At 53.9% G+C, this 127,041-nt stretch overlaps 3 protein-coding genes across 8 annotated transcripts; 2 read left to right on the top strand and 1 right to left on the bottom strand.

Annotated features, from left to right (window-relative positions):
• The first annotated feature begins 13,008 nt into the window (after window positions 1-13,008).
• MYO1H (myosin IH) lies at window positions 13,009-48,261 on the top strand. The gene is made up of 31 exons (XM_045844178.1): window positions 13,009-13,167; window positions 13,856-13,971; window positions 15,275-15,473; window positions 16,689-16,769; window positions 19,251-19,430; window positions 21,856-21,954; window positions 22,967-23,080; window positions 23,385-23,456; window positions 24,308-24,427; window positions 25,757-25,824; window positions 26,629-26,734; window positions 27,034-27,114; window positions 29,122-29,213; window positions 30,743-30,837; window positions 32,279-32,325; window positions 34,498-34,578; window positions 35,248-35,353; window positions 36,029-36,146; window positions 36,747-36,860; window positions 38,796-38,872; window positions 40,209-40,277; window positions 41,595-41,679; window positions 42,530-42,689; window positions 43,233-43,316; window positions 44,149-44,242; window positions 44,448-44,503; window positions 45,266-45,401; window positions 45,790-45,860; window positions 45,987-46,084; window positions 47,116-47,215; window positions 47,903-48,261. Exons 1-31 carry the CDS (start codon window positions 13,042-13,044, stop codon window positions 47,924-47,926), a joined length of 3,069 nt encoding a protein of 1,022 aa, XP_045700134.1. The 5' UTR covers window positions 13,009-13,041; the 3' UTR covers window positions 47,927-48,261.
• A 381-nt stretch (window positions 48,262-48,642) lies between these two features.
• KCTD10 (potassium channel tetramerization domain containing 10) lies at window positions 48,643-73,486 on the bottom strand. Of its 2 annotated transcripts, none has more exons than XM_045845025.1 (7): window positions 73,403-73,486; window positions 66,846-67,059; window positions 56,542-56,711; window positions 53,884-53,970; window positions 53,535-53,587; window positions 52,009-52,204; window positions 48,643-51,236 (listed from the first exon to the last, which is right to left on the bottom strand). In XM_045845025.1, the coding sequence occupies exons 1-7, from the start codon at window positions 73,403-73,405 to the stop codon at window positions 51,012-51,014; spliced, it is 948 nt and encodes a 315-aa protein (XP_045700981.1). In that variant the 5' UTR covers window positions 73,406-73,486; the 3' UTR covers window positions 48,643-51,011. The 2 variants fall into 2 exon arrangements, with proteins under 2 accessions (XP_045700981.1, XP_045700977.1); XM_045845021.1 differs by having other exon boundaries at window positions 53,884-53,973.
• Window positions 73,487-73,546: 60 nt separating this feature from the next.
• UBE3B (ubiquitin protein ligase E3B) lies at window positions 73,547-117,592 on the top strand. 5 transcript variants are annotated; one of them, XM_045842243.1, is made up of 28 exons: window positions 73,547-73,930; window positions 77,425-77,530; window positions 78,646-78,827; window positions 78,980-79,100; window positions 80,476-80,535; window positions 80,709-80,813; window positions 81,884-81,980; window positions 83,374-83,459; window positions 84,351-84,433; window positions 85,195-85,300; window positions 85,602-85,722; window positions 86,632-86,809; window positions 88,318-88,484; window positions 89,619-89,786; window positions 92,829-93,000; window positions 94,454-94,572; window positions 95,171-95,285; window positions 96,573-96,672; window positions 99,205-99,324; window positions 103,573-103,749; window positions 103,878-103,988; window positions 105,779-105,916; window positions 106,258-106,323; window positions 108,145-108,203; window positions 111,204-111,386; window positions 111,807-111,918; window positions 114,477-114,569; window positions 115,485-117,592. In XM_045842243.1, the coding sequence occupies exons 3-28, from the start codon at window positions 78,667-78,669 to the stop codon at window positions 115,674-115,676; spliced, it is 3,210 nt and encodes a 1,069-aa protein (XP_045698199.1). In that variant the 5' UTR covers window positions 73,547-73,930; window positions 77,425-77,530; window positions 78,646-78,666; the 3' UTR covers window positions 115,677-117,592. The 5 variants fall into 5 exon arrangements, with proteins under 5 accessions (XP_045698199.1, XP_045698208.1, XP_045698216.1 ...); XM_045842252.1 differs by having other exon boundaries at window positions 73,547-73,915; XM_045842260.1 differs by lacking the exon at window positions 77,425-77,530.
• The last annotated feature ends 9,449 nt before the right edge of the window (window positions 117,593-127,041 follow it).

Raw genomic sequence — 127,041 nt, forward strand, 5'->3', positions numbered from 1 at the left:
TGTAGAAGTGCGCGTGCAGCTTTATCTGTATGTCGTTATACATTTTTAAAAATAAAGGGAGCTGTTCTTCCTTAACTTGTGAATTCATTCCCAGGCTCCCCTGGTAAGATACCGTTTGAATGGAACTCGAGGACATACAAGAACAACCTATGCATACATCCGACCACTTGGGAGAAAGAATGTCAAGGGCACTATTTCAGGGACGAAAGGCAACCTCCAAAGGTTGTATTCTGTGTGACTCCCTGTGACTATAGAGACAGAGCAGACCCCAGGCGTTCGAGGGGGATTGGTGAGGCCAGAAAGGGGAGCACCCTTAGGGATGATGGGACGATTCTGCATCTCGACTGCCATGGAGGTCACGTGAGTCTGTACACGTGGTAAAGTTACACACACACACACACACACACACACACGAGTGCGTGTGAAAACCAGTGAGCGCAGAATCGAGTCTGGAGGTTGCCCCAGGGTCGATCTCCTCGGGCTGCCTCACTTTGAGGAGAAGCTGGCTGAAGGGCATCTGGGGCCTCCCTGCGCTGTTTTTTTCTCCAGCTTCTTGTGAGTGTGCAATTATTTCAAAATAAGAAGCTTTTTTTAAACCCCTACTTAGAAATATTGGTGATGGGGCCATTTAGAAATGACCTTCAGAGGGAGCTGGGCTCGAGGAGTGAAGCAGAAGGAAGAGCGAAGGCCACACAGATCATGAGGCTGATGCGGGCTGAGCGCTTCCCACCCCCGACTGGGCACCGCCCACAGGTTGGCGGGGACCCTTCACGGCCGGTTCACTCAAAAGCTCACTTTGTGCGGGTCATCCGGGCAGTTGCCTCTCTTCTGCAAGTGCGTCGGATGGCAGGGTCTTGGTAAAGATCAGAAAGTCCTCCCGTCACATAACCAGGAAGAAATTCCTGGTGCGTATCCACACCCAGTGTAACAGAGGATGGCTCCCGCCAGGTTCCAAATAAGTCCTCTGCCGTGGTTCAAACGTGTTTTCATGACTTTATTTTTGTGACTTTTGAGCACGTCAAAGAATTGAAATGCAATAGGTAATTTAAAATGCTTTATTGTAAAATAAGTGTAGATTCAAAGAGCTGCAAAAATAGTACAGAGAGGCCCCATGACCCTTCACCCAGTGACCTACAAAGGTTACGTCTTGCATAGCTGCAGCACAATATTTGTGCCGGGACACGCAATGTTGTTGTGCTGGGTGTGTGGTCCCACTCCAGTGTCTCACATCTGTAGATTCACGAAACCACCGCCATAGTTGAGGGTGATTATTTTTACCCTGAGTGTCTTAAGTGCCAGGTAATTAAGCTCATTAAACCTTTAATAGAATCATTCTCAGCGTTCGGTGAGGAGGCAGTTTCACCAAATGTAGTTGAAGTGACTTTCACGTCATATGTATGTTGGGTTCAGAGAATAATTGGGTTAGATAAACTGCCTCTTGAATCTCATTTCCAATACCTTCATTTTTAATTTTGCAATTGATTTTGGTATGGCTTATTATTACTTTTTTAATCCTTACCCAAGGATATGTTTATTGATTTTTAGAAAGAGAGAAAGTGGGGGGTGTGGAGAGAAAGGAAAAAGACATTGATGTGAGAGAGAAACATCGGTTGGTTGCCTTCCATACACACCCCGACCGGGGATCGAACCCGCAACTTAGGGATATGCCCTGACCGGGGATTGAACCCACAACCTTTTAGTGTATAAGACGATGCTCCAACCAACTGAGCCACCCATTCAGGGCTAATCCTTTTATAATCAGTCAAAAAAAGAAGTCATACCATTTTAAAGAGCCATAGGCATGGAGAAAGACAAAAACTGTATGATCTCACTTATACAGGGACCTCAAAATAATCGTTATAACCGAGCTGGTAAATACAGAGGACTGGTTGATTGGCGGTCGCCAGAAGAGTGGATGGGGTCAGGTAGAGGTTGGGCAGATTGATTAAAGGGGCTCCAGAGGTACAAAGTTCTGGTGATAAAATGAATGAATTCCAGGGCTGGCATGGACAGCTTGGTGACCATAGTTAATAATAATGTTCTGTATACACCAAAGTTGCTAAGAGAGTAGATCTGAAAAGTTCTCCCCACAAGAAATTTGCAGTGATGTGCAGTGAGGGTTGTTCACTGGACTTGCTGTGGTGATCATTTCACAACATATACAGAGAGGGAATCGTCATGCTGTGCGCCTGAAACTGGTAAAATGTTACAGCAACAATTATATTGCAGTTTTTAAAAATGTGAGGACATATTTTTAAATATGGGGACAAAGACAGCAAATGTCCTAAGATCTTTCTTTCTAACATTTACTTACGTAACATATTTACTGTTGGGAAGCAGTGAGGGGACGTCGAGGCCTTGCATGTAACAGTTTTTAGTTACTGCTCATGCTGGAAAGTGCGGCTGGGTGACTGTGCACTTGTTTCTCCACCTGCAGCTCCCACGGGGCGTTTCAGACTCCGTGAACTGCTCTAAGTCTCATTAGGAGACCCTCTAATCCCCGAGGTCGTTTAGCAGCATCATTCTGTCGGCTGATACTCATAATTACACTTACGCCGCAGCGATGAAGAAGCTGCCGTCGCGTGATAAAACGCCAGCAGTCTTGCTGTCGTTACGTGAACAGAGTCCCTCCGTGCAAGGGCTGAGCTGTCAGTGTGGGACAAAGTAGACTCTTAGACACTTGCAATGTGATCATGCTCATGTGGTTCAAGTTCGAGCCTTGTCAGCTCCACAGCTGAGACCCCTTAAATCAGAGTAATCGGGCCACGCTTGCTTGCCTGAGGCGCATTGGGTTTAAAGTGGAGCTGCCCCCGAGCACTGTCCCAGAACTGGGGGAGGCACCTTGAGAAGGGCTTTCCTGGAGAACCAGACCTGTCTGTCTGTCTGTCTGTCTGTCTGGGGAGCAAGCGCTGGTCAAGTTCTGCAGGAGAAACCGCTGCCTGCTGCTGTTCACACAGTTCAGGTTTGGCTCGTGTCTGGTGAGCGGGGAAGCGGCCGTGGGTCCGGAGAGGGAACATCCCAGCTCGAGCTCTGCGTGACCTTAGTTGTCAACACTTAACGATGCTGGGAGCGAAGGCGATCTTCACAAAGAAGTGGCCTGCCTGCAGATCCAAGGGGTGCACCACACGCCATTCGGCATTGCCTTGGAAAGGGTTATATTTGAAATTCTGTTGTGCGTCTCTTGGGTGCAGGCGGGCTTTAAATAACGGTGACCAGGAGTCTGGGCCCCAAGGAAAAGAGACGTAGGTGCTAAACAGGATGTCGCGCGGGGTCAGCACACCCTTTCTGTAGGCGGTCCAAGGAGTGTTTTAGGTTTTGCGGGCCATGAGGCCTCTGTCTCGACGACCCATCCCTGCTACAGTGGGAGAGCAGCGACAGACACACGTAAACGACAGGCATGGCTGGGGGCCAGCACGTATGAATGGACACAGATTTGAATATCACACGATTTTCTCATGTCACAAAATAATATTAATATAACATTATAATATAGAACTATAACAACATACTATCATGCGTTAATGTTCTGCATTAAAATTAATATATTAAAAAAATTTTTTCCTTGTAGCAAAACCACGCAGGGCCATCGCTTGCTCTTCCGTGACACAGAACATCAAAACTGTTCTGTGTTTAGCCCTGGCCGGCGTGGCTCAGTTGGTTGGGCATCGTCCCACAAACTGAGCGGTGGTGGGTTCGAGTCCTAGTCAGGGCACATTCCTGGGCTGTGGGTTCAGCTCTGGTCTGTGTCTGACTCTCACATTGATGTTTTTCTCCCTCCCTTCCCCTCACTCTAAACATCAATAATCATGGGTTCGGGTAAGGATTAAAAAAAAAACTGTTTTGGCTTTAGAATCTCGTTGACCACCGTCCGAGCTTTACCCCTGGTAGAAGCACAATTCATTATGAACACAATTCGCTATGAATTGTGTTCTCTGCCTGAGGACCTACTCATCTCACCCTGCACCTTCTGCCCTTGGCACTGCGACACACCGTGGCAGTCATCACAGCAGTAACAGCCCGGGGACCTAGGGGCCCTTTTTGACAATCTGTGCAAGCCAGCGCCTATTTGTGACCACCAGTTTGTTTGTTTTTAAACCAGCGTGTTCTGGAAGCATCTAGGTGGTGTGTGTGCTCTGCGTTTCACAGTGTGCAAACCAGAAACCACACCAGACGTGTTTAAGTCTGAGTGTATCTCAGCGCGATGATTTGTGTTAGTTGATCTGGCCAGGCTTTCCCGAACATTATCCACCACCACCACTTTAAGGACGGAGCCTCTGGTGTTCAACTACTGTATTTTACCCTGTTGAGAATGTCTGCAAAAATGGCTCTGCAAGAACAGTTTCCTGATCTTTCCTGCTAATAGGCTTCCAGGTCTTTGGGTCTGCGTCTGCAGCTCCGTTTGAGCCTGTGGGCAGCAAAGGAACGTGCACGGAGCCCGTTGGGAGTCGGCATGCAGCCCACGTTCCAAACTGTTGCTGTTTGGGATGGCTTTTGGTGTCTGTGCCCTGGAGGTGGCCTTGTGCTCCAGGAGGGTGGGAGGCGGCTGGGAGCCGCCCCCCGAGGACTAACCGAACTGCGGGCCGGATTTCTGGCCTGAACCCAGACGTCTGAGATTCCTCCTGGCTCGTAGGGGACCTGACAGGGCGATTGTATTATGAAAGCTGACACGCTGAATGGGCCGCTTTTCACGATATTCTTTACCTGTCTCTTTGTGTTAAAGTGGGAACGGGCCGAGCAGCCGCGGAGAGAGCCGGTGGAGGCGGGAGGGGGCTGGCAGGTGGGGCGAAACCCGCCGGCGGTTTCATGTGCGGAGCCGACGGAGACCACGTAACAAGAAAGGCTCGCACAGAACAAATCTCTTTTGTTCCCCGTCATCTTTAAATGAGTGTCAAAGTAGGCAGGGGGGCTTTGACCGTTAACCGCACAATTTAGCCGGCCTGTTGTGTGCCGCGGGCCCCACCTCCGCGGAGTTTCTCAGATTAGAAAAGAGGGCCCCCGGCCCCTTCTAAATGGGCCATCTCTTGTCCTTTGTGTCCAGACTGCCCAGTGTGAAATCCGCAGTGACGTTAAATGTTTTCTAATGAATAATTACTGAAAGGAAATGGAGGACTATATGTGTAATGGATTGTACCGCATTAGAGTGTTTTATTTTGGGCACAAAAATGTTGTCCTTCACACGCACCGGGATTGCGGCGGAGAGGCCTTTGTGCCGGCCCGTCTCAATGGGCCGTCGGCGGGCGCTCCCATCCCCGGCGGGGCTCAAAGGCCGCCTCTGGCACGCTAATGTTTTTCAAGATGGCAGCCATGAGACACATGCAGTATTTCAAGTGGCGGGGTTTAAAGGAGTCTTTGGGCCCGGGGAGGGGGCATTTTCTCACTTACTTTGCCCCCTTTTGATTTGGGAAAGCGAAGCGGCTCCCCCCCCAACCCCTGTGCTGTCCCAGCGGCCGGAGGGTCAGCCTTTACCAGACTCCCAGAGCCGGTTTCCTAGGAGTGATCAAGGGGTCCCAGGAATGGATGGATGGCGCTTTCTCTTGGCTGAACTTTGTCTTTTTTTTGGGGGGGGGGTCTGGATGTGGGTATATTAATGTGAGAGTGCAGAGAATTTCGAATGTCACCTTGCTGTCTGCCCGTGAGCGTTACCAGGAACACCGCTGGGGTTTGAGTGGCTATTCAGTGTCTCGCTGAGGACGGAGACCCCTGGGTGTGTGTGCCGGCTCTAATCAAAACGGCGAAACAAATGGGTGTCTCCGTGCCTCTGGAATCAGTGCAGAGGTGTCAGCTTCAGAGTTCAAGGCTGTTTTGTTGCCAGTTAGACAGCCACCAGAGCCAAGGTCTCTCCGTCTCTGTCTCCCTCGCTTGCCTCACTAATAATGTCAGGGACCTGGACACGAGAATAGCTGTGATTCGCCGATGGGCTAAAGTTTTCTGGAAGGTGTAGGTCTGAATTTTCGGTTGTCCTCCTCCGTGGGTTAGAGGGTAAATGTGTTGGTTCCCTGGAAGAAGTCTCTTTGGCCCTCGTGGAAGATGTGCCAACTGTCACTGAAAATACCCACAGTCTTGCTTTTTTCCATGGGAATAATCATATTGAAGTATCGTGCTAAGAAGAAAAACAGATAAGCACTTCTCCTCTGTGAATTAGAGACGCTGACAGAGTCGGTCCCGCTCGCCGGAGTCGGCCTGAAATCCCTGCTGGTTTTAAAGCTTTAGGCGCAAGACAGCTGCAGGATTCTGTGTTAGAGGAGAAGCTCATGAAGATCACCACTTTCTCTTTTTTTTTAATCCTCACCTGAGGATATGTTTATTGATTTTAGAGAAGGAGGGAAGAAGGGGAGGGAGGGGGAGAGAGAGAAACATTGATGTGAGAGAGAAACACTGATGGGCTGCCTTCCCTCGGTGTCCCAGCTGGTGGGTCAAACCCACTACCTAGGTAGATGCCCTGCCCGGGGATCGAACCCACAACCCTTTGGTGTACAGGATGATGCTCCAACCAAGAGAGCCACCTGGCTAAGATTGCATTTCTTGTTTCATTTCTTGTAATACACAGGTTCCCTCACAGTTTCCTTTAACAGAGGTTTGATCAGATGTAGGATTGACTTGTTTGGGTGAAACAAAAAACCTTCATAGGCAGTGTAGTGTATGAAGTCTGTCTGGAATAAGTCCAGCCATTGTTCATATAATGAGAATGGTTTGTATGACATTGATGTAACCTGGCAGCCAAGGAGAGTGGACTGGAATGCACATGCGTGAACAATGATGACTTCACTGTACTGGTCGTTGGGGGCAGTAGACACCTTTGAGTGAGTGTGGCTGTAGCATTCAAAATGCCTGAGCCAGTAGAGCAACAAATCTCTGACAAATTTTCGTTAAGATTGAACATTCCTCCGTGGAAACTATTCAGCTGATTCAGGAGGCTGCAGCTACGGGCATCTGGTGATTGGCAGCTTCATCCCGGCAACATGCCTGCTCATGCATCACGTCTCTTGCAGAGTTTTTTGATGAAACATCAAATCACCCAGGTGACTCAGCCCCGCTACAGCCCAGATTTGGTGCCCTGTGACTTCTGGCTTTTCCCAAAACTAAAATCACCTTTGAAAGGGAAGAGATTTCAGACCCTCAGTGAGATTTAGGAAAATATGACGGGGCAGCTGATGGTGATTGGGAGAACTGTGTGAGGTCCCAAGGTGCCTACTTTGAAGGGGACTGAGGCGTCATTGTCCTCTGTACAATGTTTCTTGTATCCTCTTCAATAAATATCTCTATTTTTCATATTACATGGCTGGTTACCTTTGGGACAGACCTTGTACTTCCAGCAGGAGACACCTAGGTCTGGCTGTCTTTTCAAAATGTCAGTGTTACGCACATTTTCTTAGGAGTTTGCAAAAATGATAATATTCCAGGCCTATCATTCTTTCTTCACACATTAGCTGGGAACTTTCTAGAAAGAGGAACTTTCCTTAACTCTTTGGTTGCCCTGAGGTAGGGTTTGAAAAGGCAAGGCAGGACATGTGCTTGATTTACCAGAGTTGTTTCTATAGTATCTTCTGAAGGCGACAATGAGTTTTTAATTTCATAATGAGCTCATAGACTTCAGCATATTTGATGTGCTTTATTCTGTGGCAGTTATCCTTATTGATATTCAAACTATCCCAGTTTTTGGCCAGTGGGACCCTATTAAGTGGGGCTCCTGAGTCCTCTTCACATGGCCTTAATAGTCTTCGTTAGCTTCCTTCCTGAGCAGGACACCAAGCTGTCTGGGGCTTACCGTGTACATTCTCAGCCTCGACCTTGAACCTGCCCCATGAGCCCTGATTTCTTCCAGTGGAAAGGTGGTGGATACCACGGTGTGCCACTAGGGGTGCTCATTACTACCGGGTCGGTCACGGTTTCTAAGCCTTTTGGTTGAGAGCTCAAGAAGGTATGTTTTATGGAATAATTTTCTTTATTCTTTTCCCAGATAGTTTGTTGTTAGTGTATAGAAATGCCGCTGACTTTTGTATGTTAACTTTGTATTTTGCATCATATTGTGTTGATTAGGTCCAACAGTTTTGGGGGGAGTCTAAGATTTTCTCTCTATAACATCACGTCAGCTACAAATAGGACCGATCTTACTTCCTCCTTTCCAACTCCAATGCCTCCTCTTCCTTTTTGTTGCCTTATTGTTCTGGCTAGAACGTCCCCTACTATGTGGAATAGGAGTGGGGACGGTGGGCACACTTGCCTTGTTATAGATTGTAAGGTAGTGAGAAGGTAGTCTTTATTAGCTTTCTTTACTAGCTTTATTTCTGTCCTTTCTGCCCTACTCCCTTCTTCCTTCTGTAAATAACCATTTAAAAATGTCTAAAATGCTAAAATTGTTTCATTTCTTAAATATAAGCATATATACATAGAGATGTGTTTCCCTCCCTTTTAGGCAAACATCTGCACCCTCTACATACAATTTTCCACCTTGTCTTTTTACTGGGAAATCCACCCTGGACATGACTTCAGAGTCGTTTATAGCAACATTTCCTCATTTCTTTTTGCAGTTGCAAAAAGCTCCGTTGTACATATATATGGTGCTGTAATCATTTTATGACAGTTTCATAGTGGAAGATCTTAAACTAGCCTCTCTCAGAAAGAGACAGGCAGCCACAGCAAAAACAAAATATCAGTAGAACGTAGAAAATTTAGACAACACCATTGACTAATACAAGTAAAAACCTTGTACCCAACAGTCTCGGGGTTTACATTTTGCCTCAAACACACATATTGACCAAACCAACCACAGCCGGGGCTGTAAAAAGAGTCTGAAATTTCAAAGGACTTAAATCATTCACAGCTGAATCAGGCAGGTGGGTCCGCCCTCCAGGGAGACCTCCTGAGTGCATGCCAGCGTTGCCTCCCTGTGCAGTGCGGCAGCCACCAGCCACCAGCCACATGCGCTTACTAATTCCCAGGAAATCCAGGAGGAAAAAAGAACATGTTAAACGACCCCATAAGAACACAGTCAGAGTCTGGAATGGGAGACATTCTGTCGGACAGATTGTTCAGTTTCTTCGACAAATACATTCCAAGGAAAAGGAAAGGAGAGGGAACCCAGAGAACAAGAGAGACTTGAGAGAGACGTCAGCTAAATGCGATGTCTAGGCCTCGTTTGGGTCCCGACGGGACCAAAGTAAGTGTAAAAAATATTATAACTAGAGAAAATTTGATTTGGTGCCGTGACATCATGAAGTTCCCCATGTGTGACAAGGGGGTTGTGTATGTATATTTGAAAAAGGATCCTTGTCTTCTAGAGATACCCACCGAACCCTTAAAAAGCGACAGGATGTTGGCGACTCGGAGAGTGTGGTGTGGGGCGGAGGGGAGCAGGCCTGAACAGGAGACACCGCAGCCTGGTGTTTTCGGAGTTGAGTAATGGATACATTTGGTTTCTTGTGCTCTTAATGCTTCCGCGTGTGAACACTTTTCGTGGTAAAATATTTCACTATATGCAGTCATGGGGCAAACGCTACTTGAAGAAACACGTGAAGTAAATAGTGGTCCTGCTGGTCGCACAGGTCTGATTCTCAGTCTAGAGGAAACACTCAAGTCGTGAAGCTTGGGGTCGTGAGTCAGGGGTCGCTCGGCGGTTTGCGAACTCTCCACGCCCAAGGGGTTCCCCAGACTCTCTTCCGCGTGTCCACGGGCAACCTGGTGAGAGTCTCACTTTCCCTTTCATCAGGAAGGCTCTGTTTTCCTTAGCGTTATATATTGAAGTTTCTTACATGATTGCATTGTCGTATTCCTTAACGGTGGAGGATTTTTCAGCTCACTTTGGGCTGCGAGTCGCATAAGGCCGCATGCAGGGCGCTCACTGTCGCTAGCACACCACCCTGCCGTCTGCAGCGCAGGCGAGAGAGAAGCTTTGTTCCTCTCTGGTGTTGGGGGCGTAGCCCCACATACCATTCCAGACTCCAGCCTGTTCCCAGTAGAGTCTTGTTGACTGCTAACCGATAGATTTTTGCTTTATTATAGTCTTGTTTCTTTTTTCTTTTTTTTTTTAAAGATTTTATTTATTTGTAGAGAGGGAAGGGGGGGAGAGAGAGAGAGAGAGAGAGAGAGAGAGAGAGAGAGAGAGAGACTTCAATGTGCAGTTGCTGGGGGTCATGGCCTGCAACCCAGGCATGTACCCTGACTGGGAATAGAACCTGCGATGCCTTGGTGCGCAGCCCACTCTCAATCCACTGAGCTATGCCAGCCAGGGTTTATGGTCTTGTTTCTGAATTAATCTGAAGACAGAAGCAATTGCTTACGGAGCTGACGTTGTGTCTGGCACTGTTCCAAGTGCTTCCCATGGTTCTGTTCAAACCAACAACCCTGGGAAGTAGGTGCAATGGACTCCCTTTTACAAACAAGGAACAGAGCTGGGGACGCAGACAGATGGAGAGGCTTTCCCCAGGTTGCACCACCAGGAAGAGACAGACAGAAGTGGGATTTGAACCTGCACAGGCTTGTGCGCCAAAGTCCTTGTGCCCAATCCCTGTGCCACGCTGCCTCTCTTACAAAAACCAAACAGAACAAAACAAAACTTGCCAATGAGGACATTTGGAATCACTGAAATACTGTTTGATCTAAATGCACTGTTTTCAACCTTGGAGAGCAGGTGACTGTTTATTCTCGCTCCCTTTGGCTAGTGTAGGGAGACACCTGGTGGCCGTTCTGTTTTGTAGAAACAGTTACCGAGGGAAATCACAATTACATACAAAGGGAACTGAACAGTATAATAAATCCCTACCCTACCCTGCTTCAGCAGTCAACCCCACCATTCTGTTGTCCTTGATTCCTCCACCCACTCGCCATCCCCTCCCCAGCTGATTACTTTTAGGGTTCATTTTAAAATAAAGTTTGCACACCTCAAAATGCACACCATCTTAACAAACATCTTGACCAATAGATACACACCCGTGTGACTCACAGCCCCACTGAGTTCTCGAACGTTTGCATCGCTCCGAAAAGTGCCCTCTGCCGGACAGTCCCCTCTAACCGGGCAACCACTGTTCTGATTTGCACCGTGGACTAGTTGTGCTCGTCCCAGAGTTCGTATCAGCAGAACCCTACGGCACGCGGTCTTTTGTGCCTGAGCCCTTTCCCGCGGCGTAATGTCTGTGAGAGTCATCCATGTCGTTGTGCCTTCAGTCATTTCTTTTTATCTCCGCGCCCATTCTATTTTGTCGATGGCCCGAGTTCGTTCTCCAGCGGATGGAAATCTGGATCGTGTCCAGTTTGGGGCCACTCCAGATAAAGTCGATGTGAACCTTTATGTTCAAGCCTCTTTTTGCGGGCATGTGTTTACATTTGTTCTGTGTAAACACCTAGGCATGGCATCGCCGGATCAAAGGGCAGGGGCACAGTTCACTTCATTAGACACCGCCAGGCTTTCTCCCGAAGGGGTTCTGTCACTCCGCCTTCCTGCCGGCGGCGCGTGGGAGTTGCGCCTGCCCCACGTCCGTGCTGCTGTCCGACGACGTCAGTCCGCTGCCTTCGGACTGTTCTGGTGGCGTCTCGCTGTGGCTTCAGTCCACATCTTCCTGCCGACTGAGGACGTTGAGCACTTTCCTATGTGCTTCTTGGCCATCTGTCTGTCTTCCTTTGTGAACTAGTCAAGTTTTTTGTCCAATTTTTTAAATTGATTTTGGCTTTTCATTATTGAGCTGAAGGAGTGTTTCATTCTGGACACAAATCCTCTGCAGGTATATATTTTGTGAATATTTTCTGCCAGCCTGTGGTTTGCCTGTTGGTTTTTTTTTAAAACAGTGTCTTTTGATAAGAAATTATATATTTGATGAAGTCTAATTTTTTTATAGTTTCTTCCTATGTTCTAAGAAAACTTTGCCTTCCTCTGGGTGCAAAGATATTTTGCCCTGTTTTCTCCTAATAGTTTTATACAGATTTTGCACTTGCATTCAGTTCTGAGATCCAACTCAAGTTAATATATATTAACTATACATAAAATATAAATTTATGTGTTGTGCAACTGCTATATGTTATATATTCAATATATATTATGTGTATAGTGGGAAGTAGGGGTTGAAATGAGGGTTTTTTTCCTTATGGCTATCTACTTGTGCTTGCACTATTGGTTGGAAAGATTTTCCTTTTCTGCACTGAATTGTTTTGACAATTGTCAGTTGTCAAAACATCAATTGACACACACTCTTGGTTACCTGAAGTGAAGGGGTGGGAGTCTTCTAACCTTGCTTTTCCTTTTCAAGGTCATTTCAGCTATTCTAGAACCTTCGCATATCTGCATGTGCCAACCGTTCCTTTGTCCCCTTTCAAACCCAGATCCGCCCTTCAGTCCCTCTGTGGTGATGAAGCCCCCACCCGAAGCCTTTCTCCCTGGTGTGAGAAGTGTCAGCAGAGGGCGCTGGAGGGACATTGCAGCAGCAGGAGCTCTCTCTTCTTGGCTCCCTTTGCTAATGTTTTGCTTTTCCTTGCTTTTCAGCCGCACACACAGTGGTGGGTGGGTGGGACATGCACTAACTGTGGTCCCAGAGCATAGCGCCCCTCGGAGACCTCATGGCTGTGACCAGACATTGGTGACTACCTTGCTGCAGTCCTCCCAAAACAGACATCGCACATGCCAGAGCTCTTGCTGTGGCTGTGACCCTGCTCTGTCTGCACAAGCTCCAGCCTCCAGCCTCCAGCCTCTGGTGGCCTGAGTCCTGGACAGTGGTTTTCCAGGGTCTTCCCAGCTCCAACAGTGCAGCGCCAGGTCTCCTGCCCAGCAGTGACCTGACCCCGTTTGCTCGCCTGTGTCCGGGAGAGTTGTTCTGCGTGGTGACCATAGACCAGCTCTTTCCCTGGTATCCTCTTTCCCTTGAGATCCTCTGCCATCCAGCAGGCTCTTAGTGAAGATAGCATAACGCCATCTTGGCTCTCTACCATCCCCCGGGCTTAGCATCTTGCTATTTCCACATGAGATGTGCAAAAAAAAAGCCAGAATAAACGAGCTGCCGAGGCCCGTTCTGTTTCCTGCAGAAAGAAGAAGTGCGGCGGAGGCACATCCGTCTGCACATGGAAGGCGCGCTGACCGCCCGCGACAAGGTCGGGGTGCAGGACTTCGTGCTGTTGGACGCGTACACCAGCGAGGCTGCCTTTCTGGACAATCTTCGCAAGCGTTTCAGAGAGAACCTCATCTATGTAACGTAACCCCTTCCTCGGTGTTCTCCTCCGGGGGCGGTTCCCTCCCTGCCTTCACAGCTTCGGCGTCTGCGAAGAGCATCACTCTGTTAGGTTAGCCAGCGGAAGGAGGCCTCTCGGGGCCACTGCCCGCTGGGCTTTGACCCATGTGGGTTGAGCCTTCATGGCGGCCGGTGACAGAAACCCAAATGAGGCTGGTCGCAGCACCAAAAAAGTGTCTGTCGACCTATGTGACTTTAAGGTCTGTGGCTAGATCTAGGGTCTGGGGCCATGTCTTGACCCAGTCACCTCTCACCGGTTTCCTTTCTCCCCTCCATCACCAGTTTCCATAGCAGCCAGCCTGCCACGCCCTTCCTGCCGACTTTTTCAAGGCTTTGTTCCTCGCCCCTCAGGTCTTAGCTCGGAGGTCAGCTCCTGAAAGAAGGCTTGGCTTCCCTTAGCCCACTAGCTGAGTGGCCTTCCTTAGTCGTTCCCTCTCTGATTACCCTGCTTACATCTTTCTTATTTATTCCTAATTGAAACAGCCTAGATCCCTTGGTGGCTTATGCACCCCTCCCCAAGTGTCTCATTCATCGTGTTATGTCACCAAAACCGAATGAACGCGTGGGGGTCCTAGCACGTGACGGTCTCTTTCTGTGGCCGCGCGCACTGCGGGGCTCCTCACTGGTGCTTTGGCCCGTTCCCCTAGACTTACATTGGCACCCTGCTTGTGTCTGTGAATCCGTACCAGGAGCTCGGCATCTACACCCTGAGCCAGATGAAACTTTATCAAGGGGTCAATTTCTTTGAACTGCCACCTCATGTGTAAGTAGCACCCATCGGGTCACCAACAGGGGTGTTTTCCGGTTTCTTTCCTTCATCTCCTTTTCCCCCTCCCTCTCTCCTTTATTCACACCTACCCACCCACCCACACATTCACTCATCCGTCTGTCCTTCTATCCATTCACCCCCTCATCCATGCACACATCCGTTCATCCATGAATCCACCCATCCATTCATTCAACCAACTACATAACCACCTATCCATCCGTCCAGACCCTGGATGCATACTCATGAGGTTCCCTATCTCACTGAAACTGCTGCTGCCTTGTAAAATAAGTCTTCCATGCCTTGCAAAATAAGTCTCTGAACACAGTAGAAAACGATAGCAAATCCTTGTCGAATCTCAGCTGAGATGTGATGAGAGGCGGAATCTGTTGAAACGGCTGAGAAGTCTATGAGTGGCTAGAGAGGCGCCTTCTCTGCAAAGTGGGCTGATGCTGCCGCATCCCCCTGGTGCCTGGTGTCGCGGCAGCTAAGGAGAAGCCCCGTTGGGAGGAGCTTACCAAGGCTGCAGATCCATTAAGAAAAGCCATTTCCTGTGTGATTTGGGCTTTGCTAAACTTCCTTTTCTCCTCCCTCGTTGATTTCTGGGCTGATATTTATGTTCTCCCTCTATTTGTCTGGGTGACTCATCTCTTCACCTCCCAAGGCATTTATAAACTTTTCTGTGTCACGGCCACCGAAGATCTCTGAAACAGTTAGCTTGCAAAGTCAGCCACAAGCGAAGCTCATAAACTTGGGAGACCTTTATGCTTTGGTTTCTGCCCTTGGAGATAAATCCCTTAGGAGTTTTAGCTGTTGTCCTAAAGATATCACCGAGGTTTTAAAATCTTTTTTGATTTCCTGTCTCTATACTTCTAATTCCCTAGGTTTTGAGAAACGTGAGGTTGACCTTACTGTATCTGTTGAATTATTTAACATTTAGACAAGATGTTATTTCCATCTACAACTAGTAATTTAATATCTGGCTTAATTTAGAAGAAATGTTGATAGGTTTTAAAAAATAAGTTTGTTAGATTAAAAAATTATTTCTGTGACTGCTCCAGCTCTTCACCTGATCTCATGCACTACTTGAGCTTTGCTGCCTCGTGCATGTTAAGTGTGATCCGTGGCCAGGTCGTGGCGGGATTTGAGCTCCGTCTGAGCTCGCTGTCCTTGCACTACAGTCTGCACGTGGCTTCCTGGAGCCAGGGGGCTTTGTCCTTCTGTCCTTGTGAGTGGCGAGCCAAGGGCAGGAGCGTCACGGCCGCTCCCCACCGCCACTCTTTCCGTTCCGCTTCTCCAGCTATGCCATAGCCGACAATGCTTACCGCATGATGTGCTCGGAGCTAACCAACCACCTCATCCTCATTTCTGGAGAGAGCGGGGCGGGGAAGACGGAGGCCTCCAAGAAGATTCTGCAGTACTTTGCCATGACCTGCCCAATGACGGACTCCCTGGAAGTAGTCCGGGACAGACTGCTGCTCTCCAACCCGGTGCTGGAGGTGAGCAACCTTTCAGGGCCTGCGGTGTAGGGGGGTGGGGAAGTTGCCGGAAGGTCGCTAAGTAAGGAGAGTCCCCTGTTTGGGCAGGCCAGTCACTCACTGTCTGGGGATTCAGAAGAGGGGTCTCTGGGGTAGCATTGCGACTAAGGGCATGACCTTGAAGTCCAGCAGGCGTGATGATAGTCCCAGGCCGCCACGCACCAGCAGGCTCCAGCAGGCCACTTCCCATCCCGGGGCCTGTTTTTCCGCTCTGTGGACTGGGTCTGCTCATGCGCCTGCCTCCTAGCAGGCCTTGAGGATTGAACAGGACGAGTGCATTGAAAGCACACGACACAACTCGGAAGCACTGAAATAATGCTCGATTATTTGTTCATGTTTTTATTATTAATTAAAATCATTTGGGTGGTTATTTCTACTGCTGCAATTCACCGACTTGCTGGATAATTTTGAACAAGTTATTTTCTCCCGTGGTTTTGTTGTCCTTTGTATAAAAGACGTTTAGGTGGAAGGGATTTCTCAGGGGACCTTTGGGCTGAATGGTTGGTTTATCTCTGTGGTATAAGAAGAAGGGGCCTGGTGAGGGGGCCGCCAGCTCTGCCTTCGAGAGCAGCAGGGAGGGGCCGAGGGCCCCCTATACCCCTCCCTAGGCCCTGTCTAATCTCCTTCTGGACTGGATTCCGGGGAGAAGATATTTCCCCTTTTTTTCTTTGGGTCCAACCCTAGCAAGTTGGCAGCAAATTCTCTGTAGTTAGGGATTTCTTCTTAGAAGATAAAGCACAGCTTTCATCCCTGGCTCTCCCCCCACCTCCCGGCAGTTTTTTCTTTCTTTTTTTTTTTTAATTTTTTTAAGGTTTCATCTACTCATTCTTTTTTTAAAGATTTTTATTTATTTTTAGAGAGGGAAGGGAGGGAGAAAAGAGAGGGAGAGAGAAACATCAATGTGCGGTTGCTGGGGGTCATGGCCTGCAACCCAGGCATGTGCCCTGACTGGGAATCAAACCTATGACTCTTTGGTTCGAAGCCCGCACTCAATCCACTGAGCTACACCAGCCTGGGTGTTCTTTTTTTAAAAAATAATATGCATGTCATTTGGGGTCAGGACTACAGTGAGTTTAAATGACAGTGAGTGACAGTTTGGTTGGACTACAGTGAGTTTAAATGACAGTGAGTGACAGTTTGGTTCAGCCCCTCCCCATCTCCACTTTGCATTCCTAGGCTTTTGGAAATGCCAAAACGCTCCGGAATGACAACTCCAGCCGATTTGGGAAATACATGGACATACAGTTTGACTTTAAGGTACACTAAGCTCCTCTTACGGGTTGGTGGGCACCTCTTCCCTTACCAGCGACGGACGCCCAATCCAGGTCACCCTCAGGGAGGAAAGGCATTTATTGGCTCAGATAGCTGAGAGCTCCAGGATCAGTCTTCATTTTAGGAAATGCAAAGAAAGACCACAGTGAAATACCATTTTGTACCTCCTAGACGGGTAGAAATTAGGAAGTCTGAGAATCCCAGGTGTTGGCAAAAATGTGGGTCCTTAGGAACTCTCACACATAGCCGGCTGGGGGTACGTCGGTGCAACCCACTTGGAAAACAATATCCAGGGCGGGGCAAAAGGAGGTTTGCAGTTGTTCGTATGGATAGCAGTACAATAATTAATAAGTAACAATGCGAGAGCAAACTCGGTTTTGCAAACCTCACAGCTGCAAACCTCCTTCTGCCCCACCCCCCCACCCCGCCCTGTATCATCTTGTGAAGTTGAAGTCGCACAATCTAAGGTGGAAACACTCCACCCCTGGAACTAGTCCCACAGACCTGTGAGTGCGCCCACAGCAGTACTGTCCCTGATGGCAGTGGAGACGCTCCACCTCTGAGGCTAGTCCCGCAGACCTGGGAGCGCGCCCACAGCAGTACTGTCCCTGGCGGCAAAAGCACTGGAAACAACCAACACCGCCGGCGAGGACTGAATGTCTGTCGACGGGAGAGTAGCTCATTAAATTGTGGGGTGTTCCTGCAAGGAGGGGTTGTGGGGGCGTGGGAGCGAGGGAGCGAATGACCGACAGCTGCACGTGGACCAGTCTTGGGACCGAGTGTCAGGGTGAGGCCGTTTCTTACGGAGCTCGAAAGCGTTCCGAGTGAGCCAGACGCTGTTCAGGCAACGGCTGCCGAGCTTTTCGGACACGGCCGGAGAGTCGGCTGCTGTTGTGACAGGACAGTGGCCAGAGACAACAGGTCCTGGCTGAGTGTGGCCGTGGTTCGCCCAGACTTAAATGGGGCTAATGCAGCTCTGGAGGACGTGTAATTCCACGGGACAACGTGACGCTCGGCCTGGAGAACAGGACCCGGCTGAGCTCTGAGTGTAGCGATGGGGACTGGCTGGCTTTGGGGTTTCCAGAGCCCGGTGCTGAGACTTTGGAAAAAATCGCTGTGTACATTTTTAACCTCTACGTTGAAATTTAGCACACGTCCTGGAAAGGACACATGACTACAGCTCAGTGAACGTTCACCCACGTCTCCACCTGTGTAACCGCCACTCAGGTCAAGATATAAAAATGTCGAGCGCCCAGAGGTTTCTCTCGCCCTTCTCTGACAGTGCACGCCCCCCTTCCCAGAGGCGACTGCTGTTCTGACTTCTGCAGTCCCACTGATTTTGCTGGTTCTTGGGCTTCACAAACACGGAATCAGACAGTCCGTCCTGTCTGCGGAGTTCATTCATGTGGCTGCACGTGGCGGAAGTTCACTTTTGACTGTATGGCTTTGTCACCATTTAGCTGTCCTCCTGTCAACGGAGCTTTGAGTTGTTTCCAGGTCGGGGCCGCTGCAAACAGGACATCCTTGCGCACGTCTTTCTTGGATGCGGGCATGCATTTGTGTTGGGCACACGCCTGCAGGGGCATTGCCGGGCTCCTGCCAGCGATGCTACAATAATTAATGATGGGCCCAGTTGCTCTGCACCTTTGCCACCGTTTGGTATGTTGGTCCTCCCTGCCACAGGCATTCTGGTGGAGGACAGTGCTCACTGTGATTTAAGTTCATCTTCCTGATGATCGATGAAGCTTTGGTAATTGGTATGTCAGTCCTTGCAATTTTGGGTATAGTGCTTTTCTCACTGTGATTTAAGTTTGTGTCTTCCAATTATTCATGAAATTTTGGTCATTGTTGAAGTCTTTTGCCCATGTTCAATTGGGCTGTTTTTTTTTTCCTCACTGATTTGCGAGAGTTCTGTATACATTCTGGAACAAATCCTCTGAGGGATGTGGTATTAAGAATGATAATTAAGACAGTGTGGTATCGGCACAAGGGCATACAAACAGGCCGATGGACCAGAACGGAGCCCAGAAAGACCCCCACGTACAGGTCACCTGACTGACGACAGAAGCACCGCACTGGCTCAGCAGGGACAGGACTGTCTCTCTAGCAGATGGTGCCAATCAACTGGAAACTCAAGTGGATAAAAAGACCTTCGACCCCCTACCTCACTTAGGACACAAAAATTAAATAGTAATCAGTTAAAGTCCTAAACATGAGCGGTAAAACAATCACGCTTCTACACAAAAACATAGAAAACATCTTCATGACCTTGGGGCAAAGATCTTTCTAAACAGAGCCTAGAAACAAACAAGCAAGCAAACAAACAAACAAACAAACAAACAAACAAACACTGCCCCCAAGAGGTTGACAGGCCCGACATCCCTCAGCATTTCCGTTCCCCGGAAACAGCAGTAGGCGAGGGCTTGGTTATTGCCGCGTTGCCCATTGTTCTGTCCTGTTTTGAAGGGCATCCCCGTAGGCGGGCACATCATCAGTTACTTGATAGAAAAGTCGCGAGTCGTCCATCAGAACCAGGGGGAGCGGAATTTCCACATCTTCTACCAGCTCCTGGAAGGTGGCGGAGAGGAGCTCCTCGCTTACCTGGGGCTGGAGCGAGACCCCCAGCTGTACAAATACCTCTCACAGGTTGGAGGGGCCAGCCCCCGGCCTGGGTGGCCCCGGGGAGGGGAGTGGGGGGGTCTGCGGGGCCTCTGCGGGGGGGCCTGAGGGCTTTGTCAGCCCACTCGGGAGGCCGTGCTGCCCACCGGGGTCCCGACACCTCTCAAAACCTCCTCCTGTGCCTGGCAGGTGTCGTCTCGGCAAATTCTCCAGCATCTGGACGAGTGGTTCTCAGCCCCGGCTGCGATTAGAACTGCCCAAGGAGCTTTTTTAAAAAAATGTTTTTTAATCTTCACCCAAGGGTGATATATTTGATTTTTAGAGAGAGAGAGAGGTGAAGGGGGGCGGAGAGAGAGAGACAGACATCCATCGACGTGAGAAAGAAACATTGGTTGGATGCCTCCCCCACGCGCCCCCACTGGGACCAAACCAGCAACCTTACGGTGCTCAGGGTGATGCTCCCGCCAGTGGAGCCGCCCCGGCAGGGCACCCAAGGAGCTTTCTAAATGCCTGGGTTCTGCTCCTCTGAGATTCGGATGTAATTGGTCTGGGGTGGGAGCTGGCCATCAGGGCTGTATTCAACACTGCCCTGTGGTTACAGATGCGATTAGACGAATCCCCTGTGAGTCTCACGCTCAGCCAGGTGAGCGCTGCTGGTCTAGGCGAGGCGGAGACTTGCTGACAGTCGGTGTCCCCGGCTGAGGCTACTACATTGTCCGCCTCCAAATCTAGCGTGGAAACGACTTCTCGCGCCTTCCTGCCTTCCATTCTGAGATCTGTTAGCTGCAGAATGTACACGCACCCTTAAAAAAAAAAACCACTTCAGGCCACTCCTATAAGCAATCCTGAGATCTAGTGTTACAAAACTGACTCACAGTTTAACTTCCCATCACTGATTTTTTTTTCTTTTCGGCCAGCTCTAGGACGCCTGAATGCCCAGAATGCATAGCACCTGTCAGCATTTGATGTCACTAGCACCTTTTTGCCCCAAGATTTTTGAATCTTTGTCTTCTTACAGGGCCCGGCTTTGACCGGAGGAGGTCACCTGGCAGGAGGCATAGAGGGATGTCACTTGAGAAAGGAAACACGGTCTTATAAAATGAATCTCCAAAACCAGCAACATATCACAGTAAATCACGGAGGAAAGGATGATAGAGATTTGTCTGGAAAAATAAACCTACATAATAAGGATAAAAGAATGTTACGATCTTTTTAACAAGCTTTGCACTAATTCTTAGGACAAGGAATAAATTAAACAGTTATATTTTTCTTTTTGAGCACCTAATTTTCCCAACAAAGCTGCGTGATGGCATCACGTTCAGCTTTGCATAGCGTGATCAAAGAAGATCAATTTCTAAACATATGTAAAGGTTTCATTCATTTTCCTGAGGGTTTCTCCCAACCTTCCATAACCCAGTCATTCCCTCTGGGAGTGCGGAGTCACGGCTTTATCCTTGTAAATTTGTTCTGACCAGGTTAGTTCAGCCAGCCCCTCACACCACAGCGGCTTTGACGATTCCAGAGTTTGCATTATTTTGATTCATTTCACGACCTCTGTAACTTTGGCAAGCTCTGTGGCTTTACTTTGTTGTGCATTCGCATTGCTCCCAAACCGCCAGGTGCACTCGAAGGGCTGACTCCACAGGCCCAGGGCCTTGGGGGCAGGGGTCGGAGCAGAGGCTGCTGGGTGTGTGGGAAGGGATATTGGGGGCGGGGGGAGTGCTGTAAATTTCACACTAGCCAGTTCCCTTTGCAAGAAGGAAATCGTGTAAGCAAATGAATCTTCAGAGAACCAGGAAACAAAGAATACCCGGTTCTCCAAAACCAAAATAATCAAGAAACCCTCACCTAGAATGTTTTCTCTTTAAAAATTGTGACGTTGGTTGATCTGATACTTATTTAAAAGACCACTTCTAGGGTTAGTGGGTGAGGTCTCGTCACACTTCCGCTGTGATCATCTTCACACAGCCTGTGTTTCTCTCCAAACGCCAAACTCTCCTTGAGTGACAGTCCCCTCGCATCGAGTTTTGGCTGGTGGTTGCTAAGTGCGTCCAGATTGTTTTCGGAATTCAAACTCATTTCCCCCCTGTGTTTCAGCAGATACTCATTGAAATGTGTCTTCAATTTTTTAAAATAAAAATGTCAAGAAAATCTTTTTAGAAATATACAACAAGATATACCACTAATATGTAATTTCACAAGTTTTCCCGGAGCAAAGCTTTTTAAATAAACTTCCAAATAAATTTGAATAAAGCGACAGTTGGCAAATCATCCTACGCCAGATGATCAGAGTAAAATATATTTTTTCACCATTCAGAACATTATATAGAACTGGCTCTTGCATGTTCATGGAGAAAATTTCCATTCCTAGTCCATTTCCATCTAGGACTAGGTATTCCCGTGACTCACTGTCCTGACAGCAGCGCCAATAGCAACCAGTTTTTGTCGACAGGGTCACGGTGCCAACGAGTCATCCATTAATGACAAGAACGACTGGCACACGGTCTCCAATGCCTTTTCTGTCATCGATTTCACGGAAGATGACCTGGAGGTACGGGCCCTGGTGAGGTCTGGGGTTGAGTGGACAATCCTGTTTTGTTTCATTGTGTTCAAGGAACTCATTCATTTGAGGAAGGGGAGGGGAGGGAGAAAGAGAGGGAGAGAAACGCCAGTTGGTTTCCTTTCGTGTGTGTGCCGACTGGGGACCGAACCTGCAACCTAGGCCTGTGCCGCAACCCTTGAAACCCTTGAAACGCTTCGGTTTGCGGCACAGTGCCTGACCAACGTCTGGGCTGATCCTGGTTTCTCGGGGATTGCGTGGTGGAGTTGCTAGATTCAGCTGACAACAATGCAGGATGCCTAGTTATGTTTTCATTTCAAATAAGCAATGACTGATTTTTTTTTTTTTTAGTATAAGTCTATCCCGACATGGCACGGGACCGATTTCCACTAAAACATTCCTTGTCGCTCATTTGAAATTCAAATGTTAACTGGGTGCTCTGCGTTCTTCTGGCAGCCCTAAGGTTTCCCGGCGTGTGTGAAAGGGGAAGGTGGTTTCCGCTTCCCCTCGAGTCCAATCTCCCAGAATCTTGTAGATAATGGAGTCTCACAGAATTATTTACTCTTCTATTTTGAAACCAACTGGAACAAATTGTAGGATGTGCAAACATTGTTTTTACATCTTTTGGTCTTTTTATTAACTATTGATCGTTCTAGGACAATATGATTCACTCATACACACACACACACACACACACACACAGCTGGGACCATGGCGTTTGAACATTAAATGGTTCATTGGGTGGGGGGCAATATAAAAATAAGAGTGTCTGTGCGGGAGATTGAGTGAGACGCCTCCCTCCCTCCCCCGCCCTCCACTGAGGCTCTTTCCCGCCCCAGCCCCAGTATCTGAAGTGGATGAGAGAAATTTGGGTCTGTGAGCTCGGGGCTGGAAGTGGGGGGCGGTTTTCCCTCGGGTGTCCCTCCCGCCCCCAATGACACGTATCAACCAGGCGGCTGCCGTCTTCTCTCCCTGTCCCTCTCACCACTTCCCGCATTCCTAGAATCTCTTTGGAATCATTGCCAGCATCCTACACCTGGGCAACATTTGTTTTAGAGAGAACCACCGAGGCTGCGCGACCATACCCGTCATCCACGAGATCAAGTGGATCGCCAAGGTGATGTTCACTCTCGGAGGCGGCGGGGGTCGGGGGACAGCGGGGAGCCAGACAGCTGGACGCTCATCGTCCCCAAAGGACACGGCTGGCACCATGTTCTTCCCGGTTAGGAGAGGTAATGAGTGTAGGGGTAGCAGAGTGTGGGGAAAAGCCAGTTGGTTGAAAGAACTAAGGTGGTCTGTTTTGTATTAAAGCACAATTATCCGTCAGGGTGGATGACCCTGAGCTTGGAAACTCCACGAGCTCTTCAGAAGCTAGTGGCGAAAATCAGGTCACTGAATGGCATTTTGTTTTTTTCATGCAGCTCCTGGGGGTCCAGCCATCAGCCCTTCTGGAAGGTCTCACCCATAGAAAGATCGAAGCCCAAACTGAGGAGGTAACAATGGCTCTGGGTGGGAATGCACCTGTCGTCCCCTCTGCTGCTGCCAGCAGGACGGTGGCCCTGGGGCGGGCAGATCCCTGGACACTGCCCACCTGGTTCCGCACAGCCCAGCTCCTGGCAGTGTCTCCTGTCTTAGTTAGCTTCCTCTTCGCCCCACATCGCACCATCACTCGCTCTCCCTGCCTCCCAGTCGCCAGGCCTTCCCTCCACAGCGTCTTTGCGTGCACTATTCCCTCTGCTGGAACACTCTTCCCTATGTTTCATCTGGTCGGCTCCTTGTCCCTCAGTTCCCAGGGCCATTTCCTGAAGGAGCCTTCGCTGTTTACCTCCCCTTCCCCCACAGCATCATCTGTATCTTGTGTCTTCTTACAGTACTTGTCTCTCTCAGCTTAAGGACAGCATGACTCCTTTGTGTGGCTCATTGAATGCCTCACCACCGCCCCACATGTGAGCCCAGCTCACAAAGGTTGGAACTGTTTTGTCTCTCTTTTTTTTTTTAGATTGAGAGAGAGAGAGAGAAACATTAATTTGTTGTTCTACTTATTTATGCATTCATTGTTTGCTTGTATGTGCCCTGACCAGGGATTGAACTCACAACCTTGTCCTGTAGGGACAATGATCTAACCAACTGAGCTACCCGGCCAGGGCAGAACCGTTTGTCTTGGTCGTGGTTGTGTCTCATTAGCTCAGCACGGTGGCTGGCAGTCAACAAATAGCAACTCTGTGCACAGGTGACGGGGGAAGGTGGCATCTTCCCTGGGGGTCGTCATTACAGGGTAATTTGAAAACTCAGGGGACATTTTTTTTTAAAACCTCTGTAATGACGCACCTGTTGTTGTTTCCAGGTGATGTGTCCACTGACGCTAGAGCTCTCTGTGTACGCTAGAGACGCAATGGCGAAGGCCGTGTACGGGCGCACGTTCACGTGGCTGGTCAACAAAATCAATTCCTCCTTAGCGAGCAAGGTCAGCCCACACGTGTCGGATGACTTGCCCTCACTAACGTGGTCATGCTTTATAACTTACAGTGTTACCGAAACAGGTCGTGAGAATTGACCTTGCGCTCCTGATGGGTAGGCTCACAAAAATGCCTGCTGAATGCGGCTTCCAGTGTGCCCCAAAGCATTCGAAGCACGCCAGCTGGCTTTAAGTATACACAGAAACTCTTAATTGTCAACCGTAGTGTCTTTAACACGTGTCAGACAAAATAGGACTCCGAGGAAGTCACGCTGCAGGCACACTTCCTTTTGAAGTGGAAGTATTTACATAAAAAGGGAATTGACTGAAACCTAGACGTTGAAGAAACGGTGCGAGGGCCGAAGTGACGTGGGTGTGGCTAAACTCAGGAGGTCGGCGTGCCAAGGGCAGGTGTGGGAGACGTCCGCTCAGCACAGGCGTCCTTGGAAACCCTGCGGGTTCGATTCTAGCCCGCCGCGGCGAAGCGGGGCAAGTCGTAACCTTTTCATAGGTGGAGGGTCTTCCCTTCGGTGTGTAAAAACACAACGTCTATGAAGCGTAATCCTGAGCACAGTAACGGGAAGCGTGCCCGTACACCCTACATAAGGTCCAATGGTGCCCTTTTTATTTATTTATTTATTTATTTATTTATTTATTTATTTTTAAAGAGAGAATCTTTTTTTTAAGATTTTATTTATTTATTTTTGGGGAGGGGAGGGAGGGAGAAAGAGAGAGAGAGAGAGAGAGAGAGAGAGAAACATCAATGTGCAGTTGCTGGGGGCTGTGGCCTGCAACCCATGAATGTACCCTGCCTGGGAATTGAACCTGCAACACTTTGGTTCTCAGCCCGCGCTCAATCCACTGAGCTACACCAGCCAGGGCTAGGTATCCCTTTTTAAAATCAGGCATATGCTCTCTTAAACATCCATCCTCTCCTGACAGCGCTTGGCCCTTTGTTTAAAATGATATCTGTGCCATCTGTCTTCTCTGCTGGCTAGACCTCCCCTGGGCTGGCTGGCTGGCTGTGGGGTCCCTCCCTGCCTGCCTCCGCACTTTTCTTTCTCCCTTCCAGGTGGGGTGTGGGCTTGAGGGGCCGAGGCGGGTTAAGCGAGGGAGCGAGGCGGTAGGGGAAGGTCATTCTGCTCGGGTGGTGGGTGTGGAAGCTGGATGGGAGCGGTCTGGGGAGATCGTTTCCACCCTAAGGTTCTTCCGTGAACCCTGGTTGGAGAAAGGAGGCGTGACATTTATAGCCAAGGCCCAGCTCGGGGGCAGCCCCCAGGTTTTGAGTGTCTCCAAGTAAGAGAGCTGACGATGGACCGAGTGTGTTGTTTTGACTAGGAGTTCACCAAGAAAACCGTGATCGGACTGGTGGACATCTATGGGTTTGAAGTCTTCGACAAGAATGGGTGAGGCCCCCTGTTCCTCCTCAAGACCCGAGTCTGGTGCAAAGCATCTCAAACCATATCGGAGTTGATTTCCCCATTCCTAGGAAGCCTCCAGATTGGCACAGGTTGTTGTAGAAGTCGAGTAACCATAAAAAAAGGCAAACGTCTTTGAGCTTGACTCTTGTGATCTATTTAGTAACTTAGTTGCTTCATAAAGGTTTTGGTTCTTCTGTGTTAAAAAGCATCTTTAAAAATTAGCAAATGCGATAGAACTGAAAGCCACAAGTAATACAAACAAATGGACAAACCTATTGACACGGACAACAGGGTGGGGGTTACCAGAGGGGGTGGGGGGCCAGGGAAGATGAAGAAGGCAAAGGGAGCAAACGTATGGTGACGTGGGGGGGACCAGACTTCTGGGGGGGGCACCCAGTGCAACACACAGATGGCGTGTGTAGACCTGTACTCGTGAAACTCAGTTAGTAAACAATGTTACACCAAAAAATTGAATTAAAAAATAAATACAACTTTTAACAATTTGAAAGAGATTTTACATATCTATTTTAGAGAGAGGGGAAGGGAGGGAGAAAGAAAGGGAGAGAAACATCAGTCAGTGGCCTCTCCCATGCCCCCCGCCCGGCCCGCACCCCAGGTCCGTGTCCCCACCGAGAACCAAACTGGCGACCTTTCAGTTGGCAGGCCAGCGCTCACCCCACCGAGTCACACCAGCCAGGGCATTTAAAAAAAAAAAGTAAATAGAATTTTTTTTTTTAAAAATTGGTCTACTTGCATAGCTTTAGTTATTTAAATCTTTTGCCTCTCTAGGTTTGAACAGTTTTGCATAAATTACTGCAATGAGAAGCTTCAGCAACTCCTGATCGAGAGCACCCTGAAGGCGGAGCAGGCAGAATATGAAACGGAAGGAATAGAGGTAACATTCTGATGTCTTCTCCTCATTCGACTTCTTAACCCAGTGACAGATCTTTACCTGAGAAATGTGGTTTCATCGCTGGTTTTCTCTGATTAGTACTAAGGGTTGTTTTTCACTCCTTCTCTGCTTATTTCCTGGGAAATTATTTTGATACTCAGGAAGTATTATTTTTTTTGGTAATATTAGAGATGAACATCAGATTTCTGGGGAAAATGTGGGAAAACCCATTTAAAAGAAATGCATGTTCTGTTGTTCCTCTGAATCCTTCCGGGAGACTTCTTCCCTCGTTGTCGTTTTAGTGGGAGCCAATCCAGTACTTCAACAACAAGATCATCTGCGACTTGGTTGAAGAAAGACACAGAGGAATCATTTCTATTCTGGTGAGAACGTTGAACGCTGACCTGCGAGCCCATTCGTACGGTGTTTAGGGCGGTGGCCGAACTTCTCCCACGACCAGAAGGGGCCGAGAGTGGAACCCACTGACGACTGACATGTACAGGCTGAGCCGCTCTGCTGAATTCTTGCTCGGAGCTTTAAGCTGCGCTCTCCCGTCTCCTTTCGATGCAGAGACCTGCGCAATGCAGGCCCCAGGGAGGTGGCGCGGAAAGGCCTCTGCAGGGCGGGCCAGCAACCTGGGGGCCCGTGGGGGCAGGTGTCTGGTGGCAGCTGCGGGGCGGCTGCTTTCATGCTTAGCATCGAGCAGGAAGCCGGAAAACACGAAGGAAGGCTTCATTTTAAAAAAAAATAATCCATTGAATCTGGGCTGAGGCTCCAAGGGGTGGGCCTGTGACCTTGTTTTGGACTATTGGGTCTCCTGAGAACATCTGCATCCTCAAATCCACAATTGTTCCAATTTCCAGATATCAATTTTTAAAACAAATTCTAAAGACCAATGAGAAATGATGTCCTTGCCTTTTCATTCAGGATCACCTACGCCGCTCTTTGCCTCCCTTTAATGAAATACCCGGTGCCCTTCAGCCCCCCATTCCCCACACCTCCACTGCCCAACCTAAGTGCTGTGGGAACCCAGCATGGAGGAGCACAGCGGGGACATTAGTGAGCAGTGACTCTGGTGGCCAGGAGCATGGGCACCACCTGGGTTCAAATCCCAGCCCCTTCGCTTGCTGCCTGTGTAACCTTAGCCAGGTGTCTTAACCTCTCTGAGCTCCAGTGTCATCATCTGGAAATGGGTACAGCGCTTACCTCAGAGAGGGGCTGTCAGGTCACGTTCAGCGTGATACTGTGCGCAGAGGGCTCAGAGCTGTGCCCATTCCGTGGTGAGCACTCCGACCTCATCCACTCGGCAAACGCCTGTCGACTTCTCACTTCGTGCCAGGGTTGCGCCCTGTGCTTTGGGACACAGCAGCGCACAGACGGGATCAGAGCCCCTGCACTGGGGAGGCTGTACATGCTGGCGTGGAGAGGCTGACAGCAGGCAGGCGAATGAGTGGGCAGAATCTGTAGATTGCGCAGTGGCGAGAAAAAGATACGATCGGCTGTTCTGAGGAAGGGGCTCCATCTTAGGTCAGGTGGTCGAGGAGGGCTCATTGAGGAGGTGGCGTGTGAGCAGAGGCCGGAGGAGGTGCGGGCACCTGCCACGTGCACACCCGGGAAGCACGTTCCAGGAAGCGTGCACGGGCGTGAGCTGGTAAATGCACACTCACTGCTCACACGGATTGCCAGTCTAGCCTTTTATGATATTTTTAGTAAAAAAATACTTCTTTGCGTGTGGTTTTCCATAGATCAGACAGCACAGAAATGCTGCTTTGTAAGAGTTGCCTCGCCAGCTTCAACCAGGTTTTTGGTGGTGCTTTTATTGTTTTAATGAAAGCTCCAGGGTCGATTCATCCTTCAGGTTTCAGGTGGTCAATTAAATGTCATCCACGCTGAAGACCCGAAACAGGAAGTAGAAAGGCATAGCTTGAGAAACAGGGAAGGTTAGGCTCAGGGGGTCTTACAGCAGGCTTTCCGTGGAGGCTGCGCCCCAAGTGAAAGGGGACACGCATGTTCTTGGCCAGCAGCGTGGCGTGGAGACGAGCTGAGGCTGAGTGTCCAAGCCAGCTGGGCCTGGGAGCCGGGAGTGTCCTCGGGGGACTTGGGAAATGAGCATGGGGGGGGGGGGGCGGGTGTGTGTGTGTGTGTGTGTGTGTGTGTGTGTGTGTGTGTAGTTTCCAGTCTCTCTGGTTCCACAGTGTCGTTGTCAGGTCCGAGAAGCCGAGCACTGGTGATAGGTTAGCCACGCTACCCTGAGATGTTCGCCTGAACTTGTGTGAGACGACAGACAGTTTGTTAGTCCAGCACGTTCTGCCACAGCTGGTGAGAGCAGTTCACCTTGGACTCGGGGGAGTGTGGGGCTGTGGACCGAGGCTTCTCTTTTCCTTTTGCAGGATGAGGAATGTATTCGTCCTGGCCCTGCTACTGACTTGAGTTTCCTGGAGAAACTGGAAGAGAAGGTGGGGAAGCACGCGCACTTCCAGACGTACGTATCTCATTCGACAGGCTGTCGCGTGGAGGAAGATAAGTGCATGCCCATTTTCTCGGGGGTGGGGGCAGTGTTCCCCAAGAGTGCAGCTCCGTCTTCATCATGGGAATTCCATTATGGTGCACCATATCAGGCATAGCGGGTCCTGAGTACCATCGTTTTGTTGTAAGGCTGATGAGATGCCATAGAACTTGACTCTTGTTTACATCAGTTCGCCGACAGTAAAACTGGTTTTATTATATGTCATTTTGCCGTCATTCCCAGAACCTATTGACTGTGTTAAGCGAGGGCTTACTGTATATGCATACCTTTTGTTAGTAAAAATCACACTCAGATTCCAAGTCAAGTTTAAAAAGGTTTTTGTATCTTGCTTTGTTCACGATCATTTCATTTGGGACCTGTCCACATGCATGTGAAATAGTCTTTTCTTTAAAAAAGATCAGGTACAACCTACACACGCCACTGTGTGTAGATTGGGAGTCCACCGCCTGGCAACCTTTTGTACCTGTGCACACCACACAGATCCAGGCGTAGAGAATTTGCAGCACCCCAGAAAAATCGACCAGAAATTTAACTTCGTTTCTGAGACGAGGAGAGAAGTTAAGAACGTGAACACTCTGGAGTCACGAAGGCCTTGCTTTGAGTCCCAGTTGAGCCATTTATTAGACACTGGACCTCGGGCGAACAACACTCCTGCATCCGTGTTTCCCGTCCTGCGACACGGGGATGCTGGTGCACAGCCCGTGTAAAGTCGGCCTTACTGTGCATTGTGCTGCTGCCACGTGGAATTGTCAATGACGGCGTCAGTGACCTAGTGCAATTCTGACCAGACAGTAAGAATTCGGTAAACGGTAGTGGCTTTCTCAAACCTGCTGTAGAATATCGAAAGGATATATTAATGGAATTGGAGAGGTAAGTGAATCCAGAGTGGAAAAATAAACGGGTGTACTCACACGTGAATGAAATGTGGCCGATGGAATGAACAGTCTCTGACTCCACGTGGTGACGTTGGGGAGGCCACACACGGAAGTCGGAGACACCACTGAGCTGTGTCCACTCGGGAGATGTGTGTGTCAGTGTGCATGTGTAGGCATTTCAAGAGAAAGTCCTTTAAAAAGTATGAATAGCCAGAACCTGGAAAATAGCATCTCATGAGTGTGTTCATCTCTCGACATCATAAAGATGGAAGGGAGTAAGACTCTTTCTTCGCTGACGCCTGGAAAAATGGAAGTCACTCCATCGTAGAAACAAACACGCTTCTGTGGCCTGTGTATGGTTTCCATTCCTCAGTGCCCTTGAGAAGGAAGGGGGACTGTGGACCTTGCTCTCGAGCCGAGATGAGATAGGCAGCAGGGCTCCCTGGCCGCCGCCCCGTGTGGTCAGCGTCCAGCGCTGGCCTGCGGGTGAGGGTCGGGGTCCCACACCCTCCCAGGGACTTCTCTCTCTCTCTGTGCTCTCTCTGCTGGTGTGTTTTGTTGCCATGCAGCAGGAAGGTTCAGCTCGTGTCTGTTTCCATCTCACCGTAGCAGGAAGCTGGCGAGTCCCAGGGGCCGAAAGAGGATTGGCTGGATGGAGTTCCGCCTGTTCCACTATGCGGGGGAGGTCACCTACTGCACCAAAGGTGAGTGTCCCTGGGGCCCAGGTTGCAGCTCTGTGTCCCCCGAAGAAACACTGTACACCCATCTCAAATGTTCCCCAGCCCCCCACATAAGCACGCCATGTGAGAAATCTTCATTTATTTACTGTATATATTACTATATATGTGTGTGTGTATCCACTTCGAGGTAATTCACACATTGTGTATTTCACCCACTCTCAGTGTGCAAGTCAGCAGTTTTTAGTGTATTCACTTTGTAGCGGTGCAGGTGCAGCTACCACCACGGTCAGTTTTAGAACGCCCCATCACTGGCCAAAGAAGCCCTGTGCACAGCAGCGGTCCCCCCTTCCGTAGGCCCTGTCTCCCCGCAGCCCTGGACGGCAGACCAGTCTGTTGTCCTCTGTGTCTCCTTGTGTTTGCCTGTCCTGCACGTTTCACATACACGGGGCCACACAACAGGGCGTCTTTTCTGTCTGGTGTAATTTAACACAGGACAGTGATTTTCAACCCTTTTCATCTCGTGGCACACAGGAGCTAATTATTAAAATTAAAATTTTGACTAGAACTCTTGTATGGTCAGAAATATATTTTTTGCCAATCTGACCACAATCATGTGAATGTACTTAGTGCCCCCGGACTGTGTCCTTAAAAACAGTGAAAGTGGTGTCACGTTATGTGCGTTGTATCCCAGTGAAAGTGTTAGTTTCGGCACCTCCCAGGTGTCGTCTGGGAAGGTTGGATCTGAGACACTTCTGATGCATGTCTTGTCTTTATTTCTGATGCTTGTCTTTTTAAGTTGGTTTGGGCTTGATAAGGATACTTAGCTACTAATTAGATTATTAACTGATTGGGTCTTAAGGGACACACACCAACTCTTAAGTAAATCGGAAGTGGTGTGTGTCTTCCCCTGTGTGAAGGTGCCACTGGTCGCCACCAGCCCCAGCGTCTGGGTGTTGACTTTTCTCGGTGGTGGGGCCGGTCTTCTCGTCCACCTCCGTAGTCTCCCTGGGGGGCCCTTGAAGTTCTGCGCCCCCTCTGTTTTTCGTTGTTCCTGCTCATTACTGCCGGACCAGGGCGCATGTGCAGGACGGTGCGTTCGTGCAGCCCATCGGGACTCAGAGCGGAGCGTGCGTCGTAAGCTCGGCTGCAAACACCCCCGTTCTCCAGTCGTCTCCCCTGGGGACCCCTGGCAGTGCCTAGAGACACATTCGGTCGTCCCCACAGGAGAAGATGCTACTGGCGTCCAGTGGGTAGAGGCCAGGATGTGGCCCGGTGTCCTACGATGTACCAGACGGTCCCACCACAAGGAATTGTTCAGCTTCAAATATCATAATGCCAAGGCTGAGAGCTCTTATCTGATCATAAGACATTCTTTTTAGGATTTCCTTTGGCAATCAGTGAGAATGGAATTGCATTTTGAGGCAAAGCCATTGATTCCAAAAATTTTTTACTCGATATTTTGTAGGATTCTTGGAAAAAAACAATGATATCCTCTACAGACATCTGAAAGAGGTAAGTCTGAAATGTAGCTATACGTGTTTCTGATGGATATGAGCTATCACCTGTGGCCCTGATTTCGGGTCGATTTGCTCATCCTGATTCTCCTCTCCGGGCATTGTGTTGGAACTCCAGCATGCCGTGGCTGGAGCAGACAGTTAAGATGATCTGTGTGAACTCGTCACTTAATAAACCATCCAAGTGTGCATGGCGCCCCTCCCGTGGGCCAGGCACGGTGTTAGCGCTGGAGTTTCGGGGTGGGAGGCAGAACAGTGGCCAAGAATAAATAAATACAGACATACACAAGTAAGTTACCCACCAGGGGAAAGTGCTACAAAGAACATAAGCAAGGGACCGTGATTGAAGGGACATCTTTAATTGAGTTCAGAGGATCAGAGGAAACGCCCCTGTGCAGGTGACTTTGAGCTGCAACCTGAACGAGAGTGGTCGTGGCCGTGGAAGGATCAGGGTCCTTCCGGGGAGCAGGGCCAGCATGTGCAAGGGCCCCGAGGCGCAGAGGAGCTCAGGGCGTTCGGTGAGGGGTAGTGTGAAGGGAGGGGGCCCAGAGCTCCGCAGGCTGAGGTCCCTCGGGAGGAGCAGAGATTTTGTTCCCGCTGCTGTGATCACATGCTGGGGTGCCACAAACTCTGCGGATGTGGAAACGGAGACCCAGAGAGGTTGTGACGCGCTCCAGGTCACACCTTGGGGTAGGGCTACAGCCGGGAGCAGCCCCTGGGGCTAAGTCCCAGGCTCCCTCCATATACCCTACCGGCAAGAGAGCCCTTAGGCTTTTAAAGCTTTTATTCATGAAATAGTTAACTGTTTTGTGCCCGAGTATATTTTATTTAATACAAAGTAAATTGTGCTTCATTTAATTAGCTTGGTTTATAAAAAACCTTAGACCTTAGCATGCACACGATGTACATATTTCAGGTGTCCAACTTTACTTTTTTTCTTTTAAATGCAAAGGTTTTTTTTTTAAGATTTTATTTATTTATTTTTAGAGAGGGAAGGGAGGGGGAGAGAGAGAGAGAAACATCAATGTGCGGTTGCTGGGGGTTATGGCCTGCAACCCAGGCATGTACCTTGGCTAGGAATCAAACCTGCGACACTGGTTCGCAGCCTGAGCTCAATCCCCTGAGCTACGCCAGCCAGGAGGTGCCCAACTGTGTAACACAGCACCTGCACACTCTGTGGTGCGCCCGCCACCCGAGGTCCAGGCTCCTCTCATCAGCGTACGTTCGGCCCCTTCCCTCGGGTGACCACCATCTTATTGTCTGTGTCTGCAAGTTTGTTTTCTTTGTTTTCTTTATTCATGTGTTGTTGTTGTTTTATATCCCACATGCGAATGGAATCACATGGTTCTCACCCCTCTTTGTCGGACTCATTTCGCTCAGCACGACACCCTGGGGATCCACCCACGTCGTGGCAAACGGCAGCATTTCCTTGTGTGTAGGTGTGCATCACGTCTCCTTTGTCCACTCATGGGCTGGAGCATGCGCAGGTCATTTTCCTGTCTTGGCCACAGTGAATACTGCTGCAGTGGACATAGGGGCGCATGCATCTTTACAAATAACCGTTTCCAGTTTGTTTCAGACACACACCCAGCAGGGGGATTGCTGGGTCACGTGGTCGCTCTACCCTTATCTTCTGAGGAACCTCTGTACTATTGTTCATCGTGACCGCGCCGACCTGCGTTCCCACCAGCGGTGTGTGAGGGAGGTCCTCTCTCTCCGCGCCCTCCACGGCACTTGTGGTTTCTTGTCTTGTTGATGACGGCCATTCTAACCAGTGTGAGGTGGCCTCTCATTGTGGTTTTGGTCTGCATTTCTCTAACTGGTGATGTCGAGCATCTTCTCATACGTCTGTTGGCCCTCTGGGTGTCTTTGGAGATCCCTCTTAAAGAACCCATTCATTCTGGAGCAGTGGGCTGGACTGGGAGCCATGATGGCTTCCTTGTGTCACAGGAAAAACAGTCCCATGGCCTCCCCAAGCAGAGAGAATATATATACGTACAGTATTTGCACATTTCCTTCCACACTCGGCAGTGGTTTCCCCCTCTTCTCCAAGCGCTCCTGGAACAAACGGCTCCAGTCCTCCACGCACACTGACCTGCGCCCGCCTGACGGCCCCTCGGTGGTTTCTGAAGCAGCGCGCACGCGGGGCACTCACTGTTCCTTGCTGCAGGTGCTGTGCAGTTCCAAAAACGGCATCCTGAAGGAGTGCTTCCTGGCGGCCGAGCTGGACAACCGGCGACGGTCGCCAACGGTGAGTGGATACCGTGGAAAAGACGCCCCTGTGAAGTCGGAAAGGCAGCAGAGACCACCCAGCAGAGGGTGCCTGCAGTTCCTCCCGGCCGCCTACCCTTTTTAAGTCCTCCCTTTTTCCCGGAAGCATCCCTCTCCAGCGGGTTCTGTTAGATACATGCTTTCCAAGGTTAGCAAGCGATGTGGTCACGTGCAGGCATTCTCTGAGCACCTGCCGAGTCAGGCACTGGCTGAGCACAGGGGAGTCAGCAAGAACAACACAGACAAGGTCCCCGAGCTCCTGGGGCTCGCGATCTAGTGGGGGAGGGTGTAGGGAAAGGCCAACCGAAGGGGTGTGTGTCGTAAAGGAAGCTCGGAACGAGGGACCGGGAATGTGGGGGTGGCGGGCGGGCGTGACAGTGGTGCTGGCTCTACCAGGCGCTAACTGCGCACCTGCTGAGTGAGCGAAGCACTCTGGATGGATGCTCATCTCGCCTCTGCTTAACCAGGCTGAGCCCGGGCTTCCCGGGCCAGGACCTCCAGAGCCTTCTCCCAATGGGGGACAATGTAACAGGCGCAACAGTCTGTCGAGAGTTTGGGTCTAAAGGGCCAGAGTCTTGTGCCCTAACCCGTCTCTGTGGTATTAATTGGGAGCAGCCATGTCTCCTTAGATCGTTCTCTGCCCCTGCAGGTGGGGACGCAGTTCAAGAACAGCCTGAGCAGCCTGCTGGAGATCCTCATCTCCAAGGAACCTTCGTACATCCGCTGCATCAAGCCCAATGAGAAGAAAGAACCCAGTGAGTTGTGAATCGTTCTGAACATGAGCTCAGGGCCGTGAGGCTGGGAGGAAAACCCCCAAAACACCGCAGGCTCGTGCTTGGCCTGCGGACGTAAATCATTTTCATTTTTCATGATAGGAGGTAAAAAAATGGCGGGATGTTGGTGGTTGTGGGTGAGCATTGCCCGGATTTTGGCCCCTTTCAGGAGCTACGCAGCTCGGTCAGCTAGTGAACAGGGTTTCAAAACGGTCTGTGACTGGGCTGTTTTCTGCACTCACGCCATGGTCCCTAACAGAGTCACACAGTCAGAGGCTCACAGGGGCCAGGCAGGGACAGCAGATGAGTGACGCAGACTGGGCATAAGGCAATAGGGAGGGGAGGGGACTGCGGCAAACTGCAGAGGGCACACTCCGTTAAGGGGCAGCGCTCCTCCCTTCCAGCTGTTGTTGTCATGTGGATCCCTGGGCCCCCAGAATGGCCAGATCTCGTAGTTTTCCGAGAGAAACCAGAAGCTCAGATTTTCCTGTAAATCCCCCACTAAACAAATCTCAGTCAGGGCCCTAACAGAACCCGCCTGCGGCTAGCCCAGCTCACGAGGTCGTCAGCTTGCAGCCTCTCCTCCGGGCCCTCATGGTTGAAATGGGGCTCTGGAGTGTGTCCTTCCCTGTCCCTCTCCCTTCCGTGTTTCCACAGGCAAGTTTGACGACTTCCTCATAAGGCACCAGGTCAAGTACCTGGGGCTGATGGAGCACCTGCGGGTGAGACGGGCCGGCTTTGCCTACCGGCGCAAATACGAGCATTTCTTGCAAAGGTAAAGTGTGTTTTGTTGATCTGTGGCCAGCAAAGCCAGACACCTGGAGTTGTCCCCCCTCATCCGTGGAGAGCACGTGCCAGGACCCCCGGCGGGTGCCTGAAACCACACACAGTGCTGAACCCTATTCGTTTTACTATGTTTTTTCCTAGTCATACATACACATGAACAAGTTTAACTCACCAGTTAGGCACAGTGAGAGATTAACGACGACTAATAGAATAGAACAATGAGAACAACATACACAATAAAAGTTACGTGAACGTGGTTTCTCCCAAACTTCCTGATTACACCGTACTCGTCCTTCTCCCTGTGACGATGTGAGACGATTATGCACCTTAGTTAAGAACTCTCACATTTTCACTTAAAGAAGACATCTCATGGCTTCTCCGTGACACATTGGAATCGCCATCGGCATTACCCTTGTGCTCTGGGGCCATTACCACGTAACACAAGGGTGACTGGAACACAGTGCTGTGGCAGTGACGACAACTCAGAGGGCTCCTGAGTGGCTAAGGGGCCGGCAGGGTGAACAGCGTGGGGGCCCAGGACAACAGGGGTGGACAGCCTGGCTCCCGGGTGTGCCTCTGCCCTCCCCAGGTACAAGTCCCTGTGCCCGGACACCTGGCCGCACTGGCGCGGGCCTCCAGCAGAGGGCGTCGAGCGGCTGATCAAATACATTGGCTACAAACCGGAAGAGTACAAGTTAGGGAGGTAAGCGGCTGGCAAGCCACTGTCACCATGTTTCGGCCGCTGAGCCGTATCCATCTGGAGCCCAGGGATTCACTTTTCAGGATGTCACGTAGATTTGCCAGTGGATTCGTCCATACACTCAATTTAAATGCGGCTCTTTACAGGAAAAACTCCCCCGTGTGTCTCCTTCACTCTCCATGCTCAACTCACTCAGAACACCCCTCGGCACTTCCGACACCAGCGGGGGGTCCTGCGGTTTCACTCAGTTCAGACACTGTCCACCCGGAGCTGGTGTCCGCACACAGCTGAAGGCCCGGTCCTACAAGGCAGTGCCTTCCCCACAGCAGAAGCTAATCCCCAGTCCAGGCCTTGGGTTTGAAGAACTTGCCAGAGCAGCGGACAGAACTCAGGAAAACATTTCACTTAGTGGGTTCCTGACTCATTACAAAGGTGCGGCTGGGTGGAAGAGCTGCACAGAGCAAGGTGCATGGGAAGGGGCGGAGCTCCCACACCCTCTCCAGGTGCACCCAGCCCCTCTCCAAACCTTGTCCTTCTGGGGTTTTTATTACAAGAGTTTTGCAAGCGGTGGCACTGGTTTGGGACAAAGACCAAATATGCATTTCTTGCAAACTGTAATATCACAGGCTCCAAGTGCTCAGAAGGGCAATATTGTGGCTAGCTGGAGAGGATTTACACAGGAGCCCTGGGTTCTAAACCTCACAGGGGCCTGGAATGAACCTGTTTGCTTAGAAAATGAGGAGGGGCCCAGGGTGGACCCTCTCACCTCTGCGTGTCTAGAGTCTGTCACTGTTCAGATGTACGCAGGCCTCTCTGAGGGGGCATTAGAGCCTCTGTGATGTGAAGGTTCCTTCAGCTGCAGGGGTCCCGAGCAGGACAGCTTTGCATACATTGGAAGCTTTGAGGCAACATGCATCAGGGCGAGCCTGGAAGATTTGCGCCTGTTCTGCCAGTCATTTTGGTTAATGTGGTTGCAGGAATGGTGCCCAAGCCCGAAGGGGGTCCATTCCCAGGCCACTGAGATCCCAGCTTCAGGGACTTCTCTGCCTTCGAATCTGCCAATGGTCTTGCCCTGTCGACGCCCGCTCCCGCTTGTGCAAAGCCGTCTGTGGCCACTCTGGCCGCTGTCCATCCTCACACTTCTATTCTGGGCCCTGCTCCAGCAGGCAGTTGTTTTTCCAAGCCAGATCCCTGAGAGCCTGAGAGAGGCAGGCCAGGGAGGTCGAGGGTGGGTGGGATCCATCCCTGCTCCATCATTACCTGGCATGAGGAGGTGGGTCCTGTGGGTTGGCACACTGCTGCCCCCGGTGGCTGTCCTGGGAAGTTCCCCCCGCCCAAGGGTAAGTGGGTGGGGCAGGCACGACAGGTGCCTATTTACAATTTATCTCTGCTAATTAGATGCATATTCTTTGTCATCACTTTTTAAAGCCCAGGGGAGTAACCGCAGGTGAGGATGGTGCACTAGTTTTCAAGGGCTGCATAAAAACTGAGCACTGACGAGTTGGCTTAAACCAAAAGAAATGTATTCTCTCACAGTTCTAGAGGCTCAAGTCCAAGCTCAAGGTGTTGGCTCCCTCCGAGGCTGCTCCCTCTGAGGCTTTACGGGAGGGTCCTTCCCTACTTCCTTCAGCTCCCGGCGGCTCCTCACGTTCCTTGGCCTGGGGCCGCGTCACTGCAGTCTCTGCCCCCATCTTCACAGGGGCCCCTTCCCTGGGTCTCCGTGTTCCTTCCTGTCCCTTTAAGGGCACACGGTTGGATTTAGGTCCCACCCTGAGGACCTCCTTACCTTGATTACATCTGCAAAGGCCGTCTGTCCGAGTAAGAATCCCATCCTGAAGTGCCGAGTGGGTGTGGGTTTGGGGGAACCCTATTCAACCCGCTACAGATGGTAACTGCCCAATTCATAATTAACACACTCTTTTTTTTTTCTACTTCCAGAACCAAAATATTCATTCGTTTCCCCAGAACTCTGTTTGCTACAGAAGATGCCTTTGAATTTAGTAAACATCAATTAGGTATGAATTTTTTTTTTCTCACCTTCAATAGAATGTGAAATGAACAAGCTTAGCTTGGGATACATCTTAAATGTGGTGTTGGCTACAATGTCAGCAGCACTGGCTTGGGGAAGTAGGAACAAGATACGGGATTACGGTAAAACGCATGCGAGTTTATGCCTTGGTGAGTGTTTGGAGGTCGTCACGGACGCACACGGAAACACGCACTGTGGTGCCGCCCGATTCCAGCCTGGATCGAGCTCCGTGGTCCCTCGGGAGCCCACCCCCCTTAAATGGAGTTAAAAACTCCGTTTGTGCAACTACCTGATGTTGGATGGTATAGCTTCAGAGCCTACAGCCAGGGCGTGTGTTGTGAATGGTGGAGGAGAAAAGTGAGTGGTGGGAAAATGCAAGTGATGAAAAACTAAAACTACGGCGGGTGGGGAGGCTTCTCCCTTGACACCGGCCCGCCGAGAACGGTGCCGCGAGAGCGGTCTGGGTGCTCGCTGCTCGCGGTGCGTCCTGAGTCCTCTGTGCTCGTGACCTCATTCTGTCCTCAGAGTACACCTGGGGGGGGGAGAGTGTCACCTCCACTTCCCAGTCAGGGTCACTTGCTGGAGGCCACACAGCTAGTGAGCAGCAGAGCTGGGGTTCGAATGGGGGTCTCTGGCTTCAGGTCCTAGATTCTGAACTGCCGTGTTGAGTGGTCTCATTTTTTTGACCCCTACACAGCAGAGGGCACCGATCACTGGCATCTGGTCAGCGGGCAGGTGCCAGCGCTGTGGAATGCCTGAGCCGGCGTCTCGCCCCAGCTCCCAGGGGAGGGGACATTAATGGTTTGCAGGAGCCTGGAGGAGCTTGTGGTGGGACCTGTCACTGGGAGGAGGAGGTGGATGGAGAAAGGAGAAGCTACAGGGGCAGGGTGTGTGGTCCCGCAGCCCTGGGGTCGAACCCAGCCTCGGTAGCCGCGCTGCCTTGCAGCTAGCGAGTTAGCAAGTTTCTCTGCCACCTGACCTGCATGCTTGTTAGTAAAACGTGCTGGTGCCCGCCTTGTGGGAGGTGGGGGGGGGGGTGTGAGGATGAAATGTCACTCTTGACACGGAACCAGGGTGCGGCAGCACCGCTAGATGGCGGCTCTGGCCCTTCTTCCCTGGGGGGAAACGCAGAGGAAGGAAGACAGAGCTCCAGTGGTTGGACAGCTCCGACAGCCAGGCCCAGCCTGGCCCTGCTGAATCGGCTTCCTGTCCCCTCGGTGCTGCGTGCCCCAAAGGTCACATCTGGCATTCCCCCTCAAGGTCACAACTGCAGCGATGCACACAGGAGGGTCATTTCACCAAAACTCTCGTTTTGTTTTAAGTTGCGAGGATCCAAGCCACATACAGAGCCTGCCTAGAAAGGAGAGCCTACGTGAAGAAGAGACAAGCAGGTGAGAGCTGGACGGGGACTCGCCGGTCTGCAGCGGGCCCGTCCTGGAGACGCAGGCTCCCGTGCGCATCCTCCCCACCAACCTGTCCTGGAACCCGGGGGTGGGGCGGCCTCGGGATCCAGTTCTGGGGCCTGCTCTCCTCTCTCCTCCACTGACCAGAGGTGACGACACAGTGGGACTCCTTTGTCCCATGGACACAGTTTATGTGACCCGCGACATCTGCACGTTTAAAGAAAAACTTTTTAAAGGTCACTAACCCCATGAGTACCCTCGGAGTCCCTTTCCTCTGTCCCTCCCCGATCCCTTCTCATGCCCATCCTCCTCCTGAATTTTGCATTTATAATTCCCCTGGGGTTTTAAAAATAGCTCTCCCATGCCTGGATGCACCACGCGGTGTAATCATAGGCTGGCATGGTTTGAATGTAATCAAGCTACACTGTATTTTTTGCAACATTTTTGCACTCCAGATTGTTTTTGAAGATTCAATCAGCAAACGTTTATAGTTACTCACTTTCATCCTCGCATAGCCATCCACTGTATCAGAGGTCCGAGAAGTTTTTTCTTGAAGGAACACATAGTATTTGAGACCCGTGGGTCACACGGTTTCTCTGGCAGCTACTCAACTCTGCTACCGTAGAATGACGGGAGCTTTATGCAAATACATAAATTCACGGGCACAGAAGTGTTGCAGTTCAACTTCATTTATACACAGGCGGCCAGCCCGAGGGCTGTGTTCTGCTTTCCCCTGTGCCATCGGAATGTACAAAATTTAGCTGTTCTGTTGGTGGACATGTGGGTTGTTTCCAGTTGGTTGTGGGGTTTTTTTTTGTAATGAGATAAAAAAATAAAAACCATAAAAAATCTGGATTAACTGAGAATAATATGAAAAGCATTTAAAAACTGGGAGACAAGCCAGAAATCTAATTTTTGTGCCCCAATTTGCTCATGTAGCTCAGTTCTTAAATGTGGACAATCGAAGTGAACACAGTGAAACAGACAAAACACATCAGCAGACAGACGTGCACCGTGAGAAGTGTCAGCCGTCTTGTCCCTGAAAAGGGCCTTGGGAAAATGTAGTTCCTTTGTGTAATTTCGGGGCTCCCCATAGCACCCCGTGTCCCTCTGTCTTCCTAGCGCTGTGTCCCTCTGCGCGTGTCCCCCTCCCCCAGTAAGAACTGATGGTGTTCACCTGACTTCCATGTCGGGGGGCCTAGCCGAGAGCCGTTGCGGGCACGTGGACGACTAATTCTGAAAAAGCCTTTCGCATCTAAATATGATCGTGCCCCACCTTCTAATGCCGGCAGTGAACTCTTTCAGCCATCAAACTGGAGACCCACTGGCGTCGAGTCCTGGCCCGGAAGAAGGCCGAAAGGAGGAAGTGGGCTGTGTTCATCGTAAGGAGGTGCGTTCTCGGGGACAGGTGGGAGGAGGGGCTGCTCCGTGCTGGGGTGCTGCAGAGGGGGTCACAGCCTGGGCTGAGTTTCTTGGATTTGTGCAGAAAGGTAACCTTCCTTTTGGGATGTCAACGCTTAGGAACTCAGTTCTCTTTCCTCGGAGCACCCTGACTTGACGCTGGTCACAGCTGAGTACATTTGTAGTTTCTCTGAGTCGAGTTCAGAAGTCAGAGTCAAATGCCAGGCAGGTAAAGGAAGCGAATCTCGTGAGCTGGAATAAGACAATAAGGCACGGTGGAGTCTGCGGCAAACTGGAAAGCTCACTTCGCCTCAGATGACAGGCTGCTGCCAAGAAATGCCAGGCCAGCACCGCCAGACCTTCTGATTTTTCAAGGAAAGCCGAAAACCTGGCTTCCACGTAGTACCTCCTCTTTGTTGTCGTTGGCAACTAATTCAAGCTATTCCAAACAAGACAAAAATAGCGTGGGCGAAACGGAACCAATCCTGGGGCAGGTCTGGCTTGTGGCCGACATTCCTGGCTGTGGCCGACAAGACCAGCTGAATCAGGGGTGTCCAGTCTCTTGGCGTCTCTGGGCCACACGGGAAGAAGAGCTGTCTTGGGCCACACATTAAATACACAAACGCTAACGACAACATGACAAGCAAAAAAAAAAAGTGTTAAGTAAATTCACAATGTTGTGTTGGGCCACATTCAGAGCCATCCTGGCTGCATGAGGCCCGCAGGCCACAGGTTGGACACACGACCTCCACCGTCTGGCGTCCTCTGAGCCAGATAAACGGAGAGCGAGCCCCGCGGAGCAACAGGTCAGAAAAACAACAAACCACTTTCCTATTTAGGTTCATAAAGGGGTTCATCCACCGAGACAGGCCCCTCTGTCCCGACAACGAGGAGTTCATCGTGTTCATGCGGAAGAATTACATCTTGAACCTTCGGTATCACGTCCCCAAGAACGTCTTGGACAAGAGCTGGCTGACGCCTCCTGGCATCTTGGAAAACGTAAGGACTCCACTTCGACTCAAGTTGCACATGCCCCGGGCCCAGAGGGAGCTTCAGCGTTTCTTTGTGCTGCCTCCCCGGCGTGGGCGGTGGGGGGGGGGCAGGGGGGGCGCTGCCGTCACAAGGCACGGCCTTGCAAGGGTGTGGCATGAGAAGTTTCACTCCTCAGAATCCGCAGTGGCCTTACTGGACGTAGATAGCCATTGAAGGTCTGTTCATACGGAGCCCTTTTACATGGTGTCTGTCCTCGACGTGGCCTTCCAGGAGGGTCAGGTGACTGTCACCTCCAACAGTGTCTGTCTCAAGGGTGGCCCGAGGACCCTCTGTGTGCTGTGAGATTTTTGAGCCCTCACCTGGACCCACTGAGTCAGCTTCGTAGGAACCTCGTTTCAGACGGCTACCGGGGCCTCAAATACACTCAAGACCCACTAGCTCAGGGGTAGCGAAGCCAGCTCACAGAGGGAACTGAGTTCAGCTGTGCTCTCACAGCTTCTGCCTGGGTGTGGGTGGGGCGCGCGGGACAGCAGTGTGCCCTTCGCGCAGGCCTCGGAACTGCTCCGGAGGATGTGCACGCGGAACCTGGTGCGGAAGTACTGCCGCGGGATCTCGGCCGAGAGGAAGGCGCTGGTAGGCACGTGGGCTGTGTGTGGGGGCTGGACGGCCGAAGGGTGGGCGCCGGCCCCACAACCGGGCTGTGAGCCATCTGTGGCCGCCATTCCGCCGGGAAGCCAGGGGTCACGCTGGGCCCCGCCTTGTGCATGCGCCGAGGATTAAACACCCAGACCACTCAGCTCAGCACAGAGCCCTGGTAAGGGGCGGCAGTTATCACCAGCATCACTCACGCCGTTGCCGTGGGCAACAGTCCAGACAGTGCCCGCGGGGAGAATGCAGGACCCCTCTGCTGGAGGCCTGCTTTTGTTTGTGCTCATCCGCAGGTCAGCAGACTTTTCCCAAAAAGGGCTAGAGAGGAAAGGTTTTAGGCTTTGCGGGCCGCAGGACCCCTGTCACAGTTACTCGGCCCCGCTGTAGCAGCCCCGGAGCAGCCAGAGACAACCACGTGTAACTGAATGCACAGTCCTGCTCCAGTAAAACTGGACCTGCACACGCCCCGGCAGGAGGCGGGGCCGGGCCGCGGGCTGGAGCTGGCCGATCGACCTCTGACCTAGAAGACGCGGCTCCCCGCAATTCTGACAATTCCACTCCCGGGAAGCCAGTGCAGGTGGAAGAAACGGGCATTACTATCAAGCCCGGTTCACGAGTGCACTCTTTAGGGCACTGGCCAAAGTCAGCACTGTGTCCCGGGGTGGGGTGGGGGGCAGATTTCTGGGGGGGGGGGGGAGTGTGACAAAGTTCCCACAGCTTGTCCAGGGAAGTGTGCAGTGCCTGCACCTTGAACCAACCCTGCTGTCCCAGGGGGCCCACAGCCACCATGTCTGTCCCTTGAATTGTGTGTCACCAGATGCAGCAGAAGGTGGTCACCAGCGCAGTGTTCAGGGGGAAGAAGGCAGGCTACACGGAGAGTCTGAATCAGCCCTTTGCCGACAGCCGGATAGGTAAGCGTGCGTTTCCGCCTGTGCCCTCACTTTCCTGTTTAAGAAGAAGTCAAAGGACAATCTCCAGCTCTGTGGCTTTTCCCGATACCTCTTCCCCATCAGCTGAGGTCCTGGTCACAGAGGGACACAAGGCCGGTGGATGCCAGGGGCCCCTGCCGAGGGTGGTGCTTAGCGATGACTCACTGTGTTCTGATCCCCTCCCTAGATGAAGGAGATATCAACCCCAAAGTGCTCCAGCTCCTCAGCAACGAGAAAATCCAGGTGAGGAGGGAGGGAAGGGGCGGGCCTGGCCTCCGACAGGATTCCCCAATGGCATCGGGGCGGGGTGTGCTTTCTGCACGGAGTCCGGACACGCTGTGTGTACCTGCGGGGGTGCGTGCGGGTGGGCCGGGCTCTGGACTGCAACGCCCTGGGTGCACACTAAGAGTTGGGGTCCATGACCATCAGATACCTGTTGCTGTCCTTATGGTCCTTATCAGTCACCCTAGGAACTGCTGGGTCTTCTAGGAAGCTGAGGGAACTACGGCCATGAACTTCATCATTGCACGTGCCCTAGTAGTGAGCAGGACGGCAGGGTGCCGGAGCACGAGCAGCTCTGTGAGCCCGGGCAGGTTCAAGGAGCTCTCGGTGGCCCTCCTGGCTGCTCTGTCACTTCTGGTCCCCCGGGGATCAGAAACCCGAGTGGCTAGAGTGGATCATGCCCTGGTTGAGGTCTTTCATGTGCACAGCATGTTCTAGAGAGGTCATTGCTGTTGACCTCACAGAGGAGACCCGTGAGGCAGGTGGCCGCCACCTAGCCTCCCCCAGAAGGGCCACGCCGCAGGCAAAGCTAGGGGCCAAAACCTACTTGGCTGGGAGCCAGGGTGCTAGGAAAGCCCATTGATGCGAACCTGGCTGAGCCTCTGTCTGGGCACGTGGACGGACCGTTCCGGTGCCAGAGTCCGAGCGGCCAGGAGTCCGGTGCTTTGCCCCGTCCCCCACGAAGTAACGCCCCCCCTCGTAGTGACGGTAACCTCCTTGCAGTACGGCATCCCGGTCATTAAATACGACAGGAAAGGCTTCAAAGCGCGACCCCGGCAACTCCTCCTCACTCAGAAAGCGGCTTACGTGGTGGAGCTGGCCAAAATCAAGCAGAAGATCGAGTACTCGGCGCTCAAGGGTAAGCCACAGGCAAGCCTCCGACAGTTCGCTGGGTGGACTTGGGTCCTGGGCCCCCCGGCAGAGCGGCTGCCCCCCGAGGGAAGACATCAGTGTGTGTGTGTTGGGGGGGGCCGGCCTGGGCCTGTTATTCTGGTGTAAGTATCAGTGGTGCTCCCCCGATTCTAGTCTGCGGGCTGGACAGTAGTCACAAAAACAGTGACCTGTTCTCTACTCAGGGCGCCACCTCTGTAGCCCAGCAGCACGCAGACTGGGCCCAGCTCGGGGCAGGGGTGGGGCGGGGGTGGGGTGTGGGGTTGCGGAGCCCCTAGGCAGCCGCACCTCCTCTTCCATCTGTGCTAACGCCAAGCTGCCTGGCTCCTGGCTCCTAACTTTGAGTCTGTCTCAAGGCATCTCCACCAGCAGCCTGAGTGACGGGATCTTAGTCATTCACGTGTCACCAGAAGCCAACAGGCAAAAGGTAACTGACAGCCACCAGGCGCTGCCGACACGGGGAGGGCACACTGCCGAGAGGTGCCGGGGAGCACGCTCCCGTGAGAGGCCGCCTCTGAAGCGGTCCTGCCCTGCCCCGTCCTCTCCACCGCAGGGGGACGCCATCTTACAGTGCGAGCACGTCTTCGAGGCGGTCACGAAACTCGCCATGCTGGTTAAAAAGGAGAACATCGTCCACGTCATTCAAGGCAGGTAGGCGGTTTCACCTCTGGCCGAGGAAGCAGTTCGATGTGAAAACGGGTATTGACGCGTCAAGGAAGACGGGCACGTGAATCATTTCACCCATCCTGCCTCCCAGCAGGGGGCGCACAGGAGGCCTCTAGCGGGGTCCCCTGGCCCTGCTGGCAAAGAACTTCCTCCCTCACCCCTACGACTGGGGCTCCAGAGGAATGAAGAAGTCGGCGCTCACTCCCCAACCTGCGGGAACGGGGGTCCCACTGGAAGGGGTCCCACCGAAGGGGCTGATGTGCCCGGGGGATGCTGCTCTTGGGGCCAGAGCAGGTGACAGCCACACCTTGGCGGCTGAAGCCTGTTGAGGGGACAGCTGTTTAAGCGCAGTGGGCCTCAACCCTGCAGGCTGCCTGCAGACCACTTAGGGGAAAGCACTACAGTTTCTTTCGGGAAGGAAGGAAAAGTCCCCGGCACGTGGAGTACGTAATGCAGTTCCTCTCCACAACTGGAGGAGGCGCCACCTTTGCCACCTGACAGGCGCCAGGTGGTTACGCAGCAGCATGCGGATTGTCGCACAGCCGGTCAGGGACGGTGCTCGGGTTCCCAAGGCCACGCTCCTCCGCTCCTCCTCCTCCTTGGGCTCAGTCCGGCACCATGCCCCGGCCCTGCTCCTGGAGCCCCTGGGGGAGCGGGCCGCCCCCTCAGGCTCCTGCTCCCACTGCGTCCCGGCCTTCACGGCCTGAGGAGCAGACCCACCCGTGGGAGCAGGAGAGGCGGGCACGCCAGAAAGTGGCGTTTCTGTCTGGCTCTTCCTCCGGGGCAGACCCAGCCCACCACGAGGGCTGTTGTGTGAAGGCGGGTAAGTGGTTCTTCAGATTCCGAGCTGGCCCTGGAAGAACTGAACGTGTCATATGGAATAAAACTCTGCAACACAAAACAGGAGTTCAATCCTGAAACCAGTAAAACTTTGTTCATAAATCTCTTCCGCAGACCAAAGGCTGAGAGGAAGACAAAATAACTATGTCAGTAATTCTTGCTTTGTGTATTTTAAGTTTACAGTTTTATATCAGTCCTGGAAGAGAAGGCACCATAGTGTTCGACACCGGGCCAGAGGAGCAAATCTATAAGGATAAGAACGGGCAGTTAACCGTGGTGAGTGGCTGCGCCCCCTGTAGACGGGAGTCAAGACTGCAGCTCCATCAGTGTCAGGCCCTCTGTGGACCGACTGAAATCAGGAGCGAATCTACCTCTTTCTAGTCTGATCCTACATCTGGAGAACAGGGCGGGAGATTCAAACTGTGAATGAAAAGGGAAAAAGAGGCGACTTGGCGTATCTATTGTGAACCAGAAGATGGCATTAAACCCCCCTTGGCTTTCAGTGACAAGGCAAACCTGTCACCTGACGGCGAGGGTGTTACGCCTCATCACCGCGGTTCTCAGACGCCCGGTGCCCCCCCCCCCCCCCCGCGGTGGGCTGGGGAGGGGCCCCGGGTGGTGGAGTGCACGCCACGCCCGGTGTGAGGCCACGCCTGGTGTGAGGCGCAGAGGTGCAGGAGCCACAGCGTCTCAGGACGCAGTTGAGGGCCTGTGTGTGCTCTGCCCTCCCGGGCGCGTGGGACGCAGAGCTGGTGTTGACCCAAGCCCAGAGGTCGCGCCTCTCTCCCTCTTCCTCTCGGAGTCACAAAGCCCACCTTTCTCCCTGCCTGGCCCGGGCTGAAGAGGCCAACAGGCCCCAGCGAACCCATGTCTAAATGCGGCTTCTCGAAGCTCCTCCGCACCCACCCGGGTGAGGTTGGGGAGGGGAGAGGCCTCGAGCCCTAATCATGGACCCCCTTCCAGGTGTCCGTCCGCACGAAGTCCTGATAGAGGAGCACGTCTGACGGAGGAGCGGACTCGGGAGGCGGGGTTTGATCCAGGAAGGTGACAGCGGCTCCAGGACAAGACTCCCCTCTGAAGACACGGAGTGGCAGCCTGGGCCGGCGCCCAGCCCCAGCTGCTCGGGCGCCCCGGGCACTGAATCACAGCGCCCCCTTCAGGGAGCCAAGTCACCTGGGAGGGTGGTCTGAAATGTCCCCCGCAGGATGTGTGCCCCACGAGCACTTGAACCTATCGCTGTAAGGTAGGCAGCTGACTCTCGGCCTTTGTCCAGCCACCGCCAAGGCACAGCGACGTGCTGTATGTGGTCTGAGGCTGAGTGAGGAAAGGAAGTGTCACAAGGCCGCAAAATTCGGATCTGGCCTCACGTAAGTGGAACTTGGAAATGCATTGGCTCCTTCACCATTTCTGCGAGGTGCTTCAGGTTCCAGAGGGGGAGCTGTGTCCCCCCACGCCCCACCTCCCCAGCACTCAATGGGGGGCACCGCAGCTGACTGACTCTGCTTTTTCGGAAGCCCGACAGTGTTCTGCCAGAGGTGTCCCCCAGTGTGCGCCCAAGTGCCACTGCGCCAGGCTCGTCTTGGCCCTGAGCAGCTTCCGGTGCCGAAGCGGGAGGCCGGGTCTCTGCCCCGCGCTCTTTGCCGAACACTGCCCTTCGGGGGCGGGACTGTGCTCGGGTGTTTCCGAGAAGAGCCAGAGAACAGTTTAGGTGGAAGCATCACGTCACTTTTATTTTACATGTGTCCACAAACGCTCGTACAACACACAGCAACTGCTTCGAAAGCGTACAGCGTCTTTTCTCGCAGCACAAGGAGACAGAGGGGTCAGCGACACACGGGTGTGCAGAGGGCAGCTGCTGTGAGGACACGCACATCTGGCTGACGACAGGGCTGCGCCCCTGAGGGAGGGCCATGGCAGCAGCTACGCCAGGGGCAGTCCCGGGCCCAGGCCCGGTCACCACAGACAGATGGCGTGTTTGCAAAAACAATGGGGTTCCAGGGAACCAAAAGCTGTCCCAATGCAATAAAATTGTACCCTTTACCAAATCTCAGGCCAGTGCTTACTGGGACGGCTCTGAAGTGTAATACTGACTTCTGTGCGCCCGTACTGCCAGCCGAGGGAAGACCGGGTCCTGTAGGATACACCAGACGGCAGCGGGCCAGCCCTCGTCCTGGACCTGGAATGTTTTTGGGACCGCTCGTATCCCAGGGAAGCAGAGACTCGAAACTACAAGTGCAAAGGTGGAAGGAAAGTGCAGGGAGAGGGAGGGACTGCCAGAAACGTTAGGTCACGAGGAGCAGAAGCCCAGACACATCAGATTGCTCCACAAACGGACTCTTTGTGTAAACATGTTTCAAGAACAAGATATTTGATGGCTTTTCCATTCCCACGGAAAACGTCAGTACTGACATTCACTTTAACTTTCTAAAAAAGTCCAACCCAAACGGCAGGGTTGGTGGTTTGAAACTCAAACAGTATAAAATAGTTAAGAAACGTTTTTTAAGCACCCCCTTTCCTTAGCAGTTAATAAAATCCAAGTGGCCTTATATGAAAGTTTCCCACACAGCAGTTTAAAAAGGATCTACCCAACTTTTGGGCTCCATCGCAATAGTTTTACAGGCTTACGGGGGCTTTGCTGCTGGGTACAAAAATAAAGGCATAAACTGTTGCAGGGAGAGCAGAACGAACACAGTCGAAGCTGTAAAAACCATTTCAAAATATAAACTCGTTTTTTTGGAATACACTGTGTCGGAGGCTGCCCGTATTAATTAATACCTTTGGTATAAACAGTAACATTTCCCTTGGAAAGCAGACACAACCCATCCATTACCACGTACACATTCCTATCACCTTGTAACTACTCTACCTAGTCTAGTCCCAACCGCGCGCACGCGTCACAACTCGCTCCTGCCCGGACGGGCGCAGAGGAGACTGGGAGGTAGGTAACCGAGAACGCCCACACCACCGAGCACCTGCGAGCTCCCCACGAGCACACATCCCCCAACACTCACACACGTCCCTTAAACACGTGAACACTAACTAGCCCCGAAGGGATCTGCACAGCCTCTCACTAGTGGCCACCCCGTACTGTGTCCAAGTCAGAGGCAGAGACTGCAAGGCAATCGATCACCAGCTACTGGCTCCATTTACGGCAGGCAAACTGCCCCAAGGCTGCTGGTGGGAGTGGCAGGGCCACCCTGAGTTTCTGAGCAAAGGGCAGGGCATCTCCTTGCAGCAGTGAGCTCAGCTTGACAGGGAAGGAGGCCGAGGGGCAATGGGTCCCTCGGCTGATGAGCTATGCCAGTAGCCGAGCCAGAGGGCCTTCCTGGAATGCAGTGAGTCTGCAGGAGGGCAGTCGGAAGGGGTAGGAGCCAGGCACGGAGCTGAGCACTCACCCCCAGGGACAGCTCTGCCCTCAGCCAGATGCATGGGGGCCCACCGAGCACCAGAGCACAGGCACCCAGAGCTACACAGGGACAATTCAGAAGCATAAAGCACACCAGGTCCCATCTGCACTGCTGCAGGCTGCACTTATTCACCAACAAGCTCTAGGCACAAAGTCCTGCTGCAGGACGGCGCAAAGCCCATCTGGAAACCGAGCCTGGTGCAGTGCACAGGACCCGGGGTCAGTGTGCTGGGCTGGAGGACAGGAAAGACACAACCTGACGACGCCCCCCGGTGGCCACCAGCTGCAGGATCCCTCTCAGAGCTGTCAAACCGAACCCAAGCAGCTCACATAGGTAGTCAACATCCACAAAAATAAATACTGCAAACAAAAGTTCTCACGTACACTTCATACTCAATCACACTTTTCCTTTGAGAGCCCAGCGAGCCTGGCTCCAAAGCTCCCCACAGAAAGCAGGGCCCCTGGACCCAGCTTGTCAGCAACAGCGGGCATTCACCTGGGTAAAAACCAATTCACCTTGTCGAGAAGTATCAAAATAATCATCTGGCTATTACAAAAGTATCTCTAGACTCCAGGGGAAGTGGGCGGCGCCGGAGCCTGCACGGGATCTGAGTGCGGAGCAGGGAGGTGGAGGAGCTCGGGAGGAGGGCCCGGCCGCCTGCCCGCTCACTGGTGCAGGTGGGCACGGTCATCAGGCCGCTTGATGTGGATCCGCCGCACGCGCTCAATGCGCTCCCGCTCCCGCTCCTCATCTTCGTCCAGGTGGTGGGAGCGCCCGGCCGCCCCACCTGTGGCCTCCAGGAGCGCATTGTCAGGTCCCCGCCCATCCTGGGCCTCATACAGCAGAATATTCAGGGTCTCCTCGTAAATCCGAGCTTCAGGGAACTCCACCTGCATCCCCCCAAAATACAGGGCAGGTAAGTGAGCATCAAACACAGCCTACCACCTCTACCGCCGCCCAGAGTAAATCAGGCCCTGGGGTTCCATTCAAGCCCAAGGAGAGCGAGCAAGCAGAACACCTAACGGCAGTACAGTTCCATGAACAGGGGACCAGGTCTGAACAGCACTTTACAGCATGATTCAGCCTCACGTGGTGGCAGAGACAGAAGTCGAGGGAGAGGTCAAGTGTATTGGTTTGGGCCCACAGAATCCAGGGCACTCAGGGAGTCCTGTGCTTGGGAGGAAGCCAACGAGGGTGAGAGGTGAGGATCGCCAAGTGGGCCCCTGTGGCGGGAGAGCCGCTCTAGGTCAGCGGGTAAGAGGAGGGCGGTCAGATGGCAGTGAGAGGTCATGACTAGAAAGCCAAGGTCAGGACCTGGAAGGTAGCACTGTCCCTCTGACAACCAGGACAGGATGGCCACACTGGCGGGAAACGAAGTTGCGTGGCGGGCGAGGACGCGCACAGGCTGCATCAGACCACTGTAGACAGGGAAGATGCGGGTGGGCGGCTGCACGCGGGCGCGAGGCTACGTCTGAACCAGCGTTTGGGGGGAAGGAGCGGAGACGCAGCGTGGCTGCCTCTCCTTGCTGAGTGGGCCTCACAGAGGGAAGGCCACTCCGGCTCTCTGAGACCTACACCCGGACCTTGCCCCGAAGGGGAACGGAAGCCGCACAAGCACAAATGTCGAACTGGCCACCCAGAGCGTCCCCTCCAAGCCCTCACCTTGGTCTGTTTCTTCTCAGTGGCGTAGACAATGGAGGTGCAGCAGACTTCGGCGATCTTCCGGCCCTGGCCGTAGAAGGACCAGCAGCAGATCTCGTCCCCAATGACGTCCTTTATGAACAGGACCCTTCCGTTAAAGCGCAGAGACAGCTTATCGAAAAGTTCAATGTTTTTCAACATGTTGTCGTCAGAGTTGCTGCAAGAGAGCAGTTGACAAGGTGACCACAAGCCGGGAGCAACCGCCGCCACGGGCTGTTTCCGCGTGCCGGCCCGTCACCTCCACTGTCCCCTCCCAACCTCACAAAGTCCCCCGAGAAAGGCGCCACAGCCCCCACTGCTCAGAGAGGAATCAGGTAACTGCCTGAAGTCAAAAACCAATAAATGGCAGAGCCAAGACCTCAACCCAGACAGCTCTCGCCGCTCAGCTGGTACCCCCTAACCAGAGTGGTGGTGCGGCTGCTCTGCGGTGCCCCAGCCAGAGACGGAAGGCTGGGGACACAGGGCCAGCGGGGCAGGGCACCAGGCGGGGACGGGGAGAGCCCCAGAAGCCACAGAATCGGCCGAATAGAACTGCCAGAGGGGAATTTTTATCCTGGTCAGACGATGGGTCTTCAGTAATCTCACAAGTCCCCCTGCATCCCTCACGTTCCTGACTTAAGAATCGAAAATCCCCAGGAGTCACAAGGCATATTCTACAAACCAGCAAACACTGCTGGTGGGAATGTAAGATGGTGCAGCCAGTACGGAAAACAGCTGGGCAGTTCCCCGGGTGACTGGCCCCAAGTTAACACGGGACTGAGCCACTCCATCCCTAGGTGTGCACCCGAAAGAAATACAAACATGTCCACACACAACCGGGCACACGAATGTGCACGGCAGCAGCATGCTTCACGAGGGCCACGCCGGGGAAGCAACCCCCACTGTCCCCAGCTGGTGGACGGATAAAAAAGATCTGGTCTACGCACGCAACGGAATGTTACTCAGGCATGAAAAAGAAGGAAGCTCTGACCCAGGTTATGACAGGGGTCACCTCGGAAACATGATACTAAGTGAGAGAAGCCAGTCACAGGAGGCCACACACTGCCCGATTAACGCACATGAAATGTCAGTGCAGGCAACTCGGCAGAGACAGGAAGCGCACGGTGGTTGCCGAGCACTGGGGGTGGGGGTCGGGGGGAGTGGGGCGGGAAATGCGGATCGAGTGCTGACGGACACAGGGCTTTCTTTCAGAGGTGACAGAATGTTCAAAATCTCGGTGATGGCTGCACAACTCTGCAAATACACTAGAAACTACTGAGTTATATGCTCGACAAGGATGAATCTGATGGCGCGTGTGAATTACGTCTCCCATCTATCACCTGCCTTTCTTCCCACCCACCCACGTGGGCGTGCTGTGGCGGTGGGGGGGGCACCCCCATCTGAAGGGACTGAGGGGAGCCGGGCCTGGCTGGTGGGAGCCAGGCCTGGCTGGTGGGAGCGGAGGCTTTCTTAGCAAGCACTGGTGTCTCCTCTGGCTGCCGCCTTACCTGGTGTAGGAGTACTTGTTGTTGCTTCTGTTGTAGAGTAGCTTCACGGCTGGCTGCGGGTTGTTTCAGAAAAAGAGGAGGGTTACTGGGAGTGCGGACGTGGTGCACCGCTGGCTCCCCACGGGGCGGGGCCTGCCACCAGGACCAACGGGCACACGGCACAGCCTGCCGGCTGGAGTGGGGCTCCAGATGGGGACGCTGACCCCACAGCAGGGACACGAGATGAGCCAGGGGTTCCCCTTCTTAACCCCTTCTCAGGTCTTCCTCGGGTTTTCATTTCATAGCTCACTCAGAAGGACCTCCTCCGCCTCTGATAGCAAACAATGCCACGAGGGTGCCTCCAACATACCTTATTCGATGTTGCTATAAGTTTCTGTTCTTCTTTGGATGAGGTGATGACGGGAACTTTGCAGAACGGCTCATACGCATCTTTGTTCTGCTGGAACAAAACATGTTTTCAGCCTAGGAGGCGTGCCCCACGCTGGATTATTTAAACCGGCCTACAGGGCAGAGACAGGCCCTGAGGGGGGCAGGTGGGCAGTCGTGGGTGGGCAGAGAGGAGGACTCTCACCACCAGGGGAGTAGCATGGGGGCACGACCAGGAGCCGAGTTCTCCACCGTGCCAGGCGCTCAGTGAATCCTAACAGCGCGCCACACTTCCACAGTCTAGGGAGCCGCACAGAGAGAGGCCCTAAACGTGGCAGATGAAATGAGACTGCATCAAAGCTCCCAAAGCCCGTGGCGATGACAAAGAAGAATAAAAGAGTGTAAGCCCATGACCAAGGGTTATTTTTAACCAAGGGTTAAAAAAAAAAAAAAGAATGAGAGACGTGAAGTCAGAAGACAAAAGATACTAAGAAATTTGAGGCTGGAGAAGAGATGGCAGATGAGTGACGGCCGAGGCGGAGGAGAAAGCTGGAACCTAAGCCAGCAGATGGGAAAGAAACCTGGAGATTCTCAAAGAGCAGCCCCCACGGCGGGTGGGCACGGGGCGAAAGGAGAGGGCCACCTGCTGGATGGCAGAAGCACCGGAGAGACCCCCAGAGGGACCCCCTTTCAGCCTGTCATTCACCACTGAAGCCCACCGGACGGCAAGGACCACCCCCACACGCAACTTTTCAGAGCCTCACTCTAACTTCAACAAGCCACGGTCATTGGAGGATATGTGAAAAGCCTCTGGAACATGAGACCACACCGCGAGAGAGAGAGGGAGAGAGAGAGAGCGAGCGAGCAGGAGGCGGGGTCAGGCGACCAGGGCGGTGGAGAGAGAATGTTGAACACCAGCAGCACCAGACAGGGGAGGGCAGGCGCTGCAGCCCCTGGGACATGGGACAGGGTCGGCGGCCCTGTGAGAAGGGCGCTCGGGGAGTGGGGAGGGGCTCTGGGAAGCGAGGTACGTGAGAGCAGAAGCAAAAAAGGGCTGAAAAGATAAAGCTGAGGAAAGAGAACAACAAACCTCTGAGAAAGTGGAACGGGAAGAAACAAGCGACAGAAGCTGGGAGGAGGCCAGTCCTGGAAGCTGGACCTCAGACTGGTGGAAACCACAGGAAGGTAACCCAAGGGCGTGTCTCCAAGACAAGAGGGACCACAGCGCCACTGCGGTCTGACCCCACCAACGGGAGACCGGCCTCTCCGAGAGTTCGGGGCCGCATCGGGGATGTGTATTCAGAAAACCAAGCAAACAAAACAACGAAGCAATCCCTAAGTCTGGCAAACTGAAAAGTTAGGTGAGAAAGAAAACAGACGCCCTGACTGGTGTTCAGCGGGCTACACGTCACCCTGGGGACTGAAAGGTCGCCGGTTCGATTCCCAGTCAGGGCACATGCTTGGGTTGCAGGCCAGGTCCCCAGTTGGGGGCGTGTGAGAGGCAACCGATGGATGTTTCTCTCCCTCTCTTTCTCCCTCCCCTTCTCGTAAAAATAAAATCATGGAGGAAGGGAGGGAGGGAGGGGTCCCTATATGCCCTGTGGCTCAGTGGCTCACACTCCGACCTAAACCAGACGTGGGTTAACCTGCGTTGCGAGAACAGGAGAAGAGGCGTGTGAGAGTCTGGTGGTGGCCAGGACGTGGCAGCGCAGAGCTAGGATGTGCGTGTCCCACAGTGACCCCGCAGGTGGCCCTGAAGACGGAGTGTCGGCAGAGAGCAGTGCGGTAACAGGGAAGTGGGTGACGCCGAGGGCGGCGGAGGCGGCTGCTGGGGCGCAGGGGTGAGGAGGGAGGGCACTCGGTGGTATTTCTGACGACACTATCACACACGACTTCCTAGGGGACGTACGCGTGCTTCCTGAACAAATGTAAACATGAAATAAAAACCCCGAAGTGAAGGCTGTGACACTGGGTCAGAGGAACGGTGAGCTCACGGACTCTCAGGTGGGGGCGTGCGGAGTCCCCGGAGGAGCTGGGCATCGTGGGTACTGCTCCAGCCCGGGCCAGACAGACACGTGGCTTGGGAGAGGCCCCAACAAGAGCCTCACGGACACAGAGCCAACTCCTGTGACGACCCGAAGGGACTCCTCTGATCCTGGGCCAGGCGGGAACTCTGTCTGATGTCGACAGCCACTGGCTACGTCTAGAAGCGTTTTGGTTTTACAGGGATTTTGCTGTTGTGAGACTGGACCCTGGTGTTCCTGCCCCAGCTCCAGGTGAGGAGGGAGGGTGTCTGTGTCTGCAGAGGTCACGCCAGGCTCCCAGTGGTGACCCGTGGGGTGGGAGTAAGCCCCACGATGCATGCGTTCAGGAAACTGTTGCACTGTCATGACCCATGGTTCAGTACCAAAGGTCTCAATCTACACGTGAGGTGACCCAATGCCGTGGAGACTGAAGTCAGCCAGAAAGGAGGCAGAAGGCTTAAACAGGGCAGAAAAGCCCTTCCGGGTCACTCTGACCACAGGGGAGAGGCTCCAGAGTCAGCTCGTTCCCCCTCAGGAGAGGTCAGGGAGGTGGGAAGCGCCCCACCTGCAGAGGGGAGGGGGGAAGGGAGGCAGGGGGGAGAATGGGCGGTGCCTACTTGCAGGGCTGCCTGGCACTCCTCCACCAGGCCCTGGACCAGGTAGTACTTGGCTTCTGCGAGCAGCTCCTCGATCTCCCGGCGGCTCTCGGGCAAGGGGACTGCCCCGTCACGCAGGTAGTTGAGGATCGTACCGAAGTGCTTCCCGCAGCGGTCAATGAGGATCCAGCCTGCAGTGGAGGGAGGAGGCAGGGAGGACTCGTCACATGGGCGCACCTCTCTCGGAAGGGCCCAGGGAGAACCGGGGTGGCTCCTGTCTCCCCACCCCCGGGGAGAGGGGGACCACACAGGGTCACCAGCAAAGGGCCGGCCAGGCCCGGCCCACGCAGCGCTGTCATGGCCTTCAGACCCTGTGGCTGGAAACCACCACACCCTGGACTCCTCTGGTCTCAGGCTCTTTGGACGCCACAGCCCTCCGAGGCCTAAAGCACATTTCTAAAATACCCTCGAAAATCCCTCGGACAAGACCATCTCACAGCGGCCCAGCCCACCACCCCTGGACAAAATGCATCCAAATGACCCCAACAACAGGAAAAGGCCTCTGGAGGAAAACTATCTACCCCCTCTCTCTACAAGACGTTTTCAGACTTTGAAATAACGGCATTTCTAAGGAAGCAGAGGACTCCTCCCACAGACTTCGACCTCTGGGTCCTGAGCATGACCCCCAGACACTCACCAGCACCGCCCAGGGAAAGTCCACCCCACCCCCAAACTCGCACTTACTGGCCAGGGACAGCGACCGACCAGAGACAAAACGGTGCCGGAGACGGAGATCGGAAAGACCGGCCCGGCCCGCGAGCCCGGCAGTCTCGCGTGGGAAACGGAACTTGCTTTTATGAAACACGGAACCCCCCGCTGCCCAGAACCAGGGACGGGAAGAAGTTCTGAGGGGCAGGGCCAGGGAGACAAGCCCTCCCGCAGCTCGGTACCCTCTGCACCTCGGCACTGGCCTGCCGGTGCTCCGCCAGAGACGCACTGGGCCTGCAGAGTTCCTCTCCTGAGAGGCCAGTGTCCCTGGGGGTGTGTCTGGGGGAGGGCACGACGGGAGCCTGGGCGGAGAGAGCACCAACGGCGGGGAGGGCAGGAACGGAGGTCACCACGTGTGTCTGGACAGAAAACGTGAAGTGCTAGAAAGAAGCCAGACAGCCCCGGCCTTCCGCCCGGCAGGGCCGCCTCGGGCAAGGGCCTCCCCAGGTCTCCCGTCCTGCGTCACAGGCAGGTGAGGGAACACCAACGCACGGCGCAGCTGGGGGTCTGCGCAGAAACTGGTGCTCTGACGCCCCCGCTTCCCACCCCTGGCACCACTGTGCCCCACCCCGCCCTCCTCAGACCCTGGGGTCACGGGGTCGCACGCTCCGTGCCCCTGACCCAGCCCTGCCCAAGCCCTCCGTGGTTTCAGCGGGCTAGTGGGTGCTCTCTGCAAGGATCACCAGAGGGGTTGATAAGCAAGCCATTTCCACACACCCCTCCTGCAAGTACTCCTCAGCCCAAGCTTCCCGGGCCTTGGTCTCATCTTTCCAGAGCCTTCCGTTTGTGCTTCCACACAGCTCTGGCCTCGTATGTGGGAAGATTAACCCCGCACTGGGGCAGACACAATGCCGTTTCTTTCTACAACCGAGATGACAAAGTATGGACTTGGCGTCTGTTATGCAGCTCAGAGGCCTACGGGCCTAGAGAGAGCAGGAGGAGCGAGTGCAGGGGCCCGGGTGCTGGGGAAGGAAGGGCCTTCCCGCTCCAGCCGAGAGTGGCCAGACAGAAATGTGGGTCCAGGGCTGCGGCAGCCTCTGATGCTCCAAGCAAAGGCAAAAATGCAACTTTCTGTGGTATCTCCTGGTTTTTAAAGAATGGTAAACTAATTTTTTAAGAACCTGCCATGAACCCACTACGGGGCAACCCAAGCACAGCTGCAGGCTGCACTGGGCCGGGGCCACGAGCTGCAACCCCTGTGCGGCCCCGGGTCTAGCGCCGCTCTCCAGCAGCTGACAGGGCACGGAAAGGCGGCATCACCTCCCCCCGTCCTGGGTGGGGAGTCTCACCCACTGCCTTTCCCACAGATGGACACGGGGGCTCAGGGAGGCTCAGGGAGGTTCGGGGACGTTCCCACGTCGGGCAGGCAGAGCCAGACCGCAGTGAACAAGAGGAAACAGGAGGACTCCTTTCACGGGAGCTGAGAAGACCGGAGAAGGGACAAGCAGAAGCCCGGTTTTTAAAAGAAGCGGCCCCCGTCTCCACGCAGCTGCTCCAGGAAGAAAGCGTCCACATTCTGTCTCTGATGCACGGGTGGCTCAGCGGCCTGGAGGGGGTGAGGGCCCTGAAATCAATCACTCCAGGGATCTCCGCGGCTCCGGGCTGTTGCTGAGTTTCCCTGCACGGACAGGCGGACCGTGACACTGGCTCCGGCTCAAGAATGCCGTCAGGAAATGCTTGTGGCGAAGGAATCCTGCTTTGGACAAATAAGGGCAAAGGAGCCAGGCGGACTTTCCATGAGGTTTCAATTAGCGTTCCAAGTTTAAGGCATTTCAGTTGCTTTCGAAGCAGGAATCCATCCCTTCGAAACAGCTTCGCATGTAGAAAAGCGGAGGAAGCTGAGCCCGTGGGGCGTCTTTCCTGCCCCCACGGAGCCCATTTAGGAAAGCTGGACTTGTCAGGACAGGGGGCGGGGCGGGGGTGGTCCCTTCGACAAGGCGGAGAGGACCGGCAGAGTGCAGACCAGTGGCTCGGGGACAGTGTGGGACGCAGCACAGCACAGGGGTTAAGAGCTCGGCCCACGCTGGCAACCCAGCTCTGCGTATTTGCTGGTCGATGTTAGCCTTTCACTTCACCTCTGTGTCCAGTACTGTCCTCTTCTCAAGGTGGTGCCTCGCAGGGCCGGCAGGAAGGTGCAGGAGGAGAATCACGGGAAGCAGCGACAGCACAATACTGAGTGTATTGGTGGGACTCAAACTGGGTCTCTGACGATGAACCCTTTGCACATTTCATCAACACTGCCTGAGAAGGAAGCATCCCGCGGCAGCATCCCGAGGAGGCACATCCCAGCCCCCAGGAGGGAATCTGTGTGACCTGCAGGTACCTCAGAGGCTGCTGTCAGGGTCAGAGGGACTGCTGCCAGGCCTGCCTTCTCTCCGACCCACCAGCACACCCTGTACTTCCTTTCTCCTTTTCCTCCGCCTCTTCCTGCTGGGAGCCGTCCCTGACCTCTCCTTGCCATGTGGGGGTGTTTGCACTCTGCATTTTTGTGGCTCCCAAACTTGCCTGATCGCAAGTCATCTGAGGTGCGTGTTACAATTTTGGATACCAGGAAGCGGCCTTGCTCCTGAATCAGAACCTCGGGGGCAGGATCTCTAAGCCTCAGCACTCCTGACATTCTGGGTTAGACGTGCCTCTGCTGCAAAGGGACTCTCCTGCGCATCACAGGGTATTCACCAGCATCTCGGCCCCCACCCACTGGATGCCAAGGGCGCTCCCGCCCCCAAACCATGACAACCAGAAATGCCTCTGGACAATGCCAATATCCCCTGGGGATCCACACCGCCCCTGGCTGACCACCACCGAGGTAGCTAGGAGACTAAAATAAAAAACAAAACGACATAAATACTGAGGCACCCTTAAAAAAGCTGTAACAAGTCAGACTTACGTTGTTTATATTAATGACATAAAACCATGAAAGAATAAAAACCAGAACAGACACTTCTTTCTACAAAGCAAAAATGGGAGAACGCCTAAGTCAGAAGCAGTCGGGCAGCCACGCGATGAAGCGCGAACACGGTAAGATGCTCAGCCCGCTGGAAACGCTGGAAAGGAGGACACGGTGCCTGAAACAGCAGAGGACCACCTGGGAGCCACCAAACCGGCAACAACGAAAAGGCGTGGCGGTGCCTCTGTGGGGCGCGTAAATTGCCACAACTGTTAATATGCAGTTGAGCGGAAGACACTGCCCGCGACTCCTCTCCTGGGAATAAACTCTAGCACTGAGCTCCCAAAGGCGTGTGGGCCCTCAATGCTGCAGCCCGAGGCAGCCAGGCAGGGTCTGGAGAGTCAGGGGCCTTCCTTTGCCAAAGTGAAAACGTAATTTCCTGGGTGTGCCGAGGTGTGACCGAGGCTGGGAGGCACTGCCCTGGGGAAACACACACGCCGGGGAGTTTTCCGGAATGATCAGTACTCCTATCGGCGAACGCCACCAACAGAATATGAATCCAACGTCTGCAGTATCTTCCTAGGATGGGACATTCTGGGTCAGGGGACTGTTTGAACTAGATTTAGTAATGGCTTGACAGTACCAGCAAAATGCTAAGTAAAGCAAAAGCGGAAAGGTTACACACAAAGTAACACCATTTATATAATGTTTAAAAACACATACCACATGGAAAACATACCAGGTCTACCTGAGGCACGGAAACAAACACAGAGCGGCAGCCAGAACGGGAAGGACAGGAGGAAGCCCAGACGAAGAAGTAAGGGAAATGGAGGCGAGCAATCCCCCAGACACAGGTTTGAAAACGGCGGTTATAAGGATGCTCAAAAAACTCAGAGGAGAAAAGTGAATGAACTCAGTGATAACTTCAACAGAGAGAGAGTAAGCATTAAAAAACCCCCAACAGAAGCCATTTAAAAAAAGTGAGAAATGAAGAACACAGTATCTGAAATGAAGAATACGCCAGAAGGAAGCAACGGTGGACTGGATGAAGCAGAGGACCGGATCAGCAATCTGGAAAACAAGGTAGCAGAAAACACGCAATCATAGCAACAAAAAGAAACAAGAAATTAAAAAAAAATGAGGATAATTTAAGGGACCTCCGGGTACCAGAAGGAGAAGGGAGAAAGCAAGAGATTGAGAATCTATTTGAAGAAATAATGACTGAAAACTTCACTAATTTGGTGATGAAAAAAGACACACAAGTCCAGGATGCGCAGCGTCCCAAACAAGATGACACGGGGCAGGCCCACACCGAGACACATCATCACTGAAATGAATGGCAAAGGTTAAAGACAAAGGGAGAATCTTAAAAGGAGCAAGAGAAAGACAGCTGCCCACAAGGGAGCGCGCATAAGGCCGTCAGCTGACTTCTCAGCAGAAACTTTTCAGGCCAGAAGGGATTCGCACGAAGTATTCAGAGTGATGAAAAAAGCAAGGACCTACAACCAAGGCTATTCCTCCCACCAAGGCTATCATTTAAAATTGAAGGGGAAAAAAAGAACTTCTCGGGTAAGAAAAAATTCTAAAGGAGTTCATCATCACCAAACCAGCGTTACAAGAGATGTTAAAGGGACTTCTTTAAGAAGGAAAAAAAAAAAAGAAACATAAATATGAATAATAAGATGGCAATAAAAATATACCTATCAATAATCACTTTAAGTGAAAATGGATTAAATGCTCTAAGGAAAAGACACAGGACAGGTAAATGGGTAAGAAAACAAGACCCACATACTCACACATTCTGTCTACAAGCGACCCATTTCAGGTCAAAAGACAAACGTAGACTGCAAGGACAGGGGTGGAAAAGGATATTTCATGCAAATGCAAATTAAAAAAAAGCTGGGTAGCAGTTCTCACACCAGACTGACAAGCACACTTCACAATGAAGACTGTGATAAGAGACGCAGAGGACACCACACAAGGAGAAAGGGGTCGACTCGGTGGAAGGACACGACCTTGCGAACACTCGTGCGCCCAGGGCAGGGAGGCACCCGAACACTGGGCGGGCCGACACGTTCACTGGGGTTTCTCTGCAGGACGGCTCCAGCGGCGGCGCTCAGCTGTCTTGACCTTCACTGACACAATCTCGTTAGATTGTGCTGTGACGGCTGTCACATCAGTGTGCGTTTTTAAAAAATCCTTATCAAAACTGGTGAATTTTTGTGCAGCCATTTTAATATTGAAGGTGGAAGAAAACATGCAACATTTCTGGCATGTTATGCTTCATTATTTCAAAAAGGTAAAAACGCAACTGAAATGCAAAACAACGGATTCGCGCCGTGTGTGGAGAAGGTGCTGGGACTGACGGATCGAGGTGTCAGCGTGGTGTTAAGTTCCATGCTGGAGATTCCTTGCTGGAGATGCTCCAGGCTGGTTCGACAGTTGAAGTGGATAGTGGTCGCATCAGGACGTTAACTGAGAACCATCAACATTCTACCACGCAGGAGGTAGCCAAACCAATAAAGTTATGGGAGAAAATTACAAATCTGTCTTTTATTTTATGGAAAAAGCCACGCGGACGTTTCGGCCACCCCAATGTACACAGCAAACACTGATGAGCACGAAGGGATCCATAGCGACACAGCCGGCAGGGGACTTGCTCGCCCACTGCCGGCCGTGGGCGGGTCTTCCCGACAGAACAGCAACAAGGAAACGGAGGCCTTCAGTGGCTCACTAGACCACGGGGACCCAAGTGCTATTTTCACAGCACGTCACCCCAGAGCAGTCGACTACGTGTTCTGTCCAAGTGCACATGGCACGTTTTCCAGGACGCACCATGTTAGGCCACAAAACAAGTCACAATAAACTGAAAAAGAATAAAATCATAGGAAGCATTTTCTCTGGCCACAATGGTGTGAAAAATAGAAATCAGTTTCAGGAAAAGAGCAGAGAAACACACAAACCTGTGGAGGCTAAATAATATGTCACTAAATAAAGAATGGGTTAACCATGAGATCGAGGGAGTAACCACAGATACCTTGACACCACTGAGAGGACACCCCCACCCCCAGGATCTGCGGGACCCGAGGAAAGCAGTCCCAAGAGGAAAACTCAGCGCCTGCCCCCAGGACCACGTCAGAACCCCCCCGAGAGCTCAGAAGTCCCAGTGGCCCCCGCAGCCTGCCCAAGGGGTCGGCTCCCTGTGCCACCAAGGCTGAAACATCACCTCCAGACCCCGGAGCCAGGCCCGTGGTCACCTGTGGAAGGGAGAGTGGCAACCAGAGAGGGCACAGAGAGGCCCCAGCAGTCCAGGTGACGCTGGATTCCTTGTCTGAGTGGGGCGCAGGGCAGTTTGTTATGTTATCCAAACTCTAAAGCTATCGACATATTTCAGAAGCGCTAAAAGGCAGGCGGCCTGGAGATCTCGGGGAACTGCCCCGGGCACTGCAGTTCTGAGTGCCCTGACGGCCCTGCGGGTGTTCTGGGGAACACGTGGAGGTAAGGTGAGCGACTCCCTTCTCCCATCCCGTTCACGCTCTCCCTCATCCTGACAACGTCAGCAAGAGCCCGGAGACCATTCAAGGGGGGAAGCACTGTACCAAGCAATAGGGATGACACGGGCAACACAGGTGAGAGCGACACGGGACTCTCATTCAGAAAAGCGACACTGGCCGATGGTGACACTGACGAGGGCGCAGGTAAAAACCCTAGCTTGGAGGGAGCAGCGCCTTTCTGGGAAGGAGTCTGGCGGCGGCCTGCTCACTGCCCGTGTCCTCGGCGTCTCAGGAAAGCCACGCCATGGGGCACCAGGGGACTGCAGCTCACTCCCTCCTCAAGGCCAAGGTGACCACTGCTCCCCTGCACGCTGCTAAGACCGGCCTCACCCCCGCTCCTCCCAGTGCTCTGCCCCGCACCTCCGCAACCCCCCCACCCCCACCCCAGACAGGACTAAGGCCACCACGAACACTTCCCATTGGTGAGTCTCCCAATGTGTCAGGCCTTCTAGCAAGTGCTTTCCAATTTCCTCATTTAATCCCCGTTGTAATCTGAAAATACTACCTAAACCACAGCTCCAAAAGGAGGAAAACAGGCTCAGAGGAAAAAATCGCTCGCCCACCGTCGCATTACCAGTGAGCAGCAAGTCAGCCTGCATTAATACAACGCTGGATGCACAGAAACCACTCCACGCGGGCCAGCCGTGACTCAGCCGTGACTGACTGCCGGCAGCGCTCAGACCCAGGCCCGCGAGTCTCCAACGCCCCCGCACCCCCCCCCCCCACCGGGCTCCTCCCTGTTTAGGAGTGACACGCACACGGTGCACGACCCAGACAGGCAGCAGGGAACCGGCACGAGACAGCCTGCCAGCACCCTCGGCGCGAGGCCCCCGCCCCCGAAGAGACCGGCGTCTCAGGCACCCCTCAGAGGTTTCTGGCGACAGAAAAGGCGCTCTGTCCTGTGCCTTCAGAGCCCCCGTCCTTCAGCCAGCAGGCTCCACTGCTGGGTTCGCTTGTCTGGGTGAGCTGCCCCTGGCGTTTCAGCCCGTCTGTGGAGAACTTCACTGCTGCCGCCAGCCTTCCCCGGGTGAAGCTGTGAGAGGGAGGGAGTTTTCCCCAACTGTGGACCCATAGGTGTCCTGGAGGCAACTGTCGGCCCCGGGTCAGGCTGCGTCGTGCCCTCACCGACAGGACCGCTGAGCCGGCCAGGGCTCAGGCCAGGGGCCCCACGCCCGGCCCGCCAGGCCAGGCCCTCACAGGGCGCCAAAAGGGCCGCAGTCCTAAGCCAGTAGTTGAACACAACAGCTGCCACACCAAGGCGACCTGGACAGGGCTGTGGGGCCACATCAAACCACAGAGAGCAGACGGTAAGAGCCAGCAAGTCCTGGGTTCGGGAGCTTTTGGAAAAGCATTTCCCATGAGAAGTGGCTTTCTACTTCTCACACTGTGACAACAGAACGGTACCCACCCCTCCAAGGGTTAGGGTGAGGAATGAATGCAACGACACTAAAATGCCATACTGGGGGCTTTCCAATAAGGGTGTGGAGGCAGCCGGAGCCCTAGTGATGCAAACTGCTGAGGCTGGGGTGTCACAGACAGCGCAGCATCCCCAGAGGGCTGGGTGCTCCAGGAAGCAGGGGTCAGGACGTCCTCCAGCAGCGAAGTAGAAGCCTCAGCAGCCCCAGGCACCGCTCCAAGTCTGGGGACAGGGGAGTCTGAGGACTCTGTCTCTCTGGGACAAGTGTCAGGCCACCAAGGCGAGGGCTTTCAAGGAGATGGGGCTCCCTCTTTGCTTCTGAGGCGGCTCTGCTTTTCCTGCGCCCCACCAGAGGCTGGGCAGGGCAGAAGAAAAGCCCAGCAGTCCTGGGTTCTCAGATAAGGCCTGCTCCTTCCTGCAGCTGGGGTGCCATTGTCTTGGTTTCCACAAACACTCCGGGCAGTGCTGGGCGTGGCACAGCAAAGCAGATCCTCCCACTCACAGAAAGCTTTTTTTTTTTTTTTTGAGTCAGGCAGAAGGCAGTTCTGGGCAGCCCAGTTCGAGGGAAGCCCAAAGGCACGGAACTGCAGCCTTGCAGCCTGGCGTCCTGCAGGACACAGAGAGGGACACCCCGCGTGGTGGCAGCCCTCTCAGGGTCGCAGGATGTGCTGTGCACACCGGGCTTAGTCACCCTGAGCCCAGCTGCTGCGTCAGAACTCCCCCACCCTCTCAGGAACCGCCCCCCGGCAGGGGCGTGGACACTGAGGCCGGCCTCAGATGCAGGCCGGCTGGGTCAAGCCAGGCTGCGGTCTGTCTGGCCTGGTCACAAGCAACCTCAGGCCCAGGAATGCGGGACGGGGCCACGTTTAAACCTCAGGCAACCTGTCCCCTAAACCCACCCAGGTAAGGTCACTCCCATTTCTCAGGGGCTCTTTGTTGCTGGTGGGTAGGAAGTAGTTACGGTAAGATGACTTTAACCACTTCTTTGCCTTTTACTGACATGACTTTCCACAAAAAAAGGCGGGGGGGGGGGGGCGGAAGTACTGAAAATACACATACTGAATACCTACTATGTGCGAACAGCCCCAGGCGGTGGGGATCACTGTGCCCACTTCACCAGAGGGGAAATGAGAATGACGGGGTAAACGCCTTGCTTACGGTCACCAGCTACTAAACGGGGAGCTGTGACTCAGTTCCGGGTCTGTGACTCTTTGTCAGGACCCCATCCCAGGAGGCAAGTGACGAGAGAAGATGCTGTGACTCACACGAGTTCCACTGTGGAGTCAGAGGCTCATTGCAGAGGGAACAGGAAGGGAACCAACGGGGTGGCTAGTCCAGCCTCCGTTTTACAGAGCTGAGGCCTGGAGTGGGAAGGTGACTTAGCCAATCAACAACTTCTCGTGGCAAGAGCAACAAAGATAAGACTGTGAGTCCCTGTCCAGCTGGCTCCTAGTCATTTTCAGGTTTCAGCTTAAATGTCACTTACTCCAGGAAGCCCTCCTTGACCACACACCCCAGACTAGATCCAGTCTCCCTGTTATTCATTCTCAAGACTCCCTGCACACCATGACAACGCTGAGCACAACAGGAGGTCTGTAGCTGTGGGGACAGCTGTGCATTTCACGCTGGTCTTCCGAGCTCAGTGAAGCCCTCGACCACAGCATGCCCCCCCCACCCCCCACCTGGAGGGCGGGCTTACCTTCACTGTCGGTGAGCACTTCCATGCGCCCACTGAACATGGCCTTCAGCATGGTGTCCTGCTTGGTCAACGTCTGCATGGTGGTGTAGTAGAGGGCGCCACCCACGTTCAGCTTCACGTACTTGGAGCTGGGGCTTGCGCCCTTGAAGGAGGTGGTGCGGGTAGCAGCCGCTGGCACCGCTGAGCTCACCACACTTTCTCCTGACATCTCTTCCTGCCAGGGAGAAGACACAGGGTCACCAGGGTCACAGCACCAGGCTTGGTTTACTTCCTACAGCCACTGGGCTGAACCTGGTCTCCAGATGGCTTAGTCCAAGTGTATGCTGCTTTTAAAACAAGCTTTACTTTCAATGTTGACAACTCAGGAAGAGTTCACAGAAAAATGTGGATTTCTGGCTTCTCTTAAAACCAGAGGCCGACTTGGCCAGCAGGGCAACAACTGGTGGGAGCTGGGGTGTAGGCTGCCCCCCGGCGAGGGGCATGTTTTCCCCAATCCGCTGCAAACTCCGCCCAGAGGCCTCATACGCTGACCTCACCCACTGACCCTGCTGACCCTGCTTTGCCACTGACTCCTGTGTTAGGAGGGCTTCCACTCCCCCACTCCCCACGTAAACAGACGCACTGGCTGCGTCCTGAAGCGCTGCCCAGGTCTCTCTTTCCTTATTGCCACGCACACAGAGCAACCACAAGTGCCACCTTTCAGCTGAATGACAGATTAAATGAGCTTTTATGAAGGTAGGATTCCAACCACCATTCCTAAAACCTTCTATAGAAAAGAAGTATTTCTGAGAGCTAAAGGGCAGGTGTAAAAACTCTTGGAAGCAAGCTATTGCAAAACTAGAGACTTCCTGTGCTAGCATCGCCCCAAACGGTAGGATCTGATAACGGTCTCCGCATGACGCTGCAGTGGCACCAGCCCTCGCGGACGCGGCCGAGAGAGGAATGCAGCGTTCGGATTGAGCAGGCGCAACTCGGGCCGGTGCCTGGCACATGTGCACTCAAAGAAAACATTTCCCTTTTCTTTTTCTTTTTTTAAATCCTCACCAGCAGATGTTTATTGATTTTAGAAGGTGGGGGAAGGGAGAGAGGGAGAAAGGAGAGGAGGAAGGGAGAAAGGGGAAAGGGAGAGAGAGTGGGGAGAGGGGGGGAGAGGGGGGAGAGAGGGGGAGGGAGAGAGAGACAGACAGACAGACAGACACAGATTGGTTGCCTTTTGTATGAGCCCCAACTGGAATCGAACCCAGAACATTTTGGTGTCTGGGTTTGGATGACGCTCCGACCAACTGAGCCATCTGGCCAGGAAGAAAAACATTTCTTGACTTAGTGAGTAGAATTCTATAGCTGGAGAAGATGCCCAAGAGTGGACCGAGCCTTTACCAAATCCGGGGCACGGCACTGAGAAAGCCGGGCCCGGCCTGACGTCACCTGGATGTGGATGATTCCACGGCACAGATGAGGCTGCTTGGCCACTGATGGGTCACAGACACAAGTGAGACCGCCCGGTACCCATCTGAACAAAGACAAGAAGAGCAACGCCATCCGAAACACAAAAGTCACCGAGCACCCCCTCATCAAGGCTAATATCCTGCTGCCACGTCACCGAGGAGAGCTTCAGCCCCACGCCGCTCCTCCCGCCTCCAAACCAGGAGCCACCAGGGCCCCACCCCAGAACCAGCTCTGCGTCCAGACAGCATCCGGCGCCGGGCAGAGCCCCATTCCCTGAACCCTCCCCAAACCACTCCCGGCAGGTCGCAAACCTCCACAACGCCCAGCAGCTGTCCCTTGACACATCAGGGAAATAAACAACTCTGACTACAGGTGCGCTCCTGGTGGTACTGGCTGCCACATGAAACTTTTAAAAATGCTGATACTGAAAAAGAATTGTTCTTTACTAGTAAGTTCCTGATGCCTTTCTCTCTTTTGCAGATCTCCCACAACGAACCTGGGTCGCACTTACAAGTGTTAAAACACAGACGTCATTTTTCACTGGAATAAGGAACTGATGGGCGGCCGCCCGCCTTTCACCAGGGAGAGCAGGGCGATGGCCGGTCCTGTCCACCTCGGTCCCCCGAAGGAGAGGCCTGGAAATCACCCAGGGGCAGCCTCACGTCGGAGCCACGCAGCCTGGCAAAGGATGGCCTCTGGAGAGACAAGTGGTGCCGCACGAAACAGGTTCTGCCTCATCCAGTAAAAACGTCACAGAACGGTAAGTTTTCGAAAGCTCGGGGTGTCTGACCTTTGCTCGCCTGGGGCTGTGGCTGTGGCTGTGGCCTGAGGCCAGGCGTGAAAAAGGCCAGAGGAAGTGGTGCCCCCTTGCTCCCAGCTTGCCTTCGAAATCAGTCCCCAGAGACCAGACACTAACCCTTCCCCAGGAAAACTCCTTGTCCATGGACGACAGAAGTAACTTACCCCCCCCCCAAAATAAGTTTTGGGGATATGGTCTAGCATTTTGTAAGGCACCTACCATGAAACAGACGAAAAAAAGGCATAAAGTATACCTAATGTATTTCCTTGCTGTCCAGTACTTAAAAGATAACCTGCACACAGTCGCCTGTATTTGGAGTATACAATTGCATGAGTGTCGGTTAGTGGCTGTACCAGAGCCGCCGCCCACTCCAACCCAGAGATACTTCTGCGGCTCCGGGGAGCCCCTCTGCCACCCTGGCCTCGCAGAAGGTACCATGGTTTTCATTTGTACCTCCACACACAACCGCTCAAAACCCAAACAGCACCAGAAGACAGCTATCGGGATTGCCATTTTGTGAGCATGGACCCCTGGCCCACAACTTGGTCACTTCCCACAGTGAGTTTGTGATGAAGGGCGTGGGCAAGTCCCGCCTTGAGCCCAGGACTTTACCGGTGGTCATGCTCAGCCTGTATAGAGCGATGGCAAATAAACTGACAGAGGGGGGCCCACCCCCTTCTTTAGAAAGTCCAGACAAGCTCTGAAAAGCTGGGAGGCGATGGGTGGCTATGGGCTTGGGTTTGGCAGTCAGAGCAGAATTAAACCCCCAGCCTTGTCATTCACTAATGGGGGGAGTCGCCTGCCGGAATTCAGTCCCGTCTGTCAAACGGGGACAAGAGCAGCACCGGCCCCCAGGCCCGCTGTGAGGGACGCCACAGAGCACTCAGCTCGGTCCCTGGCTCAGCGCAGACACTCCGACATGGAACACCCCAATGACGACGACTTGAGGACGCTCTCAAAGTCTCAGGTTATCCTCTCTTTGGACACCGATCCCAGCTCGCTGACACCCGACTGAATTTCCCAGAGACAAAGGCAGAAAGCATCCTGATCCAGATGGAGACTCCGGAACAGACAAAGCAAGCTCTGACCCTCTCCGGAGCCCACTCCTCCACAGGTCGGCCGCCCCATTCCTGAGAGGAGCCATAAGGAGAAAAGACTCTGGCTCTGTTCGTGTCTCAGAGCCCAAGTCACAGTGAGCTGAGGACACAAAGCAGGAGACAGTAAGTTTCTCACAGCAAACCTCTCCACAGAGGAGTCCCCAGCCATCCCGCTTTCTAACTTGTTTCAAAGGTTTGACTTCACTTTTCACGAGGTTAGGGAGGTGGGAGGGGAGAAAGCAAAATTGGTTAAAAGAAAGAGAGGTGATTAATAGTGGGAGTATTGGTTACTGAGTCCATTCCATCAGGAAAAGAAGTTTCTTGCAGTTAGATGGATGGATGGATAAGTCAAGGCTTCTCTCCTTTCCATCTCCCCTGTGTAGTATAGTGTTGCTGATTCTGAACGGTGGCCCTCCACTTGGTTGCCCATTAGAATCCCCTGGGGAGCTTCAAATAATGCTGGTGCCTGGGTCCTAGCCATGGAAATTCTGATGTAACTGGTCTGGAGTTGTGGCATGGGCAACAGGATTTTTAAAAGTCCCCCAGGTAATTATAACGTGCAGCCGGGATAGCAACCCACTGTTCTAAAAAGTTCCACATGCCTTAATTAGGCTATAATTACCATCGTGGCCTTAAGAGAAATCCCCGGACCTTTTGCTCTATTGGCCCACCGAATTCCTGACCCCTGACCGTGCATAAAAACGAACCATCAAAGATAAACGCCTGCCCCTGCTTCACAGCTTCAGAGCCACAAACAAGAAGCAACTGTACGCATGCTTAAAAACCTTCAAGTCAGCTGAAGGGGTTAAAATGCTGACCTGAAGCAAGTACAGCAGGAAAAAGGCGCAGCACCCCTCAACCACAGATGTTTTCTATACACTTCTCCGAAGAACTCTCTGCCTTGTGCGTGTGTTGGGGGAGACACGCGTGGAAGGTTTAATCAGGAGTGTGGTCAACCTGGACTACAGCCCAGTTTCACGACTTCCTAGGTGCTGCTCAGACAAGCTATTTCGCCCAGCCTGGGCTTCCTAACTTGTAAAAGGAAGATAAAGCCACACTCTTCCTACCAACCAACCCCCAGGGAACAGATGCTAAAGTACTCGCCACCTGGTTCTTAGTGTACTTTTCCTTCCGCCCCTCGAGGTTTCCCTAAACCAGAGATCGCAGCCCTGGGTGTACTGGAAGCACCTGTGGATGCTTAGCAAGTATTAATGCCTGGGCTCTGGCCCAGAATAAGCCGTCAAATTTGGGGAGGGGAGAGGAGGAGCGTGGCAGCTCAGAAACCAGAGTTTAAAAAGCTCTTCGGTACTGGCTGGCACAGCTCAGTGGGTTGCGTACCCGCCTGCAGACCAAAAGGTCACTGGTTCAATTCCCAACCAGGACACAAGCCTAGGTTGCAGGCCAGGTTCCCAGTTGGAGGTGTGCAAGAGGCAACCAATCAATGTTTCTCTCCTTCTTTCTCCCTTCTTTCTCCTCTCTAAAAATAAATAAAACTGAAAAAGCTCCTCAGGTGATTCTGATGTGTGGCCAGAGCTGAAAACCACAAAGTTGCATTTTTAACCAGCTAGATCTAAGAGTCCCTGCCTTGGGGCTCATTATACAACTTCCCCTGAATTGAGGGCATTTCTACAAAAGTCTGTGGTTCCGCTTCAACCAAACTACCATATTTTGCCATGTATAGTGTGCACCTTTGTGCCCAAATTTTTCAGGGAAAAATAAGGAGGCGCATTATACATGGGCATAATGACCACGTACCATGGGTATAATCCCGTGCATATTGCGCACAAAAACCATGGGTGTGCATTATACACGGCAAGATAGGGTAAATTCAATCAGCCACCTAAGTGCAGCATTATTTTGATGCAAAACCTACAGGACAGCTACTGCCATTTCCAAGGGTTCTGCGGAACGACATTCTCTTCTTGTGTTTAGCAGGCAAATAACAATCTAGCAAGGAAAATGTTGCCACCAATCCCACTTTTTAGGGGAGACAATTAAGAATCAGAACTATTAAGGTCCTCAGATTCCCACTCTCTCATCCTTTTCATCATATAGCCTGAATCAAAAATCATTGTTCTAATCCCCTGCAGGACTTGTAAAATAGATTGCTGGGCCTCACCCCAGACTGATTCAACAGTCATAGGACTTGAAAATTTGGCTGAACAAGTTCCAGCTGATGTTGCTGGTCTGGGGACCACAGTGTGAGAAGCACTGGTTTATGCCTTCTTCCCCTGAGGTGGTCCTGATTTTACACGAAATGGACCAGACCAAACTCAGAGACAGGTTGGCTCCTTTTCCTTCAGCAGTGTCCCTGGGGCTGGTCCTCCCTTTAAAGGCTGCACTTTGGAGGGAAGAGACACTGGCAGACAAGTAAGAAGAGGGTCTGGGCTGAACTTTGCTCATTCTTATCCAAGGATAAAGAGCTGTTCACGGAATAAACTTCTGAGGAACCCGAACACACAGAAACTCCCCACAGCTGGGACACTGTGAGACATCCCCAACTCCTTAGGTGCAGCTACCTCGGGCCTCAACAGAAGTGCCTACATAGGTACCCAGGCTCAGATAAGGCGCCGGACTCCGCGGCGAAGGTATCCTGACCTCAGGCCCCTGGCATCCTTCCGCGGAGTTCTAAGCACCGAACGCACACCCGCCGGCCGATTTCTTCTACACGCGCATCCGCTCGCCCGTGTCCAGAGGCACCTGGGAGCAAGCCGCTCCCCACTTCCCTCAAACCCAGCGAAACCTATCACAACTTCCAAAAACCCAAAACTCTTCGTCCCAAGGAATCCCACTTCGCCCTCTCATAACCTACTTATTCTCTTTCACAATTCCCCAAACCCTAATTTTCCACCCCAAATGTCGGTCTTCAATGACATCTCTTTGTTCTTTTCACAATCACTAATTCCCATTTCTAACAAGCACTCAAGACTCACAGACACCCACCGTCCGCCCCGTCCACCCACACAAATCTACTTTCCAAGCCCAAATTTTCCTGGATTCCCAACAGCCAGGGTGCGCCCCCGTCCTCAAATTCTCCACCTAATGCCCTTCCCCCACCCTCGGCCTCGCCCCCATCCTATCCCCCAAATGCCTCTTCCCTATCGCGACAGCGGCTATCGCAACCCCTCCTGTCTGTCCCTTCCCCCTCTACTCTGGCTGTGCCCTGCTCTCTCGGCCGCCCAGAACCCCCAGTCGGCGGGAACCGCCCTCCGTACCATGAAAAGTTGGAGGACTCCGGAGTCTCCAAACCCGGACTGAAAGAGGCAGGAAACACCCAGCTCGCATGAGCCAGGGGCGGAGGCGGGGCAGGGGCGGAAACTTCCGCCGTCCGTATCCCACTTCCGCCCCGCAGAGGGCCCTTTCCTAGACGATCCGATGTACTCCTACACATTAGCCGCTTTCCTTCCAACATGCTTGGCTAGAAAAGTTGCATCTTCTCTCTTCTGGGTCAGGCATTTGTCCTGATCCTGAATGCTCCGATTTTCAGCTTCCAGAGAGGAGGGAAAGATTCAAAGGTTGTCATTCCCGGGCGGAGAAGCTCTGCGGAACTGTCGTTGTCCGGAACTGGATAGCTGTTGCTCGGCGGAGCTCTGAAAAGGAACACCCGGGGCAAGATGGCGGTGAAGTCTTGGTCGCTGCCCCGGGTCCACCAGCTTTCAGGTGTATTCGGTTGAGGCGACAGTACCTGCGGCTCCGACCCCGAGCGCTGGGGCCTCGAGCGGAGAAAGGTCTACGTCCTACCGGTAGCGAGTGGGGCCAGGGTTGTGGATTCACTGGGTGTTGGGGCCGGGGACTTTAAGGGAGGTGGCCCTGGGCAGAGGTCCCTGCCTCACCTGGTCCGAGGGTCAGGTGCCAGCGGCTGGCTTTTACGCTTAAGGGTGCTCTCTCCGTAGCCTTTTCCATCTCTTGTCATTTCTGGGCCTTCATAAACGTACTAACGCTGGGTGGAAAAGATTTGTTATTGTGGCTGTTGTTGCCAAGGCAAGACGCCGGGTCTTAGGAGTCACCGAAACCAGGGTTCAAATCCTATTTTCTCGCTGTGTGACCTTGGGTGAGTTCCCTCACCTCTCTGAGACTCAGTTTCCTCCACTGTGAAATTGCGTAATTATCTCGTTTCACAGAGGATATTGTATAATGCAAGTTTTAGTACCGGGCCAGACACTCCACTGTCAATAAAGGCAGCTGGAGTTAGTGAAGCAGTAAAGAAAAGCTTGTTCAAAATTTGACTGTAACCTAGCTCCACGGACAGCCTTGCCTTCTCAGCTTTTCTTTGCTGTTCTGTGGATGGGGGACTCTCTGGGTCTCGTGTGTTTCACTTACAAGGAAATAATTGCTTTGGAGTTAGACTTGAGTTCAGATTTAGGAGTCTAGTGACCTCTGACAAGCCCTGTCCCCATCTCTCTATTTCATTTTCTTCCTGTGAAGGCGGCACTGATAGTAGCACACACCTAGACAGAGGTAGTCATTAAACCTGACAGCCCACCTATTCGCATCACCTAGAGAGAATCCTTCTGGGCGCAGTCAGCAGTTGGCATGTTGCTCCACCTTTGAACAATACTCTTTGGATTCTCTTGCTCTTTCATCGTTCCCCATGAAGTTGGCCCTCTCCAGAAAAGACTGATTTTTGAGCAGGTCTCATAGGAATATTTAAGTGAAGGAGAGACTGAGTCCTGTCTGTTTGAATAGAAATCATGGCTCTGACCCTAACTGGCGGTCTAACCTGGGTTACGGGAGACACCCAATGATCTCACAGCGTTGCTGTTCTTATTAGAGATGGCTTAGAAAGGACTTGGCCCTCGGTGGGTGCTCAAGCAACGTGTTTTCATTTTGCTTTTCATGTGACCTTGGTCGTTACCAACCTCTTTTTTCCTCATCTTCCCACCTTTATCACTGGTGTTTCCCTAACTCAATTGTAAGCTGCTTAAGGACAGTACAGAAAAGCTTGCTTATGTACTCTTTGCTTCCAGATGCTTTTATTAATGTTTTTTCATGTAATGCTAATTACAGTGTCATGAGGACTAAATTGAGGTATAAGAAGGGTAAATCTTTCATTGAATTCTTAATTTAATCCTTTCGGCAACCCTAGGAAGCAGGTGCATTACTAATATTATACTCAACTTACAGATAAGGAAACTGAGGCCCAAACAGGGTAATTTGGCCAAATGAGGTAGAATCAGAACTGAAAAGAACCAAGGGTTATTTTGTCTGATCCAAAACTTTTTCTGTTACAGCCTTTTCTTTGATCCTCCATGGTATTTAGCAAAGGAAGCACTTAAATACTTTATGATGTGTTTTATTTTATGGATAAAATGTATTATAGTAGACACAGTACAGGCAGGGGAGGTATATAAGAACTAGAAAAACTGCAGACTATAGACTCGTGTGTGCTAAACAGAAACCGACATACAGTATTGCTGAGGGGATGGTATCCTGGGTCCCCTGGGAGAAGGGGACGTGTGAGATACAGCAGGTCCACAAAAAGCTTTGTTTCATTAGTGTTGATTAACATTAACATTGAGGAGATGCTGTAGGATCTTAACTCTTGTTTATGTCAACTGGCCTGTGGTAGAATTTATTTCATTACTTGTGTTTTGCCCCGGCTCCAATAACATATAGAAAACGTTAACCAAGGACTTGCTGTGCTCCTGCAGGCGCTTGCAGTGTGTGTGCAGCCTCCTGTTTTCCACTGGGATCGGGCCCCTGCTTCTCCTGCTTCGCCTCCCCGCCCCCACACGCGAAGGGCTCTACATGTTGAGGAAAAAGCAAACCACTCCGCTCATGGCACGGGCCCAGCTCTCTCGCAGCGCTCAGGAGTCTGAAGCCATTAGCCAACCTAAACAGGGCCAGGGGTGCGTGTCCCACGTGACAGGACTGATGCATCTTAGTGCACCCAGGGACAGGGAAAAAATCTCATCTGAGGAATGTGAGGGTCCCAACATTATTTCTTATCCCAAGAACCTTAGTGACAGATGGGAGCCTCTGTTGAAGACTGGTTTAAAAGAAGAAAAACTTTGTAGAAATAACACATCAGACTTACTGACTGCGCTAGGTTGGCCACCTCGGTAGGTACTTGACGCGTGTCAGCTCGTTTCGGCCTCAAGGTTGGCCCCAGAGCAGAGGAAGACAGAAGGGCTCCGAGACGCCTCTCAGTGCCGTGCTGCCTTTCCGTGAGCTTGCTGTGCGAGGCTCAGAGGACAGACCAGCTACCGAACACAGCTCCCCGCGATTCCCCTCTCCTGGAGCAGCCCCTCTCACTTAACGTGCCAGAGTGTCCCCCCCAGTCTCGGGCCTCCGTGTGCACGTGCGCTTTTCTTTCTCGTCTAATCAAGGTCATACTGGTTCACAGGGCTTCTTAGGGGTAAACATTTTTCAATGTTGTTAAAAATATTAAACAGTATTATCAGTGGCTTTTTCACATTCTATCCCCTGAGTTATTCTTGTTTACATAACAAAGCTTTGATCCAGTAACTTCTTTGGCATCATAGTTGACCCTTGAACAGGCCCAGATTGTATGACTGACCCCCCCCCACCCTGTGCCCGTGAAAATCCACGTATAACTTTTGATTCCCCCCAGACTGAACTACTACTGGCAGCCTGCTTGTTCACTGAAAACCTCACTGGTAACAGAAGCAGTCGATTAACATATTTTGCCTGTTTTATTTACTGTCTTCCTACAATAAAGTAAGCTAGAGAAAAACATGTTGAGGAAATCCTAAGGAAGAGGAAATACATTTACAGTATTTATTGAAAAAAAATCCATGTATAAGTGGACCTGTGCAGTTCAAACCCATGTTCAAGGTCAGCTGTATTTCAACCAGTTCCCTTAAACTGTGAGGCCTGTGGAGATGAAGTTTAAAATTTAGACCAGACATGAACTAAAGAGAACACAGTGTTGTCATTGTTGAAACCAGAGGCACTGCATTTATTGCTTTTACTCAGGGAGGAAGCTGTATGATGCTCTAGCTATAAAGTTTAACCCTCACCTTGGCCGGTGTTGGTTGGACTATCAAGCCATACACTGAAGGGTCAAGGGTCAGTTCTCAGGGCACAGTTCTCAGGTTTGGTTCGAGGACGGGCACATAGAGGAGGCAACCTGTCTGTTTTCCTCTCACATCGATGTTTCTCTCTCGCCACCACCCTTCCTCTCTCTCTAAAGTCAATTGCTCTATCTGTTGGTGAGGATTAAAAACAAAAGACTCTAACCCTCAATCTGGGTTTTTTTCTTCCGCTTCTGCAGAGAAGAGAAGTGGCACTGAAGTGCGAAGCTGCCCCCGGCGGTGAGTCCTCTGCACGACCACCGATGATCACTTGGCACTTCGGCGGCGACTCAGGCAGGCCCTCGGGTGCGCACTCGGGGCGCCCGCTGCCGGGTGGGGAGAGGGAGTGACTCGGAAGGCCTGTTTATCTGCAGTCTTCTCACCCCGCTCCCGTGGTCAGGCGGACTCGGTTCATTTGCTTTGAGACCTGTAGAGGAGAGACGCACGTGTTGGCAAAGACTTGTGTCTAACAGATGGGAAGCAGCGCCGAAAGGGGGCCACAGAGGCCCCTCCGCGTGCCGGCATGGGCGGGGCCTCCCGGGAGCCTTTCCTTGTGGGCGAGGTTTCCGTGTGCGTGCTGCTTCCAGTGAAGTAGCCCAGAAAGAAATCCTTTTCTAGAAGTTTGGACTTATGAATAACATTTCAGTGCTTTTGCCGGCTGGACTGATTACATTTCTCTGGATAGAATGACAAAGCTAATCCGCATCTAGGGAGATCGTCTCAGCACCAGACGTTCCCTGCACCAGCGCTGTGCGCCGCAGGCTGCTAGCCAAAGCCGTCCCGGCGGGAAAAGAGTGGCTGGTGATTGAGGTGAAAGTGCGTAATGGATAATTCAGAGCCTCTCTCCATGAGTACCAGTCAGTGGGTGGGACCAGACCAGTCTGCTCTGAGTGCTTCATTGCCCCTCGAAGAGTGGGATCAGTAAGAACAACGGTTAAGTTCCACGTAAAACAAAACCTGTTCAATTTAGTGCAGCGGTGTCAAACTCATTTTCACCGGGGACCACACCAGCCTCGAGGTTGCCTTCAAAGGGCTGAAATAATTCTAGGGCTGCATACATGGAACTGCTCCTTAACTGTTACAGAGTTGAACGAAGGCATCGAGTCCTGCTTCGCTTGTTCGTTAGACAGTTAGAGGGCCCACACCCTGTGCCGGGCACGGTGCTCTTTTTCTTAAGAAAATGTGATTGTTTGGTACAAGAGAAGAGTCTCTGCTCTTAGTGAGTTGCGTGAAGAGAGCCGGCAGGAAGCTGGGACTTGTGCCAGGAGAGCTATTAGCACTCTGGAAGGCGCTGGAGGGCCGGGGCAGCTCTCTGCTGCCGCCGCCGCCCGCGTCCCTGCCCACCCGCCGCTCTTGAGCCACTTTCTGTGTGTGTTTTTCGTTCAATGATCTGCACCGACCAGTCGCCATTTTCCTTGCAGGGTTTGTGCAGGTGTGCGAACATGTTCACCGTTTCTCAGACCTCGCGAGCGTGGTTCATCGACAGAGCCCGCCAGGCTCGGGAGGAGAGGCTCGTGCAGAAGGAGCGGGAGCGCGCAGCCGTGGGCATTCAGGCCCACGTCCGGAGCTTCCTCTGTCGGAGCCGACTGCAGAGGGAAATCAGGTGGGTGCCGGCACCCTCAGCACGTTTTCTCTGGCTCCCACTTTATGGCAAGAAGAGATGGCGCCTTCCCTCACAGTGCTTAAAAAGCTTTCCAGCTGCTCTGAGCACCTAATTAAAACTGTCTTTTTTTTTTTTACCCTTCTGTTCCTTAGGAAAGAGATCGATGAGTTTTTTAAAGCAGATGATTCTGGGTCCAGTAAAAGAAGTGCACTGTGTATTTTTAAGATCGCCAGGAAACTGCTGTTCTTGTTCAGAATTAAAGAGGATAATGAGGTAAAACAATAATAGCACATATACATTGTACTTACTGTCTGCCAGGTGTTTTATAAATGTGAGGCCATTCGGTCCTTAAAGCAACCCCCTGGGCTAGCAGCTCTCTGGTACTCCCACATCCTGCCCTGTGGTCTCCTTGGGACCTGTGTTGCAGGGGTTATGCCCTGTGCCTCCGGGCCTCCTCACAGCTCTCTCCTCACCAAGTATCACAGCACTCGGTGGACTCAGCTGCACACAGGAGCCAGGTGAGTGAGGTGAGCGAGTGCAAGAAGCCGTTCATGAGACCACACACAGTACCAGCCGTCACAGCTGGAAGCGCTCGGTGACCGCGAGGACACCGGGGGAGTGATGGTGTCTGGGCACGCCCACCCGAAGGGGACGGCCTCCGCTCAGCTTCACCCAGTGGCGGACTCTGATTTCTTAAAGAGATGCTGGACTTCTTTATGCTCAGTTTTCTAATTTATAAAAATCAGTAGCTAATTTCAAATTTCTTTTAAATCCTGCAAGCCAAAGAAGACATGTTGGTTGTACGTTTGGGATTAGAATTAGCCCAGAAAATACGACTCCAGGAAACAGCTAGTTGTCTGTAACGGTACTTACGGTACCATTGAGGCATGCCTCTGGGTGATCAGGGATGATGCCTTCATTATCGCCGAGTCTCCCGTTGTGCCAGACCCTCTGCTAGGCCCCGGGGCTCCAGAAGGCGACAAGGTGGGCAAGGTCTCTACTCTGGAGAGCTCGGAGCCCAGCAGGAGAGGGAGGAGTTCGCTGGCCGGGAACACCCGGTCACGTAGACGAGGACAAACAGGCTCAGTGAGGTGGGCCCATTTACGGAAGAAGGAACTAGAGTTGACAGTGATGGGGCAGCCACCCAGGACCACACCGAGTTTAAGGGCGGACCCAGGACTGGTGCCGCCACAGTGTAGTCTGGCGTCCAGCTTCCCCTCTCCTTCCATTTGCGTTTGAAGATAAGAAGTGATGACACGGCAGTCTGAGACAAAAGTATCCACGAATCTCACAAAATGGCAAGTGAGAGCCTGCTTCAGGAGGTGGCTGCTGGTCTGCAGGAGTCCAAGCGGAGTTTGCTGGATTAACTTCATTCTCGAAGGGAGCCCCCATCTGGATTTTATATGAAATGTACCAGCTCCCAAAACAAACGTAGGGCCCGTCAACCCACGAGGCTGCCGGTTTGAAAGCCTTTCTTTAGCTTCTCTGACCCTCAGTTCCCATGTCTGTGGGAAGGAACTTAAAATGATCGTGGGTGTGAGTCTTTGGCATAACAGGCATGCCTCCGTCGGGTGTCCGCCAGACATTTGCTGCTTCCCGTTTTTCACTAGTTCCAGGAACTTAACGCCCCCCTTCTGCCTCCTTGCAGAGATTTGAAAAGTTGTGCCGCTGCATCCTGAGCAGTATGGATGCTGAGAATGAACCCAAGGTGAGTGGGATGGTTGAGGGTTAAAGTCAGTCTCGTTGGCTGCTTGTTTGCCCATCGATCCTCACTGCCTTACGCGGCACCGAACCGAGCTGACCGGGGCCGTGCCAGCAGCTGGCACGTACTCGCTTGACCCCTGCAACCACCCGTGGCGTTTCTCTCTGCCCTCCTTGTAGGTGTGGTATGTGTCCCTGGCTCTCTCCAAGGATCTCACCCTCTTGTGGATCAAACAGATCAAGGACATCCTCTGGTATTGCTGTGAGTTTCTTAAGCAGCTCAAGGTAAAAGTGAAACACTGGAAATGTGTCCTTCCCATCTGGGGCCTTTCGTATGCATTTTCAGAGTCCTCGTGCTTCCCTCATAGGTTACACCTGTCAGATTTATCAGTCAGGATCCAGTAAAGAGTTATCGGAGCCCCCGTTCTAGGAGAGAGCGAGTCAGGTTCCCTTGTCCATTTCAGCCCTCCTTTGATCTACGTATTTTGAACATCGACCTGTGCTTGCCACAGTGTCGATGCCAGGGAGTCCCATCTTCCTCCCCATGGTTTTGCTGTAATGGATACTTCATCGTTTATATTGCTACCCTAGTCAGGCTTCTTTTATCAGTGCAGGAATCCAACACGAGCACAGCAAATAATATACACAAGCTAAGCAAGAAAGAACCTTTTGTCGGAGAGTGTGTTCTGTAACATGGCAGCTGGGGATGATCAGAGCCGGGGCTGCTGGGTTCTCCCCTCATTCTTCTTTCTCATCTCTGGAGCCTTTTGGAGTCACCTTGGCTGCTTCTGCTGTGATCCTGGAAGCCAGCAGTTCTGGCCTCATATTCTGTCTTGACCAAAGAGAAAAGGGTGACGTCCCTACCCGTTAAAAATCTGGGAGACCTCAGTGACCCAGTGGGGCCCCGGTCTCAACCCTTATCTGGTCACAGTAGTGAGCAGGGTGGGGTACTACCACTGGCCCAGCCTGGTCTCGTGCCCACTTCTGTGTTGGGAGAAGGCGGACAGAGGTGTGAGGCGGTGCAAACAGCAGCCACGTCCACTTCGCGCATAAGGAGGAGGGAGGAGTTTCGGGGACAGAGGCTTTGCAAGGGCTCAGGTAGCAGCTGTTTCCCAGAATTCTCAGTTCTCCATTCTCAGAAGTACTTCAGATTCTGTAGTTAGTGACTAATGGGTCAAAATCCCTGTCATTTAACTCCTAAGGTGGTCATTCCCCAAGAGAAAAAGAATACTTGCTTGTAACGCTGACTCACTTGTTCAAGCAGAGTCCACTCAGACAAGTTATACAATGTTGCTTCACTGTCTGGGACTGGAGTGCACGTGTCTTATCTCACTCACTCTCTTCTTTGTTTCCAGCCTGAAATCTTACAAGACTCCAGACTCGTCACACTGTACCTCACGATGCTTGTCACCTTCACAGACACTTCAACGTGGAAAATTTTCCGGGGAAAAGGTCTGTGGGACTTGCTTCAAAATCTTTCCTAAGGGCAGAGTTTGGGCACCTTTTCACCTTTAATTTTTTTTTAAGTTTTTTAATTTATTCATTTAGAGAGAGAGACATTGATTTGTTCCACTTACTCATGTATTCTTTGGTTGATTCTTATATGTGCCTTGACCAGACATCGAACCCACAACCTTGGCAAATTAGGAAGATGCTCTAACCAACTGAGCTACCCGGCCAGGGCCCTTTCCACCTTTTTAAGAAGCAGTTTTGCCATCTCAAGCCTCGGGAGGCCCGAGACCATACCGGCAAAGGTGCCCTTCACACTTCCCAGCAGGCTACACTGTAGTGTCCAGAATGTGTTCAGTGTCGTGTGTTATATTCTCCGTTTTTGGAATTTATGCTTAAAGCTATGGTTCCTCTGATCTTATTTTTATTACCCCTGCAGCACCCAGTGACAATGTTTGCTCACATTAAGCCTTGTCGTTTCATTTGGTGAATCATTCAGCAGCAAATAATCTTTGACCATAACATTTGCATTGTAAAGCTGCCTACTTCCCTGAATACTCAGGGAATATTATACTCAGCTTTATGCTTTTCATTCAGTCACTTCACCCGTCCGTTCAGCAAACAGCCTGCTCTGTGCCGTACACTGTGCAGACTACGACACTGTGCAGACGCTGCTCTGTGGCCACTCCTGCCCACAGACCTGAGAGCCTCGTGGGGGAGACAGACATTGCAGACAGGTCACATGCGTGTCCCGTGCCCTGGTGCTCGGAAGGGAGAGTACAGGAGACGTGGGAGTTGCGCCGGGTAGGGCCAGCCTCGCCTCGCTCTGTCAGCGCTCAGGCCTCCCTGGAGAAGTGCCGTCTGAGCTGGGAGCAGGCGGGCGAGTTAGAGGTCGCAGGATGAAGAGGAGGGACAACTCGGAAAGCAGAGAAAGCCGGCGTTCAAAGGCCCCAAGTCAGGGGGAGGGTTTATTTTAAGGCACTGTCCTGGACTCCGGGCAGGATTTAAAACATGGTGAGCCCTGGGCCCTGCCAGGGAGCTTCGATCTTGTTGGAGAGAGGAGGCAGCAGCAGAGAATAGACAGTGCCTGGCCCTCGGAGGGAAGTAGAGAAGGTGCCGCAGGACCTCAGAGCCTGGGGGCGTCACTTCTGGCTGGGGGATGACGGCCCCGTCACCTGAGGATGACACGTGACCCGGGCCTTCCAGGAGACAGAGGGTCCTGGATGTGCAGTGCCTCCGTGAACCCGGGTCCCAGGCCCAGGGGAGCAGGAGGGCAAGCCAGAAAGTGTCCCGTTTCCTGGGGCCCTGGGCGCGGGGTGTGGCTTTCTGTCCCACCTAAACCGTTCACGTATGGTCAGATACGTTTTTTGTGTCTCAGGATTCTTTCTTTGTTTAGGTGAGAGTCTTCGACCAGCCATGACCCACATCTGCGCAAATATAATGGGACATCTCAACCAGCGTGGGTTTTATTCCGTGCTGCAGGTCTGTGGCCCAGTCCCCTAGTATGTGACCTTACTCCCCAAACCTGAGCTTGGATTTTTGTGTTTGGTTTTGGCATATCCGGTGCCCTCCTCCCGGAAACACTTTACAAAAAGAGTTGAATGTTCAGTGTCCTTTCCTCCCTCCCCCGCCTTGGGTCGCTTGGGTCACTTGCGGTTTGGGTGAAGGGAAACGGTGGCACTGGGATCCCTTTAATGTGCTGTGTCTTCGGCTGCAGGTGTAATCCAGTCACTTGAAATTGAAACTCGGGCGGGGGCGGGGGAGGCCTCGGGGCTCGCTCCCTCTGGCTCCTTCTCGGTTGGCGTCTGGAATTAACTGGGTAGCTCTGTGTCCTCAAAAGCCTTCTGTCCACGCTGCACCCTCCGTGCCAGCCCGTGTAGCGGGGGGATGGTCAGGAGCCTGCACTGCTGTTTAGAAGTAACTCTTCGGAACTCCTCAGCGTGAGCCGTGGCGTGGGTCGGGCCCGTCCCTCTGCCTGGCACCGGGATGGGGTCCGTGCAGACGCGGCCTCGCTCTCTCCGCACGGCAGCCCTGGGGGGTGGTGTGACGGCCAGAGCTCCCCCCAGCAAGGCGGCCTCTGCGTGACCCCGGAACTGGGGGCTGCTTGTCTTAAAATTCTAAGTCTGGTGTTTTTGTCAGCTGTTAATTTTTTAACTGTCTATTATTTTAAAAGTTAAACATACTATTTAGAGGTGAGGGAGGGTGTAATGAACCTCTATACCCATCACTTTTCTCTCCTTTCATTTTTAAAAACATTCCAATTTAGTTTTTATCTGAGGTACTCATTTTACTTTTATGTCTCTTTTTTTTTTTAATGAACAAAGGAATACAGAGTTGGCATCGTTCCCTGACCAGTTGAAATGTTCCTTTCAGATACTGTTAACCCGAGGCCTGGCGAGACCCCGGCCCTGTCTGTCCAAAAGCACTTTGACGGCAGCCTTTTCTCTCGCACTGCGGTGAGTGGGGGCAGCCGAGGGGCTGGCCGCCTCGCCCTCTCGCTCCCCTGTCCTCTGGTCACTCCCGGTGGGTCTGGGTTTGCCCGCTGCCTCGGCAGGAAGTGTTGGTCTGGGGGAGGGCAGAGGAGGCGAGTCACTGTGACAGTTCTTTTCTTATCTTCTGTCTGTAGCCTTGAATGTGTTGGTTCTCAGTCAGCCCCGGGTCAAGATAAAATTCCTTCTCCTTTTGAGATTTTAGTTGATAAAGGAAACCTATGAGCTGGAGGAGGGCCAGCAAAGGGTGGCATAAGCCGATGGAACAGTGTTATAAACACGGGTTTAGAATGTTTGGAAGGCCAGCCCCGACCCGTGTGGCGCAGCTGGCTGGGTGTCGTCCCGCAAAGGGGGAAGGTCGCCGGTTCAGTTCCCGGTCAGGGCACATGCATTCCAAAATCCCTCATTTCTCTCCTTCCCAATCACTACCCCCTCACCTCTCCCCATGTAGTTTTTTATTCTGCCTTTTTTTTTTTAAGTTTACTATGTACTTTGAGCATTTTTTCATGTCAGTAAAACTTCACAACTGATTTTTCATGGCTGCGTCCTGTGGCTGTCCCGTCCTCGGCTCAGCCGTTCCCTCAGTGGATCGCCCCATTTCCGGTCTTTGGTTTTTCTGGAAGTCCGGTGAAGCGTTATTCCAGGGGGCTGGGGGGCCTTGGTAGCGTTGCCCTTTTGTCCCAGGCTCGCACGCAGACCCCTGAGTGCGGTGACCTGTCTGTGTCTAGCCCTGTGGTTGCCGCACAGTTTTCAGACAACCTGCTCCGGCCGTTCCTCATCCACATCATGTCTGTGCCTGCTCTCGTGACGCATCTCGGCACAGTGACCCCTGAGGTGAGTGGGCTCTGAGTCCCCCCAGTTCCACGCTTGCCTTTCTTCTTAGAAATTAGAGCGTAAAATGGTCTCTCTGTTAGTTCTCACCTCTTCCCCTGAGTCTTCTTCTAAGTCAGCAGCCACTCTGGGCACACTTTGGTTAATACCCCAAAGAAACAGGTTCTCACCTTTGTTCCTTTTATTTTTGGTGATCAGTAGCATGTTTGGCTACTAGGGGGTGACCTGCAGGTGGTCAAGTTCATGCTCTAGTGGGAAATTCTTCCCGTCAGCTTTCGCTTTAACAGTCTGCACTTGTTCTCAGCGCCTCGCTGTTTTGGAATCCCATGACTTGCTTCGTAAATTCATCACATTCTTAAGAGATAAAGATCGATGCCGTGATGTCTGTGAAAGTTTGGAAGGATGCCACACGCTGTGTCTGATGGGTGAGTATCTGTGGCTGGAGCGTGACTGTGCCCTGGACGTCGGGAAACGGTTAGCAGTGATCACAGTGAGAGCACGTAATCAGGGAGGCCATTGAAGTGGACACGGGAAACGAAATCACGTAGGAAATCTGTCAGCTCGGCAAACTGGTTGAGTGGCTGTAAGTGAATGTTCAGTTTCAGCCCTTACTTCCTGCCAGCCCAAGGGAAATTGAAAACGTGATGAGCTGCCTGGAAAATTCCCGTCTTGGGAGAAGGTGGGGGCGCAGCTGGGGGGGGTGCTCCGAGTAGGACCTGCATCGCCTGCTTCACCGTGTTTTCACTGTAGATGGAAGGGTTTGTGGGTAGAAGCATTCAAACAGCAGACGTGCGTGATTCTTGTGGCCTGGTTTGTTTCACATGGAAAAGGGTTCTTGGGGCCAGGTTTTAAGGGAGTCCTCACACAGGGCATGTTAAATAACTTCGGTGCACTTGGAATACCTGATTTCCAGGGATTTCAGATATTCTTCAGAGGATTATTTCTTATGTTAACCTCTGGTTTTAACATCTTAGCATAATATTAAAATCCCTCCCCAGCTGACTGCCACAAACCTCTGTGTGCCAGATGTCCTGTGGGTCATACGGTCTTCACACCAGGAGTGGGGGCCGGTGCTCCAGTCTTCCCGATGAGGAGACAGGGTTCGAGAGGCGGGTTGAGGGTCGCACGGCCGGTCTGGGGCAGAGCCAGGACCGGAAGCCGGGTCGGCCCACTTCCGAGCCCTGCATCGCTCCGCAGCGCCAGCACCGACAGGTGCCCTTGGTGTGGAGTTGCTCACTGCGCGCCGACGTGGCTGCCTGAGAGCGGGGCAGGGGGCCGGCGACGCGCATCTGCCTGGGCCCAGTGCACTCAGCCTCCTCCTCCTCTCTCTGCAGGCAACCTCCTGCAGCTGGGCTCCCTCAGCCCGCGCGTGTTGGAGGAGGAGACGGACGGGTTTGTGGGCTTGCTCACCCAGATGCTGTGCTACTGCCAGAAGTACGTGTCGCAGAAGAAGTCCAACCTGACCCACTGGCACCCCGTCCTCGGCTGGTTCTCCCAATCCGTGGACTACGGGTGAGTCGCGCAGGCGGATCGCCGTCCCTCCTGCGCCTCCTGCCTCCCTCCCATCAGCTCCCCCTCTCCCTTTGCTTGGGCTCATGTCGTCCCGTTTCTTAGCACAGAAGCAGTGTGTGTTCACGGTGTGAAGTGCAGGTAAGAACAAGAGGGAACGGAAACCATCTCTGGTGCCGCCGCCTGGAGTTGGCGTGTGCGCACGCCCTCTCGGCCTCGCCCCTCACAGCCGTTCCCAGAAGTGAGGTCACGCCAGTTCGTCTTCTGCCCTGTTCACGCAGTGTCTGTAAATGCTCCTTTCTTCTCCAGCACCACTGTTTTGGTTGCTTGGCTGCTGTGTTTTGGAAGTACTAAAATCAGGCGCATGATTCAAAGGGAATTGAAGTCCCTCCAGATCCTTTTCAAGAGGTGGAATGTAAATTTTAAAAGTTTTAATCGAGAACTTAAAAATGGTTTTTAAAAAGTACCGCTGGGCTGGAAGAGAGAGACTAAGTAAGGTGCTGTCACACGTTTCAAAGGCGTGCCCTGGGCTGGGCTGCAGCGGGTCTCAGGTCTGAGGCGGCCGTGCTGCTCAGCCCCGTTCCCGGGGCCCTGGCGGGTGCGCTTGAGGCGGAAAACTGAGGGCCAGGGAAGGGAATCCCCAGGTTTCCCCCCTTTTCCGTGTACCTGAGTGACACCCCATAGAAAAAAATCGGATTGCCAGCTGGCGACCAGTGCGCTGCCCCACACTGAGGAGGGTGGAGGAGCGTGTGCTGGGCATCGGGCTGTCGTGGGCGGAGTGTGGGGCGGAAAGCACAGTGGTGAACAGCCCGGTCTCGGGGGGCCTTGGACAAGTCTCTTCATCTCCCTTTCTTCATCTGGAACACGGCGGGAGGGGCGTCTCCAAGGACTGACTGAGACGGGGCGCGTCAGCGCCCACTCCAGGCCCAGCCCGTGCCCAGTGGGTAGAGGCTGTTGCAGTGTGGTGCTGGAAGGCGGTGGGAGCCACCACAGGGTCTCGAGCAGGGAGGCGGTGAAGGCGGGTTCCGGGGTGTGAGTCCGATACTGGGGCTGCGCTGCGGAGTGGAGAAACAGCACCTGCCGGCAGCAAGACTCCTGGGAGGCCGGAGAGCCGGCGAGGGTTGTGGGCCGGGCCTGAGGGCTGGCTGTGAAGGGGAGGGCAGCACAGCAGGCGTGAGATGGCTCTTGTCATCTTAGTGGTAAACAGGACGGAACCGGGGTGAGGAGTGGTGAAGGGTGTCCAGGAGATGGCAGTGACCCGTGCAGCCTGGGGGCCTGGGGAGGGCCGTGGGGCTGCTGGCGGCCCAGGAAGTCTGGGTGGAGCAACAGGGAAGATAGAGAGGCCAGTGCCTTCCGCATCCAGGCCTCAGCGGTTGGAGCCCCCTTCTTCAATTAGTGTTATCTCCTTGACCCTGTGGAACGGCAGGTCCTAGCTGCACCTGCAAGTGGAAGGCCCTCCCTGGCCCTTCGCCAGGCGGAACTGACACACCTGGTCTCCTTTTCTCTCCCAGCCTTAACGAGTCGATGCCCTTGATCACCAAACAGCTGCAGTTCCTGTGGGGGGTGCCCCTGATCCGCATCTTCTTCAGTGACATCCTGAGCAAGAAGCTGCTGGAGAACCCGGAGCCCGCAGCCCACGTGCCGGCGGCTTCCCCACAGAACGTGCTCCCCGTGAAGAGTGAGTGGCTGAGCAGGCCGGCCGAGCCTCTGCCTGGCCGAGAAGGAACACTTCTGGGTGTCCCAGGGTGCCTGTCCGTCCCCCTCTGCTGTGTGACGGTCTGCCTCTCCCACAGAGACTTTGAGACTGCTGGAGTCAATTTTACATTTAGCAAAACGGGGGAAAATCCTTAGCAATAGAATACGGGACCTGGGAAATAGATATAGGTGAGCAAAATCAAGGTCGTGCCTAGAGAACGTCCACTGATACACGTTCCATGGGGCGGCCGCGGTCTTCTCTGAGCTTCCAGCTGGTCCTGAATTTCCAGCAGGCAAGATGGAAAGGGGCTTGGGACCCTTTCTTCCCACAAAGAGGAAGACCTGTTTCTTAGGAGAGGTGGAGCTTTTCTGTGTGGCTAATTGTAAAAGAAATCTCCTAGGTAGGGCTCCTGGTAAAGGGGACTCTCGGTCACCAGCGCAGCGGTGTCCCATTGCAGGGTCAGTGACGGGTTGTGCGGAGAGGTGTCTCACTGCACGCACCGAGAAAAGTTAAGGAAGTGCCACCAGCACATAATCAGTGGAATTACCTGCCCGCAGCAGATGTGCAGGGTCAGGGGCGCTCTTCCTCTGCCCCCGAGTGCTGCAGAGTCCCGTCCCGTGGCTGTCAGTGCGCATGGGCTCAGTGACTGTCCCCTTAGCAGGACACAGATGGGAAGGCTTAAAGCAAAAGTAGAGCACGACCCAGCTGAATGTCAGTACTCGGGGCTTATACCCCTTCTTCCACCTAAAAGCACAGAAAGTTGGGGATCAACCAGGTCCCCCATCTTTTCCCCCTCCCCCCAGTATAGTCCTTGGAATTTTTACCTCTGTGGGTTCTGAAGTTACCTGGTACGCAAAAGGATCCCGTGTAAGAATGATATTGTCTGGCTTCTGAGAAATTTTCTGATTCTGAAGATGTCTCGGGTTTTACCTGAAATCCTGTTGTTAACGCGTTTCTGCTTTGTTCCGAAGAGATGAGTCGAATCGAGCAGCGGCCGCACTGTCGGGCCATGGCTGTAAATTAGGAACTGGGTTGACATGCGCTCGCAGTTCCCGCCAGGGTGGGACTCGGCAGGCGGCCGCGCTGCTGCTCACACGCCCCCTCCGTGCCCGCCAGATCTCCTGAAGCGCGCGTTCCAGAAGTCCGCCTCGGTGCGCAACATCCTCAAGCCCGTGGGGGGCAGGCGCGTGGACTCCGCGGAGGTGCAGAAGGTCTGCAACATCTGCGTCCTCTACCAGACCTCGCTGACCACGCTGACCCAGATCCGGCTGCAGATTCTCACAGGTTCGGAGCCCGGGGCGCCCGCGGTCGCTCACGTTTGGCTGGCAGTTTTGCTCGGAACGAGATGATTTTCCTCTGGCTTCTTGGAAGAGAGGGAGGGTGGTTTTGAGCCATTTTAGAGACCGATTAGTTAAACAGCTGAAACTGACCTCCATCCTAGCGCTTCCAGTTTGTCCCTGTGACCTGGTCCCTTATTTTAATTATGAAGTACAATTTGTTTTTTAAAAGTTACTACTTTTTCTGAATGGAAAACTAGGAAAGACAAGGAAGCAGGAAAAAGAAAACTTAAGCTACTCTTAATCCCACAATCCAGACGTAACTCCCTGTGCCTGAGTGTGCTACTTGTATATATATTTAGATTGAAATGCAGTTTTAAGCCCTGGCTGGCGTAGCTCAGTGGATTGAGCGTGGGCTGCGAACCAAAGTGTCGCAGGTTCGATTCCCAGTCAGGGCACATGCCTGGGTTGCAGGCCATGACCCCCAGCAACCGCACATTGGTGTTTCTCTCTCTCTCTTTCTCCCTCTCTGAAAATAAATAAATAAAATCTTAAAAAAAAAAGACAAGGTGTCCACTTAAAGAAAAGAGAGAGAGGAAAAAAGAAATGCAGTTTTGTCCTTCCCTTTCCATTAGTCACCTTATAAGCATTTGATCGTGTGAGAAATTCTCCCAAAACCTCATTTATGGAGACTGTGTAACGTCCTCATGTGGATGTGCCCAACATTTTCCTTCATAGCTGAGCAAGGAGAAGAGTCCCCTCTGTGAGCAGAGCTGCTCTGTGGGAGATGGTTTTGCTGCCTGTCTGCAGCTTTATAAGGTGACCACAGCTTGAAGCATCCCCCGTTGTCCCAATTAAAGAATCCAAAAAGTTTTATGGCCAACTTGACAGTGTATACTTACAGGAATGAAGATAAACTAGTTTAAAAGTGTCTGTATCATACCCAGTCTATTAGTGCTGTGCACATTAGATTATGGAAAATACGCTAATTTAAAAAATACTGCTGTTCCTCTACTCACAATTTGCAAAGCACCTTTGTGTGTGCTCCTCACAAGTGCGTGATGGTCCTGCAGCCCCGTGCTGCCCCTCTGCGTGGCTGTCCAGAGCACAGCGTCTGTTTCTGTCTCGGTGGCTCAGGATGCGGCCCCTGTTGAACCGGGCCCGGTGCTGTCAGCGAGTGTCCTCATCCCAGCGGACGGCCCGGCCCAAGCACACTCTGTGGGGGCGGTCGCCTTCCCTTGCGTGTCCTGTGGGTGCGTGTTTATGGTCGCCACAATGTAACTACCTGTTCTGTTTCTTTGTTTTCCTCTCTCTTTATTTTCTGTTTCTTTTTTAGTCTGGTTTTAAATTGTGAGATTGCTACCTTTTATAACCACACCCCTTGCCCCTGGAAAGCTGGGGTCAGACTGCAGGGATGATGCCCTCTTTACAGTCGTCCTTCAGTTCGCCCTCTAAACTCCCATCAGTAGCATTGGTGGTCGCCCCGCCCCATCCCGGGCTTCTGGCTGCCCTGATAGTTCTGTTTGAGATGGAGTAATGCTGTAAAAGGAGAGGCATGGTAAGGACTCAGGTGTAAGGGGGCTCCTCCTTCTCTGAGGAGTAAGGTGAGGAACATGCCATTATCTCATGTTCAGCGACACGTGGCACTTTGGAGCCAGGCTCTCCAAGTCAGCAGCGTAGTCGATAGACATAAACGTGACAGTGACGTGGCCTCTGTGTCTGAGGCCTTGTAGCCACCGGGAAGCCGACCCGCCCCGCCCTCACCCAAGGTGGGACCCCTGTGTAACTCCCGAGGGCGTCTCTGCGGTGAGCAGTCGCCGCCCTCCCACGTTTACCACAGGGCAGTGGAAGCAGACGAGAGGAAAGCTGCGCTGAATGTGGGGGAGCCTGCGAGGCAGTTTAAACCAGGCTTGGTACGCTGCTGCCCGAGGGCCAGGGCCAGCCCACCACCTGCTCTCGTAAATACAGTTTTGTTTGAACAGAGCCACACTCACATTGTCTATAGCTGCTTCTGTGCTACAGTGGTTGCGCTGAGTGGTTGTGGCAGAGATTGACCCACAAAGCCTGAAAATACTGACTCTGTGGCCCTTTTTTTCTGGCCCAGAAAGGTGCTGATCTCTGAAACACTGAGTCAGCCAGACCTGGGTTGTTTTACTGACTCTGACACTTATTGGCTGTGTGATTTTGAGCCGGTTAACCTCTCTGGTCTTCAGTGTCCTCCCTCTAAAAGTGGAGGTGACGTCGGGTTTCACATTGGGAAGGAGATGCACATGCATGTCAGCTATCGGCTTGGCCAGATATTCGTGTAGTTTTTTCCGTAAAATAAAAGACCTGTTTCATTTACACCAATACCTTGATTGACGTGGATATTTTGAGTATGTTGGCTCTCTCCCATGTGGTAGAACGCTGATTGTTCTCAATTAATGTCTCGATTTGATCGCCGTCACCTTCAACTTGTCCACCCGACCGTGGAGCATCATCCAGCGAGAGACCTCCAGCACGAAACTTCGCAAACCACTTCTGACATGCGCCTTCAGTCACGGCACCTTCTCCATGCACTGCACAAATCTTTTTGTGCGTTTCAGCTGCATTTTTTTTCTTCCTGGAAATTATAAAGCATGATATGCTAAACATGTCGCTTATACTCTTCCATCTTCAATATTGAAATGGCTACACAAAAATTCACCAATTTTGATCAGTTTTTTTTTAATGCACGCTGATGTGACAGCTGTCACAGCACAGTCCAACAAATTGTTTCGAACGACGGTAAAGACAGCTGAGCGCTGCTAGAGCCATCCTGAGGAGCGGACCAAGCGAACTTGTCAGCCAGCCTGGTACTTGGAATGGTATCTGACATATAGGAAGCACCCATCAAACATTAGCTGTTGTTATTCTCACGGTGACAGTGATTTCCTTAGAGATTGCACCTGCTTTCTGTCGTGCACAGTAAGGTTCGCTGCCAGGTGTCTTTTGTCTCCCTGACCGACAGGGAGATGATGGACCAGACGGAGCCCCCGCCTGCAGCTTGGGTTTCTCCGGCCTCTTCCAGGTCTCACCTACCTTGATGACCTGCTGCCCAAGCTGTGGGCGTTCATCTGCGAGCTGGGGCCCCACGGAGGGTTAAAGCTCTTCCTGGAATGCCTCAGCAACGACACCGAAGAGTCGAAGCAGCTCTTGGCCATGCTGATGCTGTTCTGTGACTGCTCCCGGCACCTCATCACGTAGGTGGACCGCGTGGTCCTGGATTCCTTTCCTGGACTGTGGGGGAGCCACAGCGCGGTGTCAGGGAGGGAGCAGCTGCCGTTGCAGTAACTGCCAGCGTTCGGGCAGCAGCGCCCACCACTTGCTTTTGTAAGGAACGTTTTAGAAGAAGTAGATGAGGAAACATTGACCAAGTGGGGGGCGCGTAATAGGGGCTCAGCTGCTGTTGCCATCCTTTCAGGGGAGCCGGGTCTGTACCACCGAAGGTGGGCTTTGGGGTTTCCTGGATCTGGGTCCAGGTTACTTCCGCCATTTACTGCCTGTGCCAGATGGTTTGCTAGAAAATTTCTGAGCCAGGGAGCCCAGGTGCAAGACCGAGATACCCTGGGCAGGGGGCAGGAGGCCACGCCTCTCTGGGCCTCGGCTCCCGCATCAGTGGAGTGGAGACAGCATCTCCAGTGTGGCGGGGAGCAAATGAGGAAAGGACTGTCAGGTCCTTGTACAGCGGCTGACGGTGAGGGATTAACAAGTGTTGGTCCCATTCAGTTCCTTTGTTCCTTAGGCTTACATGTCTACTTCCGTGCTTGGTGTTCTCTTAATTCCCCTTCTCCCCAAGAGGTTGGGGAAGAGTCGTAAGATAGAACCGACCTCAGGCAGTTATGTTCAGGCCAGAAGACGCTGGCCGGAGGGCATCAGGGCCTCGTAGCTGGCAGGTTGGGCAGGAACCGCGGAGGGCACAGGGCCCGGCGAGCGCGGAGGCAGGAGTGGCAGGGGCAGGGCGGTGCTCCGCCGCTGCTGGCACAGGTGCCCTGAGTCGCTGGGTTGGGGGTGACCCAAGAGTGAGGCAGACCCTAAGGTGGATGGAGCCGCGTTGGGTCTTTTCAGATGGAGATGTATCTTAAAGAGTTCATTTATTCATCCATTCTTCCAGACGTTGTTTTACTCATTCACTCGTGAGTGCCCCTCAGGTACCTACTCAGTGCCTCCGGCACCTGCTGTAGACGCAGAGAGAGTCCCAGCTTTCCTCGGAGGCACCGACTCTCAGACTCCTTGATATTCGGGCAGGACTTCAGGCACGAGTTGAGGAAGTGTCACAGTCAGACCCTTCTGAGTAAGAAAACAGATAGAGTGGAGCTTACTGTTTGCCATAGCTGTGCTTGGAACTCTTCACTCGGGACAGTTCACGTCAACTGAAAGCAGAGAGAATATAGTGCAGTGAGCCCTGTGTGTCCGTCACCGGCCACAGCAGCAACCCACGGCGAGTCCTGCTCCCTCTGCCCACGCCCCCTGCCCCCCGCCCCCGTCCTTCGGGAGCCCAGCCTGGACTCTTGCTGCCTTACCTGTAAATTCCACAGTAAGTGTCTCTGAAGGACAGAGCCCGTTTCTTAACCTTGCTCTGTCTTTCCAGGAGCGTAGGCCTCGTTCTGTCCCTCTTCTCAGTGGGCAGTGTGAATAACTTCCTGTTTGATGCAGGATCCTTGATGACATTGAAGTTTATGAAGAACAGATCTCATTCAAACTGGAAGAGCTGGTCACCATCTCCTCCTTCCTGAACTCCTTCGTGTTCAAGATGATCTGGGATGGCATCGTAGGTAAGGCAAAGGTGGCCACAGCTGACTCGCCACCTCGTTGTCTGTCGGCGTTGACTGAAAGTGCACGTTTCTTCGTCTAGTTACAAGTTTTATTTCTTCCTGTTCCATCTGTGACTTCTTGAGACAGGGCTGTGGTTAAAGAAGCCTTGTTCTCCCACGTGTGTCTCAAGATTTGCTTGTGCGTGTCAAGAGTTATTAATGATGACTGACTTTGCCCCAAGTCTCCTTTTGATTCGAGTCGATTTTATCCCTGAGAAGACAGAAAGTGGGCCAGGCCACACCTCAGGCGAGACCCCCCCCCACCCCCCCCACCCCCCGCGTGTCCCCAGTGGCCCGGCACAGAGCTGCTCAGGTTAGCGGGGTCCTGGGTTGACCCGCCAGCGGGAGGCAGCAGGAGCCACTGCGTGTGGGACGAGCGCGGGCCCTGCAGACGCTCGGAGCACGCGCAGGGTGCCCTTCAGTCCCGTCGGCTCCACGCGGGAGGCAGAGCGAGGAGAGGAGGACCTTCGTGGGACTGGGTGGCAGGAGCTGTCCTGCCCGCTCCTCTCCAGTTGTGGTCAGCTCCGTGAGTGTGACTGTCTCGCTTGTGTGCCCCCAGAGAACGCCAAGGGCGAGACCTTGGAGCTGTTCCAGTCCGTCCACGGGTGGCTGATGGTGCTGTACGAGCGGGACTGTCGGCGGCGCTTCGCCTCCGAGGACCACTGGCTGCGCAAGTGAGCGCTGGGGTGGGGAGGCGGGTTCACGGGCCCAGAGTCTTCTCCGTCAGGCTGCCCGCGTGCTCTGTGCTCGCATCCCAGGGCGCAGGGGAACTGGTCGCTCTCCTTTATCCTGTATCTGCGCGAGGAGAGCTGGTGTTGCGGTGAAGCACCTGTCAGGATGGATCAATCGCCTAGCCGTTGTTGCTTCTGTTAAAATATGTGTACACCAAAGAGAGTAGAGCTCGTTAGAGCAACACAGCGAGGCCACATTGATTGGGTTGGCCAAAAAGTCCATGTGGGTTTTTTTCCTTAAAAGACCCCCCTTCATTTTTACCAGTAACTTGATTGATTTGGATACTTCAAGTATGTCGGCTATCTCTGACTGTTGGCTTCCAGTGGGCGGAGGCCAGGGCTGCTGCTAAACATTTTCCAATGCATAAGACAGCCCACAGCAAAGAGTTATTTGGCCGAAGTGTCAGTAGTACCAAGAAACTTTGCAAATCACTTTTGACACACAGCCTTCTCCACATACTGCATTAATCTTTCTGTGTGTTTCAGTTGTGTTTTTACCTTTCTTAAAATAATAAAGCATAATGTGCTAAAATGTTACGTATTTTTTCCATCTTCAATATTAAAAGGGCTGCACTAAAATTTTGATTTTTTTTTTGTAAATGCACGCTGATATGACAGCTGACACAATACAGTCTAACAAAATTGTTTCAAGTGAAGTTAAAGACAACTAAGTACTATTAGAGCCATTGTAGGGAAAATCTAAAAGAACTTTTTTGGCCAACCCAGTAACAAATGTTTCTTATCCACACCTGGAAGAAGAAAAGTTTTCAGCTGAACTGAGCAACAGGTTATGTTAGTTAGGTGGCAGCTTTTCACAACGAGAGTCAGCGGGGTAAAAAGTACAGCCAGGTCTTTGCAGGGACAGGGTCGGGGAACCCTCATGCAGCAGCTAAACACGAGATCAGGTCCATGCTTTTTCATCAGTGACGTGTCAACCCTTGTGGAACTCTTGAGGTCAGGGCACTGGAGCAGGGCTGGCAAGGTTTTTCTGCAAAGGGCAGGCGGTAAATGTCTTAGGCTTTGCAGACTAGACTGTCTCTTTCTGTTCCCCCACATGGTTCAGCGCTGCCGTTGCAGCGTGGAAACAGCCACAGACAGTAATGGATCGGTGTGGCTGTGTTCCCTTGAACCCTCATTTACAAAGATGGGCCGCAGGCTTGGCCCACAGGGCGTAGTTTGCCAAGAATGGGGTTTTTTGTTTTATTTATTCCAAACCCGTGTCTTTTTAAGGGATCTCAAACCTAGTGTGCTCTTCCAAGAACTGGACAAGGACCGAAAACGGGCACAGCTGGTCCTGCAGTACATCCCTCACGTCATTCCACACAAAAACGTGAGTCACTCTCAGAGCTGGGCTCCTTGTGTGTCTTTCTGTTCCCTCATGCGGTTCCTGGGTTCCCATCTCTGCCACAGAGACTGGAAGTAAACAGCTGAGATCAGCCACTGAGCCAGCACAGGTCGTGACTGGGTCTTACTCTGAGTCGCGTACAAAACTATGGGGCACAGAGGTCGAAGGCGATGTGAACTGGCAGCTCCGGCAGAGTGGGGTGTGTGTCGCAGGGGTGGATGTGTGGGAGCCCAGCAGGGGTTCGGGGGCACGGGCAGCGGTGGGCAGTGTTCACAGGCCTCGGGTGAGAGTGAGTGCATGCAGTGCTCGTGGGAGGGGATATAAGGAGGAAGTGAAGAAGCTAAGGAGGTCGGTGGAAATTGGAGTAAGAAGGGCCTTGTCCGCCCAGGGCAGGAACTTGGATTCTCTCCAAAGCCACTGGGGAGTTTTCAGCTTTGGAGGCACCTGGTGAGAGCTATGCTTCCGAAAGTCCTTGTGGGCGTAGTGGGAGGCCCTGGCTAGAGGCCGTCTGGCCTGGACTCGGTGGGGCCACAGCAACAGGAAGACGATAAAGTCAGGAGGCAGCGCCGCGGGCCGTGGACAACGGCGACATTCGGAGGGGAAGGGAAGGAGTAACTCAGATGATGCTCCCGTGTCTGGTCTGGGGACCTGGGGGAGCCTTCCCCAAGGTAGGAACGTGGCAAGAGCAGGTCTGGGAAGTGCTGGCAAGGTCAGCCTTGGGCAGGTTGCACGGGAGGTGTTCGTGACTCCTCGAGGCCATTGGACAAGTCACGTTTTTACAAATTAAATCTCGCTTTTCAGAGACACTTCCTCCTCACGGCTCTCTGACATGGTTTTGACCTTGATGGTAGCACTGAATGTTAGTCATTCTTTGCCCTCCAGCAGTGGTTCACAAGTGGACATTCCTGTTTAAATTCTCATCGCGCTTGCCAGCAGAGCCTCTAAGAGGTGAGGGACCGCGTGGAGATGACACCACGCGTGTGCTCTGCGAGAGAGCCTGTCAGCAGTCTCCCTGCCCTCGCCCCGAGAGGGAGCGCGCAGCTGTGGGAGGCGGCCCTCCTGCTGCCGGCCCTGCCCAGGGGTGGGGCGCCCCTCCGCGCCTTCAGCTGGCCGGCTTCTCTGTAGCTTCTCCCCTGTGGCCGCTCAGGGTGGAATCGCCTCCCCTGAGATTCGCCTTCTGAGCCTCCTGTTGTCAGGGGTTAGCAGCCTGCCCCGACTACTCCTCTGCGTTGAAGTGGTTTTCAGCCTTCGTCTCCTGGGCCTAGCGCGGTTCGTAGTCTGACTTTACACGCAGCGCTGTAGCCAGGGCCCGTGTGTCCGGGAAGTCAGCCCTGGGCTGTGGTGTCCCTGTACCGTACAGCCCCGGTCTCTGCGCTGTCTGTGGCTCTCAGACCATGTGCTGGGGTGCCTGGTTGTCACAGGACATTGTGAGTTTTGGGGGGAACATAGTGAAGTCTGTTGCACTCTATGTGAGGTACTAGGTCAAGATCACAGTTTCAGCACTTTTCAATGATGTCATGCTTGCTAAGCTGGCTTTTAAAAGTGAAATTAAAAGATCTTCTGTTTCAGTATATGTGTATTTTTACAATACAGCTATTCATTCCTTAGCACATAAATGCACCTGAACAGTTAAGTGGTTAACTGCATGGGGCCGTAAGGACTGCTCGTGGCCTGGCAGCGTGGGAAGGAATGCTGAGCTGCTGGGGCGCCTCTCAGAGTCACGTGTGTGGCCAGTGAGCCCGGGCTGTATCCCAGTCCTCACCGGGTTTTTTCCCTTTTGGGAATTCTGCTTAAGACCGCCACTGAGTCTTTTCGTCCATGTCTCATAAGCTCTCCCTCTTCCCCCACTGGGAACACAAGGCCCTCCCCGTCATTGTTCGAACGCTCTCACAGCAGCGACTCTCAGAACCAGGTCGGGGCAGAGGGTTAGTGCTGGCCAAAGGGACGTGGGACCTGGAGAAGGGAGGGACAGGTGCTTTTCAAGTGACATTGAGAAATATCACCAGTGGGACCAGGGCGTGCTTGCGGGCACAGAGGAGGCAGATAAAAGGTCGGGAACCTTTATTCTGTAGGATCGTTTTTAAAGGATTCTGACAGTGAAAAAAATTACCTTTGAAGTGTTTCTGTTTTTTACGTTTATAACATTGATTTCCTTTAAAGCAGGCATGGCTGTGTAAAGCCACCTCTGTCGCTTGTCTCGCTGCCAGATTGTCATGGCGGACTACTCACTGGACAGGAGGATGGTTTCCGCTCGACTCTTCCTAACTGGACCCGAGCTGCAGCCGGGTCTCTCTTCCTGGAGCCTTTCTTCCTCACCACGAGTTCCGCTGTCGCTCCCATTCCCAGTCGTGTTTGGGGACCCCTTTCTGTTCCCCAGGGCCCTTCTGCCTGCAGCCCACAGGGAAGCGCCCTGTTCCGGTGCACCTCACGGGACTCGTGCTCCGTTAGGTGTGTGCAGTGTGCTCCGGGGAGGCCTCGGCGTGACCCTGTTTCCGGTCTTCCCTTTGTTCGCTGCAGAGGGTGCTCCTGTTCCGAAACATGGTCACCAAGGAGAAGGAGAAGCTGGGGCTCGTGGAAACCAGCTCCGCCTCCCCGCACGTCACGCACATCACTATCCGGCGGTCCCGGATGTTGGAGGTGAGAAGCCCCCATAGCACTGTGCTCTGGGACATGGAGGAGCGTCAGTGGTCAGTCTGTTGCCTCTGGACTGTTCTTGTCACCCCCTGATCCAGCGACACTGAAATCAAGGCTCTGGGGGCAGGGTGGTGGCCGTTGGTCCTGTTTGTGCGCCGAGAGCTGCTTGATTAAGCACGTCCTCGGTGCTGGGGCCACAGTGCAATATTTCTTCCCCTTTTCACGGGAGGGCCCCAGGTTAGCGTGTCAAACACCCCTCTCTGGAAGGAGAACAGGAAGTGCATTGTGCAGACGTTCTCACGTCTCTGCAAACTCCGTTTGTCCCGGCCGGCACTGCCCAGACCCCAGCTGTGGCTGTGGAGGCCGGAGTGTGGGAGTTAGGTTGACTGAGCCATACTGGGAAGTGCATATCACAGAGCTAGAAGTTCCCTGTAGACATAAAGTCATGAGATGCAAGGGAGGGCCCACCGTAGCCAAAGCCAGTGTCCTGTGTTACCGCTCTGTGGCAGCTTCGTGTGAATTAGGAATAGGCGCCTGTCCTCAAAACACTTTACTTCTGTGCGTCAGAAAATTGTTATAATGATCTCGTTGGAACAAAACCCTGGCTGGAGCGTTGTCACAGTAAGTGTGTGCACCGGTCTGCCTTGTGCGTGCCACACCCTCCGGAGCCCAGGGCTCTGCCTGCGCATGCCGGTCCTGCCGGCGGGGGGATTCGTGACCGAGCCCCAAGGACCCGTGCCCAGGGACGCTTGGCCTGATTCATTCGCCCACACCTGCTCCTTAGACCTTTCGTCACACTCCAGCCTCGGTTCCTCATACGAAGGCTGGGCAGTGTCGGGCTGTCGTGGGATCCCAGGACAGCTGGTGGCCAGATGTCCAGCAGATGGCCACGGCTGCAGCCTTCCCACCCCGCGTGCTTTCATTTTCCCCCTTGCAGGGTCTTTCCCGCAGAGCTTGCCTGAGTTCCCCTGGCCACTGGAGACGGACACCGAGGTCTGCTGGGGAAAGGGAGGCAGAAGAGACGGGATAAACAGATGAGACGCTTGACATTGTTAAAAGCAGCGACCAGAAACGCAGGCGCCCACAGGCACCCTGCGGGCCACAGGGATGCATAAAGCTGGCTCAGCGCCAGAGCATTCTGTGTGCGTGCTAAACAAATAGAATAGTCTTCCCTTCCACTGCTCTCCCTGGTTTCCTTGAAACACAGCCCTCGGTCTAGGCCAGAGGCTGCCTGAGAGAAGCATCCTCACAAACGAGCTGATGGGTGACAACAGGCGTCCAGCCCCAGTGCTGGGGAGCGGCAGGAAGCGGGCAGGTGACAACATGTGCCCCCCGAAACCCTCAGCTCCAGCTGAGGACCAGAGATTGGGGCTCCGTGATGCTCTCATTGTTTCAGACAGGACCAAAATTCGGGGATTTGTGTAAAATCCCCAGATTTTCTACGTTGGGAACCAAAGAATTTTATAAAGTACCAGAAAGTCAGATAACACTTGTCTTCCAACCGAATTCAGCCTGTGGGCCACCAGTTCACAACCTCAGCTTTGACCAAAGAGGAAAAAGCCCAATTGCGTTACAGAAACTCTTCCCCAGCATTTTCTTCAGATGCCACCTGCCTGTCTCTTAAAACTTCTCGGTCCTACCACCCATCATACACCCCCCCCCCCCAGTGTGACCAGCACCCTCAGGAAGTCTGGGTTGGTAGAGACTCGGACGTCACCTGAGAGTGACAGAGTTCCCAACCCCCTTCTCATGTGTCATTGCTTGTAGGAAAGTCGCTTGACGTCCTGGTTACCGAGCCCACTTTCTGAAACACATCACGCAGGGACACCAGAGGAGTGGTGTCTGTCTCAGGCTTTCAGCAAAGTCTTTTCCTCTTTCCATCCCATTAGAAGTACCTTGTCATGAAGCTGACCGGTGGTGTTCCTGTTGAATTAGGAGAGGAAGAGGGTCGTTTATTCAGTTATTGGTGGTACGACCTAGTGGTTTATTAGAACAGGAGCCCAGTGGCCTTTGCTTGATTTGGACACAAGGGGGCATCCAAAAGCTGATGTTAGAGTCATGACATCCGAGGCTTTTTTCCTGCTTCCTTCTCTCCGGTTTGTGTTGAAGGCGGTGCTTCTGTGTAAGGGGTCCAGGCGTTAGTCCTGCGGGAAGGCATCCCCTCCCAGAGGGTGGACTGGGCCTGGAACGTCAGCGTGTCAGAACTGGGGGGAGCCAGAGACACACTCTTGCCCAGCCCCTTCCCCTCCCCCGTCAGTGGCAGAACGCAGGCCAGAGAAGCTCAGATTGTCCATCAGGGTCGCTCGGACGTCGGGCCTGGAAGGACCAAACCAGCTCTCCCGCCCCCAGGTCAGGGCTCTGCGTCCGCTCCTTGAGAGGCAGCAGGGAAGAGGATCCTCACTCCCGCTTACCTTCCCACGGGGCAAGTTCTAATCCTCGTGCCACAACCACTGTTCCAACCACTCAGTGCGGCGCAACGGGAAGTGTGTCAGAGGAGGCAGGTGGCCAATTCCTCTTCACGACTTTCCAAGGAGGAGGCTGCTATGGGTCTGATGGAAATTTGAGTCCAGCAAACGTTCCTTGGGCCCCACCACATGCTCGTCCGCGTGCTGAGTGCTTTCACGAGCACCTTGTCGTTGAATCTGCGTAGCCCGAGCACCCTGCCGGTGTGTGTAAAGGTCAGGATGGCGTCATTGTAAAGCAGGTGGAGAAGATCCTGCAGGCAAGCAGGGCATGTTTGTATTCTCCACTGGTCCCCAGTTCCGTGCCAGAATGGTTATTTTAAATTTAGGCAGAACAGTGCAAATGCTGCAGCAGCTGCATGGTGACTTCCTGTTTTTCCCTTCTTTCCATCTAACTTGATGGTAGTCAGACTTCATGTGCACAGAGGTAGTTTTCAGGACTGCAGTCAAAATCGTGTTCCTGTGCCTTCAGGTGACTTAGGGGAGTTCAGAGGTGCTTCTTTGCACACTCACTAGCCTTGGAGCCTAGCCCTGAATAAGACCGGGAGCCACAGTAGGACAGTCCTGTGGGTCTCCAGGCGAGCACAAGAGAAGTGTGATCAGCAGGAAGCCATCAAGGGTTCCCCAAAACAGGTCTTGCCAGGCTGGCCTCATTTGCTTTGTGACAAGGGGCCAGAGTGGCCGATGGGTGGAGGCTTGGAGATGGTGGCTCTTGTGTCAACAAAACACCTGAGAGCACCGCGGTTGGGGCTGAGGGGGAAACGCCTCAGAGTGGCCTCAGGAGGATGTTGTGGTTGATTTGCTGCTTACACGACAGTGTCGGAAGACGTAGGTTTCACCCTGGTGAACGGGCTTCGTGTTGGGCAGAAGGACTCCTCCCTGGCTCCTGTCCCGTTTGGATGCTGTGTTTTCTGATCACTGATGTGAAGACCTAAGCAGCTACATATCGGCCTGCACATGCAGGAAGTCCGTACGTCAGAGACAGACTCAGGAGCCAGGAAGACCTCAGCAGACTGTAGTCCAGAGACAAACTCAAGGAGATGGTTTAGCAGAACTCTGGAGTTGTGTCAAGGGTTCTGCGGGGGGTTGCTGAATGGCTGCACGTGCTGACACAGCTGGACGTGAGCCGGAGGTGCACTGAGGCTTCTCCCCTGTTCCTGCCCTCGTCCAGGCCCAGCGTCACTCCTGTACCCTGTCTCCCTCCTTTCTGCCTGTCCCCCCATCCATCTGCTCTGCTGCCACCAGAGAGAGCCTTCTAAGAGAGGCCAGCCCTGCTGCTCCTTGCATAAATGCTGCTTTAACTCCCCATTGCCCTTGGGATATGATTGAAATTCCTCAGTGTGAGTCACAAGGCCTTTCCTGATCTGGGGAAAGGTACCAGGAGTTGAGGGTGGAGGGTATTTTTAGTTTTCATCTTCTAGCAGCCTGTAAGTGTGATTGATTGATTGATCTTTACCGTGAGCTGAAAGATAACTCTCAGCATTAAAATAGAGAGGGTGGGGTCTTGTCCCGGTTTCATCCCGTCTGATGACAAGAGCTTATCATGACTCGTCCAATTTCCTATCTCACCGTCCTGCGTCCTCTCGCGGGCAGCCTCCCCTCGCCAAAGAGTGGGAAAGTCGAGTCCCCACGAGCGGACTTTCTTTTTACCACCCTGTCACTTCAGAGCAGGTGAGGACTGCTCTTCTGCACCCGTGCATCCTGGCTCACACGTGTGGTGCACGTGCAGAGGGCGCCCTGAGCCGGACGGCGGGCCTCAGGTGCTAACGGCTGTCGTTCTGCCCGGCAGGACGGCTATGAACAGCTCCGGCAGCTCTCCCAGCACGCCATGAAGGGTGTGATCCGCGTGAAGTTCGTCAACGACCTCGGGGTGGACGAGGCGGGGATCGACCAAGACGGCGTTTTTAAGGAGTTCTTGGAAGAGATCATCAAGAGGGTGTTTGACCCGGCACTCAACCTGTTCAAGGTATTTAAGGGGAGCGAGAGCAGGTTGACAGCAGCCAGATTTGAGGGGACGAATGAAAGCGAAGGACTGGGTTTGCTCGTTCCAAGGCCTTTAACCTCTCTGCCTCTGTCCTTCCCTTTGCCTCGCAGACAACCAATGGGGACGAGAGGCTCTACCCCTCGCCCACATCTTACATTCATGAGAATTACCTGCAGCTCTTCGAGTTTGTGGGCAAGATGCTGGGCAAGGCCGTGTATGAGGTAGGCGCGGGCAGGGGCACTGAAATGGAAAGGGAGAAAGACGTGAGCAGTACCGTGGGCTTGTGTGCGTTTGTGTGGCCGGCCCACCGGGTGAACTGCCTTTCCCTGGGGCAGGGCCGAGGAAGGGGGGCGGGCACGAGATCGCTGTGCGGAAACGCTTTCCGTCTGTCATCTCATTCAGTCCCCTCAGCGCTCCTGTGGCTTGGCGGCAGCTGTCCTGTTTCTACACGGAGAGAGGACGGGGGCTTCAGAGCCACTTGTCCAGAGTCTCCTTGCTGGCTAGTGGTACCCAGACTTGGGCCCAGGCCAGCCTGAGTCTCCCTGGCCAGCCATCCGCCTCCCTGAGGGGTCGGGAGTGGTGTGCCAGGGCCAGGGCTCCACGGCTCTAGGTGAGCCGCGTTTTATGGTGTTTGACAGTTGTTACATTTGTTTAAAAAATCTTTTGTTATTTGAGCGAGAGCTTCAAAGTAGGCCGGAGGTACCTGGGAAGTGCCTGCAGACTGGAGCGTGGAGGTGGGAGGTAGCCCACAGTGAGCGGCTGGTCGAGCCTGGTCTCCCTCACTGGCCGCAGGACTGCGCGTTTCTTTACGTTGCCGTTCTCACCGTGAAGTGCAGTGAATAGAAAATGCATTATTGGGTTACCGTAGGTGGCGAATGAGGGAATACAGGTAAAACACCTGTGTTGCCTGTTACCTGGCCCTCGGGGGAGTGGAGCTGCCATCCCTGGAAGGGTTTCTGGACTTCGTCTTCTGAGTGCCACGGGGTCAGGTGGTGTGGGCTTCCACAGCCCCTGCTGAGGCCTGGGCCCCTCCACCCAGAGCTGAGCTGCAGCTCTCCCTCCGGCGGCCCTTGACCCCGAGCCCTGCGAGTCCTGCTCCTCGGAGGGAGTGGAGCTGCCACAGGAGCCTGTCAGTGGCCAGTCTCCGTGGCCTTCACTGTGGGCTCCAGAGCAACAGGAATGATGATAGTGCAGATGAACGAAACTAGGGCATGCTGGGCCCCGAGTGGGGAGCAGCACTCGGGGGCTCACACAGCCCTCCTGCTCCGCTGTGACAGGCCACGATGCAGTCTCACTGACTGTCCCCTCAGAGTCTCCCCAGTGCACACACCTCTCTCCACCCTCTCAGCCGCTGCCCTGGTACGCTCTGCGGGCGGTTTTCCGGGCATCCTACAAATGCGGCACCTCTCTGCCGAGAGCCCTCCCAGCACTCCCTGCTGCCCTCTGGACAGAATCCAGACTCCCGGAGGCTTAGGAGGCCCTTTCTGATCCGGCCTGCCTGCCTCTCCGGCCTCATCCCTCCCCCTCCCCTCTCACACTGTGCTGTGACCCCAGGTCCGTGTTCGTGCCCGTGGACCTCCTGCGGGAGGCCTTGTGCTCCACAGGTCTAGCTGGGGTATCTTCCCCTCCTGGGCTTCCCCCGCTCTGCCTCTGGGTGAGAGCCTGTCGTCTCTGCTCCCCACGCCCCGTCCCTTTCATTCTTACAGTGGCTGCACTATTACCCATTTACAGAGGGAAAACCCAAGGCCCCATGGCCAGGCAGCAGCAGAGCTGGGGTTTGATCCCTGAGCCACGTAGCTCGAAAGGCTGTGCCCTTACCCACCATGCCCTCATGTCCCCAGGAGTTACTCGGTGTGCTTGATACGTGATGGGGCGGTATCATCCAGGTTGAAAATACAGGAAGTGCCCGGGATGCTCCTGGCGCCCACTGGAGCCTGGGCTGGCCCTGCGTGGTCACGGAGACAGAAGCCGGGCAGACGGCAGTGGCGAGCCTCTGTCCCCTCTCCCCCAGGGAATTGTGGTGGACGTGCCCTTCGCGTCCTTCTTCCTGAGCCAGCTGCTCGGGCACCACCACAGCGTCTTCTACAGCTCCGTGGACGAGCTGCCTTCCCTGGACTCCGAGTTCTATAAGAACCTCACCTCCATTAAGGTCAGTGTGGAAAGGCGTCGGGGGCACTTGGTGGGGCGCTGGCAGGAAGACACAGAGGTGAACCCCGCAGGGTGTGGTATGGCAGCAGGAGGTTTCCTGCCATGGGGAAGACACCCACTTTGCGGCCCCCGCAGGCCCCCACGTGCCCTCTGGGAGTTGCCTGTCAGGACTGACGCCCGTGGCGTCCTTCCTCGAGGTGGTCAGTGTGGCCTTTGCCTTGGCTTCAGGCCACACAGCAGCCACGGCAGTTGGTGTGCACGCAGACTCGGTGGGCAGGAGTGTTCAGTTCCTCAAGGACTGGGCCCTCCTGGATCCTGACACTCCCCTCTCTCTTGCATTAGCGCTACGATGGGGACATCGCTGACCTGGGCCTGACACTGTCCTACGACGAGGACGTCATGGGTCAGGTGGGTCGGCCTCTGTCTGGGCTCCTCTTTCTCCCTCCGCGGGCCTCCTGAGGCCTGCCCTGCTCCGGTGCCGTCCCCTGCGGGTCCACAGACGGCGGGCCCGTCTGTGCGGCCTCTCTTCCCTCTGCCTCTCGTGCCCACCCCTCCCCCTTGTCCCACCTTGCCGGGAGGGAGGGCATTCCTCCTCCCGCCCCAGCTGACTTGGCCGCTGCCTGCCCGGCCCTCGCTCTGCCGAGACCCCTCGCTCTACCGAGGTCGCACTCTGGGTCATTCCTGATGGGAGCCGCACCTCCCTGTTAGTAACACTGCTCTCCGTTCCCATGGTGAGGACCAGCGGTCACACAGGGAGGACTGGGACTTAGAAAGGGGGAGGAAGTCACTGAGCAGAAGTGCCCCCAACAGAATCCTGTCTGTTCCAACTGGTCACGAAGAGCAGAGCAGAAAGAAAAGACCCTTGGAAGCGGGGTGGCAGAGCTGTTGCTCCCCGAGGTTTCCCTTTTAGCTCTTCTCACATGTGCCCTTTGGCCCTTCCCCTTGGGCCCCAGTGGACACCTGCACAGGGTCCGTGTGCACAGGCCTAAGGGCTGCTCTAGAGAGACGGCGTCATGAGCTTGCAGTGCAGGGCTGGCCTCCCGGAGCCCTGCCTGTCGCCCCAGAGAGGTCACTTGGTCTCCCCAAGCCACAGTTCCCTTACCTCAGAGAAGCACTGTTGGCCGAATGTGAGCCCTTGATGGGCCAGTGTCGCCGGATGCTCTGTAAATGCCTGCGTGCCCTGCCATCCTGCCGAAGAGCCACCACGCACGCTGGCCTGAGGGCTCCAAGAAGCCTAGTGTCGTTATGTAGCCTCGGCTTTCCCAGCGCATTGGTCACAGAACCCCTCGCAGAGAACGAGTCTGAAGGTCACAGCTCACAGACAGGGTGTTCCTGGGAACCCTTTATGGGAAACACCAGGCTGGGCAACTCCTAAGAGCCCTTTTAGCTTTCAAGTCTTCTGGCGTGCCCCACCATGCACACAGCAGTGACACTAGGGGTCGCTGTTTTTCAAGGTCTCTGCGTCTTGAGAGTTACAGTCACAGAATTCTATTAAAATTAGCTTTGAAACAATGAATGCACTCTTTGAGTTTTTTAGGTGACCCACAGAAGTTCTTGAAGATGAGGAAAGCAGCTGATTCCGCAGAGTTTCCAAGTCTTTAATCAGATTTTGAGTCTTCCTCCTGACATCCTTCATTTTCCCTCCTAACTGTAAAATTGATGCAAACTTCTAATGAAATATTAGTCATAACATGAGCGTAAAGATGAAAATGAAAACCACCTGTAATGCTGGTGGTGCCCGGACAGTGCCACTGTTACCTTGGCTGTGTCCTTCCAGATTTTTCTCCCTGGGCGCGCTCATCAGTTTGTTTGTTTTTTTTACGAAAGTAAAACAATGCCATGCACACGGCCCCTCCTCCCCCACCTCTCCAATAGTACACATTTTCATCACATTTCTTAACAGCTGCGCAGGATTCCAGGGCGTGAGCGCACCAACATTTACTTAGTCATCCTACTGTGCTCCTGAATGCGAACACCCTCCCCCCCACACCATCCCAGAGCCTTAACATACACGTTTGAACAAGGATCAGACGGGAAGGAGCCTCTCATGCTGACCGCGCAGGGCCGGCTTGCTCGTGCTCAAGCCCAGGCTTCTATGAAAGTGACTGTGGGCACACGTGCCCCGTCTTCACCCTGCCGGGATCGTGGGTGTCGGCCCTCTCGTCTGCAGGGAGCTTTCTCCCCCCTTTAGAGTTCTCCCAAGTAATCGTCCCCCCTCTTCTCCCCCAGCTCGTCTGCCATGAACTGGTTCCTGGGGGGAAGACCATTCCTGTTACAAATGAAAATAAGTGAGTATAGCGATTTGATTTTTAAGGTCAGCACTTGAAAAGACTTCATTCTGGCTCTCCGGGCTTACTTTGAGAATTTATTAAGATAGATTGAAGGAGAAAGAGGCCATAAATATCATAATGGAATTTACTGGTTACAGTTCATAGGCCAAAATTGCATTAAATTCGATTTGCAAAATAAGAATTGACAATTTATTTTTTGCAGTAGCACTTCTAAGGTCAGAGGCAGCCAGGCCGCAGTGATCCCAGGGACCTAATGGTGGCTCCAGATGTGGACGGGCGGGTTCTGAGCCGTGCAGGCGTGCCGTCCTGATCCCAGGGGGCCCCAAGGCCGAGAGACACCACGGAGGGGTGGATCCCTTTAGAATGGCAGCAGGTGGCAGTTGTATCAAACACTGTTCTTGAGAAAGCACAGTAATGGGTTCAGATGCAGCAGGCAGGTCCCTTAGATGTGGGGAGATTCTGAGGCCCAGCAGCTGTTGTCAGAGATAATAGGCTCTTAGGAATCTACCATACATGTCAGCCTCTTTGGTACCCAGAAGCAAAACCCTTCCGTGCGCTGCCTCCTCCGGCTCTGTTCTCACCTAATTAGAACAGTGGGACCTGGCCCGAGGAGTAGGTGTCGGCCCTCTCCTCGGTCAGCCTTCTCCCGCCGCCAGGCTCAGCCGAGCATCTGATCTGTACTCTGGGTGTCAGATCCTTTCTCCAGTGACAAGTGAAAGCTCAGTCCCACCGGCGAGACGCTGGGACCAGATGCGCACGGCAGCCCAGGGCCCCTGAGCATCCTTTCTCTCTCAGGTCAGGCGGTTCAGTCGGTCTGCCAGCTCGGGAGCTTTTGTTCAGACTGCACGGTCAGAAAAGGCGAATGCGTAGTGCAGGGCTGCAGTTCTCGTCGGGATCCAAGTAGACCAGTTTGACTCCTGGCCCTGGGGCGTCGTTGGGCAGCCGAGAGAGCAGAGAGCTGCTTGGGAGGGGCTGACTGGAGGCGGCAGGGCCAGTGGGTCCTGTTCTGCCAGCCACGCGGCCTCCTGCCAGCCCTCCAGAGGGCTTCCCGTGAGATGATGCGCGAGAAACACCTCCCAGGAAGTCTGGCTCCGAGGAGGGCCCTAAGGAATGAGAGTGCCGGTTGTCGCCACCATCAAACACGTGACCCGCCACACACAGCCAGCTACCCTCACTCTGGCCTGTTTGCCAGACGTGACGGCACGGGTGATGGTAGGAGCCGTGCGTGTGACAGCGGAGGGGAACGGGTCGGTGCGGCCCGTGTTGAGTGGGGTCCTTGCCCTGCCGGGGAGCCTGCTGTGTAGAAACTCTGACACGGTCCCAGCATGGAGCCTCAGCGTGAGAGCAAGGGTGTCCAGCTCTGCGGGCTGTCTTTAAGGCCTGGCAGTGCCAGTTTCTCCCTCCTTTGGGGCGATGTTTGATCTTGCACTTCCTAGGTGTTAAACGGGACAGTCCCTTGAGTTCTTTTGGTAAATTGGGACAGTATTAGTAACTGGCTTCAGGGAATGTGAGAAAGGAGTAACCATAATAGAAAAAGTCATATTGGGTTGTTTTAATAGGCAGGTTTGCTGCTGGACAATTTTTTAAAAGAAGGATGTTTTCAAGGTCAGTGACTCAGATCTGAGTGCCGTGGGTGCAGCTGATTTATCGGGACTGTACTGACTCAGAATGGCAGGAGCTGCACCTGGACTAGGCTCAGGGTCTTTCGTCTCTGAGAGTTGGATGGTTCGCCAAGAAACCAGCGATGCTGGCACGCCTGTTGGAATGTACTCAGCCTGTTCCAGAGAACGGTGCTGCAGTGTGCAGTTGTAGGTGCGACCGTCGTGTTCACAGCACAGGCCCAGAAGACCGGCTGCCTGGAGCCGTCACCAGCGCTCCGACTCCCCAGCTGGGGCTCAGCGTAACCCAGCTGCACTCCACCCGGACTTCCTGCTCGCGGCCTAGACGCTTGGTCCAGATTAGCTAGTTTCGATTGAAGTTTCACATGAAGCACTTTTTCTTGGCTTTAAGGCTTTTTGGGGGACTGAATTATATTTTGTTATACAAGGGGATACCCCCCAAAATACAGAATTATCTTCTAGAATGGGGGCCGCCCCCCTTGTAGTACAGGCTTTCCTGCTAGGTGAGTGTTCTAGGAACCCATCAGTGTCAGTGTACCAGCTGGCATTGTTGTGAGAGGCTGCTTTCGACTTCAGTGAGGTTTTTTTGAAGACTTTTTCAACGTATTTGCCTACTTTATGATTTACGAGTACACCTGCCCACACCACACTGAGTGTTCAGCAGTTTTTGACCAAAAACAGCATGAACCCTGTGCCCCCTCCGTATTCACCCAGTCTTACCCCGAGCGACATTTTTTGGTTTCCCCTGACGAAAAAAGTCCTCAAAGGGAAACGTTTCGCTGATGTGGAAGAGGCGAAACAAAAAACAGCAGAAGCACTAAAAGGTGTTAAAATCGACAAGTTCGAGAACTGCTTTGAGCAGTGGAGAGAACACCCCAATAAGTGCACTGCCTCGAATGGGGAGCCCTGGAAGCTGACTGAAGTTCAAATGTGTAAGAATAAATGCACAGTTTTTTTATAAAAATAAATTTTGGGGGTTTTTTGGCATCCCCCTTTATATGCCCAAAAGGATGAAATTAAATACAAGTCCAAAAAATACCATTTGTACCAAGAAGGGCCCTCTCCTTACCTGGAGATCGTCCCGCTTTGATTCTTGACACGTGGGGGTGTTGTCCTGATGTACGACCCACTGTGTTTTTTGTTTTTGAAGAGCGAATGAGGTAACGACCTTGAAGGTTTGCCGCCTCCACGGCAGCACACAGTGTACCACTGTTCAGGAGAGCTCTCATCATGGTCATTTGTGTTGTTATGGTAAAATGTTCCGGTACTGTTTGTGTTTTGCAGAATGGTTCAGAAATGTCTGAACTCATCTTCCAGCCCGCTGGGAACAGCCTGCCCTGTCCCGCTAATTTCCATTGTTTTCTTTTCTTGGCAACAGAATTAGCTACATCCATCTGATGGCGCATTTTCGAATGCACACGCAAATCAAAAACCAGACAGCTGCCCTCATTAGCGGATTCCGTTCTATTATCAAACCCGAGTGGATCCGGATGTTCTCAACCCCTGAGCTACAGCGTCTCATCTCCGGTGACAATGCTGAGATTGATCTGGAAGATTTAAAGTAAGGAGTGAGTGAGGGGGCAAGGGTGAAATTCATAGGCTGCCTTCAGAGCAAGCTGCTACCTTGCCGGGTTCCTTTTGGAAAGTCATTTTGGGAGCCTATCTCTAAATGCACTCCTTGCTGATCCTGGGGCGAGGTGCTTAGGAATAAAAGTTCAACCATTTGTCTGCCTAGAGACTGAAGTGGAAGCAGCTCTTGAGGACCGAGGGGCTTTCTAAAGGTCTAGGAAATAGTATTGCAGGACCTTCTGTTGGGAACAGCACAGCCAGCTCTTGAACTCCCTGTCCATGTAGCTTCCGGGGACATAAGGCGTGAACTCCCAGCCGTAAGGGAACTGAGCAGTTAGTAGTGCTGCTTGTCTGAGTTCAGTGCTCGTCTGTGTCTGTGAGTGGCTGACCCCGCGGTCTGGATTGTTTTCAGGAAGCACACAGTGTACTATGGTGGTTTCCATGGAAGTCACAGGGTCATCATCTGGCTTTGGGACATTCTGGCCTCCGACTTCACGCCCAGCGAGCGAGCCATGTTTCTGAAGGTACTGTATGTGTTACCTACACATGCGTTCGTGCATGCACAGACAGCCTTACGAATCTGGAAGGCGAGCGATGTAATAATTTACACTGGAAAAATTACATTATCGAGAGGACCTCGTATCGTCAATGTGACGATGTGCCCTGTCCCGTGGGCAGACCTAGATGGTGGGTCAGGTGGAAAGCAGAGGGCTCGGGCGCGTGGGGCTCAGCACTCGCTCGGCCCCTCCGCTGGTGCTGGCCTCGCTGATGCCTCCTCCTCTCCTTCCTGTTGTTGAAGAGGTAAACAGTGTGTACTACCTTAAGGAAATAGAGACAGACAGACAATCTCTGTTTCTAATGTGTAGGACTTAAAGAATCTCCGTTTCTACCCACGAGGGACCACCTCTGTGTGCTGCCCTTTTTCTCAAGAGTGTGAACATCAGTTCCACGTGCAGTGTCCTGATCAAACACACACAATCAAGTAGGCGGATATTAGTGTATCTTTGGCAGATACATTGGCCAGGACCCCTGGGCTGGTGTCTTTAAAGTCGAAATGTTCCCCCAGTGCCCACCGTGCTGTGTTTGGTACTGACACCAGCAAAGTGTTCGCAGGACACCGGACGGCACGCCTGTCTGTGTGTGTTGTGTATGTGTTTGTTTTTATAACAGTGGAATCAGATCACTTGACCATCTGCTCTTCTGCACGCTGTTTTATCATCAACATTTTGCCGTATTCTGGGGTAAATTTAAGTGCCTTGAAATATTTTTCTTTGGCCAACACCTAGGTTTCTGGACTGGTCTCACATGACCTCATGGACAGAACCATCACCAGTTGAAATAGCAATGGGGTTTCTTTCTCCTTGGTTTGTCATCCCAAGCAGAGGTCATTCCCCTACGGGAGGCCATGACCTCAGTCCACAGAAGCAGACATGCTCTGGTTGTCCCTACAGATCTCAGGGGATTCGGGGTGGCACGTGGACATAAGTCCCAAAGTTGAGTCTCAAGAGAATCGACTTGTTTTTCCAGTAGTGTCTCTTGTGGGCACAACTGTCTCTGCCTCGCCTAGAAAGAGGAAAGCCGGTGTCTCCTGACCGTGCAGTCCTGCCCCATGCAGTGGGCGGGCATCTTTGGAGAGCCTGCCCCCAAACCTGCAGTCCCTGTCGTAAGGGAGTGGGTGTGACTGTGCTTTCTTTAAATGTGACGATGGCATATCCGAGGGCTTCCTGGGCCCTCCGCTAGCCCTCCTGTCCCGGGGGACAGAGTGTCCCTCCCTCCTGCCGGCCCCAGCTTGGGGCAGGCAGCAGGCCTGAGCGCCTGAACTGAGATGTGCAGATGCTTCCAGGTCTGTCTCCTCCTCCTCAAACAGCCCGACCCACACAGCATCGTGGGGTGAGGGGAGGAGACTGGGTTCACGGAGCGCTCGGCGGTGCGGACACCAGCGGCGCTCTCTAAATGGGAGCCGATCTACGGGTTTTGTGGTGGGAGAGAAAACGCGTTAGGACAGCAGTCTGTCTTGTCGATCCCTTTCGTAAAAATCTGGTTCTGAAGAGTGACACACACACTGCCTTTGGACGGTCTCAGGATCGCACACCCAGTTATAACACTGTTTAAATGGCCGCGTTCGTTTTAAGACTCACGCGCTGAACTCGCCACAGGATTCTGAAGCAAGCTTGCTGTGAGTAGCAGGTCCCTGTGTCCTACAGAGAGAAGGGAGAGCAGTTTTGGCTGATGCCAAAGGACGCGAGTGGCTCGTTAGGACTCCCCTGTGTGAGTTATCACTCGGGCGTCTAGGTCGGTCAGACGCCTCTGCCCGGGCTCGAGCCAGCAGCACACGCGGGGAGGTGGCACAGGCGCTGCCATCGGGAGGACGCGAGGAGTTCCGGGACTGGGGCGGGGAAGTGTGGCTGACTGTGCCTGGTGGCCGGCCTGCCTCCTGCCTCACTGACCCGAGGCCTGGTTTTGGTCGGCGTGCTGAGAGCAGGTCAGTTGGTGAGAGAGGCCCCCAGGAGCCAAGCTCGCGGAGACCGCTCTGTAAACCAGCAGGCCGGGGCCCCGGTGCGCGCTTGTGCGCATCCGCCCGCAGGGCTGAGAGGCTGAGCAGAAGCCGGTGCAAAGTGGGATGACCGGCACCAGGGCTCCCTGCACCCCAGCTCTGGGCCCAGCCCTCTGTCCCTCACCTTAGCTTCTCCCCACGTCTCCTTTCTGGGGCCCTAGTGGCTGGCGTCTCAGAGGAAGGTGTCGGTCAGCAGGGATTCCTGCCACCTGCATGACAGTCCCCCTGGAGGCCACTCCCCCAGTGGGAGTTGGCGCCGTTCCTGGACTCTTTGGCCGCACGTTCTCCTCCAGACGCCCACAGATGACTAGTCACGTCTGCTGGTGTGGCATTCACGTGCTTTAGCCCCCGTGCGCAGCCCTGCAGAGAGGTGTCAGGTGTGTCCCCGTTTCTGGGCCGAGTGTGCCTCTGTGACCCTCCTGCTGGCCAGGCAGCAGTTAGTGACTCTGAGTCTGGAGAAAGGAGAGCGCACAGCCAACGGCAGGGCCCGAGAGCCCCGCTGCCCCCTGACCCCGCCTTGCGTTGCAGTTTGTGACCAGCTGCTCCAGGCCCCCGCTCCTGGGCTTCGCCTACCTCAAGCCTCCGTTCTCCATTCGCTGTGTCGAAGTGTCGGACGACCAGGTACCACTGCTGGGGCTGGGGGAGGGTGTGGGGGGGAGGGTTTCTGCTGGGCCCACCCCCCAGGGTAGGCTGCTGAGCTCCGCAGAGCCAGGGGAGAGAGCCCCACAGGTCAGTGGCGGCCGGCCGGCTGGCCGGGAGGGCTGCCTGCTCAGCTCTCTGTCCCTCTCTCGTCACTCCCTCAGGGAGGAGTGGCTGCGGGCGTTCGAGTAGCTGCTGGTCTGGCCAGGCCTCCCGGTCAGGGGCAGCATGGAAGGCAGGGGTGAGGACGTGGGCCTGGGCACTGAGCAGGCATCGGCCCGAGTGCCAGACCTCCGCCTGTGGGTGCACGTCTGGGCAGCCGCTCCGGTCCTGGTCCATGAAGGAAGGGCGAGCGCTGTGGGGCTGGCGTGCTCGGTGGGGCTGGCGCCCGAACAGCGGTCGGCCCTGTTAAAACTGTCGCCCTCCCCCACACCTAAAAGCCTGGTGGCCAGTGAGTGTCCCTGTGTTTCAGGAGGCTGCAGCCAGGGGTCCAGGTCCCTGGGGCACTCGCTCTAGGAATGCTGCCCAAAGCAGTCTGCCACGGGCCACCGCACCGGCAAGGTCTGAGGGAATGTCAGGCTGCACTCGGAAACGTTTTGAGACCAAACATGTTTTTACGGTACTCTGACTCTGAAAGCTGGTTACTCGATAATTGGTGGCTACCTGGAAGGCCCCAGTTCCTAGTGTGTACGTGACACAGGATTCCCCGTGCAGGGCCCGAGGGTCGGGGCTTGTCCTCAGTTTGGGGGCCGGCCTGGGCAGTGGCATGCGCACCCACAGACCCAGGTGTGCCAAGGCGGGGCGCTGGCCAGGGCCTCTCCCCAGGCCTCCCGGTGGGCAGCGGCCCAGGCTCCCACGCCAGGCATCTCCCAACCCGGGCGCGGTGTGTGCTTGCAGGACACCGGGGACACCCTGGGCAGTGTCCTGCGGGGCTTCTTCACCATCCGCAAGCGGGAGCCTGGGGGCCGTCTGCCCACCTCCTCCACCTGCTTCAACCTGCTCAAGCTGCCCAACTACAGCAAGAAGAGCGTGCTCCGCGAGAAGCTGCGCTACGCCATCAGCATGAACACGGGCTTCGAGCTGTCCTAGCTCCCGGCCCCGGCCGCCGGCCCTCGAGGACCCCGGCCTCCCCCGGGGGTGTGGGTAACAGAGGCCCCCAGACCCTCTCTATAGCCATGAGACGCCCCTGTGGCCCCAGAACTTTGGATGCACACGTCGACTCCGCACAGCGTTCTCCACTGACGGGAAGGGGCGTCGGAAATACACCTCCGGGTTCCGCCAGCGTGGGTCCTTCCCTCCCGCACCCCGGCGGCCTGGAGCCCGGCCTGTGACTTCGAGGGGCCCGTCTTTTGGTAGTCGGGTCTTCTCTTGAGTCTCTCTCTCCTCGACCTCCCGAGTGAGCCGTGCGTGGGCCAGGCCCAGGCACTCCCAGGCTCGGGGAGGTGTCCGTGACGGGCCTGAGGGCACGGAGCCTAGTTTGCGTAAGACACTCTCCTTCCCTCTCTGAAAACTACTCAGGTAAGGCCTTGCCCAGCCTCTATGCACCCAGCACAGCCTCTGCCTCCTCCGTCCCACCCCCAGCAGCTCTCTCCAGACAGCCAAGTGCACCCGCTCCCCAGAGAGGCCGAGGCGCTGGCGGGGGAGGCCAGGAGCACAGGAAGTCTGGGTGGCTCCCGCTGGGAAGCCACGTGGCAGCCCCTCCCCAGCTCTCACCTCGGAGACCCGAGCGCTCGGCAGGCCGGGCTGCCGGCAGCCTCCCCTGGCTCACTCTGCGCCCTCACGCTGGCATCCGGGGTGTGCCAGGGGAACCCATTGGCCCGTGCAGAGCAGCTGCGCTTCTAGAAAGCGCTGGCTACTCCTGAAGCCTGCTGATTCTCGAGGTGCGGCCGCCTTCCTCCTGCTGTTTGCCGCCTGTTACCTGGGAAGGAACCAACGTTAGCCGAAGGCACCGCCCCTTCGCCCTCGACCGTACAATCCCGAGAGCCTTGGCCTCGCAGCGCCCTTCCTCAGCACAGGGGCCCCGGGAGCCCTTTGCACTGACTCAGCTCACGAGGCTCAGGAAACTCACGGCCCTCTGGGTTGGTTTTCTTTGTTGTGGTGGTTTTTTTAAAATTTTTCTTCATTTTCCCCCTCAACTCATTGTGCTCGCCTGCCCTCATCCTTCATCTTCACCACGAGAACTTGACTCTAGCTCCAGGGCATTGAGGCAGAGGCCGTGTGGTCAGTCTGCGTTGACACCCCAACCCCGCCCCGCTCATCACACCCATCAGCCTCCCACCGCAGAGCCTGAGCCAGGGAGCAGCCAGGGGCACCCGGTCCCCCCTCTGCCCCAAGGAGCGGCCTCTCCCCAGCAGCAGAGCGCCTTCCAGCAGGAGGAGCCTTCCCGCGCCTGTGGCCCGTGTCAGAGGGCGTGTGCTGGGTGCCAGGGTCCATCCTCGCCCGAGCCTGGCTGCGGGAGCGCCCCTGGCTTCAGGAGAACGGACTGTTTCTATTTTCATGACAAGACAGCAAGGAATTTAAAGACAGACAGGAATTTACTATTTAAGATTTGTTAGCAACCTCTGATTCTGAGATTTGCTGCTCTCTATAAACACTCAGTTCCTCCGAGGTCTCTTGTGCATACGTGTGCACGGGCCATGCAGGTCTGCGTGTGTACGCGGGGCCTTGTAACCGCCGGCCTGCGCACAGAGATGTGGTCCGTCCCAAGTCCCGGTGCCCGGGAGCCGCGTGTGGGACTGGGGGGCTGGTTTCAAAGCACCAACATCCACCTTGGTTTTGTTTTTTTGACGAGGAGGGGTAGTTTGTGATTTCATTTAATTTCTTCTCTTAAGCAGCTGGAAACATTGCACTATTTAAAACACTAAATCTGTACTTCCACAGCTGGTGTTCCTCGACACCCGACGGCTCTTGATGGCTCTAAAAAGTCACGGGGGTTTTGTTTTCACAGATAACTTATGGACTAAACGCGATCAAAGGCTTTATTAAATTTGTACTTCAGCCCCTGGTGGCTTTGTCCTGCTTTTTACCCAAAAGCGCGCTTCCCGACCCCGTGCCTCCGTAGCTCAGGGTGGGAGGCGGCAGGCGCCAGGTGGGGAGAAGACACGAGGGGCGACGTGGCGCCCCGAGTCCCGCTGCCCAACCAGAGTTAGGGCGGTTGGCACTCTGTCACGTTCGCGTCCAGTTCTGTTGTGAGAAGTCACACACTTCAGATACAGCTCAGGTCACCTCTGGGCCGTCCACGCTCCCGCCCTCTCCCCTTCCTCCCAGAGGCAGCCGTGACCCCTCAGTCCACGTTCCAGGGAGTCACGTGCGAAGGTGGCAGAGGTGCCTGTGGCGAAGAACCCAGACCGTTCAGGGTTCTGCAAACCCTGCAGCTTCACCTGGACACGCCCAGCCCTTCGCCGGGAGTGAGGGTCGGATTGCGGGGCACACGGGACACACGGTGTGTCTCGTTCTGTTAAACACACCCAGCTTTGCACTCAGCAGAAAACCCATCTGCCCGCATTCCCAACTCCACCATGGGTGGCTCTTCCCCTCTGGGGGCTCTCGCTGCCCCGCCCCCTGGCCTGGGGGCACCTGAAGGTCAGAGCAGGACACTGGCCTTGAAACCCAGGGATTTGGGACAGAGGCATTGAGAGCCCGACAGACCCTTTTGTAGCAGTTGGGACCTAGCCGGGGCACCCAGGAGGGCTTCGCACACCGAGCGTCCCTACCCCCCGCCCCCCCCAAGGAAAATGTACTGCAGGGTCCCCAAATTACATTGGTAGCCTCCAGTGTGAGACACGCCCACCTAAAATCTAAAGCCTCCTCCTATGACATTGTGGCTTGTAATTACAAGCTCTCTGTCCAGAGGTAAAGTTTATAACTAGGGAAAAATAATTATTAAAACGAAGACAATTGTAATGCACCGACGACCCGCGAGGGCCTCGAGACGGCTGGGTGGAGCCCGGCGGCAGAGGAACACTGGTCTCCCTGCTCCCGACTGCACTGACGCCATCGGCCTGCCTCCGTCCTGGCGGCTAGCGGATGTCACCTGCCGGAGTGTGTGACGGCACCTGGCCAGGTGGGCCATCTCTGAGTTTGGCTGATGGGTAGGTCCAGGACCCCGTCAGGCCTCAGACGTGCGTCCTGGAACTTCCTAAACTGGCGAGAGCGGCTGAACACTGTGGGAGGCAGGCTGTTCCGTGCACTGGGCGCCTGCACTGGACACGGGCTCCGAGGTCCCATCCCCACAGGGACTGGCCCCTCCGACTCTCCCCAGCCTGCTTGTGTCCCACCCGGGGACGCTGGCCAGGGAAGGGAGCCTCACCCTGCATGCGGGAGAGAGGGGCCGCATGGAGTCTGCCGTGCGGCCCGGATGGCTTTGTCACAATCACAGATGGTGCCAGATGGGCCTGGCAGCTGGCAGGTGTCCCAGCCAGGAGCTGGCCCGGGAAGCCAGGCTGCCAGGAAGTTAAGGCTCGCATCCTTTCATCCAGCAAGTAGGCACGCAGGAGCCACCTATGTCTACGGGCTGGGTGCTGGGGAAGGGACCGGATGGGAAGGGCGTGGACACCGCCCTGCCCTACAGAGCTCACTGTGGGGCGGGGGAGGGGGTGGAGGCAGAACTAATCGAAGCAGACCTGTGGTCACATGCTGGCCACTTGCCCCCAGTGCCTCGTGCCGCACTGATGGGGAAGCCACCTCGTGGCTGGGAAAACTGAAGTTCCCAGATGGGAAGCCCCTGGTCCAAGGTCCCAGGGTCTGTACACGGAGGCCAAGACCCGTACCGTGGCCTGCACACTCCAGAGCCTCCCCCAGCACCAGCAGGCAGGAGGGGGTCTGCCAGACTCCAGCAGAGCCCCAGGGGCTGCTCTGTCCCTTGCGCGGAGCCTGCTGTGCCTGCTGCCCTTCCCTGTCCCACTGCGCCCACTTCGCCAACAAGGCCCTGCAGCATTCTTAAGGACTCGCCGAGGATCCCAGAGTTCTGTCTCCCCCAGTCCTGGCAAGACCAGGAGAGGTGACAATCGAGCACTGGTCCCCGGATACAGAGCTTTTTAAAAAGCTGAGGAGGACTGGGGGAGGGGCTACCTGAGGACAAGATGGCCCGCTCTGCTCTATGGCCATCCCCCCACTTTACCGAAGCTCCCAGGCAGAGGGAGGCTGCAGGAGTGTCGGCCCCCCCCACCCCCGCCACTTGCACAGCTCCGCACTCCTGTCCCAACAAGCGGCAGCCCCTCCCTGTCCTCCCCACGGAGGGACCCAGGTGGGACTAGAGCAGCACCCGCCTGTGGAGCCGCTCCTTCGTGCACTGGGCACTGGGGCCATTCGGGACTGCTACGTCTTCTTTATGAAGGCCTTGTCCCCTGGGCCCCCAAACTGCCTTAGTAGTGACAGTGAACTTGCTGCTGCTTCCGCAGCCATGGCCAGAGTTCCTTGGTCGTCCCTCTTGGTTTGCTGTAACAGTGCCCCCCCCCCAACCCCCCACCAACCACCGTTCTTGAGCTGTAAGCAGCCAAAGCCAGCTCTGCTTCCCGTGGACAGGAAGGGAATTGACTAGCAGATACTGAGCACCGGCGGACCAGGCTGGAGGCAGGACTGGAGAACACCAGTGTACTTGAATGCCGTCAAGGGCCAGGGTGCTGGAAGCCGAGTGTCCACCCTCAGGCTGCCCAGGGGCAGCACTCATGATAGCCAGTGGTCTCCAGCAGAACCAGCCCCCCATCTGCTCTCTGGGCTTCCAGACGTCGGCAGGGGGGGGTGGGGGCGGTGGCTTTGGCTGCCCGGGGGCACCCTCCTCTCATCTGAACACATCCCAAGGGACGCAGATGATTTCAGGAAAAGCGCTTGTTAGTTTCTTCCCTCTGCTTTACTGATGTGTGTTACACAATCAGCCTTGGTCAAATCCAACCCAAACTTGTTTTCCAAAAACATGGAAAATACAAACAAAAAATGAAAATTAAAACACCCTTAGCCCCCTGACTTAGAGATAAGTATTGTTAACACATGGAACGGCTCTGTGTGTTTTTTCTGTGGTACATACACTCACACATGTCTCTCTTACAGGAGTCAGATCCATACTATACCATTTGGCTTTGTTTTTGAAATTTTTTATTGTTCAATTACAGTTGTCCCCATTTTCCTCCCATTACTCTCCCCCTGCCCTACCCACCCTCAACTCCCACATTCAGCCCTCCCCTACTCCATTGTCTTTTTATAACTTGGGTTTTTTTTTTTAAGATTTTCTTTATTTTTAGAGAGGGAGGAAGGGAGGGAGAAAGAGAGGGAGAGAAACATCGACATGCGATAGAAACATCAATTGGTTGCTCCCCCCACACCTCTGATGGGGGACCAGGCCTGCGTCCCAGGCATGTGCCCCAACCAGGGATCAAACCTGTGACCTTGTGGTTTGCAGGACGACACCATTCCACGGAGCCACACCGGTCAGAGCTGACTTGGTGTTTCTTTTTTTTTTACTTAATAGATTATTATTTTCCATAGTAATAAATCTGTAAGCACTTATCATTTTCTGTAGCTTTATGATATTTCTTATAGTCCCTTATTGTTAAATATTTACTTATTTAATAACTAACTCTTTATTGTTGGACAATTGTTTGCAAATTTCCACTGTAATGAGCAGCACTGCACTGAAAAAAAATCTTAATAGCTCCACCAATATATCTATTTCCTTCGGAGAACTTCTCAGCCGTGGAGATGCTGGGCCGTAAGGATGCACACTTCTAGGAGTCGTGTCTGTGTTGCCAGATTGCCCTCCTGAAAGGTCGTACCTGCCTCCAATACCCCCAGCAGCCAAGAGTCACGTTTCTCTCTCCCTGCCGAAGTCTGCAGGGGGAGAGCCACAGGCTTAGAATTCTCTCCAGCTGCCGGCCCACGGCAGGACCCCTGGGGGCCACTGGAATCCAGTTCCTGCTCTCCCAGTCCCCAGCCCGAAGTCCCCTGCAGACGGCAGCAGGGTCCCAGTGCCGCCCGGCATGGCCACTGGCAGACCCTAACCTCGGTTCCCACGCAGGCACCTGGATGTCTTTTCTCGGGGCCTGCCGGCCACACCTGTGACGGGACGGCGAGCTTTTGAGTTATCATCAGCCTTATTTCCCTCTACAGCTCCCACGGAGTTAACAGATGTACGCACGTCTGAGGCAGTCATGCGGCAAGAGACTTTGGGGCCAATCCTTCCCGTGTTGACAGTGTGTAATCGAGGTGAAGCCATAAATTTTATAAACAAGAATAAACGACCCTTAGCAACATATGTCTGTTCGACCCTTCCAAGGTGATCGTAAATAACGACGCCTGCTCGCTGGGGAGGGGTGTGGGCCGCGGGATTCATGCCTTGGGAGCATGCGGTGGCCGGGGAGAGGTCCCCCAGCCACCCCGAGGTCCCGGATGCCTTTCTGCCACTTAGTTAAGCAGTTCTCCTGGCTGCCTCCACCCCCGTGTCCCCAAACTGACAGCTGCGTCTCACCCCTTCCTCGGAGAGGTAGCTCGTAGTGGGGTCAGGAGGGCCCTGCTGGGTTCACGGTGCCCTCTTCTCCCCTGTCAGCGACGTCCTCGCCGCCACCATCCCAAGAGGGCCACCCCCACGGGACTCGGAAGACCAGCGTCCTTGTCCAGGCTCTGCTGCTGCCCACAGGGTGACGTCGAGGAGTCTGCGTCACTGCAAAGAGGTAAGTGCCGGAGATAGACACACTCGAGTTCAAATCCAAGTTTGGCCTCTTTCTCACTGTGTTTGGCCAAGGTGCCGTCTCCCTGTGCCTCAGTGTCTGTGTCTGAAACAGACTCTACCAGCCACCCCATGGGGCCGCTGTGGGAGGACATGCGCAGTGCACGTGGGGGCTGCCCCCGTGTTGCCATGGTGATGTGGTTTGCAAAGCTCCGTGCCTACGAAGAGTTCATTAAAGGTCAGTGGGTTATTATGTCGTCATAACCATCACCATCATCCCAGCGGACACTGGGATTCTGAGCATGTAACTGCCGCCCCTCTGAACCTCAGCTTCCTCACCTGTGCAAGGGGGAGAATAACTGTGCGTGCCTCGTGGGGTTCTGTGAACGAAGGAGACAGAACCCCGGCGTTGTGCTATAGCCGAGCATGTAGCCTAGTGTCGAGCAGATGCCAGTTGTGGGGGTGGAGGCACGGGGCCCGGATTCAAGGCCTTGCTCCACCTCCTGGAGACACGTGGCCTCGAGCGAGGCGTTTCTCCTCTCTGGGCCCCGGTTCCCTCCTCTGTGAAGTGGGGCGCTGGTCTCTGAGGTCCCTGCCGGCGCTCAAACTCGGTGTCTGTCGCCTCTCCCTTTCACCTTGGCACGGAGTTCCTAGAGCCGTGTCCCCTGTCTGGCTGGGACCAGACCGCCTGGTGGCCACCCACCTCCTCTGCCCTCAGCAAGTCCGGACAAACCGGAGGCGCCGCTCGTGGGCCTCCAGGCTTCTCCTGGGCCCAAGCCATTGGAAGTGCTTTGAAAAGGATAGAATGCGGTTCAACAGCAAGAGCTGCATTTTTTTCTTTTTGAGCTGCTACCATGTGCCAGGCCCATGGGTTTACTCCCTGAACCCTTGGAAGCTGATAGCATCACCAGTTATGAAAGGTGAGGACTGCCCTGGCTAAGTGTAGCTCAGTGGATTGAGCCCGGGCTGCAAACCAAAGTGTCGCAGGTTCGATTCCCAGTCAAGCCACATACCTGGGTTGCAGGCCACGGCCCCCAGCAACCACGCATTGATGTTTCTCTCTCTCTCCCTCCCTTCCCTCTCTAAAAATAAATTAATAAAATCTTTAAAAAAATTAAAAAAGAAAGAAAGGTGAGGACTGAGCTCAGAGTGGTTAAACCGTTCCCTCAAGGTGACTCAGCAAAGAAGTGGCAGGGCCAGAGCTTGCATTCTAATGATAACGATAATAATAATAATAACTATAATAATAGCTGTTCACGTGTGCCAGGGGGTATGCTGTCCTTTAAAATGGCCTCACTGAGCTCTCCCCACAGCCCCAATGGGTAGTATCACAGCAGTACCCCCCATCCGTGGTTTCGCTTTCCATGGTTTCCGTCACCCCGTGGTCAACCATGATCCAAACATATTGAATGGGATATTCCAGCTTTAACCCATAAATTTTAAGCTGCGTGTCATTGTGAGGAGCATGATGGAATCGCGTGCCAGCTCACTCTGTCCCACCCGGAGCACATCCACACGGCAGACCCTCGCCGCCCGTCAGTCACTCAGTGGGCGTTTCCGTGATTGGAGAGACCGAGTTCACATCCTTTTTATCGCAGGATATTATCATTATAACTTGTACTAGTTATTGTTAATCTCGTACTGTGCCTAACTTGTAAATGAACCTTTATCACAGACACGTGTGCGCTGGAACAACCAGGTGCACCTGGGGCTCGGCACACCTGCGGTTTCAGGCACCGCCTGGGGCTTCGGCACGCGTCTCCCGTGGTTGAAGGGGGGCGGCTGTATTGCCCTTCCCTCTTCACAGGTGAGGAAGCAAGTCTTGAGGAAGATGGGATGGCCTGGCCGGAGTACGGAGCTCGGAAGGGACAGAGCTGGGCTTGAACTGCCCGAGGCTGTTGCTCCCTGTCCCGCACAGTCTCACAAGCACCGAAGTTCACCCCCAGCGCCCCCGACAGCCCCAAATGCTCCTCACACTTCAAGGCCGAGCAGGCAGCCTTGTGAGTCCGATTCTCTCCTGAAGAGGGGGCTGCCCCGGTGATTCTAGAGCACGGATTCTTACCTAGGGCTTCCACAGACTTCCTCGTTTTGTGTTCGAACTGTGGACGTGTGTGTGCATCTCCCCAGGGAGAGTGTAGCCTTCATCAGAAGTTTCGGATTCTGTGGAGTGCGAGAACAAAGGGACCTCCCCCAAGTTCCTGGGTGTCCCCAACCTGCCCGTTCCCTGCCTCTGCTTGGGCTGGACCGCTGTCTTCCCTGAGGGACTCCTGGGGAAGACAAGCGACAGGCCCAGGTGCGTGCAAGCTGCACCCCAGGCGGGCTGCAAAGGTGAGTTTGGTCCCCTCAATAAGGAAGATGGGACCAGCCTGGGTCCCGTCTCGCCAGCGAGGTTCCCGGGCTGGTCTGAAGGGGGAGGTCAGCCACAAATCCTCCCAGGCACTGACATATGTAGCGTTCACGCAGGATTTATTATACAAAGAATTTTATTCAATTAAACTTGAAATGTGTCTGGATGCTCAAAGGTTCAGCAGTGATAACTGGGACAGGGCGACCATAAAACTGGATGGGCTGTCGGCGGGCGGAAGGTGTCGGGGAGGCGGCAAGGGTGACATTGCACCTGGTGGGGGGTTCGGGCCCGGAGACGTTTGTCATTGGGATGTGTTACAAGTTCAGGCCGTGGAAATTACTCGGTGATAAATGCGCATTAACAACAGCCATGAAAAATATCAGTTAAGGGAAACTAGGTTGAGAAATGAGACAGCGGAATCTATTAGTGCCCGACATTGTTCTCGGCAGCCCGTGATGAACGTGACTGTCACGTGGCCGCAGCAGGGGAGGCCGGGAGCACTGGGCCAGGAGCCCCAAGGCCACGCCCTGGGCCCACATCGTGGTGCCGACTCCCCGAGACAAGGGGCATGCTGCCCTGAGCTTCAGTCCCTCACCTGCAGAGCAAGGGTAGGTAGGTGGGCCCCCTCCAGGGCTGCAGTGAGGCCCGGCCCGGCCCGATGCCAGCGGGGTTCTCGCTGATGGGATGTCCGAGCACCAGCGCACCTCCGAGGACCGCACTAAACCTGTTCCCGGGAGCAGGGCCTGAGCACGGGTGAGGCAGGGGAGCACTCCCCTGGGGGCACAATGCACAGGAGTGCCCCAGACTCCAGGAAGCAAGATTAAGTAATATTTTCATGCAGCATTTTAAAAATTTATGCACAAAAAATATGATCAACAAGGTGCTGGTTTTAAATAAAAGCCTGCGTTCCTGTCCCAGCCCCGCTCCCCTGGGCGGCGGGGACGATCACTCACGAGGGCCAACAGTGGGTGCACACAGCTGGGGCGCGCGGGGCTTTCTGGGGAGTCTCGTGTTTTCACTGCTGGCGCAGGGGGGCTCTTGTTACCTCTTCCGACCGGGTGCAGGGCCTGGGAGGGCATCGTGGTGGGTGTGCGAGGGGTGCGCATCTGCCTTGCCTCAGGCTCCCCGACGGGGCTTCGTAACGCTCTGTGGGTGAGGAAAGGTTTCCAGCCACCCCGTCGTCTGGGCCCCCCAGATAGGATGCCTGTTCTTCCCAGGTCGGGGCGCAGGGCACGCCTCTGGAGATGCCACGTCTGCCCCGCACCGGGGCGTCTCCCAGGGAACTCTGCAGGTGGAGAGCAGGTGCAGAGGGTGTCCTGGGAACCCGGGTTAACGATGGGCCCGTGACAGTCCCTCCCAGGAAGGGCCGGTGGGGACGGGATTCGGCGACAGGCAAACTGCCTTGTTTCAAAGAGCGTCGCTTTGGGACGCTGTATTCACCCAGAGAGCTTCTCCCGTCCTTTGTGGGGTGTGTTTCGCCGAGGCTTGGCCCTCCGTGGGGGACCGGAGTTTCACTGTATCCGTGTTGCTCCCTCCTGGAAGATTCGGAGGGGCGGGCGGGGCTGAGTGCAGGGAGCTGTTTGCCGCAAGCTCTTGGGACACTGTCCTCCGCGGAGCAGCCTGCATGCCCACACGGTGGGACAGTCCGCGCCCGTGGGCCTCCCAGGAAATGTCCGTGCCACCACCGTTCTCAGCTCTACCCTCGGACACTGTGCCCCGGCCGCGCTCCAGACCCGGTGCTCACCACGGGCTGGGGGTCAGCCGGACGGGGCTGTGTCCCCGACGGCTTCCACTGTCACTCACGGTCCGGCCACGGCAGCCTGCTGGGCACCAAAGGACCCAGAAAACAACACGGGCTGATGTGCCAGCCAAGAGGACCACGGAGCGCCCAGCCTCGCGGAGCTGCCCCATGCTGACCGGGCAGCCAGTAAATACAGGTCGGCTGCCGGGGGCTCACGGACATGTCCGCGGACGGTGAGCCCTCCTGAAGTCATTTCCTGCAGTTAGCAGCGTGGGGCCTTCAGGGTCTCAGGGCCGCCTCCTCGCGCTTCATAAATATCCCCCTTCCCAAGGACACAGCTGGCGCTGGCAGCGTCGTGTCCTGGCGGGAGGGAGCGGTGGTGACAAGTGCGATAAAATACAGCCGCGGCGAGGATCTCAGGCGTAAACCAGCCAAGTGCGGCATCGGGGAAGGAGGGCTCGTCTGGGCCGGCCTGCCGGAAACTGGAGACCTCACTGCCTCAAGCGGACGACGTCCCACCTCAGCCTCTGGCCCCCGTCCGCCTGGGCAGGACGTGCCCTCCTTGGGGCGGCGGTGCTTCTCCGTCCTGGGCCTTCCCCCCCAACCCCCGGATGGAGTGAGGCACCCCTTGGACAAAGTTCTCCAGGCTGCACCCCCACCGCACGCTTCTGCCCGTGCAGGGTGTGTGCGACGCCGCACCTGTCCTCGC

This window comes from Phyllostomus hastatus, unplaced genomic scaffold (genome assembly GCF_019186645.2).
Source record: "Phyllostomus hastatus isolate PE091 unplaced genomic scaffold, TTU_PhHast_1.1 phas_contig_1162, whole genome shotgun sequence".
Lineage (NCBI taxonomy): Eukaryota > Metazoa > Chordata > Mammalia > Chiroptera > Phyllostomidae > Phyllostomus > Phyllostomus hastatus.

Coding starts and splice junctions, on each gene's coding strand:
- MYO1H (XM_045844178.1), top strand. CDS start 13,042: ATGGAAGGCGCGCTGACCGCCCGCGACAAGGTCGGGGTGCAGGACTTC. Junction 41,680..42,529: donor GCTGTGTTCATCGTAAGGAG/GTGCGTTCTCGG, acceptor TTTCCTATTTAG/GTTCATAAAGGGGTTCATCC. Junction 45,402..45,789: donor CGAGTACTCGGCGCTCAAGG/GTAAGCCACAGG, acceptor GTCTGTCTCAAG/GCATCTCCACCAGCAGCCTG.
- UBE3B (XM_045842243.1), top strand. CDS start 78,667: ATGTTCACCGTTTCTCAGACCTCGCGAGCGTGGTTCATCGACAGAGCC. Junction 94,573..95,170: donor GATCTGGGATGGCATCGTAG/GTAAGGCAAAGG, acceptor GTGTGCCCCCAG/AGAACGCCAAGGGCGAGACC. Junction 114,570..115,484: donor TCGAAGTGTCGGACGACCAG/GTACCACTGCTG, acceptor GTGTGCTTGCAG/GACACCGGGGACACCCTGGG.
- KCTD10 (XM_045845021.1), bottom strand. Junction 53,588..53,883: donor TTATAGCAACATCGAATAAG/GTATGTTGGAGG, acceptor AACAACCCGCAG/CCAGCCGTGAAGCTACTCTA. Junction 51,237..52,008: donor CTGAGAAGAAACAGACCAAG/GTGAGGGCTTGG, acceptor GGGGGGATGCAG/GTGGAGTTCCCTGAAGCTCG.